Source organism: Myotis nattereri, assembly GCF_964212035.1.
Source record: "Myotis nattereri genome assembly, chromosome: 2".
NCBI classification, from domain to species: Eukaryota; Metazoa; Chordata; class Mammalia; order Chiroptera; family Vespertilionidae; genus Myotis; species Myotis nattereri.
In genome coordinates this window covers 180,061,132-180,205,310 of record NC_138076.1, presented here as the reverse complement: position 1 = coordinate 180,205,310, position 144,179 = coordinate 180,061,132, and the positions used below count along the sequence as shown (strand labels likewise).

General features: G+C 40.4%; 1 protein-coding gene and 1 pseudogene across 3 annotated transcripts; both read left to right on the top strand.

Annotated features, from left to right (window-relative positions):
- Nucleotides 1-68,564: 68,564 nt before the first annotated feature.
- Nucleotides 68,565-142,909, top strand: STK38L (serine/threonine kinase 38 like). Of its 2 annotated transcripts, XM_081083708.1 has the most exons (16): nucleotides 68,565-68,661; nucleotides 73,987-74,062; nucleotides 117,728-117,872; nucleotides 120,431-120,477; nucleotides 122,402-122,453; nucleotides 125,349-125,471; nucleotides 125,688-125,771; nucleotides 128,204-128,327; nucleotides 130,077-130,231; nucleotides 130,523-130,625; nucleotides 130,805-130,866; nucleotides 137,014-137,131; nucleotides 137,570-137,693; nucleotides 140,715-140,810; nucleotides 141,657-141,748; nucleotides 141,854-142,909. In XM_081083708.1, the coding sequence occupies exons 5-16, from the start codon at nucleotides 122,424-122,426 to the stop codon at nucleotides 141,979-141,981; spliced, it is 1,239 nt and encodes a 412-aa protein (XP_080939834.1). In that variant the 5' UTR covers nucleotides 68,565-68,661; nucleotides 73,987-74,062; nucleotides 117,728-117,872; nucleotides 120,431-120,477; nucleotides 122,402-122,423; the 3' UTR covers nucleotides 141,982-142,909. The 2 variants fall into 2 exon arrangements, with proteins under 2 accessions (XP_080939834.1, XP_080939833.1); XM_081083707.1 differs by lacking the exon at nucleotides 120,431-120,477 and having other exon boundaries at nucleotides 68,570-68,661.
- LOC308513575 (large ribosomal subunit protein eL21-like) lies at nucleotides 100,185-100,663 on the top strand (annotated as a pseudogene). Its single transcript has one exon. The product of its transcript is annotated as a large ribosomal subunit protein eL21-like (transcript).
- Nucleotides 142,910-144,179: the final 1,270 nt, after the last annotated feature.

Here is a 144,179-nt window from a genome sequence, read left to right as displayed (position 1 = left end):
TATGCCTACTTTGTCTAGAGTTTGTCCTTGTGATTTATTAATAGTCATCACAAATGCTGGCATCATGGGAAACCATCGATGAATCAATTTAAATGGGAGGCCAGTGTCAGATGGAGACAAATTAATTCTTGGAATCAGAACAACCCCTCCCTCTGCAGATCCTGTTAATACTTCAGCTTCGATAATGTTAGGTCATAATCTTTTGATAATAAATCTGGTACCATTACAAAGACCCCATTTACTATTGAGATTTCTCAATAGCATGATGATTGCACCCACTTTCAATTTTAATTTATGACACGGCATTCCCAAAGGAGTAATAATATTAAGAAATTCGATGGGAAAATTTTCCTTTTCAGCATCATCTGTGGAGTCAATGTAATCATCACTCAAATATGTGTGAAAATCTCCATCGAGTATATCCAAATTTTCTTCATTTAATTTTTGAACATGCTCATTTTTTGGACAAAGAATTGCACGTTTAAGTATATTTTTAATATGATCTATAGCAGTGGTTCTCAAGATTGGCTGCACATTAGAATCACCTGGGAATCTTTTTAAAATACTGATTCCTGGGCCTCATCCTCCAGAAATTGTTTCTTTGTTATGGGGTGGGGCCACGACATTAGTAACAAAGAAACAGAATTTGCGGAGGATGAGGCCCATAAATTAGGATTTTAAAAGATTCCCAGGTGATTCTAATGTGCAGCCAAGGTTGAGAACCACTGATCTATAGATATAATATTTCCAAAGGTAGCTTCAATAATAGATCCATTACAAATCATTTCACTTCCATGCTCTGCTCTGAGGGCGGGTTCCTGCCTTAAACCTCTCCCTGAGGGCAGGTTCCTGCCTGAAACCCCACCCTCCAGGAAACAGCTGGGGGAGGGCGTAGCTGTTTCCAAGACAACCCATGCAGGACTGACTTCCTTCCGGTTGGTCTCGGTTCTGGCCATGATGTTACACCCAGGGTTTTTATATAAGTAGATATGACTTCTGCTACATATCCATGTACAATGGCTCTGTCAAGGAAAAAGAACAGATAATTTTTTGAGTTGTGAGTTGAACTAGCAGCTTTTTTCAGGGAATATCATTTACTAAAACTGAGAGATAGACTAGTTATTCATACTTAGGTATATTAAGAGATATTGTCCCAAAGTGAACCAAGAAATCCTGTCACTTCAAGGAATACAAATGATAATATTTGTTGCCAATGACATAAAATTTGGTTTCAAGTAAAAATTATAATTTTGGAAAACTTGTACCTTTCACATGAGCTTGATATCTTCCCAATATTTAAAGACTCTTCTGATAACTTTGTGATGAGTTCAGTAATGATATTAATAATTGTGATTTTAAAAATATTGTTTAATAAAACAGATCAACATATGGAAGATCTGAATAGCTCAGCAAACCATCCCCCCCACCCCCAAAATGATCAATGCTTGATGTTACAAAATAATTCACAGGTAAAGTATCCATTCAAATGCAATTGATGTTAATATAATACAGTAAGAAAGTTTACTGGTAATGATTTTTGATTTTGCATTGCAACTAATCTTTTATATACTGCCACATGCCGAATCTTAATGCAATATCAAAGAAGAATATCCACAATTATCTGAAAGGCTAGTAAAATACTCCTTCCTGTTTAAACTGCATATCCAGAGTTTTTTCACATACTTCAACCAAAACAACATCTAAAGATTGCACACAGAAGCAGATATGACAATTCAGCATTTGTAAAATATTTCTGTTCTCACTGTTTTTTTGTTTTGAAAAAAAAAATTTTCATAAAGTCTATATTATTTATACTTATATGTAATGGTTTTATTATTATTTTTAAATTAATTAATACCTTAACAATATCTTAATTTTAATAGGTATAATCCACATGACCAAAATTCTTTGATAATTTTTAAGAGTATAAGGGGTCTTGAGACCAAAATGTTTGATAACTGCTATTTCAAAAAGAAAGATAAGACAGCATGGTACCTTTACCCTACTAAGATTGTTTAAGGGGATAGGTACAAGGAGAAGATGCTGATGTCAAACAGTGATAGGGCAGATACAACAATTAGTGGTTCCATTTTTTCTCTTTATTCTTTCCTCTTGTGGTTAAGGTCTGTTATGGTTTCCTGTCCTCACCTGAGGACATATGTTTATTGATTTTGAGAGAGAAAGAGAGAGAGAGAGAGAGAGAGAGAGAGAGAGAGAGAGAGAGAGAGAGAACATCTATTGGCTGGCTGCTGGTTGCCTCCCATAATCGCCCTGACCAGGGATGGAACCCTAACTGAGTGTACTACAGGTATGTGCCCTGACTGTAAATCAAAACTGCAACTCTTTGGTGTATGGGATGACACTCCAACCAATTAAACCACTGGACCAGGGCTATGGTTTCGTTTATCTTTTTTTTTTTTTTTTCCAATCCTCATCTGAGAAATGAGGCTATTTTTTCCATTTAATTTTTTAGAGAGAGTAAAAGGGAGGGGGGAGGGGGAGAGAGGGAGAGACAGAGAGGAAGAGAGAGAAACATCGATTGGTTGCCTTCCACATGCACCTTGACCCAGGACAGGGATCAAACCTACAACCCAGGTACATGTCCTTGACTGAAATTGAGCACATGACCCTCTGGTGCACAGGCTGACGCTCTGACCACTGAGCAAGCATGTGGCCCAGGGCTCATATTTCATCTTGTTTTATTTTGGCAAGAATCATTTTGAGTCCTGACCGGTTTGGCTCAGTGGATACAGTGTCGGCCTGCGGACTGAAGGATCCCAGGTTCGATTCCAGTCAAGTGCATGTACCTTGGTTTTGGGCACATCCCCAGTAGGGTGTGTGTAGGAGGCGGCTGATCGATGTTTCTAACTCTATCCCTCTCCCTTCCTCTCCATAAAAAAATCAAAAATATATTTTAAAAGAGAAACATTTTGACGATATAGACGACCCGTATAAGTCACATAACCCTGCTGACAGTTAAAGTGAAGCACTTTCTTGTAGTTATCCAGACTATTTACAATGATCATATTTATTTTTCAGACCCAGGATTAGCTAATATTGGAAGATTTTTTTCTTAAGTTACAAATATTTTTCTGCCAGAGTTTAAAATTTCAGAAAATCCTTAGACATCCTGGTCATATCTATGATCTTGATATTATTCTCAACTCACAGTAAAGAAATAGCTTATTAAAAACAAGTCTTTTCCAAAGGGAAACATCCAACAAAGATTGAATATGGACTGAAATATTAAAAGGGTTAAGTTCCATCCTGGCATACTGTGCTCTCTTGGACAGTGGCTTATTCTAAATGCTTCAACAAAGAACACAAAACAGAACAGTAAATCCCCATCCTGCCTAAGCACAGAGAGGTGCCGGAAGAGATTGCTCCCTCACCCTGGCTGAGGTTCTCTTTATTTACCAGAGGGATTAAACTTAATTCCCGTCATTCGTACTTATTCTTTCCAACAATGGTTGATACATTGGAATTCAGGAAAGCTTTTTCATTTTTGAGATGCAAATTCAATGTCAGCGTTTTTTTATTTTCTTCTTTCAGTTTGGTTAAATGAAAACAAAAGAATAGTTGCCAACTAAAGCACACTACCCAGAACCCAGGCCTTCTAGGGTGACTCAGCATTGAATGGGACTCTCATGATTTTTCTGGAAATTAGATGCAGCCACTGAGGATACCAGAAGCATTGGCTTTAGGCTCAGGAGGCATAAGCTGAGTTTAGGAAAGGCAGACTCTTAGTATATAGCCTCCTGATTATAGCCGCAGAACTCACGATGTGGTCTCCTGAATATTGCCGTAAGAACTTCTTGGTTGAAAGACGATTGATGCATTGCCCAGCTGGGTGTGGCTCAGCGGTTGAGCGTCAACCTAGGAACTAGGAGGTCACCAGTTCAATCCCCAGTCAGGGCATATGCCCAGGTTGCAGGCTTGATCCCCAGTGTGTGTGTGTGTGTGTGTGTGTGTGGGGGGGGGGGTGTGGGGGGCAGCCGATCCATGATTCTCTCTCATCATGGATGTTTCTATCTCTCTCTCCCTCTTCCTTCCTTCCTCTCTGAAATCAGTAAAAATATATAAAAATAAAAAATAAATCTTCAAAAAAAAAAAAAAGAAAGACTATTGATGCATTAACTTTGAACAACTCTCTTCTATTTGGAAGACATGACAAAATGGTTCAGAGCATAGACTCTGGGTTTGAACCCTGGCTATCCCCCTTACAAGCCATGTGACTTAAGTCACATCACCACTCCATGTCTCAGATACTCTGTTGCAAAACTCTATTAAATAGCTTGCCCCAAGTCCCCAAACAAAATGTAAAACAAAGTAAAAACTAAACTCAGGCGGATAAGCAAAGAATGCTTAAATGCTAGTGACATTTCTCATTGATAAAGAGATATCAGGCAATGTACAATCTCCTCACACACGTCAGAGACAATTGAGATCTTTACAGAGCACTCTGAAATCTTCCCATTTCCATGACAGAAATGTCACCAAAAAAAAAAAAAAAAAAAAATCCCATGGAGAAATCACAATCATGAATGAAACTGTAGCATAAAAGTCTGGGGCTGGGGTTGGGGGAGGAGAGAGGAAAACCCACCCTGTTTCTTTCAGGGCTGGAGTGAGGAATGAGTCGGGGTTCCTTGGGGCAGTGAACGCCCAAGCAGATGACACTAGATCGCTGCACGTTCCCCCTGAAAGGGCACAGGTGTCAGTTTCCTGACAACTATGAAGGCTAGAAACAGGGCCACCAGGGCCTCCCCTCGGGCCCTCCACACCACTGGGCCCAGTGTGTGTGCTCTGCAGGCCCCAAGCAGCTGCATCACCAGGCAGGGAAAGTAGCACAGGGACCATTTCTGCAGCTGAGAAGACAATATAAAAGAGTGGTGAGATACAGACTGATGGGGAGGGACAGTGAAGAGAGGTGGGAAATCTCAGGTAAGTTGTCTGGGAAGACCTATCTGTGGTGTTTGAGCTGAGACTTTTAAAAAATATATATATTTTATTGATTTTTTACAAAGAGTAAGGGAGAGGGATAGAGAGTTAGAAACATCGATGAGAGAGAAACATTGATCAGCTGCCTCCTGCACGCCCCCTACTAGGGATGTGCCCGCAACCAAGGTACATGCCCTTGGGACCCTTAAGTCCGCAGGCCTACGCTCTACCCACTGAGGCAAACCGGTTAGGGCTGAGCTGAGACTGATCATTTGAGAGAACCAGCTGAGCCAAGAGCCAGGGCTCAGGCAGTGGAAACAGCAAGTTCAAAAAATTCAAGAAGGGAGCAAGATTGGCATGTTATAGGAATAAAAAGGACTCATTATAAGTAATGAAACTCAAAATTCTCATAAGGTCTTTTTTTTTTTGTCTATTTAAAAAAAAATGTCGTTTTAATTTGGATCACCAATTGTCTTAGTCACCTTTATTTACCTTTTAGAAATAAGGATAGGAGTGGCTGAGGTATACCTTTCCTTTGAAGTACTTTGAAGGAAAAAACTGGTTTCAACTTGTTGACTCTTTTTGCAGTGCTAAAATATGCATAATCTTTCTGCAGCAAATATTTGAGAACCAAAATTTGTATACTTAGGAGCATTAGTTCATCTGTGAAATGTTCGTTTCTCTTGGTAAACTTCACTGAGGACCTAGAATTCAGTGTCCTTCTTTGTAAATCTGATCTTTAAGCACACACGATTGTCCATGCCCAAGAAAATATAAAACCCCATCCTATCTCTACTTTTAATTTCTTCCCATTTTCTCTGACTCAATGTATTATTCACAACTTGCTCTTTTCCTTCTTGCTTTCTTACACACACACACACACACACACACAACACACACACACACACTGATAATACCACACTCATACCGAGTGCATTTTTTCAAACATTTATATGAAGTGTCCAAAATAGGCAAATCTATAGAAACAGAAAGTAGATTAGTGGTTGCCCAGGGCTGAGGATATGAGGGATTAGAGGGTGATGGCTAAAGGGAATGGTTTTCTTTTTCAGGTAATGACTCCACACTGTTTCCACAGTGACTGCACCAGTCTGCATTCCCAACAGCAGTGTACTGGGGTTCCTTTTTCTTCACATCCTCACCAGCACTTGTTGTTTGTTGATTTATTGATGGTAGCCATTCTGGCAGGTGTGAGGTGGTACCTCATTGTTGTTTTAATTTGCATCTCTCTGATGATTAGTGATATCAACCTATAATTTTCTTTGTAGTGTCTTTATCTGGTTTTGGAATTAGGATAATGATGGCCTAGTAAAAAGATCTTAGAAGTGTTCCTTCCTCTTGGATTTTTTGAAATAGTTTGAGGAGGATAGGTGCTAGTTTTTCTTTGAATGTTTGGTTAAACTTCCCTGTGAAACCATCGGACCAGGGCTTTTGTTTGCTGGGGGTGTTTTGATTACTGCTTCAATTTCATCAGTTGTTATTGGCCTATTCAGATTTTCTGATTCTTCCTGATTCAGTTTTGGAAGATTATATTTTTCTAGGAAAATATCCATTTCATCCAGGTTGTTCAGCTTGTTGGCATATAGTTGTTCATAGAAATCCAAGCATTTCAATAATTACATTAAATTAGGCTAAAGACTCTCTTTGAAAATGTATATATGGAAAGGCAAAGGGCCAAGAATAAAGAAGGGAATCATGGAGAGGAAAAAAACTGGACACTAATTTAAATTGTCATATGTCAGAACTAAACTTGAAAGCTACAATAACTAAGACAGTGTAAATATTGGTGCAAGAATAGACAAATAGGATGCTGAGCTTAGAACAAATCTATGTATATATAGTCACATGATTTACAAAAAAGAGATCACTGCAGTTCAGCAGGAAAAAGGATGCTTGTTTCAATAAATGGTGTCAAGTCCAATGAGTTCCCATATGAAAAAAATTAACCCTCATCCTTAGCTAATTAATTAATTTGACATGATCAAAGACCTGAATCTTTGATCAAATAATATTACTCAAGAAAACATAGAAAAATAGTCATTAACTTTAATGGAGTATTGGCAGAGTGGCATGAGGAAACTTTCTGGGATGCTGGAAATCCTATAAAATAAAAACCTTATTTGCAAATCAAGTGAGCAGCAGAAAAACCAGCAGAATGATCAGTCGCTATGACATGCACTGACCACCAGGGGGCAGACGCTCAACACAGGAGCTGTCCCCAGCCCGCAGGCCCCGGGCCAGCCAAGGCGGGTGCCAGTGGGGGGCCCCCTAATCGCTCCACTGGTCACCCCACTGGTTGCCCCGCAGAGGGAGGTGACCAGCGGTGGCAGCTGGGGGGTGGGGCTGGTGAGCAGGCAGCGCCAGGCTGGCCAAAGCATGTGCCAGTGGGGGCCCCTGATCACCCCTCCAGTTGCCCCACAGATCAGCCCTGATCTCGGGCCAGGACTAGGGATCCTACCCATGCATAAATTTCGTGCACCGGGCCTCTAGTATTGTATATCTTTAGCAGATGCTTATATAATTGGTATAACGCATGCATATGTAAACTATATTACATTTATATGAAAAGTTCATTAAGCTGTATGCTTAAGATTTGTGCACTTTACTGCATGTAAGTTATCTCAAAAATAAATAAATAAGTTGGTTGATAGTTATATTTCTATATTAGTACACAGAATGATGGTAAACAAAATTAGCTTTGTATTTGATCTGATAGGTTTCAATAAGAATACTTAGGTGAATCATGTCAATGGGATATGGAATTTAAGTAATACTTAGGTCAAAATATATAATAAAATACAAGGAATAATTACATTTTAATTAATAAGTACTGTAATTAGTCAAGTACCCATTTGAAGAACAAACAACAATTAGAAGATAGAAGAAAGGTAGATAGGTTTGGGGCTGTTTGCATTTCCTAAACTATGTCATGCAGAATACTGCAGCCTTGAAAGATTTTATGTTTTCTGTGGGAGGAGGGTAATGCCATGTTTGTATCTTCTGGTGGCTTGTCAGAACAATAGCAACAACTCTAAGTATTTCTAATCTTTAGCCTTCAATACGGAGAATAGTTTGCAAAAGGGTTAGAAGGCCTGAACAGGCAAAGATGTGAAAGGACGCTTCCCAGATATCAGTAATTATAGGAAGCTGCCAACCCCTAAGCCTGGAGGAGCAAAAGGGAAAAGGGTGTGGCCCAGCCCACCGTGCTGCTGAGACTTCTGAACTCCACGGTTGTCCCTGCTGCCGTTGGAACCACCACAGCTGCTACTTGGCAGGAAGCTGCACAGAGTCCCAGTGATGGTTCCAGATTCTCAAAGCCACATCCCATTTTTACTGATAGATTTGCTACGATTGCTGTTGTTGGAGCTGGTAATTGTCCTGTGCTGCTGTTGCTACAACTGTGCCACTACTGAGACAGGCCAGCAAGCCAGGACAAGTGGAATAGGGAAACTGAGACAGATAGCTGACAAGCTGCCAGAGCAATTTACAGTAGATATAGGTCACCCCCCTCGAGATAACATCTCGCCCTCAGTTAGACTTCAGCTCCAGACCCAGGAAAGCAGCAAAACCAGGTGGGGGACACCAGGACCAGCTGCAATGACTAACGACCCCCTGCCCTGACACTGACTATGACCCTGCAGGAGCACGCTTAGAAAACTGATGACTATCCTGCTGAAACCCTCCCGTGAGAAAGAGAGAAAGCCTCACAACAAAGGACCCATGGTTCTTACTACATGTAGAATTTTATTAATATCAGTTTACTCAATTTCTGCTCCCCCCCCCCATAAAGGCAAAAAGGGAAATCTAACGTATCACAGCGATAGCAACTGTGGGAAACTGTGAATGACCTCCAGGGTTGAGGGAACAAAGTCAAAAGGTTGGAATAATGAAAACGTGGAGGCTTAGAGGAGGTGCCCTGGGGAGCTGACACTCAGCGGTCTGAGGAGCCGCGTGTTCAGCTAGTGTTGGCGTCTCCTAGTTTGGAGGAGGTGCCTCTAGTGTTGGCGTCTCCTAGTTTGGAGGAGGTGCCTCGTTGAGCTGGGGCCCACTTCTGAGGAAGGGTCTGGGAACTGGCGCTGTTGAGGGAAACTGCAAACTGCAAACGGGACCTAACTGCTGTTACGGTGTAGAAGTGTTAATGGGCTGTCACCGGCAAGAACTATAGTGGAACCAAAGCTCACAAGAAGTAGCCTGTCGCTGTTTGCATGCATATGAGCATAACCAATGGACACAGACAGTAGAGGTGTGAGGGCATGTGCTGGGGTTGGGGGCGGCTGGGGAGAAGACAATGGGGGAAAAAGGAGACTCATGTAATACTTTAGACAATCTATATGTATAAAAGCCTAAGCTACCATTGTGACCAAATGACCAGAAGGACCAGTTGACCAGTCCCTATGATCTACACTGACCACCAGGGGGAGCTCAATGCAAAAGCTGCCCCCTGGTGGTCAGCCAACCTCCCTCGGCCAGCCAATCTCCCCCGGTCCCTCCCCGCAACCGGCAAACCTCCTGCGGTTCCTCCCCTGTCCCTCCTGCCCTGTCCTGCAGGCCCCAACTGGCAGCCAGCAGGAGGCCGTGGTTGGCAGCCGGCAGGCCCTGGCCAGCCCGGTCCAGACGTCCCCGATAGGCCCTGATCGCCGGCTGGGCCTAAGGACCCCTACCCATGCACAAATTTCTCTGCATCAGGCCTCTAGTAAACAATAAAAACAATTAAAAAAAGAAGTAGCCAGTCCCTTCTTCCTCCTCCAGCCCTCCAGCCCCCCTCTAGCGCCCCCTATTGTCAGAGCCTAACAAGAAGTCCGCGGGCAAGCTGAAACATAGCTTGTAAAGTCCCAGCAAACCACATGGGATCAGTGAGCAGGAACACCTGGCTAAAGTGTGAGTGAGAGCTGAAGCCCAACCTGTGCTGTTCTTGCCAGGGCTACGTCAGCCTGCGGGAGAGTCACCTCTTTCTAATTTGCACAAAGATACCAGTAGACACTAACTCAAACACCCACAATCAAATCTTCCTTTTGTCTTCTAATTAGCAGTGAAAAGCACGTATTTTTATTGTAATGTTCCAGGCAAACATACATGGCATCAGCATGCAACTTTTTGAGTTATACATAGCTCTTCCTTGTAAACTATCAAAGATTTGTGCTGCCTTGTTTGAATTGATTCCCCGTTCTCCCACCTTTTCTCACCATGGGCACTGCTTTAGATATGCAATGTAGGCTCAGTAACCTCCTTTCTTTTATGCTGGACTTCCCGCTGTGCATCCAGAACAGGTCTTTGCTGCATCCAGAGGCCTCTTTCTTATTTTGTCTCCCATTGTCCTTTCACTGGAGTTGTGAAGGTAAGCTACCTTGCTTTTGTTCTTTCTCTTTAGCCACTGTGTCCTACAAATGGTTTGACATTTTTATTAGGGATTTAAATGAAGGCTTAGAAGAAATTATGACACATATGTTGATAACACAAAAATTGGAGGGTTAGCTAAAATGACAGATTATAAAATTAAGATTCTTAGTGATTTCTGTAGACCGAAATGCTGTGTCGTTAGCAAAATGATGAAATGAATGAGATAAAGAGAAAGCCTGGTCAAATTTAAGGTAGGGTGAGAGAAAATTAGAATAAAGTAACTGAAATGAAGACAAATTTCTATTTTTTAAAAAAACTCGGTGGCACTATTACTTATGTGTCAGCTTTAAAACATGCTATTTTTGCAGTAGGCACACAGTAGTGACTTAATAAATCCTATATAATAAAAGGGTAATATGCAAATAGACCGAATGGAGGAACAACCGGTTGCTATAATGTGCACTGACCACCAGGGGGCAGATGCTCAATGCAGGAGCTGCCCCCTGGTGGTCAGTGAGCCCCCACAGGGGGAGCTCCACTCAGCCAGAAGCCCAGAAGCCAGGCTCATGGCTGGCGAGTGCAGCGGTGGTGGCAGGAGCCTCTCCTGCCTCTGGGGCAGTGCTAAGGATGTCTGACTGCTGCCTTAAGCCTGCTCCCCGCAGGTCAGTCGGATGTCCCCCGAGGGCTCCTGGACTGCAAAAGAGTGCAGGCTGGGCTGAGGGGAACCCCCCCCCCCTCCCCACCCGAGTGCATGAATCTCATGCACCAGGCCTCTAGTGTTTACATAAGTTAATATTTGAAAAAAATCATGGAAATGGATCACTATAGTTGAGGGAAACAGTGCTGCCATTTTTGTTTACTCAACCACCTTATGAAAATTCTGAGGAAATATAGCAAATTATTTTTAAACTAGAGGCCCAGTGCATGAAATTCATGCACAGGTAGGGTCCCTAGCAACTGCTGGCTGCCAGCCAGGGCCTCCCTTCTCCAGCTGCTGGCTGCCGTCCAGGGCCTTCCTTTGTTTGGCACCATCCCCTGGTAGTTAGTGCATGTCATAGCGAGCGATTGAACTCCTGGTTGGTCAAACTTCTGAGGGGACACTTTGCATATTAGGCTTTTATATATATAGATAATGTAAGTATACAACCAAGTATTAATGGTGATTATCTCTGGCTCAGGGTTGCTAAATTTTCACTTTATTTTATATGGAAAATCCTATTTTCTCTATTATACATGTATTTACTTTTTAGTAAAAATAAACAAAAAATAAAAATAATATAAACAATTGTTTGGAGAAGGTCAAGGGAGGGGGTGTCGAGGGTGGAAATGGGCAAAGAGGGGCAAGTGGGACACTTGCAATAATCTCAACATTAAAATTTTTTAATTAAAAATTATCAATAAAATAAAATAAAAACAACAGATAAAAGCAAATGAAGTGACCAAATATATTTGGAGTTTTAGAAAAGTTTTGATATAAAACTACCTTCTTTACAATGATTCAAATGAATAATAAAGATCAATTGGAAATAAAATTTAATGTGCTGCAGTCAATGAAACATAAGTGAGGATTAATTTTATCTAGAGTTACAGATTTCCAAAGGAGAGAAAAAGAATAAGTTATGAATCTATACTTAGCAATATATATGAAATGCATTTGTCAATAAGAATCCATGAAACATCTTTTATATATAGAAAATATTTCCAAAGGATAATTCATTTGACACAGAAGCAAAATGGTGAAAAAAATGCTGACACCCCCCCTCCCCCGCAACCCCCCACTCAGATAATTTATGGAAATAGCAAGAAAACAAAACACCTCTCTAATGTATAATGTTTAATGAGCGATACTAACTTTTGCCAATCAGATGAAAAGGAAGTTTCTCCACTTTTGGTGGAGAAAGGATCAAGTTGCAGTTTTGTTCTGCTCACCTTTAGAATTAATAAATAGGTTGTTTGTCAACTTATCTGCAATGTTATTATAGAAGGAGATTAAATCTTGTGTATAGATCCAGCCAATTTTGGTCCTTAATGTCCTCAGAGAAGCACTACCTGTCCCTCTGTCTAGGGAAGGATCCTGTTGTTTGCACTCTCTTGGACTGTGTGCTTTTTCAGAATGTGAACCGCAGTTCATAATTCTACCTCCACTAGTATGATTATTTGATTAATATCTGCTTGCCCCTTTCATGATCGGCTCCATAAAGTCAGGGTTATGTCTGTTTATGTTCTCCATAGCATCCCCAGAGCCTAACCCAGTGGTCAGCAAACTCAGTCAACAGAGCCAAATATCAACAGTACAATGATTGAAATTTCTTTTGAGAGCCAAATTTTTTAAACTTAAACTATATAGGTAGGTACATTGTTATTAACTTAATTAGGGTACTCCTAAGCTGGCCTTTGCTAAAAACGTCCTCATTTTATAATAATAAAACCACCAACACAAAATAATTACAATTCTTAAATTGATGACAAAAATACCTGTAGGATTTACAGCTGGTTGGAAAAATACAGGTAACTTCATGCTTCGAGTAGGTACTTTTGTCACCGCGCAATTTGCGGAGGCGACTAACATTAACCACTACACATGAGACTGCTGACTGACTGGCTCACCCAACTTGTGCATGGATCATGCGCGCCTCCCCCCCACTCCCCCACCACCACCCTGCGCCTCGTCTCCCGTCGCCCGACTGACCGACACCTTCCCCCGCCCCTTCTTCTAACGCCACTTCTTCAAAATAGACTCGCCCAGGCCAAAAAAAGACTTCTGCACATGGGTCACGAGGTTTTAATCGCACTGTACCTGTGCGCCTGCATGTGGTATTTTGTGGAAGAGCCACACTCAAGGGGCCAAAGAGCTGCATGTGGCTCACGAGCTGCAGTTTGCTGACCACTGGCCTAACCCACTGACTGAAATATAGTGAGCACTCAAAGTATTTGTTAAATAAATAAATAGTGAATTAAAAATTTTATACGGAAGTAATTAGAATAGATTCATGGGAGTGGTGAGAGGGAGGGGGCAGTAAAAAAAATTTGGAGTTAACTTTTTAGGCACTACAAAAGAATAGCTTTGAAATCTTTCTTGTAGAGTTAGCAGCAGGAGATAAAACACCAATAAGTTAAAGGAAAACAGCATATGAGAAAGAATAGAAAATCTCAGCTTTCCAGAAATAGCTCATAATTTCCTTGTATAGATAAAGAGTTTAATACTTTTTATTCTGAGCTCAATTTGAGTGTTTTTCTAAAATATCATTGTCTTTTTACATAGCATTAAAGGGCTATCTGTTTTCTTAAGTAAATATTTTCCTAACTTGTATCACTGGTTAAGAAACTGTCTGTGTACTTATGATTTGCAACAAGAAAGCCTCATTGAACCTTTCAGTAAATAGAGAAATTTGATTATAGGAAAAAGAGGCCTTGCCTTAATTTTTTTTTCTTTTTAAAAAACCTCTTTGTAGCTTTCTGGGTTTTCTCTACTGATTCTGGGTTGGTAGATTTTCTAAGTCAGATTTTTGACATTTTTTATTCAACACTAAATGAGAAAAAATATATACTCCTTTCCCCCACCATCTTATAGCTTTTGGGGGAAATGCTGTAAGGTTGCCACTGTGGGTGAGGAAAATTTTTTCACTGTGGAAAACTGGGTCATCTTCTTTTCAGAACTTTTTTCTTTCCCCTAAACCCGAGAACTTCTTCAAGGAAAGCAAGGTGGAAAGTTTTCAACAGTTCATTGGGGAATTCCTCTTAGGAATAAAAGCAAGGGAGAATGGTCACACAGAGTTAGGAAGGTTGAAACAAACATTTCTAGTGGTTAAAGAAAGTGTGTGGTTCAGTTGGTTGGAGCATCATCCCATACACCAAAGCATGGCAGGTTCGATTCCCATCAGGGCACATACAGTAGGTTTTGGGTTTGATCGCCAGTTGGGGCGAATATGGACTGATCCATATTCTCTCTCTCTCTCTCTCAAATCAATTTTTTAAAAGTGTGTAAATTACTGGGTTAACAGTTGATTCAATGAGAGACAAGTTAGGTTCTCAGTTTTGTGGGAGAACAAAAATGTACTGATTTCCCTCAAATTTGACTTCTCTCAAATTTAAATGTATTAATCTATCAGTTCCTCGATGTACTGATTCATTGTGGCTTTTAAGTTTATGGTTCTTAGTATGAGAGAGAAAGATAATTCCCTTCATGGTTTGAAAAAAGGAGAGAATGGTAGTCGTTGGCATTTTCACAGGACTTTACTTAGGAATCTATTGAACTATATATCTATATCTGTATATCTATCTATATATCTATCTATATCTATATCTATTAGAGAGGAAAGGAGAGAGAGGGAGATAGAAACATCAAAGATGAGAAAGTATCACTGATTGGTTGCCTCCTGCACACCCCACACATTGATTGGGGCTGGACCCCACAACCCAAGCATGTGCCCTGACTGGGAATCGAACCGTGACCTCCTGGTTCATAGGTCAGTGCTCAACCACTGAGCCACGCCAGCTAGGCATCTATTGAACATTTTAAAAGGAGATTGAAGAAAGTAACATAAGGCTCACAGATGAGTTTGGAAAAAAAACAACTGAGCTTGAGGAGAAACAAAGTCACACTTGAAGAAGGGCAAAATCAGAAGTGATCTAGTAAAATCTTCCTAATTGTAGTATTGGTAAGATGGTATATGTAAGTTTTCTCTCTGGTTCTTGGAAAATGTTTCCAATTAAGTAGCCATCTATCTTACCTCATAAATAATGCCTTAATACGTTTCATTTCTGTTGTTTAATAGATTGAAGAAACTTTATTTTATTCACAGAATATCTACTTCAGTTCTCAAATTTAGTGTTGAGTTTTCAAAGTTTGGTTCTACAAAATAAGCCAACATCAAACTGGTTATGTCCACAACTAATGTAAAGTAAAAGTGAGAACAAATGATCAAAATACCCCAGCTAGTAAATACAAGAGTGTTCAAAATAACGTTCAGTGCCTTAGGATATATCTAAGGCAATGGGATGAAAAAAATCACCTTATTAAAAAATCTCATTAAGTCTCCTTATTACATTATTAAATGTAGGTTTACAGTTGTATGTGAAACAGAGTTTATTCTTGTATTATTTACTTATATCATAACTATAAGCCTACTTTTGCCCACTCCTGTATATTTCTCCATTTTCCATAGAGATTCCTGTGGAGAGAAAATAAAATTTCACAACCATAAAATTATATTATTATTAAGTTTAGTTTCCTTTTATTCATAAGTAATGGATATTTTTGGAGTTAATTTAGGAGATCCAGACTTTGGAAAAGAAGAAAATAAAAACCATCCATTATTTCATCACCCAAAATAACCACTATGGACATTTTTATGTCTATCTGAACAGACATTACCGTATAACACATTGTTTCAATAAAAAAAGGGAATAATCATACTTTTTATGCATCCTGTTGTGTGGTGTTTTTTTTTTTTGCTTAAACACATTGAAAATATGTTTATGTTTCATTTAAACATTAATTATGTCAATATTTTAATGATTTATTTATTGTTGGACATCTACTTTGTTTATAAGCTATGATAAAGATTCTGATTAGATATGTTATTTATATAAAAAGGCATTAAAATTACAAATACTTATACTGAATTTATGGGATAAAAATACTTCTGACTTTGGAGAGAAAAAGTAAGTCAGTAATAGATTTTGTTAGATAAAATTTTATTTAACAACACTCATATAGTACTTACTACCTACCAGGCACCATCTTAATACTTCACAAAGGTGAATTCACTTACTCCTCCTCATAAGTCTGTGAGGTACCTGCCACTATGATCCCTACTTTACAAATGGAAAAATGAGGCACAGAGAGTTTAGGCAATGTGCCCAGTGTTGCACAGGTAGTAAGTGGCAGAGCTAGTCTGGCATCAGGGTCCAGACCCTCTTGACCATTCCTTTATAAGGGCTCTGCTATTTTGTGGGTCATCAGAGAAACAGGGTTTGAGCTATTAACTGGACGGCATGGTGGTATTCCAGAAAGAGAATTTTGCGGGCACTGGGAAGGATCTGGGAATGGGGTAAGTCTTACTCACTATTTTTGAAATAAAAGAAACCTTGAAGTTTTTAGGTCAGGAACAGAATGCCAGGCATCCATTATTTTGTTAGGAGCAACAATGAAAAGCTTTATCTGAAGAAATCTCCTGTGAATTTATAATGAGGTGTTCCAAAACATAAATATTATGCAGAATGTGATTTTTTTCTGCTTTCTTTCACCATTTTACTGTGAAGTAAATCCAGTTAATATAATCTATCTACACTAATAAAAGAGAAACATGGTAATTGGCGTACGACCGCTACCCTTTTCATTGGCTAATCAGGGCGATATGCAAATTAACTGCCAACTAAGATGGTGGTTAATCTGCATATGTAGGCACAATGCAGGGAGGTGAAAGGGAAAGCAGGAAGAAGCCCCCTGCCACTGACAGTGATCGGAAACCCAGGGGGGAGCTAAGAGTTGGGGGGCAGGGCAAAGGCGGCCCCCAGGGCCGCCTTTGCCCTGCCCCCCAGCCATGATCGGAGAATTGGGCGCCTTTGCCGCCCTGGCCAGTGATAGCAGGAAGTAGGGGTGGAGCCAGCGATGGGAGCTGGGCATGGTCAAAGCTGGCAGTCCCGGGAGCTAGGGGTCCCTTGCCTGGGCCTAAAGTGGAGCCAGCAATCACGAGCCGCTGCAGCTGCGGGTCCTCGCTGCCTGAGCCGGACACCTCGGCCAGAGGTGTTAGGCCTGGGCAGGGGCAGAGCCTGCAACCGCGGGGAGCTGGGGGTGCCCTGCCCAGGCCTAACACCTCATACAGAGGCGTTAGGCCTGGGCAGAGGCAGAGCAGGAGATTGCTGGGAGCTGGGAGTCCCCTGCCCAGGCCTAACGCCTTGGCCAGAGGCGTTAGGCCTGGGCAGGGGCAGAGCCTGCAACCACGGGGAGCTGGGGGTCCCCTGCCCAGGCCTGATACCTCTGCCGGAGGCCTCAGGCCTGGGCAAGGGGCCGATCCGGTGATCGGCGATCAGAGAGTGATGAGGGTCAACTCCTCTGGACGAGGCATCAGGCCTAGGCGGGGGGCGGAGAAGGCAATCGGAGGGGGCTGGGGGTCCCCTGCCCAGGCCTGATGCCTGGGCCAGAGGCATCAGGCCTGGGTGGGGGGCAGAGCTGGGGATTGGGGGGATATGATGGTCCCCTTGCCCAGGCCTGAAGCCTGGGTCAGAGGCGTCAGGCTTGGGCGGAGGGGTGGAGCAAGTGATCAGAGGGAGATGGGGGTCCCCTGCCCAGGCATGATTCCTGGGCCAGAGGCATCAGGCCTGGTCGGGGGTCAGAGCCAGTGATGGGGGGAGATGGGGGTCCCTTGTCCAAGCCTGACACCTCTGGCAAAGGCGTCAGGCCTGGGCAAGGGGCCGATCAGGCAATCAGAGGGTGATGAGGGTCGATGCCTCTGGCTGAGGCATCAGGCCTGGGCAAGGGTGGAGCCGGTGATCGGGGGGAGAGGGTGGTCCCCTGCCCAGGCCTGAATCCTGGGCCAGAGGCATCAGGCCTGGGCTGGGGGCAGAGCCAGTGATGGGGGGAAATGAGGGTCCCCTGCCCAGGCCTGACACCTCTGGCAGAGGCGTCAGGCCTGGGCAAGGGGCTGATCCTGCGATTGGAGGGTGATGGGGGTCAACGCCTGAGGGCTCCCAGTATGTGAGAGGGGGCAGGCTGGGCTGAGGGACACTCCCCCCCCACACACCCAGTGCACGAATTTCGTGCACCGGGCCCCTAGTATATATATAAAAGGCTAATATGCAAAGTGTCCCTTCGGGAGTTTGGCCAGGAGACTGGGAGTTCAATTGCTCGCTATGACATGTGCTGACCATCAGGGGGTGGCGCAGAACAAAGGGAGGCCCCAGCCCGCAGCCAGAAGGTCCCAATTGGCCCTGATTGCTGGCCAGGCCTAGGGATCCTATCCGTGCATGAATCCGTGCACCAAGCCTCTGGTATTGTAATAACTAGGTATGGTGCCAGGTGGGTACTGGTAATATCAGGAGGAACACTTTGTAAAGTATATGATTGTGTAACCACTATCTGAACACCTAAAACTAATACAAAACAATATTGAATGTAAACTGCAATTGGGGGTAAGGGGGGGAGGGACCAGTCTACCTTAAAAGCAGCCTTAAAACAGGCAACTAAAATCAGCAAAAGACCTGGCTCCCTGTGACAGTGAAACAAGTTTAGGAACAACTAAAGAGCTCCAAGAACAGAACTCTTTGGAAGTCTCTGGGATTGCATGGAAGGCAAAGTTCGCAAAAAAGATTAGTTCTGAGAAAGAACACAGGCCCCTTCTGATCCTCACGGAGGCTGCCCTTCTATGGGAAGTTTGCTATAGCTCTTTTTTACCTTTTATATTTATAGGGCCTAGAGTTCTCAATGCTGTTTAAAACTATCAGCACAACGTGTGAAATATAATTCTGTTAAGTTAATAAACCCAGACCATGGTGAATGAAGAGAAAGAGAGGAATTTAACCAGGCAATGGAATAGGTGAGGGAGCACAAACAAAATAAATGACCAACAGGAGTAAAGCATCTCATTTTATCATATCATATTTCAAATTATATCATATTGTATCATATTTTAGAGCTCGTTCAGACCACTTATACTAAATCAGAGGCAACTACAGGAACATTACATTTGCCGCACTGAAAACATTATTTTGCTAGATTTCATTGAACGATTTGTTTAGGGGGAAGACTTGGTTTCCATAACACCCCATCACATTCCCTTTTGATCACTCAAGAGGACTGTTCTGGAACTTCACTTTGCTGCTGAGCATGCCAAGGGGGGTTTGACTCTCCATTGCACACTTGAGAAGGGGCCAGAAAAGGGTTCCTCTCCCACAGAAACTTATCTCCACTGCCAATTTCTCTCTATTCTAGTAGCCGTCCTCACTGAACATACAGTTCAGCAAGCTTTATGTCAAGAACCAAGTGACAATAGCCTCAGCTGAAAAATTTCTAAATAATCAGATTTAATGATCAATGTAACATAAATGGGTAGCGTGGTTTCACTTCTGCCTGCCCAAAGGCATAGTTTGATTACATGGTAAATATGACTATGAGACAAGCGTGGAGAACCTAGGAAGATGTCGTTGCTTCATGTCACTATTTGGGGATTGTCTCTTTAACACTAAGACTGTTGAAGCAGCATATTCTGACCATTGACCTAGATTTATTCCACAAATAGCCTCAAAAACGGGCAGAAAACCCATTGTGAGAACTGGCAAACTGGAACCCACGTATGGGAAGATAGTCAAGAAGGGCTCACCACAGATATTTTCCAAGATGCTTTCATTGCTGTTACTTTGTAAAAAAGTAAATTGATCCTTCCACTCATTCATTCATTCAATCAATTATTCAGCAAACATTTATTAAGTAGTACTAGGCACCAGCAACAGCCAGAGGTGAGACAGGTCCCAGTCCTTGTGGCTTTTGGGGGAAGCAGATGCTATCAGAGACATACCCATCCTTTTGTGACCAACTTTGCCAGGCTGATCTATCTGTGAACCAAGCTGGGTTTTTCTTCCTGTTAGCTGGTCACAGGAAACCACCATGAGGTCATAGGTGTGAACTGAGAAAGATATGCCAGTCAGTGTAACAGCAGGGGGATCCCAGGGTCTTGAGTCATCTTTCCTGCAGCTCCTTTTGCCTTCCACACCTGCTCAAGCACACGCTCCAGTGCACTGATTCTCCCTTACCATAGGTTGCTGTTGGGCCCACCCAACCTTATAACTTGGGGATTTGAGAGCGTCCAGCTCACGCTGAGTAGTTCTGACCACAGAATCACTTGGTGTCCATGATGAAGTCCTTAGACTATATCAGGGGCTGCCAGGAGCTGCGTATGCAACGAAGTATAGTTTTCTGCAGCAGATGGCACAGCCTTGCTTTGAGAGTCCTAGAGGTCTGCCTTGCAATCCTCCCTTTGGGACTTGCCAAAGAACTCACGTGGCATCTTTCCTTCCGCAGGTACCCCTGCTACCATGGAATCTGCTGGGTTGTAGGACCCGAGCAGCAAGGTTGCTTTTACTGAAAGATGTTGCTACAACTCAATGAATTATGAAAAAGGTAATATACACTAAAAAATGATTATTTTAAAATTATTTCACTATATTTTGCTGTTATCTATGTATCTTGAGATTATGTGTGTCTGCTGTATCTATATGGTGAAAATATCATATAACAATGTGCATATAGGAGAGTGCATTTCTTCCCAACTCTGTATTCAGTGGTGTCACATTGGTATCTTGAAACTGGCTGCTGTAAGAGTATTTCCACCACAGAAATCAGCAATGATACAAATCAGGACTTAATTTTTTGTTTCATTAATTATATACACTTATTAATTAAGAAAATAATGTGCCTGACCAGCGTGGCTCCATGGTTGAGCATTGACCTATGAACCAGGAGGTCATAGTTCAATTCCTGTCCTGGGTTGCAGGCTCAATCTCCAGTGAGGGGGGGCGGGTAAGGGGCATGCAGGAGGCAGCCAATCTATGATTCTCTCTAATCATTGATGTTTCTATCGCTCTCTCCCTCTCCCTTCCTTTCTGAAATCAATAAAGATATATTTTGAAAACAAAATAATGGTAAAAATGTTAATATTTGTTAAGCTTAAAAGTTTATCATTGAGAATATAACAAAAAAAATGAGGAAATGCTCTTCCAGTATCTAAAATCATTATCCAGTTCCACATAGAAGTCACTTACATCGTTGATGAACCAGTGAAGCTCCCCAATACATCTTCAATGTTTTATTTTCATCTTCCTTGTCAAAAAACAGTCTTGGAATTACACTTTGGGGAGCTGATGGTTAAACGTTGACCAGCATAACCACAGTACACACACACACACACACACACACACACACACACACACACACTTCAGATATCAATATCACCAGTAGAGCTTTCTCAATCTTTTTTAGGTTTTCCTTGTATGTACTTTACTGATGGATGTTTAGACAGCAGTCTTTTGCTGCTACAGAACAAATGCTACAATGAATCACCTATGAATCATGTGTAAATGTATTTGTAATTTCAATAGCTATTGCCAAATTACTGCCTAAGAAAAGTTCCATCAATTGATACTCCTACTAACAATATGTAAGAATGTCTGTTTTCTCACACCCGCAGCAGTATAGTGTTATCAAATGCTTTGTTTTGACATACCATCATTGTTAATGACTGTTAATAATCCATCTAAGATCTTGAAATGCAATTTTAGGCAATAGAATGTATTATTACATTTAATAATAATAATTATCATTTGTTTTAAATGATAGCCTCTAAGTGACTGTTGTGAGCAACAGTTACATTTATTCTTGGTGATATGGCGTAGGAAACCACGTTTCTCAGGAGTAGACTGATCATGCCAGGAGCATAAAAACTAGCAACTGAAAATAAATTTGCAGATAGCTTATCTTGGAAGTAGGACGTCACAGAACTGTTTTTAAGATTTCTGCTGAGAATGGAATTAGTTAGATAAGTAATTTTGGCTCTTCCACTTCCAAAGCAACATGGGAGTATTTTTTCCAGTAGATACTGGAAAAAGTGAAAGAGAAATGTTGGTTTACAAAAGCTTTGTCCTTATAAATTCAGTGATTGTGTCACAGTGCTTGACAATCGTGTACTAGGGTCCCCTGGGCTCCATGCTACAGACTCCCTGGAAGGATGGAAGAGAGACCCAGGCAATGGTAGAATTGTCTGCTAAGGTGCAGTCAGACCTGCTGTGAAGGACTTAAGGGATTTTGAACACAGCCTCCACTTATCCATACATGCATATAAGCTGAAGTTTGAGCAGGAAACTGAGTATTCTTATAATCTAACTTCCTTGGCATTTCTCCCTTCTCTATTCCTCAGTCCTTAAGACTAGGCTAGAAGAAAGTGCAAAAGATTAAGATCTGACTGCTCACATTTCCTTATCCACATTGCTTACGGGTTGTCATCATTCCCTTCATGAACAGGTACCAGTAACTGACATAAAAAATATCTACATGCTCTAAATTCACAAGCGTCAGACTTGGTCTTTGACTCCTAGATCACTGCTCAGTAGCTCTTTGACATTAGGAAATTACTTGCCTTTTGACCTTCAGTTTCCTCATCTATAAAATGGAGATAATAATAGTTCTAACCTCATAGGGCGATTTTAGGGAAATCACATAACCCATATAAGTTATATAGCCAGTGTTTCACATATACATGCTATTGCTTAAGATATGTTGTCCATTATTTTTTATAGAAATACATATTGTAAATTGTATGCACCTTTATTGAGCAGTGCCCATTCAGTTATTTACAATAGATTTTCTGTTGCCTTTATGGAATCTGAGCCAAGGAACACCACTATATATTCCAAAAGAGAGAGCGTTGGTGAAGTAGATCTTGACTGAATAGAGCAGGTGAAGGAAAAAAAATAGTGCTCTTCACAGCCATTATAATTAGCTTTATTTCTGTCTCAGTCAGCCACATGATACATTTGAGTTGATCCAGGCTTAGTTTTAAGTAACTTTTTTCCCCCCTTGAACAAAATTAGAGCTCATGGGCATTTATTATAACATATAACCAGGCCCTATTTAATCTCCTAGGAGAAGAAATTTACTAAATGATACACTGGTGTCCTCAAAGAGCTTAGTCAACTTAATTCAGTAGGTTCTTTACTTGCATAGAGTAGAATTGGCATTCTGGTTCTTTCTGGTGATTCTGCATTGGAATCTAGCTGACTTGGGAGTTGACTGTGCATATAAAACACGGGACACTTTTCTTTTGACCACAGTTTAATTATATGGAAGAGTGGGAAAGAGTTTTGCCATGAAAGCCTACTATGGCCTAAAATACATTAAATTCATGGCAGAGATATTCTCTCTCCCTCTCTCAACACAACTGAACCTGATTATCAGACCATCTTTGAAAAATAGATTTAGTTTAAATGGAGAACTATTTATTGAGAACGTAATTATCTGCAAGGCACTATGATGAGTGGTGTGAATAATAAGGCAAAGAATGTACTGTTACTGCTCTTTGGAACTCAAGGAACAGACAATCAGTAAAAAAAAAAAATGTGGTAAGTGCTATAGTAGTATACAAAATATGTTATACAAATTCTGAGGAAGTCACTAATTCCCCCAGGGTGGCAGGGAGGAAGGTGCTAAGAAAGACTTTGCAGAAGTGACTTTTTTTTTCCTCAGAAGTGACATTTGAATTGGATTTTAGAGGACCTCCAAGATTTCTAGAGGCAGAGAGCAGAGAAATAAAGAAACAGCATGCACAGAGGAAGAGAAGCTCAGTATGGGGAGATGAAGCTAAAAAGATGTGGGAGGTCCAGGGTATGAAGGGTTCACAGTCTTCCTAGAATGTGTGAGCTTATCCTGAAAGGAGCAGTGAAAATGATTCTTAGTTGGGGCTGTGACCTGAACACATTTGGTTCTGAGACGGCCATTGCAGAAGCAGTGATTGAGAGTGAGGACTTAGGAGATCAGCTTGCCAAGGACGGTTGTGGTCGAGAGGAAGATTGAATGGTAGCTCTGGAGCACATCTAAGGGTTAGGTGTGGAAGAGAAATAAGCGAAGGAGGCTTGTAAGAAGTGATCTTCAGAATTAAGAGAATCATGAGACAAGTATAAGGAAGCACAGAAAGAGTGGGGCAAGGATGAGGCATTCCTCAGCAGTGTCAACCACTGCACACAGTTCCAGTGGGAAGGAAATGAAAAAGAACCCATTGGATTGGGCAACTAGACTATTTTTAGTGACTCTTTGAGACCAGTTTCAACAGAATAAGCAGAGTGGGAGCTGGAGACTGTGTCAGACATGGAAAAATATTTATAATGCATAGTAAATTTAAAGATAGGCAGGAGTTGATGTTGCCTCCCTCAAAGAGGGTAGTTTTTAAGAGCAGCTGATGGAAACTATGAGAATTAGGAGATTAAAAAAATGTAATGCCAAAAACCAGACAGATGAGAAACATTTGCAGAATGATGTCATCCTGACTTCTTGGATGATATCACTTTGTTCCTCAGATGTTTTACCCAGCCTGCATGAGTCAACATCTATATTTGGGGTTAAGGAGAATTACCTTTTGTGCTATGTGCCAATTCACAAGTCTGTCTGTGCTAGTCTGGTTTAGCTCTGCCAAATTATTTTAGGCTTATGACCTCACCCACAGCCCATGGTAGTTAATCTGTTAAATATCTCACAGCTTGAATTTCAGCACACTCACTTTAATGCAATGTAATCTTAATTGGATTTTCCCTTTCACATTTGGAAAACACTAGGTTTATATATTTATAAGGACATGCATAGAAGATATAAAAAAGCCCAAAGTGTAAATGTCAAAAGCTACCATAAATAGACCCAAGAGATTATGTAGATTCCTGGGCATGACTAGGTTAATGGTAATAACTTCCATGAATCAAGTGCTTAGTGTTTGCCAATTTTCAAATATTATTTATACTTCTCACTGTAGCCCAAAAATGTAGCTATGGTGTCTACATGAAAAAAATTTAAGTAATTTGCCTATGTTCACTCAGGCAGCAAATGGAAGAGTAGGGACTCAAAACCAGACTTGCCCCCAAAGCCTGTGGTCTTTAACCACATTATGCTGTCATCTCCAAAATATTATGGGGTCATAATTGTAATAGAAACGTGAACCAAGTCATATCAGGTATGTTCACAAGGCATAGCCTGGACTTTCATTTCTAGAAGCTCTTATAAAATAGATGTAAATTACTCATCTAACCTATATGTAGAGGTAAATATTAAAAATTACACGTGGTTGACTAAACTTAATAGTAAGTGATTCTCTATCTTTGATGGGTGATCAGAGGAAAAGGTGAGAAAGGAAGAAGAAAGGAGCATTACACAACAGGAACTATGTCTGAAGGGAAATTGAAACTTAAAGAAGAGCTTGAGATTGGTTCTTATAAGATCTTGAGAAAGCAAAACTTTTCTGAAATTTTGAACTGTAATGATTGCTTCTTTGGCTAAATTATGAGAGCACTCATCAGAATTCTCTTTCTTTTACATGAAATTCATTTGATCAGCAAGCAAATATGCAATACTTATTTAGGACAGAAAAGGTAGATGCTCGGTAACTGTGAGTAAGTGAACGTCTGCTTTGCTGTGTGTTTTTGTGTCGTGGTATAGGATTTAAACAGAAGTTAAGGAGAGGGACAGGGAGACATTGATTTGGTTTTTTCATGTTGGAATGCTGAATAATCAAGTGTCTGATATTTGATATTATTATGGGCTATTTCCAAATGAAGCACACCAATCAAAGAAACTATTTTGGGAAGGTCATAGGGATATCAGTACCTTGTAGATTTGTTGTGTCTAAAGATTCCATGGAACAGGGAAGGGAAAACTGAAGGAGAGGGAGCAAGGAGAATGCTGCTTGATGCCAGTACCTAGCACAGTGGCCTGTGAGAGGCAATCCACAAACATTTCTCACACTATCGATCACTCTATAATCAGTGTAAGACATGTGTCTTCAACTCAGCTTTCTGGGATTGCATTTTACTTTATATCCAAATGATACCCTTCAAATTCTCATCCTCCTTGATGACAATGAAATTCTCAAGAGCAGAGGCCAGTCTCCTTTTGTTCAGCATTTTATCGCCAACACTAACAAGGTACTCTGCATATGACAGGTTTTCAATGAATGCTGTCAGGTGAGTGAATGAACCCTGCATCATTAAAGATTCTGTCTCCAGGCATTTCTGAGGACACACAGGTAGTCCTGGCTTTCAATGTCATCTCAGATCAAGACTGGTGATCAATCTTTGCTGTATAGCCATTGCTTCTCTTGGCTGCTGTGATCTCCTCTTTAGCTCCTCGATGGCAGCAAGTTGCTGAGGTATATTTCCTCCCACTGATGAGAGTTCCAGTTGACTCTGTCTTTTGTGGGTTGACTGGTACCCCCTCAAAAATTCACATCTACCCAGTCATTATTTGGAATAGGGTTTCTACAGATGTAATCAAGTTAAGATGAGGTCATATTTGATTAGGGTGAGTCCTAAATCCAATAACAGGTGTCTTCATAAAAAGAGGGAAATTTGGACACAGAGACACAGAGGAAATACAGGGAAGAACACATAGGAAGACTGAGACAGGGATTTAAGTTATGTTGCCACAAGTCCAGGCACACCCATAATCGCTGGCAACCACCAGAGCTATGAAGTGGCAAAGAAGGATGCTTCCCTAGTATAGAGGGAACCTGACCTTGCCAACACCTTAATTTTGAACATTTAGCCTCTAGAACTATGACAGAATAAGTTTCTGTTGCAAGCCACCCAGTTTGTGAGAATTTGCTATGGCAGCTGCCTGCTAGTATTTCAATTAGTTATGTATACCATGGTCAATTAAAATGAAATCATTATGACATATATTTGCAGTTACCTCAAAACCAGAGACAAATCAGGTGTGGTGGTAAATTATTATTATAAACTAGAGGCCCGGCGCATGAAATTCATGCACGGTAGGGTCCCTAGGCCTGGATGGTGATCTGGGCCGATTGGGGCCTTCCGGCTGCTGGCCAGGGCCTTCCTTCATTCCGCACAGCCCCCTAGTGGTCCATGCACATCATAGCAAGCAGTCAAACTCCTGGTGAGTTGAACTCTTGAGGGGACAATTTGCATATTATCCTTTTATTATATAGGATGTTGACAATTTTTACTTCTGTGGGTGGAGTGCTCATGAGTCTGGATATCTGTGAAAAATGGTGTGAATTTACCTAGAATCACAGCCACCCCCTGTGTCTGATTATTTTCCTTAATCCTTTAAATGCAGGTAGACATTTTTTCCCTAGAATTTTATTTCATTTAGAAATCTAAAGTGAGAAAGCATGTGTCTCAGTTCTGAGATTATATATATATATGTGTGTGTGTGTGTGTGTGTGTGTGTGTGTTTCTTGTTTCTGAACCACATTATACAGGACAAAGCAAGGGAACAACTTTACTGGAGCCCTGAACTTACAAGGCACTGTGCCAGGTGCTGAGCCAAGGTGCCATTCCTTGGCCCCTAAGGCCTGGGATCCCATCTCACCTGGTGGAAGTGTCAGTCTTCAACCTGGAAAGAAGCCTGGTCAGACCAACAGAAGTTGCTTTGATTCAGCACACCGTTTAATACCCTGGAATCAGGTCCTGATCTTCTGCAAGCCCGGCCCTCCATGGGTTGTGTTGGAAATTACAGTCATCCCCAGCTTGAGGCCACTTTGTAGCATTTTCTCACAGACTATCCTACTCTTGAAGATGCCCAGGAACTTTCAACACCGACCCAATTCTAGATCTCTCTCAGGTCTTTGTCCATTAGCTGCTATATCTGCCATTCTACCCTGTTTGTATTAGTTTCCTATTGTGACTGTAACAAACTGCCATAAACTTGACAGTTTCAAAACAACCCAGATTTATTCACTTATCATTCTGGAGGCCAGACGTGCAAAATTTTATTGGGCTAAAGCAAGGTGTTAGCAGGACTGCTTTTTTTTCTGGAAACTGTAGGGGAGAATCTTGCCTGGAGATTCTAGAGATACATTTCTTAGCTCATGGACCTTTCTTCAAACTTCAATCTCTACTTCCATCTTTACATTATCATCTCTGTTATAAGAATCCTTGTGACTACATCGGGCCCAGTGGGCTAATCCAGGACCATCTTCCAATCTTAAGATCCCCAATGGAGTCACATCTGCAAAATCCCTTTTGGCATCTAATGTAACAGTCACGGGTTCCAGAGATGAGGATATGGACATCCTAATGTCCGTGGGAGTGGGGCAGAGGGACACCATGTAGCCTACCATACCACTTTATGTTCGGCAGTTGCTACTGCCATAAAGCTCCCTAGATCAACATGCCAGTGCTTCTCAAGCCTGCTTTGTAATAGAATACATATTTGAGGTGGAATTTTTATCCTACAGTAATAGAGCATGAGAGCTGGAAGCAGACCACTTAGCAGGCTCTAGAGTCAGACTATCTTGATTTCAATCCTGGTCTCTGTCCTTTAACAAATCATATGACCCTGGGGAAGTTACTTGATCTTTCTAAGTCTAGATTCCTCTACAAAATGACATCTGTCACCCAGAGTTCTTGTGACAGCTAAATGAGACAATGCTTATGAAGTGATGAGTACAGGGCCTGGCATATAGAAAAAGAATAAGTACTCGCTGATATTAGTATTACTAGAGGCCCAGTGCATGAAATGCGTGCACAGGGTGTGTGTGTGTGTGTGTGTGTGTGTGTGTGTGTGTGTGTCCCTCAGTCCAGCCTGCACCCTCTCCAATCTGGGACCCCTCGAGGGATGTCCGACATCCCTCTCACAATCCAGGACTGCTGGCTCCCAACCGCTTGCCTGCCTGATTGCCCCTAATCACTCCCCTGCCAGCCTGATTGATGCCTAACTGCTCCCCTGCTGGCCCATTTGCCCCTAACTGTCCCCCCACCACCACCCCCCACCAGCCTGATCACCCCTAACTGCCCTCCCCTGCAGGCCTGGTTCCCCCCAACTGCCCTTCCCTGCAGGCCTGGTTGCCCCCAACTGCCCTCCCCTGCAGGCCTGGGTTCCCCCCAACTGTCCTCCCCTGCAGGCCTGATTGCCCCCAACTGCCCTCCCCTGCAGGCCTGGTTCCCCCCAACTGCCCTCTCCTGCAGGCCTGGTTCCTCCCAACTGCCTTCCCCTGCAGGCCTGGTTCCCCCCAACTGACCTCCCCTGCAGACCTGATCATCCACAACTGCCCTCCCTTTCGGGCCTGGTTCCCCCCAATCCCCTCCCCTGCTGGCCTGATCGTCCACAATTGCCCTCCCCTGCCAGCCATCATTTGGCGGCCATCTTGTGTGTTGGAGTGATGGTCACTTTGCACATTACTCTTTTATTAGATAGGATTAGTCTACTTCCTTACTGTACAGATAAAAACAAGAGGCTTAGAACTGTTAAATAAGTTATCTTTGCCTCACACCCTTGACCTCAGAATCTATAGACGGGAGAACAACAAGTGAGACACTGGAGCTATGTAAGTCTTGTTAAGAAACCCCCTTCCCCTCCCTGCCCAAATGCTGCCACTGTCACTTCGCTAATACAGTCCTCCACACCAGTCCAGAAGGGCCTCTGAGCCTTCAGTCCTCTTCTTTGGCAAAGTGGCTCCTCTCTTCTATCCTGCTACTCAAATGTGTCTTGGGAAATGCTTGCTGCACTCACAATTAATGTCCCACTACAAATTCTCATTGTTCCTGCCCAGTGGATTTGGATGTCTAATTTGTATTTCAAAATCAACATGTCCAAGACCAAACTTTTGCATATACCCACTCCCACCCCAACAGCTCCTTGCTGAATGATGCTTACCTCAGTGAATGGTGACACCATTCTCCCAAGTTGTTCAGACACTTTAGTGATTCCTCTTTCTCTAACACCTTGTGTTCAACCTGACAACCAGACTTACAACTTCTTCCTTCAAATCCAACTTCTTCTCACGGTCTCTACTGACACTGTCTAAGGCTCCAGCATCTCACATCTGGAGTATTGCCTCCTAGAAACTCTCCTAGATTTCCTTCTTACCCTCATGATCCTTCTACAGATGATTTGATAATGTCACTTTCCTCCCCAATGACTTACAACCAATCTAAACCAAACCGTCGCCTGCAAGACTCTGTGATCTGGCCCCTGCCTACTTCTGTGATCTCATTTCCTACCATGTTCCCTTACACCTCTTGAGCCACACTTGCCTTCTTGCTTTCTTGGGAACACCCAAGCATGATTCTGCCTCTATACCTTTGTATATGCTATTTCCTTTGCCTAGAACACTCTTCCCACTAGATAACCTTATGATTTGTGTCCTCACTCCTTGCAGATCTTGTCAAGTATCAGTTCCACATAGAGGCCTTTCCTTCGCACCACACATAAAAAAGCATTCTCATCCTTTTATTTCCTTTGGAGTGCTTATTACTGCATGCCTTTGTATTATATGCTGTGTTGTTTATTGGCTTATTATCTCTCATTCCACTGGGATAGAAGTTCCATGTTCACCATTGTACTTTAAACACCTAAAACAGCATTTGGTTCATAGTTGGCACTTGATACATGTTTTTTAATTTAAAAATAAAAAGCTGCTTATGTTTTTCCCATTAGTTTAGAAATGCACGTACACACAGAAAGTCTTTCTCCCTAACATCCTCCCTATTTCGGTTGTGTATTGGCCTTGGCTCCAGAGACATTGTGGAGTGTAAGACCTCTCAGCTTGGCTAGGATGCCCTGGCAACAAAGAAAGAGGCCCTAAAAGGTCAGCAACCACAACAGAACTTTAATGTAGGGAGCACAGAAGTCAGGAGGTCAGAACAAGGCGGCTGCTGTGCTGGCATTGGTGGGCATGTGGTAGGCAGGCTCCCTGTCTCTAAGATGGCTCTCCTGGGGTTCTGGTTAGGTAGTGTTCTACATGGTTTATAAGTATTAATTATCTTAATCTTCCTAATAGTCTTATGAAATAAGTACTATTATTATCTTTTCTTAGAGATGAGGGACAGCTACCCTTCCTAACAGCATGATCTGGAAGTTTCCACCATTACACAATCGCCTTCTCTGTAAGTATGCAGAACAATGTACAGCAGGTCCTTGTGAATAGATCTGTCTGGTCTCAGCCTAAGTATACTTTCCTGCGGGGAGAGATTTAGGGGATTGTGAACTCTGCTACTTCTATGCCTGTAAGGTTCTCCCAATAAACTGTATTTTGCATTTGTGCCGTGTAGCCCTACGGGGCATGTGTTCAGACCTCCTTGTACAACAATTAGATATTTCTGTATTGAGTTAGCTTTGTCATTCAAAGAGAAAACATGACCTCAAACCAATAGAGTGTCATGAGGGTAATTACTGTATCGATGAAGTTCTCAAAATGTATTTCAACCCACTGGTACTTTGTCTCTCTTCTCCATGCCAGAGCCTCTAACCAGCATTATTCTTCCTGGAAGAGTAACTGGTAACAGAGCCCGGGGCTTGACCTAAGAGCGCCTGTCTCACTGAGCGGACCTTGCTGGAAGTTCTAATACTTTGCTTCCCATCTGGGGACCAGGGAACACCCACTTTACCAGAAGAAGGTGCTATGAGGAAAAGTCAAAACCCCGTCCTTTCTAAGAGTTCAATACATCTGATGAGATGCTGATATTCTTTGTCCTTTCCACATATGCTAGTCTCCCTTTCTGGAAATTTCTTCTAGTTCCATGCCATTTTTGTTGTTTTTTTCCTCCCACTGTCTTAGAATTTTGCTTGAAACCCTTTATTTTTATTTGATGTAAAAATATGGGGCAAAGAATTCCACATTCCAGATATGCTTCCATCATCTGTTTGCTTCGTGGGCCAGTGTATTCTGTTTTTTTAGATACCAACTCTTTTTAGAGGTGATGATGATGTCATTCCTTGGTTTTTCTGTAGACAGTTTACGTTCTTTGGTGTTTCTTAGAGCCATTTACCATTTCCTGTTGGGTGGGACTCTGTCCTGTTGGAATTCTATTTATAGTCTTTTTCCCATTAGTTTAAAAATACACATATACACAGAGAGTCTTTCTTTCTCTCTAACATCCACCCTCTTGTGGTTGTATATTAGCTTTGGTTCCAGAGACATTCTTCTAGAGTGTAAGACCTCTGAACTTGGTTAGGATGCTCAGGCAACAGAGAGAAAAAGCCCTAAAAGGTCAGCAGCCCCAACCGAACTTTAATGTAGGGAGCATGGAATTCAGGGGGTCAGGACAAGTTGGCTGCTGTGCTGGCTGTGGTGGGCAGGTTCCCTGTCTCTAGGACGGCTGGCTCTCCCGGGGTTCTGGTTTGTCACAGCTGGGAGAGTGGAAGTCAGGAGGAGAGCGGGGGCAGTGACTTGGAAGTGGGGCAATTAGCAACCCAAATCCAGTTCTGACACAAATGGTAATTGGATGTTTTACTTTTCTTCTTTTCCTTTCTCTATTCCTCACTTTTCCTCTAGTTGAAACTCACACTGCTTCAGTAGCTTTCTTCTTTAGTGTAGCGGACAATGCTAGCATGAAAATACACTACTCAAAGAGTAAAGTTAATAATGGCAGCAGAATATCTGGTGTTGGTCAAGGGTAAAAGTGGCAGCTTGGCAGAGCTGTCCCCTTGAGCTCTGCTCTCCAAGGAAGGTCATGACCCTGCTCTGCCTCGCTTCTCCTCTATGCCAGTTCTGACCATTGGAAGGAAATAAGAAGTAGAGGGTGAGAAATACTGTTGGGATACAAGCAAGGTTAGTCACAGGACCCATCTCTGCTTTCTCAAGCCATGGGGAGGCCCTGCTTCTTTCTTTCTTCTTACTATGTGTCTACTATGTGCCAAGTATGAGTGCTGGGGATATAGTGGTAGTCAATATAAAAACAGTCCTTTGTACCAGCAAGGAAAAAATGTCATTGAAGTAATTGCAAGTGTGATAAGTGTTAACCCCAAAGCATATTAAGGACACCATGGGAACACACAATGAGGGAGCCAATCTGATTCCCTTTACCTAAAGCTTAGCCCTGCCTAGGATATAAGCCCTTTCCCATCAGTTATGAATTCTTAGAATTAGACTTGCTAAGAATGCATAGAAAGCTGGATGCCTGGAGTACTCATGCAGATCCACCAGATTACAGTCTTCCCCAGTCATCTACCATGTTAGTCCAGTAAGTTTGAGCTTTAATCTTAGTTGCATTGTCCTGGATTCTCGTTCTTTGCTGGTATTTGGACCTTTTCACCCTACTTATCTCTTAAACACTGCGGTTTTTCCCAGTCCCTCCCCTATAAGACCAAATCCTTTCTCTTGTTATCTTCAGTCACTGACTGAGTTCTGCTAGGACTGGAATGCTCTCCATCCACCTGACTTTGATTCTAGCCTGTTCCTGGGACTCCACCTTTATGCCCCACCCTTCATATTAGACCAACGCACGCTGGTTCTGGACCATGGATAGTTTCCAGAGCTAAGTAGGTTGTCCTCTCTGTCCTTATTCTCCTGATTCCTGGTTTCTTCCCTGCTCTATTTCATTTTGCTGTGACCAAGTAGGTTGTGCGACTAAGTCCGAGTTGTGACATTGTTACCCAGAGTGCCCTGGAATTGTTGACAATTGAATACCTATTGATTTCTTCTTTCTTCTTTGTGCACAGTTTAAGTGCTGACAATTTAGTCAACAAAAATTTTCTGAGAGCTCGCCATGTGCCAGCCATTATTCTGAGCACCGAGGAAATACCAGGGAACAAAGCAAGATCCCCGTCGTAAATGTGTCCATTCTGTGTGTGCTCTCTGCGAATATGGATCTTTAAAATCAAACTCACTCTGATTTGAGATCAATTGGGTCCTCCACTCAAGACACACTGAATTCCAAACACCCAGATCTCCCCAGACAAAGGAGCCCAGGTATTGCTTTAATTCCATGCCTCTCACTTTCTCCACTGAAAATGAAACCCCATATGGATGGATTGTTTCCAAACCACCCTGCTGGAATCATGACATCAGTTTCACAAATTGCGTCACCAAGTTTATAAACTACAACTGATAAATGAGTTTGAGGCTTGGAAATCAAATAATTGCTCTTTGAGGCTAGACAACACAAGTTGCTCATTGTCGACACAAAGATTCCAAGCTAAGGTTTCTCATTTCAGAGACTTTAACCATACTATTTAAGGCAACACAAATTTGACTTTTGCTCTGATTAAAACCTATTGTAATAATAACATGAATCACTGTTGGATGAATAGTCCCTTATGTTTCCTTCTAATCGGAATAAAAGCTTGGTGGTAAACACACACACACACACACACACACATCCCACATTTTATGTGGGGTGGCTATAGCCATGAACATATGTATAATTGTTATGCAGTTTCACTGATTTCTTCTGTGTTTTGCCTTTCTTTTCAGTTTCAGAGTTCTCCTATTGACTATCATAATTATGGGCAATTACAATTAAGCAGAATTTTGAAATCATGCCCTAGGACTGATCGCTTTCTTGAGACAAATTTCACCACACACTCTAGCTGAGTAGCAGACAAGCTAAAGTCAGAATGGGCTCCCTGGCTCTTCCAGCAAGCACAGGATGTGCCAGTGATATGAGGCAGAGCCCAGCAGACATCAGCTGGGTGGAGTGGGTAACTGGCCATGTGGAGCAATGTGAGAGATTCCCAAAAAAGGTGCTGGATTGAGAAAGCCCTTCCTCTTTGCTATAGACAGGGGTTGTTTTTATTGGCATTACTGTGAGATAAGTCTCACCACTCTGACGCTTCCTCCATCTGCCAACATCTCATCTCCTCAACAAAGGTTAAGGGAAGTTTAATGACTTGGCCAAACTGACAGAAATGAGTGTCTGCATTAAGCAAATGCATATTTAGGTCTGGAGTTCAGCAGAGAAATCTGGGCTTTTTCTGTAGATCTAGGAGTCCTCCACCTTGGCGTGGTAATTAGAAAGTGTGGAAGTGGATGAGACAACTGAGGGAGAATATTGGAGAGCTGGGGACAGCAGTGTTTAAGAGATAAATACAGACACTGAGGGGATGTAGCCAGAGAGAAAGAGAAAACCTAAAAGAATTAGATATCATGGAAGCTCAAGGGTGAAATTTATCTGCAGAATCAAATGTTGCTGGGAAGGCAAGATCCAATTGAATGGCATGGACTTCAAAGAATCAATAGTTGAAGCCATCCTTCTGCATCTTTATAGATTTACATTATTCTTTTTAAGGGCTGTATAGTATTTCACGGACGCTGTACCACATGTACTTAACCACTCCCTACCTGGGGACACTGTTTCCTATTTTTCAAAATTATAGACAAGTGTGAATACATCTTTTCACATTTGTGTAGTATCTCCTTGAAGTAAAGTCCTACAAGTAGAATTTTTGCCACAAAAAGTATGTACATCTTATGTCTTAACTGTTCTTGTCAGATTACCCTCTGGAAAAGCTGCACTATTTTACAGTGCCCTCAGAAAGAACACGAAGTAGATAGTTCTCCCAAACTTGTCAATGGGTGAGTTTGAGCAATTTTTAAAAATCTTTGCCAATCTAATTGTTTTAAGTTGCCCCTTTCAATATTAGGGTAGTTGAACATTTTTTTCATGTATTTATTGACCATTTACATCTTCATTACCTGTTTGTCACTTTTGCCCATTATTTTCTATTGGGGCTTTAATTTTTCTTTATTTGTACCAACTCTATTGATATTATATTACTGTTGTCAATATTTTCTTCAGTTTGTCTTTGTCTTTCAGCCTTGTATGTGATTATTTTTTTGCCACACAGAAGTTTTCAATTGTTTTTACTCATCATTATTCCTTTATCATTATTTTTTCCTGTTTTCTTTTATTTTTATGTGTTAAAGTATTTACATTTAAATCTTTGGCCTGCTTACATTTACTTAGATGAAGTGAGTCAATGATCTAATAATTTCCCTTTAGTTGCTAGTCAATTTTAACAACATTTTTTGATCAATCTGTTCTTTTCTCCAGTGATTTGAATGTCACTTTTTGTCGCATACATAACTAGTACTGGGTTCTTTTCCATTTTCCCGCCATCTGCAAACCTGGAGCTCCATTGTGGCATCAGAATGTGAGACCTCACCCAGCCCCTAATTCATACTCAGCCAGGGGAATTGGTGAGCAGTGTCTCAGATGGAGTCCAGGAAGTAGGGGGAGAGCGTTTCAGCAGCTCTTGGGGAACAAAACTCTGACTCATGCAGTGACTGGAACATCATGGGCGGCTCCTTCGAAGCACAAAAATAAACGGGGATCTGACAGCACAGTGGCAGGCTGCCTGGGCATTTATTCCCTGGACTGCAGCCCTGGGATGATGGTTTCTCTGCTTTATTCTGGCCACTGCTTTAGGCGCTGGTATGATGCCCACTCACAGGAGAACTGTACCTAATACAGGGTTCAGGGTGATCAGTACCTCCAGGATAAATGCTGATCTCCAACGGGGATGAGAAGGCACACCCAGATCCTGGTGTCCCTTCCACAGATGCTGACCCCCACCAGTTTCCCTCCCTCCAGTCCTGCTTCAGGGTGCCATTGCTTTTCTTTTGGGCACTCACCCCAAATGTACCAATTCCCCCCTCTTTTGAGCTAATGTGAATATGGCTTCTTTTCTGAGAGTGGCTACCCTATGAGTTTGAATACAATCTTATAAAAATGGCATTCCTATGTCCTCATGTTACTTTCTTCTTCTTCTTTTTTTTAATCCTCACCCAAGGATATTTTTTCCATTGATTTTTAGAGAACGAGGAAGAGAGAGGGAAAGAGAGAGAGAAATAATGATTTCTGCACATGCCCAGACCAGGTACGTGCCATTGACCAGAATAGAACCCAGGACCCTTCTGTCTGCAGGCCGACGCTATTTCCACTGAGCCACACCAGTTAGGGTGGAGCAGCCCTGCTTTTAATTGGGGGAGACAAGCATAGATCCTCATCACTCTTGCTCCTTGAATCGTTCCAGGAGCCTCAGAAACTGGAGCTGCTTCTGCTCTTGCTCAGTGCCTGGGGTTTGCCTTTAGTCTTTCTACTCCCAGAGATGCGCCTATGGTTTCAATCCCTGCAGGATGGGTTGAGTCTTTTGAATTCAGCCATTGTTGTTTCCATTCCTGCTATTGTCTTCTATCACTAAGCCCATTCTATTATCCAAGTCTCACTTTTACTGATGTTGGAAGTCCTTGCTTTTGGAGAAGGGATACCCTGCCTACTTAAAGATACCTGTGCAATTTGGACCCTGTCTGGCTGAGAGGTAAATTCAGGCTAAAATTCAAAGCTCACCACAGGAGTCCTGGCATGGTGCTAGGGAAGTGGGCGGGTGCTGGTCTGCCTTGAGGAAGGCTTGCCTTTCTAAGTTGCACAAAGGCACTGTAGGGGCTGGCAGAAGTCTTGGCTGTGACAGGACTTGGAGAAACCATGAGTTAGTCCAGAGTTATGGCCTTTTGCATTAGGAAAATAGAGAGACTCCTCACAGTATTTACCGGAAGGGTCCATTACAGGTGCTTCTTGTCAGTTTCTCTCAATGTCCTCCAATGGGAAGCCTTTTGTCACTGACTAGACTTCAAATGAATGTGAACATTTCACTTCTTCTTCCTTTTTAGCTGAGGGGTACCTTTTCTGCTGTGAGGAAAGTCTGTTCTCTGAGGTGAAGTATCCAGGGTGTGGCTCTTCACTAGCCTTTCTTCCCCCTCCCTCGCCCCCTTCCCTTTTTAGAAGCTTAGACATTTGTTGGTAAGTAGGACAGCCCATGGTCTCAAAAAGAGCAAAGAACATCTGTGGAACTGTCAACCCAATACCCTTCCAACTCCCTTATCCTAGGAACTGTCTCTCCTCCACCCTCCCTCTCTCTTACCCTCCCTCTTTATCACTATGGCTATATCAGGAGTGCCATTTTCTTATATGACACATCTCCTGTTAGGCTTGATCCAACCTGGGCCAAAAGGTTGTCCCTGGAATTTTTTAAATTAAAATTGAGAGGGACTGCTTCTCTCTAGGAATAAAGCTGTAAGATTTTAAAAAGTAAAATGAAGGACTTGTACATGGTTAGGTATCCTCCTGGTAGAGAAGGTTGAGCCACACCCCCAAGAAGGGTGGCATGTAGAGAAACAGAGATTCCAAATGCAGAAGGAGAAAATGCTGGCAGCTTTTCAGCCCCTGGTTCCCACTGTTCCAGAGGCTCAGCTGCATTCCAACTTTCCCCTTCATATGGTTATACACGTCCTTCTTGGATTCTGTGACCCAGAAATCCCTGCCCCTATCCCCTTCTTTGGGCTAATTCAAGCTGTTTCTATTACCTTGCAACCAAGAGCTTTATGTATACAAAGGCAAATAAAGTATCTTAGGAATGCTTTGCTTTTCCAGTAAAACTTCACTGGGCCTGGACTCTAAATATTATTTTACATAGATGAAAACCAGAGTTCTATTGAATCATCTGTTTCTTGGATTGCTAAATAGGATTCATTTCCCACTGAAGGGTAACAGTGAAGTGTATGGTTAAGGAAACAAAGTCTAGAAGGGGTTTCCGGTTCACAATAATGCTAATTTCCTGAGAAAATTGCTTGACCCCAGATGAGGCATTTACGAGAATTGCTTTGTTTTAAACGACAGAGCTCTATTGTATAGTAGACATTCCTGAGATGACTTATTTTCTATAACATATATGAGCAAATTAAACAGGGATATAATCAGAATAAACAGGATTTAAAATGTGTATGCATGAAACACAATTTGAAGAATCTCTGCCAGGGTTTCATAAGATCAATGTTATTGTAAAATTATTTCTCACGTTTGCATTAATGACATTCATTCATTCATACCTGCTTTGGGAAAACTCTGTGGAGGCTACAGGGTTGGACAAAAGAGTTTCTTACTACAGGGTGTTCATAACCTTAATCTGGAAGTACACTCCTGAAAGGGAATTAGTGCAAGGCCAATGACATAGATGCATGAACAGAGACAACAAAGTATTCTGGAAGCACTGAGGGAGGAGACACGAACTCCAGCTGTGATGAACACAAATGGCAGATGTATATTCTCCAAGCTCACAGAAAATTATCTATAAGTCTAAAATGTCAGCTTACTATTTTTCAATGATAACTACTGATCTCAAGTTTCCAGACATTTCTTGGGTTGTACATGAGCTTACCACAGGGCCCTTAACTGACACCTGATACTTCCCAAACTGAGATTCTATTTTATGATGACTATTTCTCAAAATACTTCACAATCCTAATATTTGCAAATTTTATAAGGTGAGAGGCAAAGCAGTGAGTGGTTTAATGGATTAAGTCCAAGGAGCAAATCTCTTTTCCTACTAAAAATGAACAAGGGTTGGCCAGCCTTTTTTTGTAAAGGGCCAGATAATAAATATTTTCTGCTTTGCAGGCTGTAAGAACTCTGTTGCAACTACTCAACACTACCATTTTAGAGAAAGAGAGAGAGAGCAGCTATAGGCAATACATAACCGATGAACCTGGCTGCGTCCCAATAAAACTTTATTTTTAAAAACAGGTAGAAGGCTGGATTTAGTTCACAAGCCGTAGTTTGCCGACACCTGAACTAAAAGGAAGGGGAAAAGTTATGAGCATTTAATAAGAAGAATGTACTCACATAGTGTTGAATATAGTGGAGAATTTATAAAATGTAAAATACACAGTCCAGCCAAAGCCGGTTTGGCTCAGTGGATAGAGCGTCAGCTTGCGGACTGAAAGGTCCCAGGTTCGATTTCAGTCAAGGGCATGTACCTGGGTTGCGGGCATATCCCCAGTAGGAGATGTGCAGGGGGCAGCTGACTGATGTTTCTCTCTCATCGATGTTTCTAACTATCTCTCTCCCTTCCTCTCTGTAAAAAATCAATAAAATATATTTTTAAAAAAATACACAGTCCAAAGTCCAGTACAGTGGAGGCTATCTGTGATGTAAAATGGGGTGTAAGTGAGGACCAAATACTTCTGGCTTCTAAGAGTCAGAAGGTATAGGGTCTGCTCCCCTGGAGAGAGGGAAATGGATTGTGAGTATGAGGAGCCACTGAGAAAATGAACAGGGATAAGAGAGCATTAGGAGGGAACAAAGGACCTTTAGAAGGAAAGTCTAATATGTACATAGTTTTGAGGCCCCTCCTTGTTTTCTGTCTTTGCCTTTCCCAGAAGCTCACAGCTGGGTGTCACTCCAGGATTAGTCTCACGCTCAGGGCCTATCTCAGTGCTATAGCTTCACCAAGGTGGCTTGGAATAGAGTCACACTCCTGGGGCCCAGAATCTAATGGCAACAGCGCTGGTCCCTTGAGCTGTGCCCCCTGAGATTCCTTCACTACAGAATGGTCCATGCCTGGTGCTTGCTTTTTCTTTGATAGACCTTTGGTTCTGATAGAGCATCAGCCTGCGGAATGAAAGGTCCTAGGTTGGATTCTGGTCAAGGGCAAGTGGGTACCTCGGTTGCAGACTCCTCCCTGGCCCACTAGGGGCTTGTGCAGGAGGCAACCAATCGACGTGTTTCTCTCACATCAATATTTCTCTCTGTCTTTCCCTCTCTTCCACGCTCTCTAAAATTCAATGGAAAAATATCCTCGGGTGAGGATTAAAAAACAAACAAACCAAACCAAACCAAACAAAACAAACAAAAAAACAAAGTAGCCACCTCCCAGCCTTTCCTGCCTGGAGCTGGATCCCGCTCTTAAAACTCTCTGCTGACAGATGTAAGTCTACCGCAGCAGGAGAACTATTCAGATAATTGCCTAATGTCCCATCTGACTACCAAACTAAACTGGCCCCGTCTCGCTCATGAGCTTGTCATATTTAAGCTGGGAACGCCCTTTGGACATTGTACTTTGGACCACTTGACTGCCTTTTTCTTTAGCCGTGTCTTCCCTGGCCACTGTTCAACCAAGGAAGCCAGTCTCCATCCGTCCTGGCTTACTCTCTTTCCCCACTGGTCCTCTGTTTCAGAAACTTCACATACGCTGCGCCTGAGCCCACCTGACTGAGTGCAGTGTCACACGCCTCGTGCCCACCAACTTGAAATGGGCCAGAAGGAGATAAAGGCAACTTCCAAGCCTGCCTTTGACTCCCTTGTTGCCAATCTACAGTCAATATTCCCATTGCCAAGCTGAAAAAGGTAAAAATCCTCCACTGATGAAATGCAATCAGCTTTGCTCTATCATTATTGGTAAAGGGCATTTGGACGTGTTTGGAGAAGGGTTGTGGGGCTATGTCTGGGCTTGATGAGAAGTAACACAATTAATTAGCACATTAGAATCACTTGGGAATCTTTTTAAAATCCTGACTTCTGGGCCTCATCCTCCGGAAATTCTGCTTCTTTGTTACTAATGTTGTGGCCCCACCCCATAACAAAGAAACAGAATTTCCAGAGGATGAGGCCCAGAAATCAGGATTTTAAAAAGATTCCCAGGTGATTCTAATTGTGCAGCCAAGGTTGAGAACCACTGCTGCAGAAGGTCACTGGGGTTGTCAGTTGAGAACATTTTGAAATATAGTTTAGCAAGATCGATTCAAATAACAAAGATTGATCTTCCCCTCTTAGCAGTTTTATTCCAAATGGGCCTAAATGCATTTTGTAGCCTAGCATAACCAGAATGAAAAGACTCTGTATTGATATTCTCTCAATATCACCTACATCTCGTAAGTATTCTTGTCCCAAATAACCTGAAATCTCAAATATTAAAGCAAAGGAGTGCAATGTGAGAAAATCCTCATCACTGGGTAAGGCCATAGTCCATAGGAGGCAGGAGAGCTCTGGATTCTCTAGGCAGGATTCCTTGCTGTGCTGAGTGTTTACTCCAGTACTCTTCTCAGAGGACAATATTACCAAAAAAGGCTGGCTTTATCTTATAATCTATAATAATAAAAACGTAATATGCTAATTAGACCAGACAGCCGAACAACCTTCTGATGTCATTCTGGACGTCCTTCTGGATGAAGCCTCTGCGGTGGGGACAGAGGCAGAGGCGGTTAGGGGTGATGAGGCAGGCAGGCAGGTGAGTGGTTAGGAGCCAGTGGTCCCGGTTGCGAGAGGGTACAGGCCAGGCTAAGGGACCCCCCCCCTTGCACAAATTTCGTGCACCAGGCCTCTAGTGAAAAATAATCAAAGACATGCATATTAAAACAAATGTGAAATAATTTCAACCACTGAGATGAATAAAGATTAAAAAATTTTATATTAAAGTTATAGGAAAATGTATATTCTCATTTCCTATTGTTGGGAGCATTAATTGGAATAACTTTTTCAGGTGTATTTTACAGTTTGTATAAAATGTTTAATGTTCATGCCTTTTGGTTCAGCATTTAAAAAAAATTTATCATTATTGTTAAAAGTATTTTAGATGTCCTTCTTCACCCTGCCCCCAATAACCCCTTCACCCTATGCCCACCCCCTCCCCAGGCCTTTGCCATACTATTGTCTGTGTCCTTGGGTTACGCAAATCCTATCTAATAATAGAGAAACATAGTAATAAACCGTAACTTCGCTACCCTTCCCATTGGCTAATCAGCGAGATATGCAAATTAACTGCCAGCCAAGATGGCGGCCGACAGCCAGGCAACTGAAGTGAGCCGGAGGCTTGCTTGCTCCAGTAATGGAGGAAGCCAAGGTTGCCCGTCTGCAGCTGCCCAGCTCTGAGCTTGCTCTCTAAGAAACATTGTTGCAAATATAGAAGCTAAACAAAACCCAGAAACTAGCTTTCAGCTGGCCAGGATCTCAAGCTGGAGTTGCAACAAAGTTTCAAATACAGAAGGTAAACAAAGCCCAGAAACCTGCTTTCAGCAGCCGAGGTCTCAGAGATGGAGCCGAACCTCAGAGCTAAAGCCGGCTCTCAGCTCCAGTGACAGCTATAGAAGGTAAATAAATCTCAGAATAAAAAGAAAAGAAAAAAAGGAGAGGTTTGAGCTTCAGTCACCCACCAGCCTGAAAACAGCCCTCAGCACCTCACCCAGACTGGCCAGGCACCCAAGTGGGACCCCCACCCTGAAGGGGGTGTGACCAGCTGCAAACAGCCATCATCCCCTCACCCAGGCTGGCCAGGCACCTAAGCGGGACCCCCACCCTGATCCAGGACACCCTTCAGGGCAAACCAGCCGGCCCCCACCTGTGCACCAGGCCTCTATCCTATATAGTAAAAGGGTAATATGCCTCCTAGCACCGGGATCAGCGGAGCCGCAAAGCCTCTCGAACCCGGGATCAGCGGAGCCGCGAGGCCTCCTGGCACTGGGATCAGCGGAGCCACGAGGCCTCCCAGCACTGGGATCAGTGGAACCTCGAGGCCTCCTGGCCTGGGATCAGCGGAGCCACAAGGCCTCCTGAACCCGGGATCAGTGGAGCCGCGAGGCCTCTTGGCACTGGGATCAGCGGAGCAGCGAGTCCTCCCAGCACCGGGATGAGCTGAGCAGCAAGGCCTCACTGCCCCAGTGTCAAGCGGAGCCGCAAGGCCTCCCAGCACAGGGATCAGCAGAGCCATGAGGCCTCCTGACCCCTGGAGCAGCGTGACAGGGGGCAGCGCCCAAACCCCCTGATAGCCCTGCAGCTCTGTGTATGACTGGGGTTGGGGCCACAACCTCCCTATCCGCCCTGCTCTGTGTGTGACAGGGTGCGGCGCCTCAACACCCCCATGGACCCTGCTCTGTGCATGACTGGGGGCGGTGCCCCAACTCTCCAATCAGCCCTGCTCTGAGCCCAACCAGGGGCTGTGGGGAAGGCACCTAGGGATTGGGCCTGCCCTCTGCAACCTGGGAGCGGGCCTAAGCCAGCAGGTCGTTATCTCCTGAGGGGTCCCAGACTGTGAGAGGGCACAAGTGGGGCTGAGGGATACCCCCCCCCCCCCCGCCAGTGCACAAATTTTTGTGTACCGGGCCTCTAGTATACATATAAGTTCTTTGGTTAATCTCTTCCCTCCCCTGCGCCCCCCACCTCACCCCTAACCCTTCTCTCTGAAATACATCAGTTTGTTGCATGCTTCTGTGTCTCTGGATCTATTTTGTTCATTAGATTCCATATAAGTGAGATCATGTGATACTTATCTTTCTCTGACTGGCTTATTTCACTTAGCATAATACACTCTAGGTCCCTCCATGCTGTCTCAAGGGGTAAGAGATCCTTCTTTTTTACAGCTGCATAGTATTACATTATGTACATGTACCACAACTTTTTTATCCACTCATCTACTGATGGGCATATATTCTTTCTGATTGGTATTTCAAGCTTCTTAGGATATATTCCTAGATGTGGGATCACTGGGTCAAAGGGTAGTTTCAGTTTAAATTTTTTGAGGAAACCACACTATTTTTCATAGTGGTTTTACCAGTCTGAATTCCACCAGCAGGGTTCCCTTTTTTCCACATTTTCACCAGCATTTGTAGTTTGTTGATTTATTAGTGATAGCCATTCTGGCAAGTGTGAGGTGGTACCTCATTGTGGTTTCAATTTGCATGTCTCTGATAATTAATGATGTTGGACATTTTTTCATACGTCTCTTGGCCATTTGTATGTCCTCTTTGGAGAAGTATCTATTCAGGTCCTCTGCCAAGCATTTTTTTTTTTCTAAAATCACATCTGATACTCTGAGTCTGTAGGTTGCTTCTTTAATGTCCCTGATTTTTAAAAAAAATTAATTGATTTTTTTAGAGATAAGAAGGGAGCGAGAGAGATAGAAACATCTATTAGAGAGAAACATCGATCAGCTGCCTCCTGCTTCACATAGTTGCCTAAAGTGGCCTCCAGAGAGTGATTGCTTTACTTTCTCTTGCACCATCCACATCTCATTCAAAAGCCTTTTATTGACAGACACTACCCTGGAACTATCTGGGGAAGAGCATTCTGGGAAATGTAAATCTTGGTTTCTCCTCTCCCTTATAGAAGAGCAAAGCAATGATATTGATACTATACAACCCTAAGTTGGTCACTAAGCTTTTTTGTTTTAATTATATGTTCTACTAGAGGCCTGGTGCATGAATTTGTGCACAGGTGGGGTCCTTCTGGGTGGCCTGCTTGGACCAGGCCGAAACACGCAGTCCAATGCCGCCTGCTGCTCCTACCTGCTGCTCCTGCTCATCCCAGCCCCACTGTGCCTGCTGCGGGCTCACACCCAATCAGTCCCAATCGGGAGAGGCTTGCGCTGCTGCAGCAGTGCTCACCAGCCATGAGCCCTGTGTCTGACGTCCTCCCAAGGGGAGTGGCCTGTGGGATCAGGCTGAAACCAGCTCTCTGACATCCCCTGAGGGGTCCTGGATTGCGAGAGGGTGCAGGCCAGGCTGAGGGACCCCACCTGTGCATGATTGGGCTGGGGAGGAACTGCGGGAGGCCTCCAAGGCATGTCCGGCCCATCTTGTTCAGTCCTGATCAGTCAGACCCCAGTAGCAAGCTAACCTACCAGTTGGAGCATCTGTTCCCTGGTGGTCAGTGCACATCATAGCAAGCCATTGAACAGCCTTAGCATATCATTAGCATATTACACTTTGATTGGTTGTTCAGTTGTTCTGCCCTTTGGTCTATTTGCATATTACCCTTTTATTACATAGGATGTTTTAAAGCCTATGTATCAAAACTGGGCCATGCATACACTGTTGTTGGCAACAATGGTATAACCACTCTGGAAAACTGTCAGTTCCTTGAAAAATGAAATATGCAATTATCATATCACTCAGCACTTCTGAGCATTTACCCCAGAGAAATAAAAGTTTATATTAGTATAAAACCCATGCACAACTGACAGTCTGACATCCCTCTAGGGGTCCGGATTGTGAGAGGGTGCAGTTGAGGCTGAGGGACCCCAACTGGTGCACGAATCCATGCACTGGGCCTCTAGTTTAGTATATTAGGTCTACAATTCAGATTTTCTTTTTTTGTGTGTGTGATTAATCACTATGCATTAATTATGTTCAATTTGTAACAATGAAAATACATCCTGCGTATCAGATATTTACATTATGATTCATAACAGTAGCAAACTTACAGTTATGAAGTAGCAACGAAAATAATTTTACGGTTGGGGGTCACCACAACACGAGGAACCGTATTAAAGGGTCACGGCATTAGGAAGGTTGAGAACCACTGGTCTAAATGGTTACAAAACCGAATATGGAGAACACGTTTCCAGGCTTGGAAAAAAGTTTTTGGAGAAGAATCCAATGAGTTTACCGATGATTTGGGAGAAAAGAGTATCTTGAGACTGTGTCCAACCGAGGAAGCAGCAGTAGAGCTCCTCAGTGAAGTCCTCAATGGGAACAGGTGGCACCTGAGGCACTAGCCAAGGCTGCACATCAGGGTGGTGCCTGTCTGACCCAACTCTGATCCAATAAAGGCCACCCCCCCACAGGACGTGTTGGGAATTTGGGGGGATCCCATAGATTCAAGTTATCAGTATGTACAAGGTTCTGCTGACACTCAATCCATCTGAGGAGTCTTCCCCAGGAGGTTTTCTGATTTTTAGTTTATAACCTGTGTCCTGTAGTGGATGGGTCTCAAGAAACAGAACTGTCACCTTAAGTAGAGAGCACCCTGTAGTACATCTTCCCATGGCATCAAGCTGCCTGTTCTGTTGGGTAATTCAAAAAGAAATTGGGGAAATCAACCATGCCAAGTATGACTCAGTGGTTGAGAGTGGACCCAGGAACCAGGAGGTCATGGTTTGATTCTGTCAGGGCCATGCCCAGATTTCGGACTCAATCCCTAATAGGGGTGTGCAGGAGGCAGCTGATCGATAATTCTCTCATCATTGATGTTTCTATCTCTTTCTCCTTCTCCCTTCCTCTCTGAAATCAATAAAAATATATTTAAAAATAAAGAAATGGGGGAAAAAAATAAAGAAATGAGGTTAGCTTGAAGGTAAAATGATGGACCCAGGTAATGATGGAAATAAGTGAACACTGAGTGTTACTTTTTGTCCTCCCTTCTAATTTTGTACTTTTCTAAAAGTCCCTGACATAATTATGGTTTTTCCATTGGGCTTATAAATATTTGGCTTATTGATATTTTTGGTTGGTAAACTGGGGAAATACCAATGATTCAGTCTCTTTCCTGAGGTCAGGTAATGCAGAGGCTCTCAGATGATGCAAAGTCTCATTAAAAAAGAAAGTTCTCCAGGGAAATCTAAAACAAGTGGAGTAAGCAATTTAAGAGGCATAGGTTTGTTCATTTAGAATGTTTATTAGCTCTCTGTTTTGCTGGAGTTGTTTCCTCTAATCTGAATATTTCTAATGCTATCAAGAAAAATTCCCTGCTCTCTGGCAGCAGGATATATATTTTGCTTTCTCCAGATATGTTCAAAGGTAATTATGAAGTTTTGAAAAGGTACCCTGAATCTCTCCCTGTGCAGATATCTCAGCCTGTGCTTTGAGCATTGATCTGGCTGGTTGATTAATTCTAAAAAACAAAAAAAAAATCTTCCTGGTATGCATACAAATAAGGCCTCAAAATATGGAAATGTGACATAATGGAGAATACTTTTGGGTCTTAGCTAATCTTAGGGAACTGGTGAATAATTTATTCTCTTAATTAGTTTTCTTAAAGTCTAACCAAAGATTGCTATTTACCAGTAATTAGGATCTCCATTTCAGCTCCTTCTTTCAGAGAGAGAGAAACAGCATGATGAGTTTAAGGTGGTAGTGAGGAATTAAAAGCTATTCAATAATGTTTTTAAATTTAACAATATATATTTACTGTAGAAAATAGGGAAAAGTACTAGAATGATTAAAATTACTCCTAATTTTGCCAACTAAAGTAATCAACATTATATATTTTTCAATCTTTCACAACACTGACACATTATTTTATATAGATGAAGTGTGTCTATGTGTAAAAATGCATATAAATTGGAACCATGCTTTGCACACTGTTGTTGTGCTCAACAACATACCATGAACATTTTTTCAAATCATGAAGTTTTCTTCTACAACACACTCAAGGACTGCATAGTATTCCATTGAAATGTGTGCACCATAATTTATTTAATTAATCCTCTTATTAAACATTTCAATTTCTTATGGTTTTGCATTATCATAAATAATTCTGTGGTGAAGAACCTTGTAACTCTTGATACCCCTGATTATTTCCTAAGGGTAAATACATAGAAAAGGGTAAACATTGAATATAGATATCCTTTATTTCTGCCTGCCCAGAATTCCTTTCCCTTTTCAGATGACAGAACTGCCCTCCGATGTCACATATCCATTTCCTTTCAGGAATCACTTCTCCCCGACCTGGTGGAACTTTTTGTCGCATGGCTGGGACTAATCAGGATTAACACAGTGACTAGTCCAGGAGGGGGCATGTGATCCACTCAGGGCCAATAAGAGGGAATTTTTCTAAGTCTGACTTGGAATAAAACATTTCTTTGCCTCTGAAATGCGGGGTGCCAAGGACCATTTACAATTGAAACTGACAGGGTCATCTTTGCCACAGTGGTGCCAACACAGAAGAAAGCAGAGCTGAGAGATGGAGAGAGAAGGGGGATTTCTGATGACACCATTTGAGTTTCTGGTTTTAGCCATGCCAGAAGCAAGATGTTCCCCTAGACTTTTCCAATTACTCGACCTAATAAACTCCCCTTTTTGCTTAAAATAATTTGAGCTAGTTTTCTGTCTTTAGGCAACTGAAACTCTTAACTAACATTGATATATATTAAAAAAATATTTTTATTGATTTCAGAGAGGAAGGGAGAGGGAGAGAGAGTCAGAAACATCAATGATGAGAAAGAATCATTAATTGGCTGCCTCCTGCACACCCCCTACTGGGGATTGAACCCACAACCCAGGCATGTGCCCTTGATCAGAATGGAACTTGGGACTCTTCAGTCCGCAGGCCATCGCTCTATTCACTGAGCCAAACCAGCTAGGGCCACATTGATATTTTTAAGATTTTGATGCATATTTCCAGATTACCTCCCAGGACAATATATTGCCAAATTTATTTGTGAAATTTTAAATATAATTATAGTTGATATTGTTGTACTTGGTCAGTTAGAATTAACAGTATGAATCAATCTTACCTCTTCTTTCCATACCCCCTTCCCCTCCGGACTAAAGGAGAGCATCCCAGTCAAGTCATCACACTCCAAGTGTGTGTAAGGGTGAAGGTTGTGGTTGTGGTGAATATAGATCAAGCTAGGGTTATAGTATGCCTATTTGTCAGGGTGAGTAGAAGCTTTTGCTATCAAGGAAGGGAAAATAGGTCAATGTACTCCTTAGCCAGTGATGGAGAACCTATGACAAGCGAACTCATTTTTTTTTGGTTGATTTTTCTTTGTTAAATGGCATTTAAATATATAAAATAAATATCAAAAATATAAGTCTTTGTTTTACTATGGTTGCAAATATCAAACAATTTCTATATGTGACACGGCACCAGAGTTAAGTTAGGGTTTTTCAAAATGCTGACACGCCGAGCTCAAAAGGTTCGCCATCACTGCCCTTATATTATAATACTTCCTTTCCACTCTCAAAAGTGAAAGTTAAGAGAAATCTTAAGAGAAGGCAGTTCCAAGAAAGGACTTACTAGTAAATTATTCAGGAGTAACTTGTCAACTTTAAGTCAGCGAACCAAGGAAGAGTATTTTGGAAAGAAACTCTGTGACTGGACTAGGTGGAACCAAAGTTTTGGAGTCAGATGAAAGGAGGCAGGCCAGTGGGCAGCTGTGGGAGGAGGTGGACGGGGTGGGGTGATTTTAAAAGGATGCTAAAAGAACACTGGCAGAAATAAGTCAACGCTAACATTTCACTGGGATGAATTGGAACGCAGTGTCCTTTAACTGTGGTTTTTCTGTCGACTCCTTATGTAGCTAAGGAAATGAAAACGGGTTCCCTCAAAAGGAAAGACAAATAATACTCATTATTAGCAGCAGCCCACCTACTGTGTGCACTAGTGATCAGCTGAAACTCCTGAAGCAATTAATGTGTGGCCTTCGCTGGTTTCTTGAGAGTAAGTGGTTTGTTTTACTCATCCTTTCATATACCTCCCAAAATGTTTTCTAGTTCATAAAATTACAAACAAACAAAGCTGAATAGGGAAAAGAGTTTTAGGAAATGGGAACCAGTCATTAAATTTTTAAAAAAGAAGATTTCCTGTCCTTTGCTAGTGGAAGCGAAGTAGTAAGTAAATCTGTTTCTTAATACACATTTTATTGATTTAAAAAATAATTTTATCCATATAACAGAAATTCTCATTCATTGCTGATGGGAATGCAAAATGTTACAGCCCATTTGAAAGACATTTTGGCTGTTTCTTATAACACTAAAAGTATTCTTACCATATGATCCAGCAATCATGCTCCTTGATATTTCCTCAAAGGAGTCAAAAACTTATGTCCACACAAAAACCTGCACATGGCTATTTATAGCAGCTTTATTCTTAATTACCAGAATTTGGAAGGAATTAAGGTATCGTTCAGTAGATGAATAGATAAATAATCTGTGACATATCCAGACAATGGAATATTATTTGTCACTAAGGAGAAATGATCTACCGAGCCAAAAAAAGATGTAGAGAAGCTGTAATGTGTATTACTAAGTAAAGAAGTCTGCATGAAAAGTCTACATACTGTATGATTCCTACTACATGACATTTTAGAAATGTAAAGAGATCAGTGGTTGCTAGGAGTTAGAGGGGAGGGATGGATGAATAGGTAGAGCAGAGAGGATTTTGAGGGCAGTGAAACTAAGTTGTGTAATATTATAATGATAGATTGTATTCATCATACATTTTTCAAAACCAATAGAATATACAACACCAAGAGTGAACCCTAATATAAACTATAGACATACATAGTGATATGAGTAATAATGATGTGTACATGTAAGTTCATGGATTGTAAAAAATGTATCATTCTGGTTTTGGATGTTGGTAGTAGGGGAGGCTGTGCTTGTGTCAGATAGTATATGGGAACTCTGTATTTTCCACTCAATTTTGCTATAAACCTAAAACTGCTCTAAAAAAATTAAGTTTGTTATAAAAAAGAGTACTAGTGATGAATAAGTGAGAGAGAGGTAAAAGTGCTGAGATGCTAGTTTTCACCAATACTACCTGAAGGAAAGTTTGCTTTTTTCTCTGACATCCTGCATTCCTCACTCCATCCCAACTTCCATTATTTTAAGCATTCAATCTCTTTGTTTTTCTCCATGTGTTCGTTCTATTAGTCTTATCTTATATTCATACTAGAGGCCCAGTGCACAAAATTCATGCACTGGGGAGGGGGCGTCCCTCAGCCCAGCCTGCCCCCTCTCATAGTCTGGGAGTCCTCAGGGGATGTCCTACTCATGTCCTAAACAGCAGTCTGGCTGCGGAGGTTCGGAGCAGGCACCCTGTGTGTGTGTGTGTGTGTGTGTGTGTGTGTGTGTGTCTCCACTGGGGGCCTGCCCCCATCCGCGTCTGAGGCTCAGAGCAGGCACCCCTCTATGTTGTTCTCTCAGGCTCAGGGCCGTGCTGGGCCCCTCCTCCTGAGCTGGTTGTGACCATTATGGAGTCTTGACCTCATTTGCATATTACTGCTTTTCATATAAATATATATATTTCCATATTTCAGGATGGGTACACTTTATACCCCAGGCCATGGATGGACCATGCTGAGATAGTTCTAGAGTGATGGGCTCATCCCTAAATGAACACAGTTCTATATATGTGTCTGATTCCTACCTGTTTGCTCCCAAACTTTCCTGTCCCCTCACATTCTTCCTTTCTGTATCCAGTTCCTGGGTGGTCTGGATCCAGAACCCCTAGGCTCACAGTACAGTGGACATGTTGGGCGAGACTGGCCTGGTCATTGCCAGCCCCACAATTCTGAGTTTCTTTTGCCCTCACAAACACCCAGATGTCTAAGCCTGGCCATTTGAGTGGTAGTGGACCTGTAAGGGAGATACCTAATGCATCTTCCCCTGCCCCCATTAATTACATTACATTTCAGAAGGCTTTACCAACTCTTAAGGTGAGTTGATTTGTAGAATTTCTCCGTGTGCATATCACAGGGGTCTATGAGATATAGATGGCTTTAAGTCTTCACCGTTTTTTAAAATTAAACCATTTAAGAACTACTAAAGATTTTACAGCATTTAAATTATTTTTGCATTTTTAAGATAATTTTATCAGACAAAGAAAATACAGTGTTTTCACCAAGACTCCAAGTTGCAAATGGTATCTAATGAATTGAAATACTATCCTGAAGTCAATACACCTGAATTTAATCTCAGTCGCTCTCAAATACTTAACTTCTTCATATCTTTGCTTTCTCATATATACAAAGAATGGAGGGAGACTAGATGATATCATGGCTCTTCCAGGTTTAAAATGTTATGATTTTTATAATTTAAATACAAATGCAACCCGACCCTGTTTGGCTCAGTGGATAGAGTGTCAGCCTGTGGACTAAAGGGTCCCGGGTTTGATTCTGATCAAGGGCACATGCCCAAGTTGCAAGCTCAATCCCCAACAGGGGGCGTGTAGGAGGCAGCTAATCCATGATTCTCATCATTGATATTTCTATCTTTCCCTCCCTCTCCCTTCCTCTCTAAAATCAATGATTAAAAATAAATAAATAAAAGCAGATGATGACTAAGCCAATACCGTTTCCTCCTGTATCATGTTTCTCTCAAAGTGAAACCTAAAAGCCTAAATAAACTTACTTTTAGGCCACATTTCAGATTTCATCAGCTCCCCAAAGAGATTGTCTATGGGTCAGAAAATGCTCATCTTGAAAAGGGGCAAGTCCGACTCATACAGATGTTCTTTCCACTCAAATGCAGACACTGTTTTTGTGGAAATAGTAGAAGAGTTGAGCCAGCCAGAGGCCCCTGACTGAGGAGACTGAAAGGTCTCCCAGTGCAACCACTCCCAAAGGCGGGTCCAGTTTCTATGAGCTGTTTCCTGCCTGAACAAACAGTCCCTCCCAAGCCTTTGATGCTGAACTGGTTCAGAGACCACCCTTTGGGATCAGGTCCACTCTAGCGGCCAGGGGCCTTGGACAAAACGAAGTGTGAAGAAAGTGGTCCCTGGGATTTGACACTATGGCAGCCCCAGAAACAACATGGGTTCTTAGTCTGGTAATGAATAAGATGAGCCTGTGCCAAACTTGGAACTCATTCCTGGGTCTATCCTGGCTTATGTCAATGTGACAGACAGGACTGGCCATGGGGAAACAGGAGCCAAGACTCTATGGGTGGAAGTTTGGTTCTTGACCAAATTGGGAGGCTGTTTGTCTTGGAGTTCTCTTACTTAGTTCCCTTTTTAATATCCCCTCACCTCCTTTTTTGAAGCTTTACACTCTCCTAGCAAATTGGCACCTCTCCTCATCTCAGCTGCCTTAGACAAGGATCAAGGTCGAAAGGATTTGATTAATTCAAACAAATTTGGAGCAAATGAGAATCTAAGATGTCATTCTTCTCAAATGAATTTTTACTTCATAGGGGACTCTGATTGTAGTCTTCTATAAAATCTCTACTAATGGAATTTCATATCTACAGGGGAGAGAGATTTGGATGAAGCACTTTTCAATGCCTTCTTATCATACCATGTTTGATAATACAAGGAAGCATTCATTTAATGCCAGCCAGGGGGCAAACACTGTTTTATCTACATTACCAATGCTAACTCAGTCACTCCTTACAGCCATATGAGGTAGGTGCTCTTTATATTTTTTTTAGGAGGAATTTTTTTTAATGTATTTTTATTGATTTCGGAGAGGAAGGGAGAAGGAGAGAGAGAAAGAAACCTCCATGATGAGAAAGAATCATGGATCGACTGCCTCTAGCATGCCCCCTACTGGGGATCGAGCCCACAACCCAGGCATGTGCCCTGACCAGGAATCGAACTGGTTCCTAGGTTGATGCTCAGTCACTGAGCCACGCTGGCTGAGCAAGGTAGGTGCTCTTCTTATCCCCACTTTATAGGTAAGGAAACTGAAGAACAGAGAGGTTAAATAACTCTCCCAAAGGTTGTGTAATTGATAAAGGACAAATTTGGGATTCAAATTCATTCAGTCTGCTTCTAGAAGCCATGCTCATAACTACTATGCTATTCTGCTTACTCTGTTTAACACTTCCTCCAATCCCATTCTAAAAGTTTTAAGCCAATAAAATTACTTATATTTTTACGTTGAGTTAAAATTTTTCAATGGGGAGCCCCAGGATGTGCTAGGATTACATTTATTTTCTTGTACCACCCATTTCCCTGTGGTTACAGATTGCCTTTCAATTTTTTCTTTCATTCTTTGCCTCAATCCTTAATATTTTCCATCCTTTCAACCCCATCTTCTAGCACACAAAATCTCCCTATTACTCCATCGCCCTACTCACTTCATTCTCTCTGTCAAAACCCTCCGATGACTTATCTTTTCAGTGAACACTAAAGCCCTCGTGATCTGGCTCCTGCCTGTTTTTCTGACATCATCTCCTACTACTCTTGTTTCACTCCCACTCTTCAAACACACAAAGCTCATGTCTACCTCTGGGCCCTTGTACTGCTCCTTCTTCTTCCTGAAATACTCTTCCCCAAAAGTTTCATAAGACCCAGTTCCTCTTTTCATTCAGGCTTCACCCCGTGTCTCCCCTTGGAGTCTCCCTGCCGACCCTGCCTGAACTACACACCTCTCCTTTCCCTGCTACATTTTCCTTCATAGCATTTACCAGCTCCTACAATTAGTTTGTGCACATATTTATTACTTCTTTTCTATCTCCCTCATTGGAATGTAACCATTATTATGACTTTCTTATTTATGGCTGAATCCCTAGCACCTAGAAGAGTACCGCACGCGCGCGCGCGCGCGCACACACACACACACACACACACACACACACACTATAAATCCTGGAAGATCAAACAAGGAAATTTGGCAAAACAGAATAAAAAGACATTAAGGTAAAAAACAAACAAACAAAAAAAACTAGGAGGGCCCTGCTGGTGTGCCCCAGTTAGATGAGCACCATCCCATGCACTAGGAGATTGTCGGTTTGATTTCCAGGCAGAGCACAGGCCCACAGGGTTGTGTGCTTGATCCCTAGTTGGGGGTGTGCAGAAGGCAGCCAATTGATGTTTCTATCTTATTGATATTTCTACCTCTATCATCCTCTCCCTTTCTCTCTCTGAAAGCAATAAAAACATTTTTTTAAAAAACTAGGAGGGAAGCCCCGACTGGTTTGGCTCAGTGGATAGAGCATCGGCCTGCAGACTGAAAGGTCCCAGGCTCGATTCCAGTCAAGTGTATGTACCATGGTTGCAGGCACATCCCCAGTAGGGAGTGTGCAGGAGGCAGCTGATAGATGTTTCTCTCTCATCGATGTTTCTAACTCTCTATCCCTCTCCCTTCCTCTCTGTAAAATATCAATAAAATATATTTAAAAAACAAACAAACTAGGAGGGAAACTTAAGAAATAAGGAATTATTCCATGAAGTCCAAACTGGCTAAAAAGCATTTGAGAAAGAAAGAACAGCGACATGATTGAAAAAAACTAAATGGAGAAACATATTATCTCCATAGTGTAAAAACCACTGATTGCAAAACAGGATGAGTGTGTGTATGTGGGGGAAGGGGGGGAGGGTTGAGGGCGGGGGAAATCCAGGTACATCACTGGGAATGTACAAAGATAAAATCCTAAAAGCTTCTAGAAAGAAAATTCACATACACAACATATACACAATAGGTGCACAATAAATATTTGCAGAATAAATGAAGGAGTTTCTCTCTTAAACCTGCTAAGTAGATGCCATCTCATGCTGCCTTCCTCACTCTCCTTCAATGGGCTTATTGATTTCTATATCTATTTTTCTGGAAACTATACTCAAGTAATTTCCTAAGAAAGAATGCACTGGGAGTAAAATTTCCAAACTCTTACATATCTGAAAATGTCTGTATTTTGCCTTCAACCAAATTGATAGTTAGACTGGACTTAGAATTCTAGGTTGAAACTCATTTTCTTTGAGGATTTTTACAGCACTACCACTGTGAGAAGTCTGGAGCATGCCTGCCTTTCATTCCTTTGTTCATGACCTGTGTGTGTATATATATAATCATAGCTATTCACAATGGTTGTTTCATTCATTTTGGTGACCTTTAACCTCATCTTTACATATAAAAGATGAATATTTTGAAAATCTCTACAGTACTAATTTATGGTGGGATGATGATTGATATAACTGTAGGAAGCCATTCGTTTACTTCTTGCTTCTATTTTTGCCAAAATCTGTTTTTTCTCACAACATCTCTGAGAGGTCTATGGGCATGTTTCTTGACATTTTACATTTTTCCTAGTGAACCTTCCTATTATGAAGCTTCAAGCCCCTAGAATTTTAATGACTTCTGCTTCTCAATGTTATACATTTTAAGATTGGTCTCACAAAAGGTTAGGAACCACATGTAATTCTGTTTTGTTTTGTTTTCCACTATTTACATATTCACGTCTTCAAAAACAAAGTCAAGTTAAAATATTTGGTGGAGAATGCAAAAGTCCATGTTTGACTCAAGTGTCACTCTTATTACAGAGCAAAGTGAGAACTTAAGTGCACAGGCCCACAGGCCAGTCTACAGTTTATTGCTTACCTAGTGGGATCTCTGACTTTAATATTCAGTTTTCATTCATTTACCTTGAAAGAAAAGTTGGGAGGTATAATTAGAATGACCAATTGTTCTGGGTTGCCTACTATTGAGGCAGTTTCCAGGACACAGGATTTTCAGTGCCCAAACTAAGAAAGTCCTGGTCAAACTGGGATGAGTTTTATGCCTTGAGTGTGTGTGTGTGTGTGTAGGGGCTTAGGTCTGTGTGGTAGACATTGTTCTCTATTACATTTTAAATCCCATATAACAACTTAAATAGATGTAGTATATATGCACATATGTATTCATCTATTTATTTTTCTCCTTTTAATTTTAACTTAAGCATATGTATATATGTGTGTATATGTGTATAACTTAAGTATAAGTATACATATGTGTGTGTGTATGCATATATCTACCCCTCATTTATCTATCTCCTTTTACTTTTTCTTTAGTTGAGTCATCTTTAAAACGAGAAGAATAGTATGCAGTGTGCTGACAGTAGTGTTCAATTGCTTAATTAATGCTTGTAAATTGTTTTGGGATCCTTTGATGAAAGCACTAAGTAACTGTAAAAGTTTATAATAATATTATTCTTATTTTATTCAGAGGGACTCAGCAGGATTCAAATACTGCTTGAGCGTAAAGGGATTACTTTACCATTATTTAGATACTATAATTCCCATGGAGGCTCACTAACTGTATTTACATAATATGGAACTAGTTCTCAATAAAGTGTTCTTTATAAACTATCAAAAGAAAGATAAATGATATAGGGCCTTTGGACCTAAAGAGCAAAATACACAGTCAGCAAGGAGGTGGTTGCACAAGTCTGAAATAAATGAAGCCATTTTGTAATGGCTTTAGTAAAAAATTATATGAAGGGGCTCCTATAAAGAAAAAAAGGCTCTATTTTCTGTGTATGCATTCTAGGTATACATATTTCTGTGAGATGTAATTAGTCCTAGTTACTGAAAATGTCATGTTCTCCATTGACAGATACTGTAGTTTTCCTGGGGCTAATTTGGGAATATTTGAGATAAAAATAAGTGGTACTAGTCAAATGGAACATTTTATCATTTTATGCTTACATATTCCTGTGGGTATTTCTTAGGAACAAGGATATTCTATTACATAACCACAGGCTAATGATCAAAATTGGAAAATTTACATTAATATTTTCTAATTTACAGATCTTAATCATATTTTTGCCAATTATTTTAGTAATGCCCTTTATGGCAAATTGTAATTTAAAAATTGTGGTTAAAGATCTAATTGGGGACTAAATGTTGCACTTAGCTGCTTATCTCTTTAATCTTATAAAATCTGAAATAATTTCTCAGTCTGTTTTTCATGACATTTACATTTTAAAGAGTATATAGACCAGTTATTTTTTTTCTTTATTTTTGTTGTTGCTGCTATTACATATGTCCCCTCCCCTCCCCCCTGCATCCCCCCCCCTACTCAGTTCTGTCCCCCTTCCCCTCTGGCCATCTCCACACTGTTGTTTGTGTCCATGGGTTATGCATATGTTTTTTTTAAAAAAAATATTTTTATTGATTTCAGAGAGGAAGGGAGAGGGAGTGAGATATAGAAATATCCTATATAATAAAAAGCATAATATGCAAATAGACCGAATGGCCAAATGACAGGTTGTTATGATACGCATTGACCACCAGGGTGTAGACCAGGGGTGGGCAAACTTTTTGACTCGAGGGCCACAATGGGTTCTTAAACTGGACTGGAGGGCCGGAACGAAAGCATGGATGGAGTGTTTGTGTGAACTAATATAAATTCAAAGTAAACATCATTACATAAAAGGGTACGGTCTTTTTTTTTTTTTTTAGTTTTATTCATTTCAAATGGGCCGGATCCGGCCCGCGGGCCGTAGTTTGCCCACGGCTGGTGTAGACGCTCAACGCAGGAACTGCCCCCTGATGGTCAGTGCGCTCCCACAGGGGGAGCACCGCTCAGCCAAAAACCCAGCTGATGGCTGGCAAGCACAGCAGCAGTGGCGGGAGCCTCTCCCACCTCCTTGGCAGTCAGACATCCCCCAAGGGCTCCCGGACTGTGAAAGGGCGCAGGCTGGGCTGTGGGAGCCCCCTCCTGAGTGCACAGATGTCATGCACCAGGTCTCTAATTAACGATAAGAGAGAATCATTGATCAGCTGCCTCCTGCATGCCCCACACTGGGGATCAAGCCCACAACCCGGGCATATGCCCCGACTGGGAATGGAACCTCCACCTCCTGATTCATAGGTCAAAGCTCAACCACTAAGCCACGCTGGCCAGGGGCATATATGTTCTTTAGGTAATCCCTTCACCTCCCTTCATCCAATCCCTGCCTCCCTCCCCTTATAGGCCAGTTATTTTGTATAATATCCCTCACTTTTTGTTTGTCTGATGTTTCTTCATGATTAGATTGAGGGCAAGCAGGGTAATGTAGAAGTGATCTGATCTAAGTATATCATATCAAGAGTCAGTACAGAACATTTTTAAAGAGCAGTGTTTAGTCCTAACTGGTTTGGCTCAGTGGATAGAGTGTCAGCCTGTGGACTGAAGAGTCCCAGGTTCAATTCCAGTCAAGGGCATGTACTTTGGTTGCGGGCACAGCCCCAGTAGGAGGCGTGCAGGAGGCAGCTGATTGATGTTTCTCTCTCATTGATGTTTCTAACTCTCTATTCCTCTCCCCTTCCTCTCTGTAAAAAAAAAAAAAAAATCAATAAAGTATATATATTTTTAAAAAAGAGCAGTGTTTAGCGGTACATGAATAGAACAAGCCTAGGCTGAGGACAAAGCCTTCAGTGGGCTGGTAGCAGATGCTATGGGGCACCACCCAAGTCCACAGCTGCTGGGAGCACTGGATTCTGACAACCCACAGCTGAGTCCCTCTCCAGTTATTCCCTCAGCCTAATGAGCTGTCTCTCCCCCATTCAGCAGTTTGTTGAAGTTGGGGTGCAAAGGCCTGGTTTCTTGCCTCAATTGAGACAACTCTGAAGGGTCATCCCAACTCCAGAGCTCCCTGCGGGATAGGCTGAGGCCTCTGTTACACCTGAATTTGAGTTCAATGTCTTCCTCTGCCTAATCCTGCTGCCTTCTCTCCCTCACCTGAGTTGTTCCAGAGATCACTCCACAATAAATCTCCTGCTTATTAATCTGAGACTTCGAAATCTTTTCCCCAGGAAATCAGACCTACAACTGGGCCATTTTACATATGTGAGTGAGTCTTTTAATAATTATTTCAAGTATTGTAATAGGTCAACTTAAAACATATTGACATTATTAAAGTAGATGCAAATTAATCCTCTTACACGAATTTTATTCCAGCACAATTTGACCATGAGAACTGTGTAGACAGAGACCAACAATACAAAGATGTCAATAAGAGACTGTCTAGATTGCTTAGGATAGTCAGAGCTTGATCTTAGCTTTGCATGTCCAGAAATTTAACTTTGTCAGGGGTGATCAGACTCAGAGAAACTGATACAGAGTAAGGGTAATCTAACTCAGAAAGGAAGATGTAGACATTAAAGTGAGGAATGTAATTGTCAAACAAAACAAAAATGTTTATTGACTAATTGGCATGCTCTTATTCCATAAGAAAATCTACATGGGAAGCCAAATCAGAAATTTACTTGGTGCATAAGATAATTTATACAATTTTAATTTCTCTGATTTATCATGATCTGATCATCTTTGCAATATTTAGCCCTACTGAGACATACCTACAAGTAGATCCGATATTCATTTCTGCTTACCAAGGTACTCTAGCCCTAGACAGTTTACAGTATACAAGTTAATACTTAAAAATACAACACAGCCTCCTAATGGTCTACTGATATCTATTCTGATTCCCACACACCAGTTCTCCACATTAGAGGTAGATTATTTTTTAAATGCAAATTTGATGTCACTCCTCTGCCTAAAACCCTTCAATAGCTTCTTATTGCCAGTAAGTGAACATAAATCTCCTTAACCTTGTCCACAAGGCCACATGTGGCCTAATCAGAAAAAAAAATCAATTCTTTGAAAGCCCTATGTGGGTTACTTCCTCCAGGAAAGCGAGTCAGCATAAAATGCATTAGGCCAACCCTGTAAAAACAACAACCTGACTCACAGGGAGGTTGGAAAGTGTAGCAGATGAGAGGCAGACCCAGTCATTTCATCCCCATAGTCCCTATCTCTAGATTTATAAAACCATCCAGCAAAAAGAAAATTGTCTTGCTTGTCCCGGAGGCTCCTTAAATTCTCTATGTTCAAATAAGCTACAGGTTTTTGTGACTTACTTCCCTAGAGTCTTGCCCTTAACCTTAGCCCCAAAGCTCAAAGGCAGAAGAGGAACTTAGATTGTGTGCCTATGAAGCAGCTGCCACTTTACAGACCTTCTCGAACTTAGTTTTTACAACTCTATCAGATGCAGGGAGGGGGTCCTCCTTATCCGGTATTCATTCCCTGAGTCCCCATTGTTATAAGATTATTCAAGGATGCAAAAGTCATCAAAGCATGAATATGATTACAAGCCAATTCATCTATTACAAAATGAGTCCCTATACAAACTTCCTTTCTGCTTAACACTAGGGTTTATCTGTAATATCATGCCAAGGTCGCAGTCTCTATTTGGCAAGATTAAAAACACAAAGTCTCGTGTAAACGAGCATGTAGGGAAACGGGAATTTTCTTGTATGGCTTGCTTGTAACTGTGGAGATGAGTGAATTTCTGGATGGTAGTTTGGCAATAGGTTTGGAAATGTAAACTATGCATTCCCTTTGACCCGCTTCTAGGAATTTGCCCTAAAGTTGACATTGTCTAGTAGGAAGCAATAACTGAGAAGGAAGTTCAATTGTTTTAACTATGTTAACATCGTGGAAACTTGTAAACAATGGTTTAACATAGAAAAATATAAACATTAAAATATTTTAAAGGAAACATTTTTTTCAAGAGCAACACTCTATATGATTGTGATGTGATGTCATATGTAAGCGGAGGGATGCCAATCCATATCATCTAAATGTGTCAGAAAAATTAGTCTAAAAAAAAAAATCTCTAATGTGATTAAGCCTTTGCCCATTCTAAGTACTGCATGGCAGCAATTGTAACCTAAATATATTTTCAGTTTTTAAAAATTATGGTAAAATACAGGTATCATTTTTTTTTCTACACTCAATATAAAATACTGACCCTCCTTCAGATATTTCATTTTTTTCTGGTAACAATTATCCTCTGATAATGAGGACTTGCTGAAATTTCCCCATGTGGATGAGTAAATTGAGGTTTAGAGAGTTTAAGAAATGTGGCCAAGGCCACAAGATAAAGGATTCAGTCCTTAGTCCAAATGCAGATCTGCTATTTCCCCTACATCTTACCTTCCCTTTAAGGAGCACGGTAAGATCATCTAATAATAGTACGTAGGGCTGCTTTGTAGGTATGAGTTAGAGACATTCTTCCCCTGGCCTATTCCTCCAGTCCCAGGAATTTCAACACTGAAAAATAAAATGAAAATAAAGAAAGTACATAATTGAAGGAGTAGAACCTGCACATAGAATCACTGAATAGGGTGGCTATAAAAGGAGGAAAGAAATTCCCACCCACCAAGTTGGAAGGGGTAAAAATAAATCCCCTCTAAACTTTTTTAGTTTATAGATTTTCTGAAACCTGCAACCATCTGTAAAGAGCTAATTCTAACAATTCAAATAGACTCTGAAGTAAAGTCATAATCACATAAAGAAATCAACCTTTTTTTTTTTTTTTTTTTACATATTCTATATTAAATTAACTAACAAATTGTAGAGGAAGAACCAAATAAAGTATAGGAACTCTCGTTCAGTTAAAAATAGTTAAAAATAGGAGAAACCAAGATGGCGACATAGGTAAACACCGGAGATTGCTGCCTCGCACAACCTCTTCAAAAATACAACTAAAAGACGGAATGGACATCACCCAGAACCACAGGAAGGCTGGCTGAGGGGAAATTCCACAACTAGAAGGAAAGAGAAAAGCATACCGAGACTCAGAGGAGGCACGGTGCTGAAGTAAAATACAAAGGTGCGGAGGTGCGTGCGGAGCGGGCTAGCAGCTGAGGGCGCGGTTGTCGTTTTCAATTGGGAGGGAGTCTCAGGCTCTGGGCTCCAGTTCCGGGCGAGTCTCTGGGGACCCTGACTCAAACGGGAGAAATGGGACTGTCTGGCATCGGTCGGAACTCAAGGGTAGCTTTCTCTCCGAGGTAGTTGCAGTGGTTGCTGGGACACTGAGAGGCAGAGCCTCTGGGGACGGGACTGAGAGCAGCCATAACTGCTAGCTAGGCCCGCCCTGTTGATCCCCTGGGACCTGCCCCGCCCAAGCCTTGCAGGGAGGCATTTGCTGGTTAGCCTCAGGCAGAGGCTAGATTAGTGTCACCCTAGAGATCCAGCACATAAGTTCTCCCACTGCAGACACAGCTGATTGTCACAGTCAATTGGCCTGGAGGTCAAATCCCTCCCAGTGTTATCTACAACAATCAAGGCTTAGCTACAACAAGACTGAGCACAAAGACCACTAGGGGGTGCACCAAGAGTGTCTACCTCAGGTAATTGGGACACTTAGCACAGAAAGCCACTCTATCGACACAGCGAAGCATAAAAAATGCCGAGACAAAGAAACAGGACACAAATGACAGAAATGGAGGAAAGCAGGCTGCTGGATATAGAATTCAAAACCACACTTTTGAGGTCTTTCAAGAGTCTTCTAGTGACTGCCGATAAACTTAATGAGATGTACAAGAAATCTAATGAGACCCTCGAGGCTGTGATAAAGGACCAACTAGAAATTAAGCATACACTGACTGAAATAAAGAATATTATACAGACTCCCAACAGCAGACCAGAGGATTGCAAGAATCAAGTCAAAGATTTGAAATATGAAGAAGCAAAAAACACCCAACCAGAAAAGCAAAATGAAAAAAGAATCCGAAAATACGAAGATAGTGTAAGGAGCCTCTGGGACAGCTTCAAGCGTACCAACATCCAAATTATAGGGGTGCCAGAAGATGAGAGAGACCAAGATATTGAAAACCTATTTGAAGAAATAATGACAGAAAACTTCCCCTACCTGGTGAAAGAAAGAGACTTACAAGTCCAGGAAGCACAGAGAACCCCAAACAAAAGGAACCCAAAGAGGACCACACCAAGACACATCATAATTAAAATGCCAAGAACAAAAGACAAAGAGAGAATCTTAAAAGCAGCAAGAGAAAGAAACTCAGTTACCTACAAGGGAATACCCATACGACTGTCAGCTGATTTCTCAACAGAAACTTTGCAAGCCAGAAGGGAGTGGCAAGAAATATTCAAAGTGATGAATACCAAGAACCTACAACCAAGATTACTTTATCCAGCAAAGCTATCATTCAGAATTGAAGGTCAGATAAAGAGCTTCACAGGTAATAAAAAGCTAAAGGAGTTCATCACCACCAAACCAGGATTATATGAAATGCTGAAAGGTATCCTTTAAGAAGAGGAAGAAGAAGAAAAAGGTAAAGATACAAATTATGAACAACAAATACGCATCTATCAACAAGTGAATCTAAGAATCAAGTGAATAAATAATCTGATGAACAGAATGAACTGGTGATTATAATAGAATCAGGGACATAGAAAGGGAATGGACTGACTATTCTTGGGGGGGGGGGAAGCGGTGTGGGGGATGGGGGAAGAGATTGGACAAAAATTGTGCACCTATGGATGAGGACAGTGGGTGTGGAGTGAGGGTGGAGGGTGGGGTGGGAACTGGGAGGAGGGGAGTTATGGGGGGAAAAAGAGGAACAAATGTAATAATCTGAACAATAAAGATTTAATTAAAAAAACACACAAAAAATAGGAGCGTATTATTAAAATTCCTTTTAAAAATGGAAAGTAATTGCTTTTTAAAGGTATAATAATTTTAAGTGTTATAATCACAAGATATAAACAGATACTCTACTGCAAAACAACTATAATAATATCCCAGAATGTATTAAAATTATTTTAGTTTTTCTTGGGCTGCCTACACTAAATATCAGAGGTATTTTTGTAGCTGAATTCCACTATTGTGATGAAAAATAGTATTTTGGGGTCTGCTTTTGCTTACTTGAGAAAATGAAATCTTTGGATCATAGGAATGAGAGAAAGGCAGTGAGATTTAAGGAAAAAGCACTTTTTAGTTTTAAAAAGGAAAAGTCTTTTTTAAAACTTGACTATAATGTTAGTGAATATTTAATGTCAAGGAACATCATTTTGGGGAGACTGAAGATACCAAAAAGACATTTTTAAAAAATTTGATATTTAAAAATTTAAATCAATATCAAATATAGCATATATTAGCACAAAGTAATGCAGTGTTTTGCATTTTCCTTTTATAAAGAGTTTAAGTATCAATTTTTCTTTAAAAGGTGGAGAAAGTGAATCGTACTATCTAGCATTTGGACAGTGTTTTTCACATGTATAATATGAAGTCATCATTAGTACTATTGCCAAATAGTTTGGGTTTGCTCTCCTTCCTGGGATGTCAGAAAATGGTATCCCCTGGTTCCCTTTTATTTGTATGAGGCCATACAAACAGTTCTGGCCAATGGTTTGTGAGCAAAAGTTTCTACTTCAGACCCTCAAATCTATCTTTTCCTTCCAGCATGAAGATTGGCAATGTTCAAGACGAGGGCTGCCTGGAACCCTGAGTGATTCTAAGAGCAAAGCCTTTGCTGACTGGCAAAGGACATAAAGCACAAGTAAATAAATCCTCACTAACTCAAACCACTAAAATTCTGTGATTATCTGTTACTCCAGCATTACTTAGTCTCATCTTACTTATGCACTATATTTCCTATTTCACAGATGGAAATTACACTCTGTCTATATCTACGTTAGTATCAGAAATTTGTAAAAATGAATAGAGAATAGATAAGAATCAAAGCAAGAAAAGTCTGACAGGGACTTTTTCTCTCTTCATGAATGTGAATTTCACAAAAAATGTTCCTTAAATGCAGAGAATTCATTCAATTTGTAGTTGACAAAAAAAAAGGGTTGCATTCAGAAACCTGTTTTTATTATATTACTAATTACTAGTATTAGTGGTAATAATAATAGCTACCCTGAATTCAGTGTGAATATATCCTGAGTCCTGTATTAGGTGCTTAATTTATATAACCTCATTTTATTTCACTTAATCCTCACAGTGATCCTAAGAGGTAGCTATTATTTAAACAGATCTATCCTCAAACCAGCTTTCTTCCCATTACTACAATGGTGTTTTATGGTTTGCAAAGTACAAAATCATATTCATCTTTGCAGCAGCAACTATTCGGCTGATAGTCTTCCATTTTACAGAAGAGAAAATAGGTCTTTAGAGAAGTTTTTAAAATCTGTGTAAGGTTATACAGATGGTAACCGAACCAGGTCCTTGGAAAACAAATCTCATGTGGTTCTGTGTTACACTTGGCAGAGTAATAAACATAATGCGAAGAGACAGACATATTTTTCACCTTTCCTTAATGCTTTTCTTCAGGATTCTGATTTACATAGGTGATTTTTCACTTTTGGAGAGAAATCGCCTAAATCTTGGAATGTTTTAACTCTAGATGATTAATAGTTAGCAGTTTGGTCAAGCCAGTTAAAAATTAAAGCAGGGATCAATTATAAGTCATTGTTTCCAGGTTTATAAATTGCTTTGCAAAGGCAGTCTGGTGAGAGTTCTGAATGGACTGTCATGTGTTCGATTAAGTGGTCTAATGAAAGGCCTCGGAAGCTTGCAGAACAGAGCTTTATTTTCAAACAAACAAACTCAATTGCATTTAGCCTGGTTGGACTAGATCCCCTCTGAAAATCATGGCTATGAAGAAAGGAGCCAGGAGTCAAGCACCCTTAGTGTCAATCTGAAAAGGCCCATTCAATTGTTTTTTGATTCCATCAACTTTCTATTTTTTCCATAGTGAAAAAATGGGTGGATTTCTATTAGGAGAGTCTCCAAGGAAAACTGAAAAGCACCTATTCTCTCTCTCTCTCTCTCTTTTTTCTTCTTCTTCTTCTTCTTCTTCTTCTTCTTCTTCTTCTTCAAAAATCTATTGGCATAAAAATGTACATCATAATCTTTTTGTTTTCATAATCACATTAGAGAAAACTTTTATTTTAGTGTTTTACTTTTCATTCTTCAAATATACATACAAATATGTATGCCATATTATGAATACACACATATTATTTTCAAATAATTTTTATACAAAGGATATTACATTATTGGTAATCTGCTTTAAAAGAACTCCCAAAATTAACAGTATATTCTGAACATCTGCCCATGTCATTAACCATTTATTTACATATGATTTTTAACACATACATATCTACAGATGATTTTCAACACATTACATTGTATGGATTCATGATTTATTATATTAATCCCTATGTTTATACATCTCTATTAGTTCCAACTTTTTAAAAAATATATTTTTATCGGTTTCAGAGAGAAAGATAGAAACATCAATGATGAGACAGAACCATTGATCAGCTGCCTCCAGCATGACTCCTACTGGGAACTGAGCCTGCATGCAACCCAGGCATGTGCCCTGACCAGGGATTGAACTGTGACCTCTGGTCACTCAATCACTGAGCCATGCCAGCTAGGCAAGTCTCTCTAATTTTAATCATAATTTTTTAAGCTTTAAAAATTTCCAAAAGGACACATGGCTCTAAATTTATTTCAATTCAGGCACCTTCAACAACCTCCTGTGGGAATGTTTAGAATGGCCTCAATTTAGAAACTGGAGGTCAAAGTCTTAGCCTATCTCATAGTATCCTAATTTGATACCCTGGAGTAGTCCCTATTACTCTAGCTAAGTATGACACATTTGAAAACAAATTTTCTGTAGAACATTCCACAAACTGTTCTCAGTCCTACCCACCGTATTAGTACACACACACACACACACACACACACACACACACACACAGGGAGGGAGGTGTACAAGTCTCTGTCAAGCATGTTTGATCACTATTAAGCCTCCTTATGCTTGTATAAGGCAATTGCCATTTGAGCCTCCAAATGATCAGATGATATAGATGGAACTGATTTCCCCAAGAATACAATACAAAAAGCATAATGTATAGCTACCTAGCTATGTATGAGTATTAAAAATGAGAGAGAGAAAGAGAGAGAGAGAGAGAGAGAGAGAGAGAGAGAGAGAAGTGATATCATGATTCTTCACTAAGTCTTTCCAGAATCACCTGCTCTTGGTGAAACGGAAGATAATGGTTGGCATCTCTGAATTGTTATTTTTTTCAAGCACAGTATCAGCTTTCTATATTATCTTAGTAGTCTAAAAGCTAAGGTCTTTTATAAAATCTCCAGTAGTCAGATTAAGATAAATATGTCAACGATAATTGGGAACTATTCTCTTGTTTTTTTCCGATAACTTTTCTCCTAAAATTCCAATGCATCATCTTCCCCAAACCATCACTTCTACGCCATACTACACAGAGTATGCCCGGCTCCCAGTCCTGCCCGGGCTTCGATTTCCCTCATAGTTCTCTGATCCTAATGAAAAAGTAGGTCAGCATTGCCAGTTATTTTAGATTTTCCAAGATAACGCATGCAAAATTTTCATGTTTGCCACCAAATATTTTGTGGCTTTTCCAAATCTGAGCCCCTCTCAGGTCTCTGGAACGGAGCTATGGTGAAACAGAACAGTCAGGGAACCTCGGTGGATCCCATAGCTACTGACTGAAAACGACGCGGCCAGCCAATCCATCTTGGTTGAGCATATCTTCCTAATCTGAAAAGTGCGTGGATTTGTGGAGATGTATCCCTCAGCCCCTGTTTCTTTCTTTCTTTTTCCCAGCCCCTCTTTCTAACACTCTTTGCATTGCATTGTGCAAATGCACTGTGAAGTCTAGGAAAAAACTCGGACCACATTCAGGACAGGTGACTAACGTGACCACACACTGGGCCACTCTCAAGAGAGACCTGAACCAGCTCTGGGTAGACAAGAGGGAAAAGAGCGAGGATGACGAGGGAGGCCAGTGCTGACTCTCCAGTCAACCCCTCCAGGGCCAATCAGAAACTCACCCGGCGCGGATGGGTGGGGCTGGAGGCCCGCGCTGACGACAGAAGGCTACTTCCGGCTGTGGTGCGTGTGACGTCAGGGCCGAGTCGGAACAGCCTGGCCACCCAGACGCCGAGGAGGGAGGGCTCGCGAGAGTTCAGGGAGGCCGCTTCGTGATTTCGGCGCGGCCGCCAGGCCCACCTCCCGGGGGCGGGGCGAGGGCGGAGCTGGCGGGAGGGAGCGGACGGGCGCGGGGCCGGCCGAGGTCCGTGCGGAGGCTGAGCCGGCCGCTAGCGCGACCGGACGCAGGTGAGTGCGCGGATGCCGGGGCTGCGAGGGGGGCCGGGCCGCCGCACCTGCCCTTCCTCCACGCGCAGCAGGGAGGGATCTTGGGGGGTGTCTTAGGGGGTCCAGGGAAAGCCGGGTGAATGTCGGGGCTGGCAGTGTCTCCGGTGAAGCTCTAGCGACGGCCTTGGCCCTCTTGATCCCCGGGGTGATCCCGGCCCCGCGTGTCCGGAGAGGCAGCCTCGAGCGTGGGAAGGCATCTTTGTCCTTCCCGGCTCCTCTCACCCTCCCGCTCCTCGGCCCGCGAGCGCCCGGCTCCCGGTGCTGCCTGGGCTTCGTAAACAATAACAATCGTGGTGGCTCCTCTCCGGCTGCCCCCCGCTCGCCCGGCCGGTGCCCCCCGGCCGGTGCCCCCGAGGGGAGGGGTTCTAGGCGCGGCTCCTACCTCGTGGGGGCATTTGGGTACCATTCCTAAAAACTGATGCGTCAGATGGCTCAACACGCCTCGCACCCGGCAAAGTCGCCCGCTCCCAGGGGCACGGGGCGCGCGGCCGGGCTCAGGAGCCGTCCCCACCGCCGGCCCCGCGGACACTCCTTCCCATGTCATTTTCTCCGTTTTTGCACCTTTGCCGTCGCGGACCCGGACCGACGAGGGGTTGTTTGGCTATGCGCATCCGAAAGGCTGTCCCCGGTCGGGGAGGAGACGTTTCACCTTTAGAAAGTTGTCAGGTTGACAGCCAAAGAGCAAAGTTTATTTTCCCCAAAACCAGGAGCCTCCCGTTTACCGCTGCTACTTTTGTGGGTCGCTTTTCGGGGTGTAGTTTAGGGGAGAGAGATAAAAAGAAATGGGGCGGGGGGCGGGGGGCGTGGAGCTGGTGGTGCTGCTGGAAGTCGTGGTGGCTTGTCCGAAAGTGGCTTATCTGTTCTTCACGAGATAAAATGCAGAACCAACGCTCTTGTCTATTTCACATGAACTTTTGATAAGTTTTGGGAGGAGGCAGTTGCTCAGGAAAGTCCTGAGTTTTAGCTTTTTTACGGCTAACATCCGAGGAAACAATGTGTTTTTTTTTTAATGGATGACTCCTGGTTGTAAGATGGGGATTGGCCAGGGAGACCTGTCTTTCGGAGGCTTACACTTGCCAGGTCTCCCTACCTGAAGGCAGGGTCTATGAGTTAAAGCCATTGTCTGTATCCAGTGAAGGTCTTTGAAGGTTCCTTGTCTCAATCGTATATGTATGGATATGTGAGACACTGGGAACGTCTTTGTGTTTGATTTGCTTTTCTTTATGTACCTCAGGATACATAAAACAATCAAGTTTATTTTACTCTCTACCCAGTAGCCTGGAGGTATTGTATGTGAATTAGCCAGTCCTGTGACTATTTGAGGGGAGGGAAGTTAGTTTAAAATGTTATTAAATTATGATGACATTTGTCATTGCGGAGGTTCAAAGTACTTTCCTGTGAAAAATTCTGATCTGAAAAGAAGTACAATGAATAGAAAATGTTTGGTTTAATCTGTCTTAGCTTTGCACTTTCCATTCCTCTTATTAAGATGGCTGATAATGTTTCCCCTTGGTTGGGATGTGTTTAGAATGAGAAACAAATAGGGTGTACTTTTGGTATTCCTTTGAAAAGCGCTGCCACTGGGGAATGAAAAAATTAGAAAAACCATGTTAAATGAGTGCTGTGATTCTTTAGCCTTTTTGTTTTGCATTTGTTTTAAAGTTGAGAATCAAATTAAAAGAATCAAGACTAGGAATATTTGTGCAGGTAAATAGGTGTCCTCAGCAGTTTTTATGCTGAAAAATGAATTTCAAAAGGAAAAGTTGTACTTTGTTGAAATTGGTAACAAAGCACTGGGTTCAGTCCTGCCATTTGTTTTCAGAAAAGTTCTCTTCTCTCTAAGTAAGAGCAACACCTCATTGTGTTACCAAAGTTGGATACTTTAGAAGGTGCTTTCTCAGGTAATCCTAGATAAATTGAAGGCGTGTGTGTCGTGTGTGTGTGTGTGTGTGTGTGTGTGTGTGTGTGTGTGTGTAAATGGCACATTGTTAAGAGGGAAAAGGGAGCAGAAATCAAAGCCAGAAAGATGTGCATCTTGAAGTCAAGTTTAAATTATTTTATTTTACATAAACAGTGTAGGGTGAATCAAGCAAGCATATTGTCACCCAGCATCCCATGATTACATTCAAATCAGCAGATGGGCAAGTTATGATTAGATTAGACATGACATATGCAGAAATTATGCTACTGTATTTTTATATTAAAAGCATCATGGGCTTTTTGAATGAGATAATGAAAGTAAGCTTTTAAAGCATAAGAAATTTTTAAAAATAAATTAATTTTAAAAGATATTATTGACCAGTAGTTTAAAAATATTAAGTGAATCCTTCTTTCCTCCTTTCCACCTCCTCCCAAGTTTTTAAGTCTTAAGAGAATATTTATCAAAGTATGATTAGTATTTAAGTGCACTGGTTATATAAAGCTCCTGTCTCCAGGTAAAGGTTTGTTGACTAGCAGGATATTATTATTCAGAACCTTTAGAGAGAGAAATGAAGGGCAACAATGAGCAATATTTGCTGCCCATTGTACTCAGATGTGGTCTCTGTCTTCAAGGAGATATAATCTAATTGGAGGGAATTTTACCCAAAAAACTATGAAACACAATGCCTGTTGTGGAGAAGTCAAGGAGGGAGGTAATAAATTCCACTAGGCCAGTTAAGGAAGGCTCTGAGTAGGGCAAGGCATTTGTGTAGATGATTTGGATGATCGAGTCATACGATAATCATAATAAGCAAACACTTTAGGTAATTCTACTTGCTGATAAACCCTTGCATGTAGTAATTTACCTGGGTTTAAGCCATACAACAACCATATGAAGTAGATATTTTTATTATTCCCATTTTGCAGATGGGGTAACTGAGGTCAGATAACTAGAAAATTGTAGAACAAGCATTGCAACCCAGACATTCCAGCTTATATCTGTACTAGAGGCCCGGTGCATGAAATTCACACACAGGTAGGGTCCCTTGGCCTGGCCAGTGATCAGGGCTGATCAGGGCCTTCCTTCCCCTGGCTGCTGACTGCCAGCTGCCAGCTGGGGCCTTCCTTTGTTCCGCACCACCCCCTGGTGGCCAGCACACGTCATAGCGAGCAGTCGAACTCGCAGTGGGTCAAACTCTCCAGGGGACAATTTGCATATTAGCCTTTAATTATATAAGATCCCTGTGCGTAATTACTCTCCTTATTTTCTCTCCCATTCTTGATGATCTTTCTTAAGCAGTTTCAAATAATTGATTTGGGAAAATATATTTTTCTGGCACCTAAATTTAGGAATCAGTTTTCTAGACAGAGCTCCAAAATAATGTAAACCCAGTAAATAAATTGTTTTTGGCATGTTATATAGTTATTCAATTTTTGGAAGTTGCTCTTTGTGTAATTTAAAGGTAACCATTGAGTGGGACTTATGATACACTTGACTTCGTACCTAGTAGCATACATATAAGGATTTAGAAATAAGAAGTTATAATTGTATTAACTCCATTGCCTAATGGAATTTCTGAATCATATAATTTGTCTTGTAACTTTAAAAAATCACTTGGCTCTGGGTATTTTTTGGATTGAATTGTGAAGTTGGAATTTATTTAACGATCGAATGCCAGTTTAACCCTTTTAGTTTTTATTTCCACAAACAGCTAAATTTATAATGCGTGAATCAGGATTTTGAACAGAGTGTTATACATGTATAAAATGAGAGACATTCAGTCACTGATACTTTATTTTAAGGCAACTTTGAAAGCTTTTTTGGGATTGTGAAACAAAAGGTGCTTTAGAAATACACTGTGCCTAGCATAGGCCTGCTCAGTAAATACTGCTTTGTTGAATGAATAGTCCAATTGATTTTATTTATGAAATTTCAGGAATAGTTCACATTTGTTATTGGTTATCTAAGTATTGGCATCACAATAAACTCAAAGTAGATTTAAAGATTAGGAAACAAAATATATCTAGGCAGTGGTAGGGGTACTGCCTGTCCTTCCCTATCCAGCAAGATGCAGACCCTTCAACTCCTTTGTCAGTGCCCTGAGTGACTCAGTTTTAAGAACTCCAGAGGCACAGTCTTTGTGAATGAATATAAAAACTGCTCTCTCCTTGTCTGAATGGGGTAGTTCTAGTAAACTCCCACAGCAGGATAATTTATGGTTGATGAGCTCAAAACCTACTGGGAAAAGTAGCAGAACTAAAGTCAGGATATAAAGCTCATATATTTATGTTACTATTATAAGGTAAAAGTGGCAAAACAAAATTTTTAAAAAGATTTTTTTTAATAAACAGTTTAAGTTAATAGGTGATAGTATATTATTTTCATTTACCAACCCCCTATTGACAAAATTTTCAGGATCTAAGCTGGTAATTTCAAGTTTACAAGTCAACTGTAGTTTGTTATAACAAAGTTATGTGTTCCTGTAAGTACAGGTTTGGTTTTGAACAGTTATTCTTAGTAAAATAAGACAAAAAACAAAAAAACATACCAGACATACCCTCACCTTTTCACTGATAGAAAATTTGGGGGCATCGTTTCCCATAATAGACTAGTTTTGTCTACATTGAAAACCCACTGAGACAGGTAGCCCCCTCATAGATAGTCTCTGCACAAGTCTTGGGGAAGACCTTAGCAGTTACATGTCATCCTGACCATTCACATTGGTGGTGTGTAAGTATTGGTGATAGTAGCACCTGTATTATGCTCAGCTTTTAAATTCTTAAATAAGCTTCTTGCTATCCCCTGAATTAACATTAGACCAGTTGACAACGCGAAATGATGTTGATTCTCTGGTCACACATGCAGAAGGTTTCCTGTTTTCCTTGTCTTCTGCTGAATCTTATTGATTCCACCGGTATGGATTTTTCATGTTACAGTATATAAGACTCTGATCTCATATGCACAGGCAGTATTCACTGTTTTCTTACCTTTTACATTTATTTGCTCTCTCTACCTCTGATTCAGGAGAGGATTCTATTCTTCCTAATTTTGGGACACTTTTACTGCTTTTGCAGTTACTTAATATGGTGGAGTTAATAATGTTTAATACCTCAAAATCAACCACAAATACAACACTGTGCCCAGAAAAAAAGGACAAGATGGCAGAAACTTAAGTGGCTGTGCATGATTGTTAATACCATCTATTTTTTTGCAAGCAAGTTGTGCCTTTGCTGTGGGGTCTAGCTTTCATTTCATGAAAATTTAGAAAATTGAAAGTCTGGAAACAAAGAAGCTTCTGTATACATTAATAAGCACATTTTAAAGTTTTGATTTTGATTTTTTGGTCCTGTTCTCCTTCCATACAGTCATTGCTATTCTGCTTTTATGACTTGGTGATATTGGCTTCGGTTCTCTAGATTCTTCAGCAATCCTGGAGACACAGTAAGTAATTTATTTGCTTATTTATATGAAAATGCATTGTATAATCTATGTTTCTCAAACTTTGTCTCCCTACAGTAATATATAAACTTAGATCTCTGTATATCAGCTTCCATTCTGACATGTTCTTGGCTCCTTTTTCTTCTTGAATGTCATCAGTTAGGGTATGGATGTAACATTAATTTAATCAGTAACAGTAACCATTTACTTATCACTTACGATGTAGCAGACATAGTGCTAAGTACTTTATATAAGTATTCTCTCATTTAATCCCCACTTACAAATGAGGAAACTGGAGTTTAGTGAGGTGAAGTGACCAGGGTCACATAGGTAGATAGTAAGTGGAAGAGTTAGAAATCAATCCCTAAGACCCAGGTTTGCTTTCTCTCTTACTCCCCTCTTCCCCACTCCTTCCTCCCTTTTTTAGGAGTTATTTACAGTATTGCATTTCAAACATTAGTTCTCTTGGAAAAAATATACATAAATAATTCAGCTCTATTCAGATATCCTATAGTGGAGACTTGCTCTTAGAGAGAGCTTATTGTAGTAATAATACTAGCAACACCTTACGTTTGTATTATGCTATATAGTTTTACAAAGCATTTTTTATATATCTTACTTAATTCTAATAGCAAACTTAAACTCAGGTCTGTAGATTAAAAGTTGCTAGAGGCAGCTTGCTAAGGACTCCATAAAATTAGTGTATGAGACACAGTTTTTGCCTTCAGCAATTTTAATGCTGGAATAAATGATATAATCAGATGGTCTGATTTCATTCAAGCCAATTAGGAGCAGATAAATGTCATTATGACACAGCGTTTTCTTAAAAGGTGTTTATAGTTTTGAGCTTTGAGCTTTGTTTTTGGCAAAAATTGAGAAGTTGAAATTTTAGTGCTGCATTTTAAATCATGAAATGTTAGAAGTCTTTAATTCTTGTCATTCAGTGAATGATAGTTGAGTTGCTGTCTACCTCATTCTGCACACAACTGTTGTATTTAACTAAAACAATTATGGTGAAAGAATGGGGTGGAGGTAGGACAGACATAATTTCAAAAGTGAAATTAAAGAATTGGGGATCCTAATAAGGAGAGGCATCTTATGGTAGCACTGTTGCAGGAAATTGGGTGTAGACTTTAAAGAATGGATAAAAGCTATACGTATTCCCCTCTGGAAAGTTGTGTTATTTGAGCGATCAAAGAGCTCGTTTAATGATCTGCTTTTAAAGTATTTTCTTGTCTCAGTGAATTTGATTTTTACTAAGAAGTGGGCATTTTTACTTAAAGTATTTGCTCATTGACTTGCCCCCATTATGGAAACACCACACCATGTTTGCCCTTCAAAGTTTTTCTGTATTTGTCACAGAGGCTGGATGCCTGGCTTGTAGAACTAGGGAGTTGCCTTTTGTTGTGTTTTCATAATAGAGGTCCATTTCGTTTGGACACATCTTTCAAATCTGGTTGAGGATATTCCCCATATGTCCACTATTATCTAGCCAAACAGAATAGACTTTTTATATTTTAGTGGCTAGAGTGGAAAAATTTTAATCTTGAATTGCATATATTTGGCCCATTGATATTCTTAATACTAGCAAATCCTAAAGGAATCACAAACTCTTAATATTTTAGTGAGGTTAGCTATTGTAATTCAACATTTATCAGCTATTTGCATGGCACTGTATTAGGTGCCATGGCAAAATAGAGACATGTAAAATATATTGCCCTTCCATTTAGAAAGATTTCATCTAGTAAGAGACATAATACATGGGCATCAACTCAAATAGAAAATGGTAAGTGCACTGTGGGAGCAGAGGAAGGAGAGATTGCTTCTGACTGGAGAGATTAGGAAGGATTGACCATTTAAAGTAAAGGACATACCAGGCCAAGAATTAGCATGAGTTGGATATTTTCTATAACACCTGATAAATTATTTACTTATTTACTTAATTATTTACTTCTCTCTGTGCCCTATTGGATTTGAGCCCATTGAGCTTAGAGAACAGGTGTTTTTCAACTTTTCATTCTCTGCATCATCAACTGCTCAACCTGGTACATTTAATTAAAGTTGTAATTTGGTAAGATTACAGTGGCAAGAATGAATGTGGAGTGGATTTCAGGGAAGAGGACCCATAAATTGGAAGACCAATGAAGAGACTGGTTTAAATAATCTAGGAGAGTCCGGCCAGTGGCTCAGTTGGTTGGAGCATTGTCCTGTACACCAGAGGGTTGCGGGTTCCATCCCCAGTCAGGCACATACTGGGTGAACCGATCAATGTTTCTCACATTGATGTTTCTCTCTTCCTTCTTCTAAAATCAATAATAGCATATCCTTGAAAAAAAAGAAATTATTAAAAAAATAATAATCTAGCCCTGACCAGTTTGGCTCAGTGGATGGAGTGTTGGCCTGCGGACTGAAGGGTCCTGGGTTCGATTCCGGTCGAGGGCATGTGCCTTGGTTGCAGGCACATCCCCAGTAGGGAGTGTGCGGGAGGCAGTTGATCAATGTTTCTCCCTCATCGATGTTTCTAACTCTCTGTCCCTCTCCCTTCCTCTCTGTAAAAAATCAATAAAATATATTAAAATAATAATAATAATAATCTAGGAGATAGATAATGAAGTTCTAAATTAGGTTGGATTGGAAGAAAGAGACTCGATGGATATGTGTCAAAACCTATGGGATGACCTATGACAGTGATGGCGAACCTTTTGAGCTCGGCATGTCAGCATTTTGAAAAACCCTAACTTAACTCTGGTGCCGTGTCACATATAGAAATTTTTTGATATTTGAAACCATAGTAAAACAAAGACTTATATTTTTGATATTTATTTTATATATTTAAATGCCATTTAACAAAGAAAAATCAACCAAAAAAATGAGTTCGCGTGTCACCTCTGACACGCGTGTCATAGGTTCGCCATCACTGACCTATGAGGTACGTCCAGTGTACCAGGAGATGCGGTGATGGAAAGACACGGTGCTCCCACAGAGCTACACTCATAGGTATAGAAGTAATTGTAATATCACACCGCTGCTGTAGTGAAGGAGCAGTGTGAGGAGCGCTTAAGGGAATGGAGCACGGGTTTGGGAGAATCAAAGAAGCTTTGCCTGGAGGTGGTAGTATTAGAGCTTAGACTTGAAGGCTGAGTTGGAGTTTTTTCAGGCCAACAAGCAGCAGGAGGACATTATACCATAGAGATGTAAAGACTGTTTAGGCAGCCACAAGAACCTGGATTATTTTAGGATTGGGACATGTGGCTGGATAGGATAGATGAACTTGCTTTATAAAATAACTTTTTATTTGCCATTTTTAAAATGCTTATTTTATCCAGCTTTAGCGCTCTGAGCTTTTGTGTTTCTGTTGTTTCTTGCATCCTAGTATAAGAACCTATGCTGTGTTTCCCACCCTCTACACTTCACCCCCCGCCCCAGCCTGCAAGTATACTGCCAGTGATAAACTGTCTCTTGCTTCCTTTCTGTGAAATTAAGTGGATAAAGTAAGGATACCATTAGCCAGAGAGATAAAGAGAGAAAGAAATCCACAGAAGACCTTTTTTTCTGATGAACGTGTAGAGCAACTCAGGTTGTGTAAGGAGAATGCAGCATCAAAGCATAGCCCCAAGAGCACTTGACTGACGGAGGGGATTGTGGTAGGAACGTAATTATGTCCCTTTCCCATAAAGTTTTATGGAACCCTTAAAAATTTCCCAGGACTGTAATATCTCGTGCTAAAGTTCTTTAATTTTGAGTCTAGCCTTGATTTATTTCTGTCTTCTCTACTTAACCCTTCCTATATTTTAACAGCTTAGCATGACTTCAACGTCAAATGGTGTCAGACATTATCTCTAGTTTGCCCCCGTCCCACCATTTTTCATCCTTCAGAAACTTGCACCTGCAAATCATGATTCTGAACTTTGTGTGTATAATCTATATTAGACTGCTGGAGCTGAAAAGCATTCTAGGTTTTTTCTTCACATAGGTTTACTTCATACAGCCACTTATTTTTTTCTGTCTTGTGGATTGGGCCACTGAAACAGAGTATAGTTAAGCTGTTTTCTAAGGACAACCAAAAAGTTAATTGTAGACTCCCATTAGAATTATATCCATTGTATTATTTGTAGGCTTGTTGGCAGCTGTGTTTGCTTTAGTGCCCTTAGTGATAATAATAAAAGTTTATGGGCACTACAGGAAGGGAAGTGAAAGACAAGAACAGGAAAAGAAAAAGAAGGCTTGCAGACTGGCAGGAGAGGCATAGGGTGGGGGCAGGAGAAATGCAGATGGTTAAAAGATGTCAAATTCCTCTAACACCTGTTCCAGGTGCCACTGGTGGGACCAGTGTTATATTTTAAGATTAAGTCAAACTGCCAGTAATCCTTTCTAAAAATACACTGGGTGTATTGTTATGCAAAAATTGACAGATTGTTTTAATAAAATATTTTTGGGTTTAATAAAAAGATGTGTATGTACCTGTGCTTCCCTGTTTTTAGACTTGAGCAGAAAGAGAAACAGACACTGATACACTGTAAATATTAGTGAAAATTATAGGCACATTTCTGAAATGTTATAAAACCTTTAAGACTTAAACCATAAATTATGGATAGTCCTAATTAGGCAGAAGGTGGCAGAAAGGGAAGGGAAGAATAAGAGGGAACATGTGTTTGGATAAAATTGCATTCTCATACCAACCATATAACAAAATATGTGTTATATATAAACTCTGTTTTAAATAATACTTTGTGTCCATTTCACCCAGTATTTAGGAAAGGTCAGATAATAAAAGATCAGGTATGTAGAAAGCCCTTTGAAGACTCCAAAGAACTTCATAAATACAGTGGGACCTTGACTTACGAGTTTAATTCGTTCGGAGGCCAAGCTCGTTAAGGAGCTCGTTAACTCAAATTAGTCTATCAACTCAATGCAAAAAATCCACCGAGAGACAGCTGGTATCTCAAAAAACTCGTTAGTCGGGACACTTGTAAGTCAAGGCCCCACTGTATGGGCACTACAACGGCACATATGAAAATACTTCTCATCAGTTGGCAGTTACTATCCCTTAAACAATAACAGCATGGCATCTCTTTTTTTTTAATTTTTTTATTTTTTTTTATTATTATTAGTTAAGGTATTACAAATGTGTCCTCATCCCCCCCATTAACCCCCAACCCCCCCCCCCCCCACACACACACACACACAAACTCATGCTCCCATCCCCCTGTTGTCCATGTCCATTGGTTTGGCTTATATACATGGCATCTCTTGAGTTAAACTGAGGGTCAGTGAGATTTGGCGACTTATGAATAAGCAGGACTCTCTATTCAGGTCGTTTGTTTTATTATGCAGTTCTCTTTGACATTCATTCCAATCAAAGCACTCTTTCAAAAGACCTAGTGCCTGTTCTCCTGGAGGTTGGAAGGTGTTTAAACTTAGAGAACACCAAGTATTATTCCCTAGAACTTTGGGAATAATACAGGGCATACCCCTCTGTCATCACTACAGAATTATATCTAAAAGGACTTCATGAGAATGTGCTTAAGAGTCTCCTATGATATCCTTTAGAATGGTGCTTGACCTGCCTAAACCACTACATGCATGTTAAATGAGGCAGGAACTGAAGTTGATCATTTCTTGCTGGATCAGTCATCCAATATTGAGTACTTTCTGTGAGTTCTGCCTCATGCTAAATATTGTGGGGGACAGAATAAGGAATGGCTCTTGTCCTCAAGAAGTATGGAATTTAATAGATGACTAACATATATAACAGTAAATCCACTTACACGAGTGTGGAAGTAAATGCCTAATTGTGAGATTCGTAATAAGTGATAGACAAATTCTGAAAAGTGAAACAAATGAGGTTAATCAAGAAAAGCTATGTAGAAGAGGAAAATTCATTAAATTCTTTAAATATGAATATTGGGGAAAGGAAGGACTTGTTCTTTTTAAATTCAGATATTCCAAGGCTTGGTGGTAAGATTGATTATGGCATGTCTGTTGGTTGATGAGGGAGGAGACTGGTGTATAACGGAAAATCAAGTTAAGTAGTTAGGGTGGATCCAAATTATGGGGTTTAATAAAAGCCAGGCATAGACTGGAGTGGTAGAAAGGGGGAAGGCTTTAGTAGTTTCTGAGCCAGTGGGTGACATCTTCCAAGTTCTGCATAAGGAGCTGTGACTTAAAGATGGAAGAGCATGGCATCAGGAAGACCCACGCGAATGCTGGTCCAGTAATGTCACTGACAGTGCGATCGGGGCCTGGACTGACAGGATGGTGGAAGTAAGAAGGAAGAGTAAGGTGCACTGGGAGAGAGATTTTGACAGCATTTATTAATGATCTTGAAATGGGAAAAGGAGAGATGAATTTAGGCTGTTTTCCAAGCATTCTGAATGGGAGAAAGGTTATTACCATAGACAGTAATGTGATTGCTAGAAGGTTTGCAATAGGGAAAAGTTACGCATTTATTTTTGGACATAATTAAATAGGAGTTATGTGAGTAAGGCATTCAGTTGGAATATTCAGCAGACAGCTAGAAATAAGAGACTAGGTTGGAAGAAAACATAGGGTGTGTTACTTGGTTGTATTGCTCATTCTTGAGTATTCCTTAAAGCAGTGGTCGCCAACCGTGGTCCACGGACTACTGGTGGTTCGTGAGGTCCGAAAGGTTGGCTACCACTGCCTTAAAGGCCTAGGAAAAGATAAGCTCTCTCTCAGAGTTCAAAGGCAGAGGTTCAAGGACTGGTATTGCTGACCAGTTTCTAATACATAAATCTGTAGAGTTCCTGGTGTTGTTTTGATTGAAATTACTTTGACAATTTTTCTCCCTTAGTGATAAAAGACAATTAATACTATTTTAGGAATTAAGAAATTCAAAAAGATAAAAAGAAAAAGTGATCATTTACAATACTTGGATGACTTTTTGGATGCATATAAAGGGATAGGAAATGCATGTATATATGTATGTACTCCGTACACTTTTATAGCCTGCTTTTTTCATTTAACATTGCATCATGACAATTTCCTATCATGAATTACGGCTTAAAAATACTGTTTATAAAGAGCTACATTTTTTGCCAAAACCGGTTTGGCTCAGTGGATAGAGCGTTGGCCTGCGGACTCAAGGGTCCCGGGTTCGATTCCAGTCGAGGGCATGTACCTGGGTTGCGGGCACATCCCCAGTGGGAGATGTGCAGGAGGCAGCTGATCGATGTTTCTCTCTCATCGATGTTTCTAACTCTCTATCTCTCTCCCTTCCTCTCTGTAAAAAATCAATAAAAATATATTTAAAAAAAAAAAAAAGAGCTACATTTTTAAATCATTTGGATTTATCATTATTTAATCACAGCTCTATTTTGAACATTTAGATTACTTCCAGAATTTTCTGCTTTTAATAATATTACAGTAAACTTCTGTGAAATATATACTCTTTAGCTGTTGCTTAGATATGAGCTCTCTGTAATGGGCGATCTCTATATCCCTAGCACCTAGAAGAGTGCCTGGATATAGTAGTTGCTTAATTTAAAAAAAACAAACAGCCCTAGCTGGCTTGGCTCAGTGGATAGAGTGTCGGCCTGCGGACTGAAGGATCCTGGGTTTGATTCTGGCCAAGGGCACATGCCTGGGTTGTGGGCTTGATCCCCAGTGGGGGGTGTGCAGGAGGCAGCCGATCAATGATTCTCTCTCATCATTGGTGTTTCTGTCTCTCTCTCCCTCTCCCTTCCTCTCTGAAATCAATAAAGAAATATATATATATATATATATATATATATATATATATATACACACACACACACACAAACAAACAAACAAACAAAAAAAATTATGGTCCTTGGCTGGTGTGGCTCACTTGGATGAGTGTCGTCCTTTGTACCAAAAGGTTGCTGGTTTGCTTCCCAGGCAGAGCACGTGCCTGGCTTTCGGGCTTGATCCCCAGTAGGGGATGTGCAGGAGGCAGTTGATCAATGTTTCTCTTTCACGTAGATGTTTCTCTCTCTCCCTCTCCCTTCCCTTCTCTCTAAAAGTGAATTTTAAAAGTATTTATTTAAAAAAAACCCCACAAAAATAACAATTATTGAGAGAATGAAACAAGACCATTAAATATTCAGTTCTTCTTACTTCCTTAATTTTGATTCCATGCATACCTAGGAACCTTATGATTATAATTGGGCTATCCATATAAACCTGGCTGTAATTAAAGTATTGGTCATGTGTCCATGAGCAGGCATCCTTGCTTCTGTCACAGTTATATTTTTCATTCTATATTAATAAATTTATATTCTGATTTCTGTTAGTTTGATTAATTTTTGTTTGCTTCTAAAAGGTGGCGCTACCGTATTGATGCTGACAAAATCAAATTGCTATAAGGCTTCAGATTGGACCTGGGTTGTGGTTAATCAGCAAGTTAATGAATATCACTCTCATGAACCCTCTAAAGAAGTCAGCATGCTAGCCTTTACCTGGTAGCAATCTGTGGCAGTACCACTTTTTCTAATCTGAATCTTTGTGGTACCTTGGATAGATAGATGTTTGACTCTTTTAAAATAATATTTTAACATATTTAAGATACAAACACATTGTGTCTGACAACTTTTTCCTTAAGAGTGTATTTCATTGCCACCCAGAAATTAGTTTCCAAGAGGATAGTGGTCTACTTATAAGCAGTTTTAAAAATAAATGTGCAGTGTTTATATTTTCTTTCAGAGAGCATTATTATCCTCCTTTCCTATGGAAATAAAAGCATATTATGAATTTTTATATCAGGTTCACAGATTTGTTGTATCTGGAGAAAACGCCAGTAGAAAATTAGAGAATTTCTAATTTTATTAGGGGAAGACTAGCAGAAAAACCTTTTAACTGAAAGATCTGATTTGAAACAGATTTTTGTGCTGGAGGCTTCTATTACTCTGCCTAAATCAGATAAGAACCTCTGTCTACTAGTCTACCATGACTCTGCAAACTGTAGAAATATTTCTTTATATTCCATCTAGATCTTTTCTGTTGTACTTTATGCCTACATCATGTTTTGCCCCCAAGGGAATCACAGTAAAGCTGTGTCTATCTTCATACAACACATAGAATGATCATTCACTTATTTCATAAAGGATTCTTTTTGATTGTGGGTCTTGATCTCAACTGTCCGGGGTTTGTCTTGGATAGGTCAGCTACTGAAGACTTAGGTATCTGAGTACCTTTTACTGGAATATCTCTCTCCTGCTCTCACATAAGTCTTGGGCGCAGTGTTTGGTTGAATATGGCCTCTGTGTTATAAAATGTTTCCCAGCCCTGGCTGGTATGGCTCAGTTGGTTGAGTGTCATTCCAGGTACTGAGAAGTTACCAGTTCGATTCCTAGTCAGGGCACATACCTGGGTTGCAGGTTTGATCCCTGGTTGGGGCACATATGGAGGACAACGAGTTGATATCTAACTACCTACCTACCTACCTACATACCTATATCTCTCCCTTCCTCTCTCTAAGCATGTCCTCGGGTGGAGATTAATAATAATAATAAAGAAATAGAATTCTACCAATGTCCCAGCAGCTCCCTGTGTGCCCTCCCACCTCCCAGTGGTAATAACTCTCTTTAATTTTATAGTAAGCATTCTCTTGTTTTACTTATACTAGTTTTATCACCTTGGAATATATCTTATTAACTCAATGTTATTTTCTAGGTTTGCTTGTTTTGAACTTTATTTATTTTTAAAATTTTTATTTATTTTTATTGAATTTATTGGGGTTACATTGGTTAAAGGGAATCATACAGTATGTATTATATACTGTGACTTGCTTTTTTTTCAACTTTGTTTCTGAGTTTATCCATGTAGTGGTATTTTATTCTTTTTCACTGTTGTGTAGTTTTCAGTTATATGAATATACCACAATATATCTATTATTCCACTTTTGTTGGTGGTCATTTGTGTTGCTTCCTGTTTGTTTGTTTTGTCTGTAGGAACAATGCTTCAGTGATTTTGTTAACCATTGCCCCCTATTCCACATGTGTAAGAGTATTATTATGGTAGATACCTAGGAGCAGAATTGCTTGGGCATTGAGGATGTGGATGTGCATGTTCAGATTTACTAACTAGTATCAAACTGTTGTCCAAAGCAATTGTACCAATTTATGCCTTCACCAGCAGTGAATAAGAGTTACAATTGTTCCTTAACAAAACTAGATATTGACAGCTTTTTACGTTTTAACCTATCTAGGTGTGTGAACTCATGTCTCGTTAGGGTTTTAATTTTCATTTCTCTGATTAGAATTATAGTTGAGCATCTTTAATTTTGTTTATGGGTCGTTTGTGCTTTCTTTGAAATTTCTATTTGGGATTTTTGCTCATTTAAAATTTTGTTTGTGTGGGCTTTTTTTGTATTGATTCATAGAAATTCTTTATGAAGGTAGGACACTTAATGTTGTTTAGAACAGTGCCTGATACATAGTAAGATCCAAATAAACAGCTGCTAATACTGTATTACTGTTGTACTGGTATTTAACTCTTTGTTTTTAGGTGTTGCAAATGTGCTATTTTGTGGTTATTTTTTCTTCTATGATAGTAATGTGTTTTTTACCTTAGTATTTTAATGTGTAGATTAGGTTTTATATAAAAGCTTAAAAACATAATAATAACTATGGCATATTCATTTTGCATATGTTATATTTCATAACCTATAACTTTTCAATCTTTATTATTTCTTGTGGCTGCTGATGTGTGTGTTTTTTTAATCCCAGGAAAAATGAACCCATTTAATCCCGTGTTCAAATTAGTTTCATTTTCTATGTTGTAGCTCAGTTGCAAATGCATCTGTCTCTCCAAATGTATTGTGATTATTTTTAGCTTCATGATTTCCAAAGTTTAATACTCATAACTTAGAGACTGAAATCTGTACAAGTTGCCCATAAGAGATTCAAATGAATCCTAAACTGCTATTTTAGTTGAGTCCTTATGATGTTAAATCACAGACTTAAGTTCATTAAAATGTGTAATTTGGTGACCAAACTATCAAAGTATCATTTTCTTTAACTTAGGAGTAGTTCAGAGATCTCATTAACTTTTGATTCATTTTTCCACATTCTGGAGGAATGGCAGAGGGACATGTTAACAGTATAATTTTCAAATTAACAACAGTGATGATAGCAATGATAATGATAATAATAATAATAATAATAATAATAATAATTGTTTCGTTAAATTGACCACTTATGTGTGTCAGGTACTGTTCTAAATTTTTATTAACTCATAAGAATCCCTTTGATTGATGAGAATATTAAGGCTCAGACAGATTAATTAACTTCTCTAAGATCACACAGTTAGCAAGAGTGGAATCAGGAATTCAAACTCAGGCAGTCTAGTTCAGAGTCTTAGAAATAGATTCATTATCAACTTGGTATCCAAAGAAGTATTCATTCATTTTTAGCTTCAGGAGAAGAGTTCACCTAAAACTCTGTTTTTGTTTTGTTTTGTTTTGTTTTTAATGTGATGGGGAAAGAATAGGAAACACATTTTCAATGTGGTAGGTGGGATCAAGTACTTTTAAGGTGAGAAAAGCTTAGAGCTGGAGTTGCCTGGTGTGCAAGCTAACATGAACAGCTTTGGATCTTTGGGAGTGGATCATGGCCTATGAAAGATTTCAGGAAATTCATCACCTTTCATTCAGTATCCCATATGCCATATGCAAATATTTGGAGAGTAGTCAGTGGAGATGGTTTTTAAAATACCACAGAGGATGGTTCCAACTGATCTTCGAGCTGATAGTTAATATTCAGTTGAGATAGACCATTCCTAAAAGACTGTGTTATATAACTCTTATATAACTAGCTGATAAATAGCTAAACATATTTGAAAAATGTCCACATATTAATTTTAGTTTCAAAGAATTTTCCTCCTAATAATCTTAATTTTGGATTTAGCACATTCTCATTGATTCATGAAACAGTTTTCTTTATGTTGCCTCAGTACTTTGGCTATTAGCTATTTTCAGGTATAATTTTTGCTCAGCTGTGTGAAAATTTAGCTATAGATTAAGTACTTAAGTGAATTAAGGGCAGTGCACTTACTCTAAAAATTATAGTGTAAAATGACTAAAGGAAAAGAATGAAACAAGTTATAGCTTCTTAACCATTCTGAGTAGAATTAGCACAGTTAGAACAATCATGTATAGGAAAAGTAGTTAGTATTGAGGTGATACACTTGTAGAGTATTATGCTGATGACTCAATTAGGGTGTGTATCTTACTGGAAAAGTTTGAAAACTTTGCTATGGGATTTAAATGATATGTTTTTCCCCCTGTTGTTTCCCCCTCAAGTAGGGACTAATGAAGTAGCTCTTTTCCCTCCCTTGTATGGTAATAATAAAGGATTGCAAATTAATTCGCTGCATTCAAGGCATCACACAGATTGAATTCCATATTTGTCTTGGAGGGAAGTCCAGACTTCTGTTTGGAGTGATTGAAGCTGGGCTTTGTGAGACTGGGTGCAACTTCCTTGTATTCAAGGGCAGGATCATCTTGTCAGCCGCCAAACGCCTTAGAAGATGTAAGCCCTTAGAAGAAATGAGTCCCCCAAATGTGGTTTGTTTTTAATGTTTCTCTCTACCCTCTTTCACCCCTTTCCACTGCCTGGGCACATACACAATGCATCTGAGAAATAATACATCTGCTTGCTATTTGGCAGTAGAGTCTGTGAGGATTAATTGTAGACATTGTTTTCTCTGTGGGTTGGGGACACAAAATTGCTCTTTAACCTTTACCCAAGTCTCAGATAAGTACTGAAAACTTTGGCAGTGAATGTGGACTCTAAAAGAAACACATAAATATTGGGAAAACAAATGCACATATCAGAAATCTGAACAGCATTATTTTCTAAATTAGCTCCTTTTATGACTTGAGTCAAAGGTGGCCTTGATGTGTCAGAAAAGAAACTTTATTAGTTCTTTTTTTAGAACCTCATGACCTTTATGCTATGTTGACAAAGCCATTAGGTGTTTGATTTTTAAAAACAAGGGTGGGACTTTATACTTTGCTAATTCCTGTGGAGTGGCCATGATTTGTTTCATGGAAGAGGTCCAGTATCGGAGGTAGAGTGGTTGAGGCCCTGAACTAGGAGCCTGATGCTGGCTCCATTTCTAAGTGTGTGTGACCTTATGCAAGTGTTGTCAGTTTTCTGAGCCTGGGATTTTTAAAGTAGAGACAATAACACTTGCCCACTTATCTCATATGGTTTAGGAGAGGCAATACTACATAGGTGTGAAGAGTCATGGGCTACTGAGTCTGACAGGCGTGTTTTGCTTGTATGTCATTGGACAAGATACACATTTTCTCTAAGCCCCCCCATCTTTTTGTACTGTAGAATGGCAATACTTTATGTACCACTTCTTGGGGTTAATGCAAAGATCAAAATCAAATGAGGTAATATATGTATAAACTGTTAAGCATATTACCTGGGACATGATCAATGTTTTGTTCATTATTATGACCTATAGGCCTGATGGATGAAATTCATGCAAGAGCCTTGGCCCCGGCCCCTGCCTGCCAGCTGTTGCAGCCGGGGGCCTCTGCTGGGGCCCCTGCCCGCTGCGGCTTTGTCGGGAAGGAGGGAATGTCCGGAAGGACATCTGATCTAATTAGCATATTACACTTTTATTATTATACATGGGTATAAAATCAAATGATCAGATTTCAAGCTTTTGATGTTTAGTACCACAGGCTCACTGCTGAGAAAACCTGACAGTATAAGGCGGTACTAATTAAAAGATAGGCAAAATTTTGTAATTTCAGACTAATAGTCATTAATAACAGGATATTGTCTAGATTATCTAACTTTATGTGCTTTACTTTTCCTCTTTTTTTAAAAATTAAATCTTTATTCAGATTATTACAGTTGTTCCTCTTTTTCCCCCCATAGCTCCCCTCCACCCAGTTCCCACCCCACCCTCCGCCTTCACCCCCCACCACTGTCCTCATCCATAGGTGCACGATTTTTGTTCAGTCTCTTCCTCCATCCCCCACACCCCTTTCCCCCACTAGTCAGTCCACTCCCTTTCTATGCCCCTGATTCTATTATAATCACCAGTTTATTCTGTTCATCAGATTATTTATTCACTTGATTCTTAGATTCACTTGTTGATAGATGCATATTTGTTGTTCATAATTTGTATCTTTACCTTTTTCTTCCTCTTCCTCTTCTTAAAGGATACCTTTCAGCATTTCATATAATCCTGGTTTGGTGGTGATGAACTCCTTTAGCTTTTCCTTATCTGTGAAGCTCTTTATCTGACCTTCAATTCTGAATGATAGCTTTGCTGGATAAAGTAATCTTGGTTGTAGGTTCTTGGTATTCATCACTTTGAATATTTCTTGCCACTCCCTTCTGGCCTGCAAAGTTTCTGTTGAGAAATCAGCTGACAGTCGTATGGGTACTCCCCTGTAGGTAACTGACCGCCTTTCTCTTGCTGCTTTTAAGATTCTCTCTTTATCTTTTGATCTTGGCATTTTAATTATGATGTGTCTTGGTGTGGTCCTCTTTGGATTCCTTTTGTTTGGGGTTCTCTGCGCTTCCTGGACTTGTAAGTCTATTTCTTTCACCAGGTAGGGGAAGTTTTCTGTCATTATTTCTTCAAATAGGTTTTCAATATCTTGGTCTCTCTCATCTTCTGGCACCCCTATAATTCGGATGTTGGTACGCTTGAAGCTGTCCCACAGGCTCCTTACACTATCTTCATATTTTTGGATTCTTTTTTCATTTTGCTTTTCTGGTTGGGTGTTTTTTGCTTCTTCATATTTCAAATCTTTGACTTGATTCTTGCGATCCTCTGGTCTGCTGTTGGGAGTCTATATAATATTCTTTATTTCAGTCAGTGTATGCTTAATTTCTAGTTGGTCCTTTATCACAGCCTCGAGGGTCTCATTAGATTTCTTGAGGGTCTCATTAAGTTTATTGGCGGTTTCTAGAAAATTCTTGAAAAACCTTAAAAGTGTGGTTTTAAACTCTATCCAGTAGTTTGCTTTCCTCCATTTCTGTCATTTGTGTCCTGTTTCTTTGTCTCTGCATTTTTTTATGCTTCGCTGTGTCGATAGAGTGGCTTTCTGTGCTATGTGTCCTATAGGGCCCAGTGGCTCTGCCTCCCCAATTACCTGAGGTAGACACTCTTGGTGCACCCCCTTGTGGGCTTTGTGCACAGTCTTGTAGTTAAGCCTTGATTGTTGTAGGTAACACTGGGAGGGATTGACCAATTGGCTGTGAGAATCAGCTGTGTCTGCAGTGGGAGAACTTCTGTGCTGGAGACACCCCTCCGGGGCAAGACTTGGTTCAATGGGGCTTTGGTGGTCACTGAGTCTGCCCCCTGAGTGTGTCCTTTATGGATTGGAGGAGCTGCAATCTGGATGGTCCCAGTCTGACCACCAGGCACACTGGCTTCTGGATCTCTAAGGAGGTGCTAATCTAGCCTTTACCTGAGGCTACCCAGCAGGAGCCAGCTGTGATGCAATGCAAGTTGCCCTGGGGCCTTGGGCCAGCTGCAGTTTGTTAGGTAATTATCAGATTGCAAAGGTCCAGGCCTTTCATATGCAAAAGGATTGGGCGGGGCGGGGTCCCAGGGGATCAACAGGGCAGAGTGAGCAGTTATGGCTGCTCTCAGTCCTGCCTTCAGAGGCCCTGCTTCTCAGTGTCCTGGCAATTGCTGCAAGCACCTCCGAGAGAAAGCTGCCCTTGAGTTCCGACCGATGCCAGACAGTCCAGTTTCTCCCGTATGAGTCTGGGTCCCCTGAGACTCGCCCGGAACTGGAGCTCAGAGCTTGAGACTCCCTCCCGATTGAAAAAGACAACCGTGTCCTCAGCTGCCAGCCCTCTCCGCATGCGCCTCTGTACCCCTGTATTTTACTTCTGCACCGTACCTCCTCTGAGTCTCAGTGTGCTTTTCTCTTTCCTTCTAGTTGTAGAATTTCCCCTCAGCCAGCCTTCCTGTGGTTCTGGATGATGTCCGTTCCGTCTTTTAGTTGTATTTTTGAAGTGGTTGTGTGAGGCAGCAATCCCCAGTGTTTACCTATGCTGCCATCTTGGTGGGGTTTTTTTTACTACTTTTCCTCTTTATTCAAATGAAGATAATAGTTTCAAGGGAAAAATATTGCTGTTGTTTTGTGAAAATTGGGATAAAAGTCCTTATGGTTTGTGGCACCTGAGACTGAGCATTTCTAATACTTCTCTTAGAAGTGCCCTTTTTGGGGCTCAGATAAAATATACTATATAATTTATAAGAAAAAATACCTTATAGGCTACATATGAGTAGTCTAACTCTTAATAACAAGAATTCACCCACCTTCTTCATTGTCTTAAGATATAATAGTTTAAAATCCTGGAAGGTTTAAGGGAAAAATTGCAGAAGGACATAAAATCACCTGATAAAGAATTTTCATCTTTTCTTACTTTTACCTGTGCTTTTTATCAAGTCATTGCTAATATGGCCAGTGAGCAGGGAGTTAACCTCCTGCACCATGTGGTACTGTTTGCTTCATTTGTTTATTAACTTATCACATTAAACACATAACCCACATTTATTGTTCTCAGTAGGTTTTTATTGATCTTAGAGAGAGGGAGAGAGAGAAACATCTATGTGAGAGAGAAACATGGATCAGCTGCCTCCTGCACTCCCCCTACTTTGGATCGAGCCCACAACCCAGGCATGTGCCCTTACCGGGAACCAGACATGCCACCTTTTGGTGCATGGGATGACAATCAATCAACTGAGCCACACTGACCAGGGCTAACCCACATTTATTAAGCACCCACTCTTTGCTAGGCACTCTGTTTGAAGCTGTAATGATGATGAATAGATGCTATCATTCCATGCTATCGTTTCTATATTATCTTGAAAAATGAGGGAAGAAATACAGCAGAGTACCTAAAATCTGCATTTCTAAAATCTTTGCTTTATTTATCTTTGAAGAAGGAACTGGTTATTGTACATTAACAACCATTTATTCATGTATCTCAGTGTACTTACCTCTTTCTACTCCAGAACCCAAGGTGCTGCTTTAAAAGTATCTCAAGAACCTCCACTAATATTGCCTTGATTCCAGCCCTCATCATATCCTGCTGGATCATTTTTGGTATCTCCTAAGTACTAGGTAAACCTCCCTTTCCTCCTCTGTTTCTCTCCTCTGTCCTTCAAACATTGCCAGCCACCACCAAATCCAAATTCTTATTGCAGCAGTTCATCTAAAATGTAAATTGAATCTCATCATTTCCAGGCTTAGAATCTTTAAAATACCTTCCTTATCACTTTTCAAGATACCATCCAAATTCCTTGGCATCACATTCATAGTCCTTCTCAATCTGATCCCTACTTTCCTATCCAGTCTCATCTCCTGATACTTTCTTTCACTGTCTGCATATGAAAATGGAAGCCTTTTGGTATTTTCAACTCCCTTATTTCTGTCATCATCCCTTACATTGTATTGTTTTCATGTGTTTACAATAAACATGTATCTTCCATGATTAGATTGGATCTCGAAGTCAGAATTCTATCATTTAACTTTGTATTCTAGCTGCATGTAACACTGCTTGGTACATAGTAAATATTCCCTAAATGTTTGTCAAATAAATAAATAAATGAGGGGTTAAATATATTTGCATGTGGCCTTAGTCTGATATCAGTAACATTTGCAGTTCTTAACTGTATTATACAATAACTGTTTTATAATTCTAATAATAATCTTGTTGTTAAATAGGGACTTAGATATCATCTCATGCAACCATTTCATTTTTTCAGTTGCATAAACTCAAAACCAGAGACTGAGTAAGACCAAGGCACATAGTTGATTAGTGGTAGCAGCATGACTAACCCTGGCCTGACTACCTGATCCTCTTGTCATAAATAGGACTTAGCAGATTGAAATGAAGCAAGACTTTTAACATGATGATGGTTAATCATTTATTGTAGTTGGGATTAAAAATAATTTTATTATATAAAAATTTAAATATACACAGAAGTAAATAGGATAGTACAAAGTGTCCCAATATATCATCACCAGCTTAAATAGCTATCCAACCATGACCAGTCTTATTTCAGCTATATTCTTTTGTAGTATTCCTTGGTGTTATATTATGTCATCTAGAAATATTTTAGTATGTGTGGGATATAATTTTGATCTTTTAAAAGGGGTCTCTCTGGTATTTTGGATAGTCATGATACTTCAAACAAAATAATGAAGTCTGATAGAAGACCTGGCTGCCTCTCCCACTGGGCACTGGTCTTCTGTCCAGTGTTCTTCCCTCCCTCTGCCAGCTGCTCCCAGAACCCCGCTTCACTGAGCCCATCTCACTGAGCTTCCTTTGTCCGTATGCTCCAGAGAGAGTTGTGCTTTTTTATTTCAACTCTGTTAGATGGAAGTGTAAAGGGAAAAAAAGTGATGGTGATTATATTAATAAGGAAAGTAGATAGTTGTTAGTAGAAAGCAAGATACTCTATGTATAAAGGTAAGTAGCTTTAAAATACTATAAGAAACCTTTAAAAGACAAAGATTCCTTGGATCTTTGTCATTTTATTTTCTTAAGATTACATTATAAAACTTACTGTTGCAGGTTTATTACGAATTATTACAAACACAGAGAGTTATAGAGAAAAGTATAATGAACATTTATGTGTCTGCTGCACAAATGTTAATATTTTATAGTATTTGTCTCGGATTTTATTTAAGTAACAAAACATTACAGATGGAGTTGGAGAAGCCTTTCTGGCTCTTCCCTCCCTGCCCTCCCCAGAAATAACCATTATCCTAGGTTTAGAGTTGTTATTGTTTCAGTGCGTGTGTGACCGGCCTTCTGCTGAGCAGTGTGTTGCCTTTTATAAAGCCATTCCACCTCTTCCGTTTGACCTTCACAGCTCTGAAGTATGCGGGGAACTACACAGAGTTTTTATTTCACTTCTAAAAGTGTACAGCCCACCAAATTATCCCACTTTCACTTAGCAAAAGCTATCGGCTATGGAGTACTGTTTATGATTTACAGTGTCTCTCGTTACAGATAGAGTTCTGAGGTTTGTGTGTGAAAACTATTCAACCCTGCTGTGATCTCTGCTTAATTTAAAGTACTAATAGTTACCTGTAAAAGTACAAACAGTATAATAAAACTGGCAGGATTCTCAGGAGGTTAAATAGTCTTAACTTCCCCATTTTAGTGAAAATGCCTTAAATCCAACTCACAGGTAAGTTTCATGCTCATTTCCAGAGAAGCTACCCTCCCTGAGTAATGCTTCCTGGCATGACAGATTGGTAAAGAAGTCACTGGAATGTCTTGCTTTGCATTCTCTAATAAAGTTTTAAAAATTAAACAACTATAGAGTTTTCATATGATTTAAATTTTTAAAAAAGTTTTTACCCTGTTTCCTACCAGCCAGTGTTCCCAGCTATGTTTAGCATTAGTTTTTGCTCCTTGGAAGGAGAAACAGTACTCATCCTGTTTATTCAATGATGACCAAAAAAAGCTCCCCCCCCCCTTTTTTTTTTTAATAAAAAAACAAATCTAGTGCTGTTAAAAATTTCTGACTCAGTTATTTTGGAGAGAACTATCTCTTTCCACAAATAGATGAGCCCACATACTAGGTCTTCTGAGTGAACTGGTACATTTCCATGACGTCAGGAAGCTGGGTGGAGTTTTTGTGGATGCAAGGCCAATAGAATAGGGATTTTTTAGGCCAAGTATAGGGGGAGTAGGATCAAGTTCTGGTATTGAATAGCCCCTCAAGCCACAAAGCATTTAGAGATTTCTCATTGGGGTAATCCAGTGCTGATCACAGTTGATGTACTAGTATATCATCTGTAGTAGCTGCTGCAAGAACAATGAGAGATGCTTGCTTATAGGATCGCTGACCTTTGATTAAGGTGCTGTAAGTGTGACTCAGTCTTGATTTATAAACTAAGTTGAAATCATCACTGTTTTTCTTCTTATGGGCTTCTCAATAGCTGTCATTAAATTTTGATGACTGCCAGGCACTCAGTTAAATTAAAGCTGACCTACCCAATTTATTAGTTTTCACTGAGCACTGCACTGCAGTCCACACGGATCTTTCCCTGTTCTGAAGCCCTGCTTATGAAAGAAAGACGCACCCAGGGTTTTTTTTCCCATTGATTCCAGAGGAGGGGAGGGAGGGAGGGAGGGAGGGAGGGAGGGAGGGAGGGAGGAAGGAAGGAAGGAAGGAAGGAAGGAAGGAAGGAAGGAAGGAAGGAAGGAAGGAAGGGGAAAGGGAAGGGGAAGGGGAAAGGGAAGGGGAAAGGAAGAAAGGAGGAAGGAAGGAAGGAAGGAAGGAAGGAAGGAAGGAAGGAAGGAAGAAAAGGAGGAAGGGAGGGAGGGAAGGAGGGAAGGAGAGAAGGAGGGAAGGAGGGAAAGAGAAACATCATTTGGCTGCCTCCTGCACATACCCCAACCCTGACTGGCGGTCGAACCTGCAACTTGGGTATGTGCCCTGACCAGGAACTGAACCCAAGACCCTGCAGTGAGCAGCACGATGCCCTCACCACTGAGCCACAGCAGCTAGGCCTACCCAGGCTTATTTGTCACATGTACTGATTATTTTTGTAGGTTACTCTTGCTTTTTTCAAGAGTATTATAGGATAGTAGAGTGCTCATGTCATCTCTCTTACTACTTGGGTTTCTTCCTACTTGTATACTGTCTGGTGTATGACAGCATGCTAATGATGCCAATTATTTGATCAGCCTTACCTAGAAATGATTAGCTTAGCTAGTGTCTTCCTTCTGTTTTTCTATCTTTTGTCAGACTGAAGCCCCAACTGTCTTGCAGACATCTCCTGATATAATGCCTTATTTAATACAGGCATTATAATTTTGGATGCAGCTTTTTAAAAGGGACTTTTAAAAACCTTAACCTTGGATTTGGATACTTGTTCCCCAGGTGGAAGAAATACCTTCACAAAGGAACTGAAATTAAAATGGTAATTTTAATCAAGAATCAGTCTGAGTTAATTTAAATCATGCTTTTTTCTCTTTTCAAAAAGGTGTTGTCCAAACAAAATCTCAACATTATTTTTAGTTGAACTTTGGAAGCAGATTCTAATATTCATATAAAACAGTGTGTAAGAATTTGGGGGGAATACAAAGGAAAAAGAGAAATTTACCCAAACAGATGCCAAAATATATTTTACAGCTCTAAAGATAAAATAGTTTGGTTTCGGTGTGAGAATAGATAGATGATACAGATGGATGATGGATAGATAGGTAGATGGAAAGAACAGAGAAGTTATTTAGTGCAAAAGTACTATAGTTGCTAATCATGCTCATAAATCTTGTACATATTTTTTCATAGTTTTACAATTTTTTTGCTATATTCTTAAGTATGACACTCTTTAGTTTTGTAAACCCTTGGAGTTGCTATATTTCCACAAATTTTTATAATGGGAAGAGCTGAGGAAAGTAAAATATATATATATAACTCTAATATGCAAATAGACCAAACAATCGGTTCTTATGACGTGCGCTGACCACCAGGGGGCACACGCGAAACATGGCAGGTGTCGGCAGCAGGCAGCAGAGTGTGGAACATGGTGGGCATCGGCTGAGGTGGGATGGTGGAGCAGGTGAGCAGGGGCACCAGACCAAGGTGGGGTGCCGGTCGCTGTGATTGGGGTGAGCCTCTGGTAGTTACTGAAAATTCTTTGTTCCCACGTGCCACGGTCCCACTGGGTGCTCATACCTGCTGCCAGTGTCTGCACCTGCTGCCGGCACCAGCCCCACTTGCACCCACTGTCGGTGTCAGAGCCGCCACTCACACCCGCTGCCAGCCTCAGCTCCACCATCCCGCCTCAGCTGATGCCCACCATGATCCGCGCTCTGCCGCCTGCTGCCGACACTCTGATCGCTCATTGCTGTCTGTGGGAGAAGCTCAGTGCTTCTCCACCTCCCCCTGCTCCTGAGGGGCGATCAGAGCTGGCAGACGCTGCTTGTACCCACTGCCGACGATGGCCCCCCACTAGCACCCGCAGCTGGCGCCGGAGCCGCCACTTGTACCTGCTGCCTCTGCTTGGCACCGGTCCCAATCGCTAGGTGCTGTCAGCAGGTGTGAGCGGCAGCTGCTGGCCCCGATCGCCCCTGAGGGCTTTTATACCTTCCCTTACTCCTGAGGGGCAATAGGGGCAGCAGCCATTGCTCGCATCCGCTGCTGGCACCGGCCCCAATCATTTCGCGCCATCAGTGGGTGCGAGTGGAGCTGGTGCCATCAGCACATGGAAGTGGCGGTGGCGGGGGGCTGCCAGCAGACAGTGGACCAAGGGTTGTGGCAGGCGGGGCCAGGCGGAGGTGCAGAAGATGAGCTGAGATCCTCCCCTGTGCCCACTGCAGCCTTGCGGCTCACGGTTCCTTTCAAGGTGCACAAATTTGTGCACTGGGCCCCTAGTCCTATATAATAAAAGCCTAATATGCCAATTGTCCAGTCGTCCAGTGACCGGTTGACTGTTCAACCAATCAAAGCGTAATATGCTAATGATATGTTAAGGCCTCTCAACCGCCCGCTATGACGTGCACTGAGCACCAGGGGGCAGACAGTCGACTGGTCAACCAGTCACTATGATGTGCACGGACCACCAGGGGGCAGACACTCTGACCAGTAGGTTAGCTTGCTGCTGGGGTCCGGCCAGTCGGGACTGATTGAGACAGGCTGAACACACCCTGGAGCCTCCTCAGCTGGCCAACCTCCTGTGTCCCTCCCTGGCCCCAATCGTGCACTGGTGGGGTTCCTCAGCCTGGCCTGCACCCTCTCGCAATCCAGGACCCTTTGGGGTGATGTCAGATAGCCGGTTTTGCCCGATCCCACAGCCCACTCCCCTCAGGAGGGCGCCAGATGCAGGGCTCACGGCTGGCGAGTGCTACTGCGGCTGCGCCAGCCTCTGCAGGCAGCATTGGACTGTAGTTTTTGGTCCTATCCCTGCGGGCCACCCAGAGGGACCCCACCGGTGCATGAATTTGTGCACTAGGTATCTAGTTTATTATAAAGAACTTGTTGCTTTGAGGAACAAAGTCCTCTATGAAGGGAGGCTAACCCACTTAAAAATAAAGGTCAGATGAGAGATGATGTAGCTGAATGGGTTATGAGCTTAGGTTGTGATATGAAGCAGACTAGGTTCCATTTACTTGTAAGTCTTTGGGATGGCAACTAAGCTTCAGTTTCTTTTGTCAGTGTGAGAAACATATTTTATAGAATTGTGAAAATCGAAGAATGTCATGCATGCTAAACATTTAGCATTGTACCTGACACAGAGGTGTTTGATAAGAGTTACCTGTGGTATTATTATTATTATTATTACTTAATATTTTTTAAAAATCCTCACCTGAGGATATTTTTCCATTGATTTTTAGAGTAAGTGGAAGACAGAGGGAAACATCGATGCGAGAGAAACACATTGATTGGTTGCCTCCTGCACATGCCCCAACCAGGGAGGAGCCTACAACCAAGGTACATGCCCTTGACCGGAATCAAATCTGGGACCCTCTGGTCCATAGTCCGGTGCTCTATCCACTGAGCAAATCGGCTAGGGCTGGTTTTATTATTAGTAGACCTTTGAAAGCACTATGAAGGGTTTTTGTTTTTTAAACTCTCAATAGTTACAAGTCATGAAGACTTTCAGAAAAGCAACTTTATTTTCAAATCAGTTTCATAGTTTTCTTGGAGACAAGCAATTCTTCTCTTTGCAGAATGGACTGACTATATAAGAACGTTTGATTTTTCAGTAAAGAGAATTAAAGAATATCAGTACTGATCACATCTACCTTTTTCTTATTTTCTGTCAGAATTTGAGCAAGTTAATTGCTACAGTGAAATTCTTCATTTTTATGGAGAATATGAGAAAAAGAAATGAGTTTCAATTTCAGTAAAAGAGATTTAGATTAGATGTAAGAAGAACTTTCTGATTGTAAGGCTGCCAAGGAGACCTTTGTTGCCTTGAGGTTATTTCAGGGCTCCTGAGAACCCATCTAGATGCACATTAAACCTGGACTTCAACCCTAACGAAGCATCTTTGCCTGGATTCTGGCTGCCACTCAGCGTTGGTTAATCCTCCCGCGCATACAGTAAAGCATTCTGATACTTTTTGCCTATTTACAAATAACAGGACAGCATAGGCTAGACAATATATATTTTAACTGATCTGTGAAATAATTGCTAAATTTCTAACAGATTATAAAACTCTTGCTGCAGTTATAGAGCTGTTTTGGGCAAGAGGACAGGTTAAGTGGGAAGATCGTTAACGCAGCCTTGTTTCTGATAGAAGGATGTGTGAGTTGTTTCTTTAAAACCAGAAGTTATACAACAATTTAAGATTTATCAAGAATAAGTAAGGTGATCATATAAAAATAGACCAGTAATTTTCTTGATTTGCCTTTAGGAAGGCACGGATTTATTTTTGGCTTTAGCTTTGTTAAAGTAATTGAGTCTGGTCCATAAAGGGTAGGCATGATATTAGAACAATAGAACAATAGTCCTGTACACACAGTTCAGATCCCAGCTCTGCCACTTTCTAGCTGGCCTGTGGCAAATAAATTAACTTTTCTGAGCCTCAGTTTCTCATTTGTAAAATGAATGGGGAAATAGTACCTTCTCATATGGTTGTTATGATGATTGAGATAATGCACACAGCACTGTCTGGCACAGAGAAAGTGCTTAATAAATGGTAGCCATGATGATGACAGTGATGATCATGACAAGAACAAAGGGCATTGATTAGTTACTTTAAAAAAGGAAATTATAGCCTGGCCGGTGTGACTCAGTAGTTGAGTGTCAACCTAGGAACCAATAATTCACTGGTTTGATTCCCCTTTAGGGCACATGCCCATGTTGTGGGCTTGATCCCCAGTAGAGGGTGTATAGGAGGCAGTGGATCAATGATGTTTCTTTCTCATTGGTACTTCTATCTCTCTATCCCTCTTCTTTACTCTCCCTAAAAAGGAGTAAAAACATATTTTTAAAAAATTATATATGCTAGTCCAAATAGTTAGGGTCCAAACTATAGGCTCTTAATGCCACATCTGAATAATAGAAAATTTTAGTTTGGAAACGAATTTTTTACTTATATTCTTAATCTTTGAGTTGTGAGACAGTTTTCATTTTATTCTACTGATTTATGGGAAAGTACCCTTCTTCTAATATAATAACTAAAGATCCTCGATGAACTAAAGGATATTCTAACTTTTTTCTTAAGTTGAATAAATTGAAATTATTTAAATATTGGCATATGGTATGATTTCAGCTATTTAAAATACCTCAGAATGGGCTGTGAATATTGTTCAAATAAAGTCTGAATGGTTTAAAGAATTTCTTCAGTATAAAAGTAGGCAAGAGACTTAAATCAGGCAGAAATAATACTTTAAAATATATTTAACTCATTTTAGTCAAAGAAATGCATAAGCAAAACTAAGACATCATAGGTCCTTTTTAATCAGGCTGTTGAAGATGAAAAAGATGGACAGTGCCCTGTATTGGCTCTTAATGACTTGATGGTCAATTGTGACTGTCTCTCTGGAAAGCAGTCTGGCAGTGTGTATCAGAATTTTAAATGTGAATATTCTCTGATTCAGCAACTGCATGTCTGGAAGTATATAATAAGGAAATAAGAGAAAGAATGAACAATACATGATTTAATTACCTTCACTGTGGAGTTGCTAAAAATACTCGCTCAATGGAACCCATCTTAACATCTATTAGTGGGCATTGGTTTACAACTGCAGCACTGTAGAAGATGGAGTGTGCCGTGTTTGCTTAGTTTCAGAGGGACCTAAGTTTAAATCCTGGCTCTACCACATTTAGCTATATGATTTTAGGCAAGTTACTTAATCCAGTTGAGTTTCACTTTCCTCGTCTCTAAACGGGAATAATAATGGCACATGCATTTTAGGATTGGTATAAGGATTAAGTGAGATGATACACGTAAAGCACAGTGTCTAGCCAGAAACAATTCATGTTAGGAAATATTATTACTATGTGCTTCTTAAAAAGGATATAAAGGATCTATTTGTATTAACAAACATTAAAGGATGTCTGTAAGATAGTAAGGGAAAAGCAACTTTCAGAACACTTTGTATGAGCCCATTTATATTAAAATTGTGTGTGTGCCCTTATGGCCGGAACTGCCATCTTCCAGTAATTCACCAAAATGACTAACACAAAGGGAAAGAGGAGAGGCACCCCAATATTTCTCTAGGCCTTTTAGAAAACACGGAGTTGTTCCTTTGGCTACATACATGAGAATCTACAAGAAGGTGATATTGTGGACATCAAGGGAATGGGCACTGTTCAAAAAGGAAGGCCCCCCAAATGTCACCATGGCAAAACTAGAAGAGCCTACAGTGTCACCCAGCATGCAGTGGGCATTGTTGTGAAAAAGCAAGTTAAGGGCAAGATTCTTGCGAAGAGAGGTAATGTGCGTATTGAGCATATTAAGCTCTCTAAGAGTCAAGATGCTTCCTGAAACGTGTGAAGGAAAATGATCAGAAAAAGAAGGAAGCCAAAGAGAAAGGTACCTGGGTTCAACTGAAGCGTCAGCCTGCTCCACCCAGAGAAGCATACTTTGTGAGAACCAATGGAAAGGAGCCTGAGCTGCTGGAACCCATTCCCTATGAATTCATGGCATGATAAGTGGAGAAGAATAAAAAAGACTTCTGTGCTGATAAAAAATGTCTCTCTTAATTGAGTAGAAGTGTGGCATCCCATCCCCCAAAGAATAATTAAAGAAAACTTCGTGTCACCCTTAAAAAAACAAAAACAAAAACAAACTCTGTGTGTGTGTGTGTGTGTGTGTGTGTGTGTGTTTATATATGCATTAAAGTTTTGGAATGACATAGCAACAGTTAACATTTAATGAGCACTCTACTAAGTCTCAGGCACTGTTTCAAGTGCTTTAATACATGTTAATCAATTTCTTAAAATTAGTTAATATATTTTAAGTGCTTGGAACAATACGTATTCTTTATAAAGAAACTTAATAAAACTAGTTATTAATTTTCACATGCTGTCATTATCTTTACTTTATAGATAAGGACACTGACACACTACAGTTTGTAAGCGGCAGAGCAAGAATTTAAATCCAGGCCGTCTAACTCCAGTCTATCGCCCAGCAGTTAAAACTGAGTATTATGGGAGGCAGGATTGCGAGGTCATTTTCACTCTACATTTTATCTGCTTCTGGATATTTTCACATTTATACATGAAACACTTTACTTTCATAAATACAAAAAAAGATATTTCCAGTTTGGAAAGAAAAAAGTGTATTTTTTATTTTAGAAAATTTATTTTTCTGCTATAAAATACTGATAGCAAATTCCAGACATTTGACTATACATATGTATACTTGGGTTTGACCTTATGCTTGGTTGTCATGAACAAGGAGTGCCCATTACCCCATGCAATGTATAAGATTTTGAGAACCTCACTTTGGGGCATATTTTACAAGGAAATAATTATAGACAGAGGTAGGAGCCCAACCTAAATCTACACCACTTAACCGTGTCTAGCTTCTGTAATTAAAATCCTAATAGCTTCCAAGAAGCTTTTAGTCATGGTATTTTGGTTTCTAGAAAGTATAGAGTAAAATGTCATTCTTTAGCCTTCTGAGAAAAGCAGGTAGAAGCCAGTTATTTGATCCATAGATCCACAATCATAAGAGGAAGCAACGATTTAGTGTCAGACATGGACGTCGGTGTTAGAACTAATAGATACCATGTCATCCAGAACTCAGCCGTTGGCTGTCAGTGTTCTGATAGCCAGTTTCTTTGCAGGGTCTGTACCATGTCCTACAGCTGCCACTGCACTGTGCTCTTTCCAGCTAGATTGGGAGCTGCTCATGAGGGTTGAGTATTCTAGCCCAAGCATTTCCACCAGATAGCCAATTGACTGTGGCCTCACTTCTGTAAAAGGAGGGACATGGACTAGATAACAGAGTTGCTGTTTTCAAGTTCTGTGATTCTAATAGCCTTACCAGTTTGTGAACTAAATTTACAATCTTAGACTTATTGTGGATTCTAGAAAGATGCTGAACAGACCTGGCTGGGTAGATCAGTTAGTTAGAGCTGACACTGATATGTCAAGGTTATGGGTTCGATCCCTGGTCAGGGCACATACAAGAATCAACCAATGAATGCATAAAAAAATAAATAAATAAATGGAACAGCAAAATCAGTATTTCTCTCTTCCTCTCCCTCTCCTTCTCCCTCTCCCCCTTACCCTCTCCCCCTTACCCTTTCTCTAAAAATCAAGAAGGAAAAAAAAAGCTGAACATAATTAAGCTTATAAGCTGATTTATGGAAGGGTTTGCCAGTGTACTCACTTGAATTACAGGATATCCTTGATAACAACAAACTATACAATGTACTTTTTGTTCCATTTTAGGTATTTTTTCTCTCCTATACTTTTTTTTTTTTTTTTACAAATAAACCAGAATTGTGTTCTAGAGATTGTAAGACAATAAAATGGTATGGCCCTGTTTGATCTTAGATAATAAGCTGTGCAGGTATGTATTACAACGATCACTAGCACTAAAAAATGTTTTTCTGCCCTAACCGGTTTGGCTCAGTGGATAGATAGAGCATCGGCCTGTGGACTGAAAGGTCCTAGGTTCGATTCCGGTCAAGGGCATGTGCCTTGGTTCCCGGCACATCCCCAGTAGGGGGTGTGCAGGAGGCAGCTGATCAATGTTTCTCTCTCATTGATGTTTCTAACTCTCTGTCCCTCTCCCTTACTCTCTGTAAAAAATCAATAAAATATATTTAAAAAAACGTTTTTTCTGCCTTTTTGTACTATGGTGTTTTAATGAGGTGGATGCCTCCTGGACTTTTATCACAGTTACAGAAGTCAAGTAGTGTGTGTGTTTAACACAATATCTGAGTTTGATGAGTCACATGGTATGTCTGCTTTTAGCTGGGAACAGAGTTCTTTGGTCACTTGGGATGGTCAAAAAGTCTCTTGGGAGAGTTAACTCAAAATAACTAAAAGTAACTCATAGCTACTCATATCTTAAAATTATAAACTTGATGATACCATGTTTTAATTTTAGTCTAATCTAATTTTTGCCCTCAAAAAGGACTGCTGCTTCTGGCTTTTAAGTTGTTAAATTAGTGTGATCTCTTTCAGCAAGTGGTTTTTATGGTGGGCTCCATATAGATCTCTCCTGAAGCTATGCAGTGATGAAGAAGCTTTGAATATTTCAAATGAATGGAAAATTAAAATAGTTTATATTTTCAATTAAAGTCATGTTTTAGAAATTTGCATTTTACACTCTCATTTAAACTCATCTATTTTCAAGTTTAATTTTGTGTGAATGTCGGTCTGTTTCTCTCTCTCTCTCATTTCTATTAGAAGCACACTTTTAAGATGAGCACATTTGTTATAGTTGGACTGCTGAGTGATTTATGTGTTCAGGCTGCTCCCCAAAGCTTGCTCCTCCCCTTTCCTTAACCAGCATGTCACACCACCTCTCACCACTCATCGTTTTCCTGCCTTGTCCATTTATTGGTTGTCTCCTGGTCACACCAGGCTTTCTCCTTTTAGCACAAAATAGGCATTTTTGGCTGTACTGGTGTTTTGAATCAGGCACTATCTCCTTTCGAACAGACTAAGTAGGAGTAAAGGAAAGTGGGGATCTTCTTTAAAGCTTGAGCATTTATTTTGTCTCTTATGATTTTGGAGGAGTAGTTTTCTTACCTTGAATAGGACTTGAAGTTAACTTAAGTAAGATTTATGCTGCCTGATTTTTTGTTTTGATAAGGGCCTTTGAGTCACCAGTAGAAAAACTAATTTGAGAAGAGAGTGACAGTTTGTGAATACCAAAAAACTCTCCCTAGAAAGAGGTGTAAGAGATGACTGAAAAAATTTCATGATTCCCATTTGTCTCATGGTTTGTCTTTAGTTTTAATCCATGACTGCAGACCCTTTTTGCTGTTCTTTATAACCCTCTACAAAACCAGAACTAAGAATTTGGCTCATAGGAAAAGAATCCAAGTTCAATGGTACCTAGAAAAACAAACACACACCTGTCACCCTGGCTGGGTGGCTCAGTTGTTTGAGCATGGTCCTGTGCACCAAACGGTCCCACGATTCCTGGTTAGGACACATACTTGGCTTGCAGATTCGGTCCCTGGTTGGGGTGCATATGGAAGGCAGCCGATGTTCCTCTCTCCTTTCCTGTCCCTCCCTCCCTTCCTCTCTCCCTCCCTCCCTTTCTCCTTCTGTCTTCCTCTCCCTGTCCCTTTTCCTCACTTTCTCCCTCTCCCTTCCTGTCTCTCTGAAATCAATAAAAACATATCCTAGAGTAAGAATTTAAAAAACAACAACACTCTGCTGAAAAGTACAAATTGATTCTCTTTTACTGTTCCTATGTCTACTCACACACAACTACTATTAAATACTTTTTTCTTATTATAAAAATGATTGTTTCCTTGCCGGAACCGGTTTGGCTCAGTGGCTAGAGCGTCGGCCTGCGGACTGAAAGGTCCCAGGTTCGATTCCGGTCAAGGGCATGTACCTGGGTTGCGGACACATTCCCAGTAGGGGACATGCAGGAGGCAGCTGATCGATGTTTCTCTCTCATCGATGTTTCTAACTCTCTATCTCTCTCCCTTCCTCTCTGTAAAAAATCAATAAAATATATATTTAAAAAAAACAAAAAAATGATTGTTTCCCTTATGGAAAAATTGGAAAATTAAAAAAAATTATAAAGGACAAAATTGAAATCGTCTAAAATTTACCCCCTTTTTTCATATAGTAGAGTTCATATTTTAGATAAAGATAGAACTTTGGCCCTAACCGGTTTGGCTCAGTGGATAGAGTGTCGGCCTGCGGACTGAAAGGTCCCAGGTTCGATTCTGGTCAAGGGTATGTACCTTGGTTGCGGGCACGTCCCCAGTAGGAGTTGTGCAGGAGGCAGCTGGTTGATGTGTTTCTCTCATCGATGTTTCTAACTCTCTATCCTTCTCCCTTCCTCTCTGTAAAAAATCAATAAAATATATATTTTTAAAAAAAGATAGAACTTTGTATCTTGCTTATACAGCATTATTTCTCAAGCTGTTAAATTTTTTGAAGGACATTTTTTCACTATTATTTCTATGTAATTTCTTGCTATCATCATCATTCCAGCAATCATTTTACCTAATTTTAAACATTTGTTTTGCTTGTTATTTCAAACAATGCATAGATTTAAAAAAACTATAAATCTTTGCTGCAATTTTGATTATATGTTAGGATAGATTGCTAAAGGTGGAATTATGTCAAAAGATAAAGAATCTTTAAGTTTCTTTATACAAATTGCCATAATCCCTACTAGAAAGGATTATATCTCTGCCAGTTCACATAAGCACAGGTAGTGATATTATCAAGATGGTGACATAGGTCATTACCAATTTTAATCCCCCTTACAGAAGATGAACTAGCAACTATCTGTGCAAGACACCACAATCCAGGGCTGAGGCTGACGCACCTTCCACCCCAGACCTCCTACAGCCTTGCTTGAATACTGATAAACAGCCTTTTAAAGTACTGTCCCTGCCGCCCCCCCCCTCCCCCCCCCCCCCCCCCCGCAATGACTCTGAGCAGCCTTAGAGTCTAGTCTATGTTACCACCAAGCTATGGAACCTACCCTATAGCTCTGCTGTGCAGCAGAACCCAACCTATGGCCCCACCCAATTGTTGAATGCAGCCTGCTGCCTCATTCAGGCAGAGAGCCAGCCAATGACTCCACCCATTTGCAGAATATGTCCTGTAACATCACCTGATGTGGGGGCTTGGACAGTAACCCTAATCCATCCATGGAGCACAGCCTCTAGACCAGCGGTTCTCAACCTGTGGGTCGCGACCCCTTTGGCGGTTGAACGACCCTTTCACAGGGGTCGCCTAAGACCATCCTGCATATCAGATATTTACATTACGATTCATAACAATAGCAACATTACAGTTATGAAGTAGCAACGAAAATAATTTTATGGTTGGGTCACAACATGAGGAACTGTATTTAAAGGGCCAGAAGGTTGAGAACTACTGCTCTAGACCATTAAATGCAGGATACAGCTAGAGGCCCCTCCCAACCAAAGAACCTGGCTAATCTAATAGTGGAGCATAGCCAGTGGCCTACCTGATCACAAAACCCAGCCTGAGGCCCTGCCCAACTTCAGAACACAGCCTGTGACCCTGTTTGATTGCATAACATAGCCAGAGACCCCATCTGACCTCAGAGCCCTGCCTGTGACCCTGCATCAGCATGGAGTCCAGCTAGCAGCACCACCTGGTCAGGAAGCACTGCCAGGGATCCCACCCAACCAGGTATGATTACGTAGATCAGGTCATAGCCATGTCCAATCATGGAGTCCAACCAGTGGCATCATCCGACCCAGGAACACTGCCAGCTTCCTCACCCCATCAGTGAACCTCCCCAGTGGCCTTGTTTGAATGGGGAGCTCAGCCAGCCAGTTCACCTAATTGTACAGTCCAGTCACAACAACCATCCTGACTTTAGAGCATGACAGTGGCCTCACCCAAGTAGAGACCTCAATAGAAAGTCCTGCTTGCCCACAGGCACTACCAGTACCCCAGGCTGAGCTGTCTGGTGAAGGTCTTTCTCTGCCAAAGCAAACCTGTAAAGTGTAGAGGAGGAGACCACTTACCTAAGTGTATAGATACCAACATAGGAAATCAAAAAACACAAAGAACCAGGTAAACATGACACCATTAAAGGAAACTAATAAAACTCCAGTAACTGGCCCTAAAGAAAGGGAGATCTATAAACTATCTGACAAAGAATTCAGAATAATCCTCTTAAAGAAGTCCAGTGAACTTCAAGAAGATACAGAGGACTAAATAAAATAAGGAAAGCAATGTGTAAACAAAATGAAAAGTTCAACAAAGTGATAGAAACTATAAAAAAATCAAACAGAAATCTGACACCTGAAGAATACCATGAAACTGAATTCAGTTAAGAGCTTCAACAGCAGACTTGACCAAGCAGAAAAAAGAATCAGTGAACGAGGTGATATGTCATTTTAAATTATCCAGTCAGAGGAGCAAAAAGAAAAGGAATGAAAAAAAAAAAAGTAGAGAAAGCCTATGGACTTATGAGATAGGATTAAGAAATACAAGTATGCATTATGGGAATCCCAGAGAAAAGAAAGAGAAAGCAATAATGTATGGGTGGTGAATAAACAATGCAATCTGCAGATCATGTATCATAGAAATGTACACTTGAAACCTATAAATCTTCTTAACCAATTTCACCCCAATAAATTCAACTAAATAAATAAAATAAAGCAATAATGACTGAAAACTCCCCAAACTTAGGGAGAGAAATGGATATCCAGATTCAAGAGTCCCAACAGACTTCAAATTGGTTGAAGCAAAAAAGGATAATATTTATGTGTGGAATCTTAAAAACAAACAAACTTTAAAGTTCAGAGGAATTTTTAGTAATCATTTGGATCAACATACCCAAGTTGTCTGCCATTAACAGCATATGGGCAAATAAGCTTTTGGAAACTCAACCATTAAAGTATATTTTGTCTGCAGGAAAAATATATCTCTTTCTAAAACAATACTGAAAGTAAAAAATAATGATAATGTTAACTTCTGTACCATTGTACCATCACCACCAGACTTATGACTCACAAAAAAAGAAAGAAAAAAGTATCTATGAATTCACTGTTCTGGACTATTGAATAGGGCACACACCAAATATAGAGAGTCACATTAACTAATTGAAAACAAAACAAAAGCTCTTGATACTAAATGCAGTCACTAGATTATAAATTGGATGTCTGTTGCCGCATAAGAATTGCAGCATCTTGTGAGAGAAGTAATTAGTTCTTCCCAGAACACTTTTTTCTAGCCTATCTATACCCCCAAATCAATATTAACTTCTAATACAACTTCTACAAATACCTCTTTTATTACTTCAGGTTTTTCAGTTTAAGAAACTGCTATGTACTTTTTGATATATTTCTCTCCTCTCTCCATTAAAAGCAATCTAGCCCTGACCAGTTTGGCTCAGTGGATAGAGCGTCGGCCTGCAAACTGAAAGGTCCTGGGTTCGATTCGGTCAAGGACATGTACCTTGGTTGCAGACACATGCCCAGTGGGGAGAGTGCAGGAGGCAGCTGATCGATGTTTCTCTCTCATCGATATTTCTAACTCTCTATCCCTCTCCCTTCCTCTCTGTAAAAATAAAATATATTTTTTTAAAAAGCAATCTAATTTGTCTAATCAAATAGGTATAAGAGTAGGAGAAATAGGGAATCTGCCTAGAGACAACATTTACAAACTACCTTAGGATAGCGCAAGGCAGGAGGAGTGATCCAGGAAGATTGGGCAGGGAAGGGAAGAAAATTAATCATTTTTGCCATTTAATATGAGTCAAGAGATGTTTTAAAATACTTTCTCACATAATTTATTGATTTATCAAACACCTCATATTTCTCTGTGCCAGACACTAAGTCCTTTACAAGTATTAACTTTCCTAATTCTTAAAAGTCTTGTATTAGCATAATCAGCATGTACACAGTTGACCATTGTTATCTTTATTGTAGTCTACAGAGAAGTGAAGCATAGAACTTTTAAGTAATTTGCTTAAAGTCAGACAGCTAGTGAGTGTCTGGGCCAAAATTCAGGTCCAGGCAATCTGGCCCTTCATTATTGTGCTCTGCCACCATCGAAGCATCACATCAAGGCTGTACAGTTGGCATACATTATCTCCATTTTATTTTATTATTTTTTTAGAAATTGTTGTTGTTTTTAAAATATACTTTTATTAATTTCAGAGGGGAAAGGAGAGGGAGAGAGAGATGGAAACATCAATGATGAGAGAGAATCATTGATCAGCTGCCTCCTGCATGCTCCCCACCAGGGGTCGAGTCCACAACCTGGGCATGTGCTCTTGACTGGAATCGAACCCGGGACCCTTCAGTCTGCAGGTCAACGCTCTATCCACTGAGCCAAACCATCTAGGGCAGCTGTGGGCAAACCACGGCCCGCGGGCCAGATCCGGCCCGTTTGGCTGTTCTATCTGGCCCGTGGAGCCGAAAGAGCTGAGGGTTCTCTTGCTCTCCCCTCCGCTCCTTCACCAGCAGCAGTGTTAACATGTATTAGTTCACACAAACACTCCATCCATGCTTTTGTTCCGGCCCTCCGGTCCAGTTTAAGAACTCATTGTGGCCCTCGAGTCAAAAAGTTTGCCCACCCCTGATCTAGGGCCATTATCTCCGTTTTAGAGATGAGAATCCTGTCTGGTGAAATAACTCAGACAAGATCAGCCTTAAACTTACTCTCTTCCCCACCAATTTAGCTGTTCTGATACTACCTATCCTTATCAATAAATGATAGGACCATTTACCCAGTCATCCAGATCTGAAACCCAGAGATAATTTTAGATTTCACTCTTTCCAGCTGAGACCTTCTTTTAGTCTCTTCTGCTACTATCTTAAAAGAAGTATAGTCTCAGTGTTTACAGGAAGCAGATAATAAAGCTTACAGGTAATATGAGTGAAGGAAGGTGGGCATGAGGGGGTAGAAAGTTGGTGGACTGTGGCTGGAAGTGGTATTGCTAGGAAGCTGATGCTTCTCTGTTCCAGCTATTTCCAGTCAAGACTGTGGGCTCATATTTGATAGATGTGATTGTTTAAGAGGAACCAGAAATCTGGATTTTTATATGAAATCTTTCCATTTTTAAATCACAGTGCAAGTCAAACAAAATATGGCTTCAGGCTGTCAGTTTGTAACCCATGACTATTAATTATTGAGTCCCCCTAACCTGATTTATATTCCTTTAGCCCAGGGGTGGGCAACCTTTTTGTGAGCGCGTGCCAAAACCAGCAAAATCTCTGACTCATAATTCTTCTGCGTGCCAACCCTAATTTTTTGAGAACATGTTACGCCTACTTGATATCTCTTAAGGTGTACATATGTGAAGAACCTTGAAGAAATAATAAAATTCATTCAAGCGACAAAAACACAGTATATGATGATGAAAAATACATTTATTTTTTAATGTAGACATGTACACTGATAGTCCGACAGAAAACTTTATGACTCCGTTTGATATTATCAGTGGGACTTTTGCTGCTGCATCACTGATGACAGATTTTACATCAGGTTTATATTTCGTGACCTTCAGAGACATGCACGAGCTACTACTTTCATCCGTCAGACCACTCTTATTACGAGACTTAACAAAACTCATCACTGAAAACAAAGATTTACAAGCGTATGTGGATGAAACCAAAACACTGGTCGGATCTAGGAAGGCAGGAAGAGTTAAGGCAGAGGCACAGAAATTGCTCTTCCCCTGTCTCATCAATTCATGTCTATGGTCTTTAAGATAACTTGTTATGTAAAATTATTTATTTATCTAAGATGCACCTACACTGAATTTATCTGAAAAATAAAAATGTCGATATTAAGAAAAAAATTGTAAATGGAAGATTATAAGGGAGGGTTTCGAGTGCCAGCAAAAGTTACTGGTGTTCATGTTTGGCACATGTGCCAGGGGTTGTCCACCCCTGCTCTAGCCTAATCTACTCCCAGTTTTTTTGGCACCTACCCTATACTAGCAGAATCTATCCAAGCGATAATCAGATAAGATTTTAGGGTTGGTTAGGAGGATTCAATACATTAAAACATGTAAAAGAGATCCTTGGTACTTGGGTAAGCACTCAATAAATGTTGTTGTTTTTTTTTTATTGGCTGCTGGTTCTTCACTTAATGAAAAGCCTTATCTGACTCCCATTTATGCTCAAGATAATTTTTTAATATGGCAAAAAAGGAGGAAGGTATTTTATCATGATTCCTGTCTCACTTTCATCTTCTGCTGTTTCACTAAATGTACTTAAGCCATTCTCTACACTCAAGTGCCAGTCTACTTCATGCCCTTACACCTCTCCTCCGCTGGAGAGCTGATTTCTCCCTTCTTTGTGTTCCCATAAGATTATGAACCTCCTTAAGAGAAGAGACTATATATATATATATTTATCAGTCTTCCTATTCTCAGTACTTTGTGCAGTGCTAGCACATAGTGTACAATAAATGTTGGATGGGAGTCATGCAACTAGTAAAAGTTAGGACTGGGACTGGAATGCTCACTTGGCTGTGAATTTCTTCCTCTTTGCTTTTTAATTTGATTTATTTATTGATTTCTGAGAAAGAGGAAGGCGAGAAAGAGAGAGATCAATTTGTTCCACTGATTTATACATTCATTGGTTGACTCTTACATATGCCCTGACCAGGGATGCAACCCACAACCTTAGTGAATCAGGATGATGCTCTAACCAACCCCAGCTCCCTTACCAGAGCTTCTTCCTCTTTGGATTGCACCTCAGAGAGGAAAGAAGTTGTGGCTATTCTAGCATTAGGGACCAGCATATACAGTGTTTAACCTAAAGACCTGTTGTAGCCTACAACATAATGGTTACAACTAATGATGAATTTAGGACATTTTTTTTATAATCCAAGGTAATACAGTAGCATTAAAGATACTCTTTCATCTGAAATCTAATATGTGGAAACTAAGGTGAAACCCCCAGTGTAATCATGTGTCTCACCAGTCAGGGAAAGCAGTTCTGTTTTCCCACTTTAGAAGTTTGCTGGTAAATGGTTAGAGACACCACCTCTACTTATAGATGGCCTGAGTGCCAGATTTTTTATCGCCTCTCCCCAGGCTTGGTAAACGAAAGAATGTTGGACTTAACTATTATTGGTAGTGTCTCCATTAATGAATAGGGGAGTCTGGAGAAAACACGTGAACAGGAAATTCAAGGGCACCTGGTGTTGTTTTTATCAGTCCAGGAATTCTAGACTTGCAAATTGTATCCTGTTCTTTTTCTAGCTAAAGAAAGGGCTTTAATAAAAGACAAAGAACAGTATTAAATCCACTAGAGGAATAAATTTGCAATATAATAAGTGCCAGTCATCTAGATCATTCTTTGTAATAATTTGGTCACTTTCGTTCTTAGTTTTGTTAAATTAGAATTTTTGTGAAGCCTATTTGTGTCTGGTAACAAGAAAATATTTTTCCTTAATTTTAAAGCTGATCTCTAAAAGATGCTATTTATTCAAGAATATGGGTAGAACTTTTGGTCTTTTCTGCAATTGTATCACTCATGTAGGGTTTGTTTCTGAAGATTAACATAATACTAAATGATTCTTTAGTTTATAATTCAAAGGAAATTATAATATGTGAAACATTATTGAAAATCCATCACTTATTTATAAAATGCCTACTGTGTGTTCAGTACTTTGCCAGATGCTGTAATACTTTCATTACAGAGATAAATACACATAGGATTTGTTGTGATTTGGTTTTTAAACAAGGCATACACACTTGCATGTATGTGTAACAGAACGGAAAAAACATACTGATCATGATTAAATTATAGACTGTCTATTACTTGATATCCACTGCTGGATTTTGGAGTTGAACTCATTACATCTTCCTATGATGGGAGAAACCTGATCTTCTGTTTCTCCCTCTTTTATAAAGACCTCAGGTTCATAAATTTTTATCTAAAATAATTCATATTTATTTCTGTATTATTAATGCAAACAATTCCTAGTTGTTTGGAATTATTTGGAATTCCCTAACATTCTTTTATGTTTCATAAAATTTTCCCTAAATTTTTGCTCAGTAATATTTCTGCCCACCTCTAGTCCCCCAATATTGTTTCATCCCAGTCAGCAGCAGAGGTAAATATTGGCCATCTCTAGCTACTTTAAAGTGGGCAAAATTGCCTGGGCTAGATAGCAAGTAGTCTTTTTAAAATTTATTTTAAAGATTTTGCCTTATCCTGATGCCATGAAACATTTAAATTGAATAACAGTTCTCTTTTTTCTGATGCATGCTCACTGAGCAATCTTCTGATCCTCATTATGGCTTTGCATCCAGCTTGTCTACAAGGACAGAATGCATTTGCGAGAAGATGCAAGGATCTGTTCCTTGTTACTCAAACTCTTATTGTGTAAATAAGTCAATTGACATTATGTCTTGTATATCAGTCTCTCCCGAAATCTCTTAGGATAAAGTAGCTTCCAGAATTTGATTGCCCTGGGACATTGGCAGCTGAAGGCCAGACCTTGCCCCTTGGCAGACTGAGCAGAGCAGCCTGTTCTAAGAGGCCCCTTGGCAGCCAGTCAACTGCCTTCCAAGACCGCACCCTGAGTTCATTATATAGCTTTCTTTTTGACTTCCGAAATATTTACTTATGGGCTATTTCTTTGTGTGTTTTTCTCAAGAGGCATTATAAAATGTTTTGTTTGCTTTTTCATCATAAACTTGTTGAAAGGAAAATATAGTCCTTGGACAATTAGAGTTGGGTCTTGACCTTTTTCCCTCCTCATAACTGGCAAACCAATTTGAAAATTTTCTATCAGCTACAGATCTGGACAAATTAGAAAGCACTCTAAAATTCCTAGGCATTGTCCTGACTGGCTTGGCTCAGTGGATAGAGTGTCAGCCTGCAGATTCGAGGGTCCCGGGTTTGATTCTGGTCAAGGGCATGTACCTTGGTTGCAGGCACATCCCTAGTGGGGGGTGTGCAGGAGGCAGCTGATCGATGTTTCTCTCTCATCGATGTTTCTAACTCTCTATCCCTCTCCCTCTCTGTGAAAAATCAATAAAACATATATTTTAATAAAAAATAAAATTCCTAGGCATTGCTCTGTAGTAGAACTTCTGTGCTTCCTCCCCACCCCCACCCTAATGTTTGTTAAAAAATAAGGTAACAGGCACTTTTTAACTAGTGTTTGAAGATAATTATGTATGAACTCAAATTTTATATGAGTTCCCTAAAGAAGGCTCCCTAGAATACTATTGCAAATTGTATCCCTTACCACCTTTTTGAGGTTTTAGGGTGAATAGTTACATATTAAAGATGCTGGGAAGTCGTGCAACAAGAAACTTGTTTAATTTTGTATAATCTGGATTTTCTCAAATTATTTGAATTTCTCAACTTCTAATCTATCCTCCCTAGCTTCCTTCCCTGCACCCCAACCCCCAAATCCCAGTTAACAAACAGGGTTTAGGATGTCTGCTAAATCACATTCCTGTTCTATTTTCCTTCTTTGACTTTTCTGCATTTGATCCCGAAACATAGAACATGAACCCAGTGATTCTGATATTTCCAAAATGGGTTGATGGTGTTATCACCATAATTAACTAGTTTATCAATATTAATAAGGGAAAAAGAGCTAAGGGAGAGTCAGACATTGTAAACATAGTCACCTGGGCAGCTTCACCAGAAAGCTACAGCTTCACGTTCCCCAGGGAACTGCAGGTCCATTTCCTGCAGATCACTGGGGGAAGGGATCGAACAAAGGGGAAGGTGGGCACATGCATAGTGAAGTCGGAGTAACATAGGGAAGGTGCTTGCTTGTCAGTCTAGTGGGGAACAATGGATTGGCTAGGGGGTGGACCACATCAGAAACGGTCAAAATCTTGAATAGTTTAAATCCCTAGACAAAGAATTCCCTCCTTCTTGCTCAAGCTTGGTCTGTTGTTCTCTCTTTTCTGTGACCTGCACTCGCCCATGGGCTCACCTGTTCTCTCTCCAAAGCCACGTGTCTTTAAGCAGCCACATGGCCCATTGCTGTGTGAACACCACAGGCAATGGACTACAGCTGGGAACACAAGCTAAGCTAGCCAGATGCTGGATTATACTATACTTTGATATGGAGCAGAAATTCTGGGCAGTGGCCTTCATTCTGGCCCTGCTGAAGACAAGATTAGACTTCTTCCATGGCAAGACAGACACAGATGGGATCTTGGAGGAAGCCCCCTTAATTTTACATCATCAATAAAGCTTTCCATGAAACTCCATCCTCCTGTGAGGGCCTCAGGAAATTATTTTCCTCACGGCACCCGAAGAACTCCGCTTCTACCGATCCTGAAACATAGAATATGAACCCAGTGATTCTGATATTTCCAAAAATGGTTTGATAACATTGCCTTTGATAGCATTCCAAGAAGAACAGCTTAGCACTTAAAAAGCATTTGGCTGTGATAATTCTTGGGTTTCATTTATTTTTATTCTTAATTGTTTTTAAAAACAATACTATTATTTTTGAAGCATTTTGCACATTTAAAATATTAAACTAAGTGCCTAAAATAATGTCTTACATTTGTATAAGCCATTATGGTTTTGTTGTGTATTATCTCAGATGGCCTGTGAACTAGGCAGAACAAATACATAATACCTGTCTGGGGAAAAGTGACCAGTTCAGAGCATTCTGGTGATTTGAACAAGAATATATGATCACTTAGCAGCAGGGCCTGGATTAAATCTCTAAATTTCTGACTTCTAAGTTCAGTAATTTCTTTTTCCACAGTTGCTTATTAATCAGTCTTTATTACTTTTAGCCAGTTCTTTCAGCTCTTTCCTCTCCTCTATTTGATAGGTCGAGTCATTCATTCATTAATGCCTGCTATGTGTCAGATACAGTGCTGTTGTGGTAAATACTCAAAAAATGAATCAGGAAAAGTTTTTGCCCAGAGATGCTCCTAGTTTCGTGGGATGGAGAAGTGGAGTGATAAGCACCAGTACCTGAGCTATATTGGTACAAATATTAGAGAACACCTATGAAAGAAGAGACCTAATGCAAATGTTAGGTCTCTTCTGGTAGGGCATGTTAGAGAAGTCTTCACAGTAAGACTGTGCCTTAAAGAATCAAGGTTCCTGTGAAGAGAGTTCAGGACAGGCTCTGGCCAGGTAGCTCAGTTGTTTAGAGGGTTGTCCCCCATACGCCAAGGTTGCGGGTTCAATCCCCAGTTAAGGCACATATAAGAATCAGTCAATGAATTCATAAATAAGTTAAACAACAAATTGATATTCTCTCTCATTCTCTCTCCCCCTTTCTCTCTCTCAGAAAGGAAGGAAGGGAGGAAGGGAGAGACTTCAGGACATAACTGATTCAGGGGTGGGTCATGTGAGGCCTTGGAGGCATGAAAGAGCCAAGCATATTGGGAGAAGAGTAAGCAATGAGCAAGGGGAGCAGCTAAGGCTGGAATGGCAAGTTGGAGATAGCATTTGGAGTTGGAGTTCTAACTCCACAGTTCACTAGCTATGAGACTTTTCTTAAGCTTTAGTTCCTTACTTTACAGGGCTGCTGTGAGGATGAAATGCAGTCATGCATAAGAAGGTGCCACTATCTTAAATCCTTAGGAGAAGAAAGGGAAATTCAGTAATAAAATATCATAAAATCCCTGATATCTACCAGCATTCAGTGTATGTGAGTTGCCTTTATCATGCTAAGTTAATTTGATTTGCTATAGGCAGTGAGGAAATTGGAGCGTTTTAAACAAATAATGTGATCAGCTTCTTGTTATATAAAAATTTAGAGTAGTTATCAGAGGGACAAGTTTATGATGGTAAAATAATAGATGGATTGTGTATGGATTTGTGGGTCCTGCAATACTTTGAGGAATAAACTCAATAAGATGACAGTGGATCTGGAGATTGTTTACTTTTAATCTGTATTTGACATTGAAGCACAGGAAAGGCTTTTGGTTCATTCCATCATCCCTGGATTCTAGTGCAGTTCAGGCCCATATACAGAGTTGGTATCTTTGTGTAGTTAAGAAGAGGTAGATGTTGGGGAATAGGTAGTAAGTTTGGGGGAGTATGTTTTCACTAGGAATCCAATGTTGGATGCTCACTCTATGCAATCTGGATCTTGTCTAGGTTGTTCTGTTATGATCCCCATACAAATAAGCAAAAATCCGTTTAACATATGGGAATATTCTAGTTTTTTTTGTCCAGATGTAGACTGTGGTAGGATCAGTGTCCAGCAAACAGCCACCAGAGTTCAACAGCCCCCCTATGAAGCAGCCTTTTTATTACATTCCGTATCTTGTCCAATTGTACAGATTATCTTCTTCAAACCAGTACTTTGGCTTTCCCGTGGTTTTTCAAAGTTGGCACTTGAATGGTATTAATTGGACATACACAAAACTTCCGCATTGTCACCTGGCTTAATTCACACATTTGTGTTTTTCCTGTCTGGTTCCTACAGGCATTCGAGTGTCTTTTGAAAATGAGACAGACATCCTAGTTTGGAGAAGTATACTATGCCTTGTTATAATACTATCTGAAATGACAGAATTCAGAATGAAATAGGGCAACCCTGGCCTCCGTCAAAGGAGCTTCTTTCTAAAAGTATTTTCCCCTGATAAGAATTGCTTTAGAATGATGTTTGTGTGCTTATTGATGCGACACTTCATGTTTCATAACATTTATATGGAAGAAGCTATTTATTACTATTTAATTAAACTACATTAACGTTAGGACACTTACATTTATTGAGGACATAAGTATTATCAAAACCTTTAGATTTTATTTAGTAATCAATAAAACAACAACAAAATAGATTGACCGTTTCTTGTTTTGAATGCTTGTTGAGTACAACCTTTTGTGTGTGCATGTATTTATATTGTGCCTAGACTCCCACTAGTGCTTCTTTACTGTTATCCAGCCCTGGTCTTGCCAGTACAAAATTAATTTCTATTGCTTTAGGAATGGTGCATCTTTCTTTTCTAGCATTGTATTGTTTATAATGTGAAAGATTTGGATATCTTAATTGTTAGGGTCAAATTTTGCTTAGTAGAAATCAAACTATTTCTAGAGTCTGTTATAAGGGATAAAAACTTTTTTCTACTGAATAATTTGTATTTATATGTTATTTCAGTTTCTGTTACTATGGCAATGACGGCAGGGAGTACAGCCACCTTTCCTATGAGCAACCATACCCGGGAAAGAGTGACTGTGGCCAAGCTCACGTTGGAGAATTTTTACAGCAACCTAATCTTACAGCATGAAGAGAGAGAAACCAGGTATAGTAACAACTAGTCAAAATTTTCTATTTAAATAAGCTGTTATGCTGCAAGTGGAATGTAAATATGTTGCCCATTAATTATATAAATTTTGGAGATCCATCCCTGTGTGTTATTTTTAACTTCCTTAAACTGACAGTGGACCTAATTATTTGTTTTATTTTTGCAGAATAGTTCCTTGTCCTGTGACCCCATATACTTATTTCAAATGAGATGTTTTAAACAAAACATTTTCAACCATGAAATTATGATACAGCTTTTTACTTTCTTTTAGAGGGATGCATTATGAATAATTGACTTTAATCCAAAAACATCTATAATGTTGAGTACATATAAGTGGGTCTAGAAGAATAAAAAATGAAAGACATGTTGTTTTGCCTTCAGGAAACTTAGAGTGAGGGAGCTAATGCACATAGATACTACGTGAAAGAGTGAAAAGTATCACTAAGAGAAGGGCCTAGAAGAGAGAGATTGCTTTTTCCTAAGGCAGCTGGGATGACATTATAAATGGTGATAGTGTTTAAACAGGACTCTAAAGAAAGAGTCCTATTTATACACACATAAAAGGGAGAAGAAAGAAATAAAAGAGCGAGAGGAAGGGCATCAGAGACAGAAGAAATCACCTTCAGTGCTAACTCAAGCACCGTTCAGTTAAGCTCAAGCTAGAGGTAAAGATTTCCTGGGAGTCTTGAATGCTTTGTTAGTGTAGCTCTTCCTATGGTGGTAGAGGGCCTCCCTGAGTTTTGAACAGAAGAATCAAATGATTGCAGGTGTTTCTCTGGAAGAGTACTTTAATTGTGATGCATAGAATGGACTGTGGGAGGAGGGATTAGGAACAGGAAAGGCTAGTGATATAATCCAGGCAAATAGAAAGGAGGCTCGAATTAGGATTGTGACAGCAACAAAGAGAGTTGACGGGTGAGGAAGATGAAAAAACATGGAAACTAGCCAAATATGAAATGTGAGAGAAACAAGTCAATACTGGCTCTGAAATATCATGCCTGGGCAAAAGTGTTGGTGCAACTCAGTGAAACAGGACTCAAGAGGAAGAATCAGGGTTAGAACTTAATTTTGGACAAGTCTCACTGCAGATGAGACATAGCTGAGGCGAGAATTGGGACTGGGACTAGAAGATAAAACAATTATTCAGAGACAGAGTAAGAAAATATGAGAGGTAAGAAATATAGAGACTAGTGAGAAAAGCTAACGTACCTTTAATTAAAGTTCTCAAAGGAAGAGAGGGAAGAGAATGGAGCTGAGGCAAGTTAAACCAGGGGTTCATCATCAGGAAAAATTCCAAAAGATTGAATTTAGGCAGAAGGAAAGGGATCACAAACAGAAGGTTTAAATGTGAATAGGTGGATAAATCCCCCAAAAAGCTGACTGTATAAAAACAATAATAATGACATTGTCTTGGGCATTTTTTAAAAAAAGAATTAAAATATCTTTTAACGGTCGACTCTCCATCAGGAGGGAAGTGGAATGAAAGTGTTCTTAGATATCTTTGTATCTTTAAGAATAGGAATACAATGTAGACAGGATAAAGATTAATTTCAGACTTTGACAAATTAACTGTACATGTAATTTCTAGGGTAGCCACTAAAAGACCAAAAATGAAGTTTGTAACTTCCAAACCTGTAGAAGGAAAATAATGGAATGAGGGGAAAAAGCAGTTCAAAAGAAGGCCCAGAAAAAGCAAAAACCTGAAATACCAAATAGTAAGCATAAATAGAAACCACAGAATAAGTTAGAAATAAATCCAAATATAGTAATTACACTAATTGTAAATGTAATGGAAGCCTCTGGGAGTGTTCACATCATCAAGGGAGAGTGAACAAAGTAGAAGAAAACCAAGGAAAGAAAGACCTATATTTTCTCAGGAGGCAGGCATGAGTTATTTGTCAGAAGTTTAAAGGTTCATTGTCGTTTCTTGCTGAAACCTTAAAGTAATTCAATTTTCCCCTCTATTTCTAAACAAAGGAGAGTAAGAATAAAAGCATCTGCTGTTATTAAAATAACACAAACCACAACAGTCTCAGCTTGGTGGTGCCATGGAAGTCATATTAAACAGTGTATACTACACTTTGTAAAGTATATGATTGTCCATCCATTGTGCTGAACATCTGACACTAATACAAAATAATATTGAATGTAAACTGTAATTGAAAAATAAAAAAATTATTGCATTGTTAAAATAATAAAAATACATAGTAAAAATAGTTTATGCTTTAAGAAAACATGTGATGAATTTTTAAGGTTTAACTAATTGGATAAATACATAAGCTAAATAAAGTACCAAGCAAAGAACAAAATGCCAGAGCATTTGAGGAGAAAAGCTATTTTTTTAAAGGTACAAAAGAAGTCATAGGTGTTCCGGGTAGGCATGGTGCAAATGAATGAAAATTAGTGCCTCTTGCTCCTGAATGAGATATGATTCCATGAAGTGTTAGTCTTGGCAAGGAAAAGGTGCAGTAGAGGTCTGAGAAGAATAGAGTTGCTTGTATGTGGCTATCTCTCCCAGATTAATGGTCCTCTCACTCTTTGGATTCTTTCAGCAGAGGAGAAAACTCAAAATCATTCAGCAAGCAGCTCTGCAGGCCCAGAGGTACACGATGGCAGGCACAGAATCCGATGTTAGGAGCTTGTTCCATTCTAAGGTTGGGCTTAGGGGAATAATATGTAAGAAAAGATAAAAATCAGTATGGTAAGCACCAAGGTACCTATTATAACTGCTGAGGAAGTAGGTGAAGAATATGTTATTAGGTTTCATCTCCATTTGGGTGCTCATTTATGAACAGGCTCTAGATATTTTTGCTAGGAATTTTCCTTAAGAAAGAAAAAGAAGTGATTTTGATGGATTAGGAAAGAGCTTACTTTTGGACTCCTATATAATAAAAGGATAGTATGCAAATTGACCCTAACTGTGGAACAACCGGGAACAACTGGTTGCTATGATGCGCACTGACCACCAGGAGGCAGACGCTCAACACAGAAGCTGCCCCCTGGTGGTCAGTGAGCTCCCACAGGGCGAGCTCTGCTCAAGAACAGGCCAGGCTAATGGCTGCAAGTGCAGCAGTGGTGGCGGGAGCCTCTTCGCCTCCTCGGCAGCGCTAAGGATGTCCAACTGTGGCTTAGGCCTGCTCCCTGTGCAGAGCAGGCCTAAGCCATCAGTCAGACATCCCCTGAGAGCCCCCGGGCTGCCAGAAGGATGTTTGACTGCCAGGTTAGGTCCAATCCCCTGGGGAGTGGGCCTAAGCCGGCAGGTGGACATCCCCCGAGAGGTCCTGGACTGCAAGAGGGCGCAGACTGGGCTGAGGGACACCCCCCCAAGCCCCCCGAGTGCACGAATTTTCATGCACTGGGCCTCTAGTACTGTTATAAATAACAAATACTAAGCAATGTGAATGGTAGTTTCAGTCCTCAACCCCTATACCCATGTGGATAAAGCCTGGGAAGTTTGTCTTCTAGCATACTCCAAAACTAACTAGAAAGAGCTCTCTCTCAGGTTTATCTTTAAGAAAAGCCAATACAATAGAAATAAAATACTTAATATTCACTTGGAGATGAGTTACAAAATTTGTGCCACAACCGTTTCTCTCATTATCCTGTCCCTCCTCTATCCTCTCCACACCTCCTTCTTGTTCACTTTAACTAACTTCAAGGATGCCATTTTATTTTATTTTTTTAAAAAAATATATTTTATTGATTTTTTACAGAGAGGAAGGGAGAGAGATAGATAGTTAGAAACATCGATGAGAGAGAAACATCGATCAGCTGCCTCCTGCACATCTCCTACTGGGGATGTGCCCGCAACCCAGGTACATGCCCTTGACCGGAATCGAACCCGGGACCTTTCGGTCCGCAGGCCGACGCTCTATCCACTGAGCCAAACCGGTTTCGGCAAGGATGCCATTTTAAAATAATAACTGAACTTGGCTATACTGTACCTTGAAAAGTTCTTGTAGTTCTTTGGGTTACTTCTTATATACATAGATGGTTTTCTAATTTATAAAGAATTAGAATAAAATATACTTAGTTGCATTGAACATCTTTCCTTGATTACGTAGGAAATCAAGTTTAGAGTTTAAGTGAAGGATGTGGACAAGCTCATTTAACTAATAGCGTTAGAATCAGGATTTAAATGGATAGCCACCTTAAAAATTTGTACTTTTAGTCATTATAGTTACCTTTATATACATCAAATATAAATATTGATATATGTTAATGATTTTGGTGGTGTGAACATTAGATAACAGAGTTTTCCTTCTTAGAACATTAGTCACCTTTGCTAACAATTCATTTAGACAACTTTAGAAGTAAATTTTATTTGACCAGTATGAGAAAGCTAAATCTGAATTGGGTTTATATTTTGAGAAAGAAAACTATGCTTAGTGATTATTGTAATTCAACCTGAAAGATTTTTTTAGCATACCAGATTGAATTGTTAAAATTGAATAATTAAATGTACATTTAAAAATGGGAGTAGTTAGGAATGTATTTAAAATGTAAATTATTTTTTTTTTGTTAAGGCAGAAGAAATTAGAAGTGGCTATGGAAGAAGAAGGATTAGCAGATGAAGAGGTAATGTTAGCTGTGATTACTGTGACTATAGTTAACAATACTGTATTATGTGCTTGACAGTTACTAAGAGAGTGGATCTTAAATGTTCTCACTACAGAAAAAGAGTAGTTATGTGAGGTGATGGATACATTAACCTTATTGTAATCATTTTGCAATATATATGGATCAAATCATCACATTATATACCTAAAACACAACGTTATATACTATTTCTTTTTTTTTAATTTTTATTTTTATTGGTTTCAGAGAGGAAAGAACAGGGGGAGAAAGAGAGAAAGAAACATCAATGATGAGAATCATTGATCGGTTGCCTCCTGCAAGTCCCCCCACTGGGAATGGAGCCTGCAACCCAGTCATGTGCCCTGACTGGGACTCGAACTCTGACCTCCTAGTTCATAGGTCGATGCTCAACCACTGAGCCACACTGGACTCTAAGAATTAAAACTAATATCATGGAATAGATTTTTTTTAAAGTAATGTAACAACATTATAGGTGATGTCCCATTTCTGTTAGATTATATATTCCATATACTTGGGATTCTCCTTTTCTGCTAATAGCTGTCTCCAACACATAAACATTGTTAACTTGCTATACTACACAACCTATAAAATATTAATAAACATTATTTTCTTTAGGTGCTTCTCTCTTGTTTATCAATTTTGAGTGTAATTTATGAAACTGTGTAATAAGGTTATTTTTTTTCATTCAGATTACACAAGTTTCTAAAGCTAAATCCAACTGCACTCTGTTTATTCTATAACCCATAATGTTAGAAATCTAGAATGTCTTTCAGAATTCTTATATTTACTCATTTATGTAATTAAAAGGGGTGGGGAGGAATGTCTTTACTGCTTTGAAAGACTGTACTACAGTGCCACCATGTGGCATTTTTTATTTAGTCTTCAAATCTAAAACTGCTTTTTGATCTTTTGGTTTTACTAGTAATTCAGTTTTTTAAACTGTTATTCAAATGGCATTTTTGATCCAAAAAATAGTCTTCACTGTTTTCACTACTGATGTGCCTGAGTGTATAACTTCACTTAACTGTCTAAAGATATTTACATTGAAGACATAATTCTTTAAAGAGAGAGGAAAGGAGAGGGATAGAGAGATAGAAACATCGATGAGAGAACATTGATTGGCTGCCTCCACCACACTCCTGGGAATCAAACCCGTGACATCTTGGTTCATGGATTGACACACAACCACAGAGCCACACCAGCCATGTTGAGTACATAATTCTTAATTTGATCCTCTTAGATTAACTTTGTTAGAATTATCAGAATTCTGTTGCATTGATGATACACATTTACATATTTCTAATTAATATATATAGTTTACCTAACCCTCTTGAAAGCATAAACGGAGGGATAGGGAAGGACTATTTAGTAGTTATACCTTGAGCTGCATGTCAGAGCGATGTTTCTGAGCTGTTATGGTCATTTTGACTTGTCTCTGCCTCAGAACTGAACCACTGAATGCTTGATAGGGTTCAGTTGAAGATGAACAGGAGTTTAATTTTCTTCATTGATTATTTTCATTTCCCGTAGGAGCTTTGTCAAAAACAAAATTTTGTTTGGTGAGGGGAAAAATGAAATATAGAACAATGAAACAAATGCCCATTCCAAATGTACCTTCAGATATTTCACAATGTTTCATATTAATGCTCATTATTTTTGTGACTGCTGGAGAATGAATTGTGAAATTCCTGACTTGAATATTTTAATGAATTCTTCACGTAATTATCTTTGTTGCAGTTTCATTTTTTCAGGAATTTGTGTGCCAAGTCTCAAGCAGTTTATTAAAATCTTTCCAAGAATAAATTCTGCCATAAGCACATCTCTATGGAAACACTCTTGCTTTGTTGTTTTGGTGTCATAAGTCTCAGTAGTTGTGACAGAGCAACCTTGGGATTTAAGGAATTGAAGCAAAGTCGATTTCTTTACAGAGTCAAAATCAGTATCAGAATACTATTAGCATTGCCTAAAGTTTAACTTTTATTTTTTTAATTAAGTTAGCATATAGATGAAGGACTATCATGATATAGTTAAGATGAAATATTTAGTGGGGTATACTTCAAGAATAAAGATTTTTCAGTTGTTAAAAAAGTTTTTTAAAGTTTTCTTTAGATTTTTTTTATTCGTGCACCTGTGGGGTCCCTCTGTGTGGCCTGCAGGGATCAGCCAAAACCGGCAGCCCGACAGCCGGGAGGGATGTAGTAGTGTGTGAAGCGGCAGGCGGCTGGGGAGGAGCCCGAGCCTGGGCTGGTGGGCTCGCTGCTGCTCCACTGCAGGCGCGCCACCGCAGCTGCGCTTGCCAGGCGTGAGCCGGGCGTCTAGCATCCGTTGGTCAGCTGTGCGGTGCTCCTGCTGTGGGAGCACACTAACCACCAGGGGGCAACTCCTGCATTGAGCGTCTGCCCCCTGGTGGTCAGTGCATGTCATAGTGATCCATCTATCGGTCGACTGGTTGAACAGTTGACTGGTCACTTAGGCTTTTATATATTTAGATACTTCACCTCACTTTTTGTTGTTGTTGGTAATCCTCACCCGAGGATATTTTTTCCATTGAGTTGTTTTTTGGGGTTTTTTTTTAGAGAGTGGAAGGGAAAGAGAGAAACATCGATGTGAGAAAGACATATCAATTGATTGCCTCCGTACGTTCCCTGATTGGGGCTTGGGATCGAACCTGTAACCCAGATATGTGCCCTTGACTGTAATCGAACCCAAGACCCTTTGATGTACAGGCCAACACTCTAATCACTTAGCCACACTAGCCAGGGTTTCACCCCCATTTTTATATATCTTGTCTTTTAATACTGTAGGTTTCCTTTGAAACAATTTGATTTTAAAGTCTTCTTTTAAACTGTCTTTTTTTTTTTTTTTTTTTAATAGAAAAAGTTACGCCGATCACAGCATGCTCGCAAGGAAACAGAGTTTTTACGGCTCAAGAGGACCAGACTTGGCTTGGATGACTTTGAGTCTCTGAAAGTAATAGGAAGAGGAGCATTTGGAGAGGTGTGGTTCTTTTTAAAATACACTGTTATTGAATATATATCTTAAAATAGATTTAAAATAGATATGTATTAAAATAATTTAATTTGAATAGAATTCCTAAAATACCATGAATGGCAAATTGCAACACTGTTTTCTTTAAAGGAATCTACTATTTACTCCTAAATACAGAGTAGTGACTGTTTAACATCTACAGTGTGGTCAATTTTCACATTCTAGGTGCGGCTGGTCCAGAAGAAAGATACAGGCCATATCTATGCAATGAAGATATTGAGAAAAGCTGATATGCTTGAAAAAGAGCAGGTATGTTCTTTAATACATGCAACTAAAGAAACATCCACTGGCTGATGTTGGAATTTTTAAAAAGAAATCTATGTATCTTACTATATAATCTAGTAATTTTTGATAGCCTATGCCATCGCTTCTCAATTCTTATAGTTAAAATTTCTTCTGAATTTATAATCTAAATATGTATTAGTCTGTTCAGGCTGCCATAACAAAATACCTTAGACTTGGTGACTTAAACAAAAGAAATTTATTTTCTTAGCGTTCTGGAGGGTGGAAGTCTAAAATCAAGTTTCTGGCAGGCTTTGGTTTCTGGTGAGGGCTCTCTTCCTGGCTTGCAGGCAGCTGCCATCCCATTAAGGCTCCACATAGCCTGTCCTCGGTGTGTGCACACAGAGTGTGAGCTATCTGGTGTCTCTTCTTAATACAGATACCAATCCCCTCCCATCACCCCTCCACCCCCAATGACCTCACTTAACCTTAATTACCTCCTTAGAGGCCCTTTCTTCAAATCCAGTCATCCTAGGGGTTTGGGCATTATCATGGGAATTTGAGGGAAAACATTCAGTCCATAACAAAATACCCTCTTTTCTGACTTCAGTGAAAATAAAGGATAGTTCTCAGTACCCTCAGTCCCTGTCACATATCACAAAAGCAAGAACAGTCTCCTGAGAATTTGCTTATTTTATGTATTTACAAAATCTATAACCACTCCAATTTCATACTTCTGGGCTGTCTTCCTGTTTTTATGACTTGATGTGGTTTCAGTGGTAGCCGTAAATCTGAAAACATTACTAGTATTATTTTATCTATTCACCTGTGTTTCCAGTCTGGGTGGACACTCATATGCTACATATGCTAGTGAAGGCCTCTACAGTGGCGGTACAAGGGGAGATGGCACCTCTCTGTACCTGATGCTTTACTTCAGTCTTTTAGTGCCCACCTGAAGCTTACTTTGTTATTATAGCAATATAATATTAATTTTTATTTAAATATGGCCCACTTGAATTTTTACTGCATTCTTCCACTTTATTTCTATTTCATTCATCCAACAAGTATTCGCATGTTCTGGGTTCTGGGAATACAGTGGTTAACAGGACACACCTGATCCTTGTTCTTTTATAGTAGTGGGGAAAATAGGCAGACGGCTATTCCAAACAGTCATGATTGATAAGTCCTATGAAGAAATTAGTTTTATAAAATATATTTTTATTGATTTAAGAGAAGAAGGGAGAGGGAGAGAGAGCTAGAACATCAATGATGAGAGAATCACTGATAGGCTGCCTTCTGCACACCCCATACTGGGGATTGAGCCCACAACCCAGGCATGTGCCCTGACTGGGAATTGAACCATGACCTCCTGGTTCATAGGTCAATGCTCAACCAATGAGCCACACCAGCCAGGCAAGGCTTTTTCTTTACCATCTTAGAATGCTTTGTAAAAGACAATAGGTAAGAATTTTGAAACAGATCCAGAGAGATTATAAAGTTTTCTAATGCAAAAAAAAAAAAAATTCTTAATTTTCAATTTTTATTCTTGTGCTTTGCTCTCAGTGCATTTAGCATACTAGATAATAATACAGTAATCTGAAATATGATATTTTAAGCAGGTTATATTTTATTATCATGAAAAGGTTTATAAAATATTTGTTCTCTTGTGCTTTGGGCCAGAATTCATAGTGGTGCACAATGAAAATAGCAAAAGTATAAAATCAAACCTTATTGGTAGTCTTTCAAGAAATAATGCAAAAATATCTGAAAATTGATTATATGAACTCCACAAATTACTCAGTTTATAAAATATTCCAGCTTATAAAATGGATCCCTAGTAATTGTGTATCTGACAAAAATCAGTAGCAAAACTCCACAAAATTACATTAATTTGTTAGAGATTATGTTTATAGATATTATAGAGGTTGTATGTTATAACAAAAGAATATAAAGTTGTTATAAACATTTCTGCTTAAAAAAGCAAACCAAATGGTTAAAAACCAAGTCAAGTCCTTTGACTACTAACAGTTAAAAAATAGTTTGCTAAGGACCCTGACTTTGTCAAACTGATTTATAGAGCATCGCTTACTTCTTTTAACATTTAAAAGTCAGACTAGGGCTCTAAATTTATAAGACAAAGCCAGGATCTTTGCCTAGGTGGAGAATCTGGTCAGGAAGGTTTGAGACTAGTCATTTTTCTACCTTAAAGGCCTCAGCTTCCCCTAATATACCTGTGGATCCCACCTTTTTAGGCCTGCCTAAAGATATAAGCTAAAATAAACTATTTCCTGAGGTTCTCCATGTTTAACGAGAATATGAACATGCATATATGTTTTAAATTTTTTCTGAAACTCCAGCTTTCCTTCATGACTTCTTAGGAACTGGATGGATAATTGTAAGAGGTAAGCTTGAAAATGTGTAATATGTTACAATTATTTTTTCAAAATACATTCATCTAGGTGGCTCATATTCGAGCAGAAAGAGATATTTTGGTAGAAGCAGATGGTGCCTGGGTGGTGAAGATGTTTTACAGTTTTCAAGATAAGAGGAACCTTTATCTAATCATGGAATTTCTCCCTGGAGGTAAAAGCAAACGTAACAGCAATGACAGGCTGAACACAAGCAAATCACTATATGTAATTAGAATTTTATTGATTAGGTTTACTTTGGTATTCCTAGCTCTGAGGTTTATATAGTCAGTCATGGTTTTCCAATAGCTCCTCCCATAATAATGCTAATTTTGACAAATCAGATTCTTTTGAAGAAAGAAAAACAAATCACTAAAGAAAAACAACCCAATGGGCAAATGATAGCGCACTGAAGAACTCTGGCTGTCTATAAAAATATAGGAAAATGTTCAACTTCACCAGTATTCAGGGAAATGCAAATTAAAACAAGAATGAGATACCATTTCACACTCATCTGATTAGTAAAAACATTAAGGTAGATGAGGCTGTGGGGAACTGGCCTCATATATGTAAATTAATCAGTAATCCTAATGGGAGAGCAATTCATACATAGCAGTAAAGTGGAAAATGCAGGTGTCCTACAACTCCACAATTCCACAACCAGTTATATTCCCTGGAGATTCTCCCCATGCCCATGTACAAGAGACCTGTAAAAGGATGCTCATTGCAGCATTGTCATAATAGTGAAAACCTGAATGCAAGATAAATGTCCAGCCATAGAAGGCTGGACAAATAAAATGTGGCATAATTATGAGATGAAATATTTTACAGTAGTTAAAAGTCAGGAGCTATATCTTTTTCAATAGTAATATCTCAGAAACAGTGGCATAATAAAGCAAGCTGTGCAATTATATGTACAATTGATACTATTTGTGTAATTTTTTAAAAACCTACAAAAGGCTGTAAGTCTATAGATTAATATATAAGTATATGAAAACATTTTAAAGAGAAGCTAGAAGGATACACATCAAACTAAATGCATGGTAATGGTTACTCAGCAAAATGTGAAAGAGGAATAGAATGGGAATGGAGAACAAAGAATACTTCTACTTTGTTATTATTTTTTTAATCTGAAGCATCATGAAAATACACTTTGTCAATTTTGAATGGTAAGTTCACCAGTGTTTGTTCTTTGCCTCCCTTTAACAAAAAAAAATCCCTTGAAAATAAAATAATGTCTGGCCCTAGCTGGTTTGGCTCAGTGGATAGAGCATCGGCCTGAGCATGAACCAAAGGGTCCCGGGTTCGACTCTGCTCAAGGGCACGTACCTAGGTTGCAGGCTCCTTCCTGGCCCGGGCCCTGGTTGGGGCACATGCAGGAGGCAACCAATCGATGTGTTTCTCTCACATCGATGTTTCTTTCTGTTTTTCCCTCTCCCACTCTCCCTAAAAATCAATGGAAAAATATCCTCGGATGAGGATTAACAAACAAAAAAAGAATGTCTGAAGGTAAGTCTTTTAGTGGAATGATGTCCTATTTTTGCTATCCCAAAGAGCTCTGAGTGTTTTTGAAACTTGAATTTGAAAGAATACTAGTATATCCCATTTCCAGGTGTGCTTATTGATTCATTTTTCAGTTTGGTATGTTTTTCTCAGCAACTTATTCTGGATGTTGAGTGGTGGATATTACTTCATTATTAGCTCTGCTTTGATTTGATTTCATGTACTTTCTATCTTAAACCCATTAAATGTCATAAAACTTTTGCCTATTCAATGACACTTTATTTGGCCCTGGAGATGGTTGGAGGTATACTGGGTGGATCATAAAATTCAAAAATCAGGCATACATTGTGTAGATACAAAGAAAGCATTTACAAGGTATTCCCTTTTGAGGCATTTCAATACATGATACTTTCCTTTATAGGGGACATGATGACATTGCTAATGAAGAAAGATACCTTGACAGAAGAGGAAACACAGTTCTATATTTCAGAGACTGTTCTGGCAATAGATGCGATCCACCAGTTGGGTTTTATCCATCGGGATATTAAGCCAGACAACCTTTTGTTAGATGCCAAGGTATGTGAATAAACTGGCGAATTATTAGGTCGCTAGTTATTTTATGGAGTAATAAAGCTAATTTTGTGATTGGAAATGGACAACTGCAATTTATATTATTGCTAACCTACATTATTTTATAGAATGATGCAGTCATTATCATCAAACATTTATACTATTACATTTCATTTGTATGGATTCTAAGCTAAGAATTTTTATAATAGTTGAATTTTAAAAAGTTTACAATAAAGCTTTTGTTTCAAAGTTATAATCCACTGATTTTACTAGTTTTTTTTTTCTTTCCTTTTTTAGGGTCATGTAAAATTATCTGATTTTGGCTTATGCACAGGATTAAAGAAAGCTCACAGAACTGAATTCTACAGAAACCTTACACACAACCCACCAAGTGACTTCTGTAAGTTTGATGTGTTCTCAGTTAAAGTGATATAGCTGATTTAATTCAGTACTGTTGAGAACTAAAGGATCTCTCCCTCTCCTTACTCCTTAAACCAGTGCATTTCAAATGTGTATGTGTGTATTTGTTCTGTGGTGAGCGTTTTTCTCATGATAACAATTCTGTCTTGTTGAAAATAGCATTTCAAAACATGAACTCAAAGAGGAAAGCAGAAACATGGAAGAAGAATAGGAGACAACTGGTGAGTTAGCCATGTTTTTAGGAACAGTTTGGTGCTCTGGTTCTAAAATCTCCTTTGATTTTTTTGCTTATTTTGTATCTTTCACAATGATTAGTACTTACTTTATAGCAATGATAATTCTTGTTCTGGGATCACACAATTTTCTTAGTTTCTCTATAGTGTTTCCTTGCCTGTAAAGTGAACTGCTGATTTTTACTTTATGATTTAACTTTTGAGTAGCTTATAAAGCATATCTATAATTAAATAATTGTCTGTTTACTAGTGATTAGCACTTTATATAAAACTCACTGTAGTAAGTGTAATTTAGTGACTGCCTCGTGATTTCCATTTTTCCATTTTCCATACCTGTCCTGATAAAACAGATATCAATCAGCACATGTAAGATGGTTGTGTATTTCTAGGAACTTTTTTTATTGACAAAATAAACAGGAAACTTAGGGTGTTAACAGTCTTACAATGAATAAAGTTAGAAAGCAGACTTTACCACAGATAAATTACTCCTTTAATGCACAATATAATAACACTATTTTTAAATATATTTTTTATTGATTTTTAGAGAGAAAAAGGGAGAGGCAGAGAGATAGAAATATTAGTGATGAGAATCATTGATTGGCTGCCTCCTGCATGCCCCCTACTGGGAATTGAGTTCAAAACTTTGGGCAGGTGCCTTGACTGGAAATCAAACCAGCAACCTTTTGGTGTATGGGTCGATGCTCAAACCCTGAGGCTCACTGGCTGGGAAACACTGTCTGTTTTTAACCCTACACTATTTCTCCTCTATTACTTAGCAAATATAAGAATCTTTTGCCCCTTTTCTTCTTTTTCTTTATCCTGTAAACTAGGTCTTTGAACATTCTCCAGGTTAAAAATGTGCCTTTTGACTTTGTTTTCCTAACTTCTTGTATAATGCCTAGCACATGTGGACACTCTGTAAATATGTTAAATTCAATAAAGTGATGAAAATGAAATTAATTTTCTCAAGAAGGTAAACAGACTGAAAGATAATAGTCTGATACCCTCTCGAACCAAATAAAATGACCTTGGCAGTATTGAGCTCATTCCCTCATTACCCCCAAGTAATTACAAGCTTCCTGAGCTTGTAAAAACATTTCAGTGTTTTTAAAAGTTTAAAAAATTTATTGAGCTATGCATTAACAAGAAAAACTTTCTTCTACTTTTAAGTATGTCACTTTTAGATCAGATTTTATAATGGAGAAAAGTTTTGCAGTATCTCCTACTTTAAAAGGGAAAAATGAACATTGCTTAAAAATATGGTGGGGATTCTATAACCCCCTATTTACAGAATATTTACAGAAGATTACTTATGTGCATGTTTTACTATTCTTCTGGCCATCATTATAACTTGTAGTGTTTCTCAAGGGGGAAATAGAGGGGACTCTATGTATTCTCAACAGGAAATCCTTCAGAACCTGTATCCCCTGCCCACTAAATGCCAATCATGTCCTCCCCCAGGTCACTGAGATGAAAAAATCTGCTGTCACACATTTTCAAATGGTCCCTAGAGTACTACCGTTAGTTGAGAACTAGCCCTTTAAATATAATTTTGGTAAGACTTTATATGAATTAAGAATGAAAAATTGCATTGCTTCCTAATGGATGAGCAGTGGCCTGGAATTATAATGAAAATACCTGATGATGCCGAAACCAGTTTGGCTCAGTGGATAGAGCGTCGGCCTGCGGACTGAAAGGTCCCAGGTTCGATTCCGGTCAAGGGCATGTACCTGGTTTGCGGGCACATCCCCAGTAGGAGGTGTGCAGGAGGCAGCTGATTGATGTTTCTCTCTCATCGATGTTTCTGGCTCTCTATCTCTCTCCCTTCCTCTCTGTAAAAAATCAATAAAATATATTAAAAAAAAAAAAAAGAAAATACCTGATGATTATATATATACTAGAGGCCTGGTGCGCAAAAATTTGTGCACTGGGGCGGTGGGGGGGGGGGGGGCCCTCAGCCCGGCCTGCACCCATTCACAGTCCAGGACTCCTTGGGGGATGTCCACCTGTCAACTTAGGCCCACTCCCCGGGGGATCAGGCCTAAGCTTGCAGTTAGACATCCTTCTGTCAGCCAGGGAGCCCTCGGGGGATGTCCAACTAAAGGCTTAGGCCCCCAAGGGATCAGTTCTAAACTGTTAGTTGGACATTCTTAGTGCTGCCACGGAGGTGGGAGAGGCTCCTGCCACCACCACTGCGCTGGCCAGCCATGAGCCAGCTTCTGACTGAGTGGCACTCCCCATATGGAAGTGCACTGACCACCAGGGGACAGCTCCTGCATTGAGTGTCTGCCCCCTGGTGACCAGTGCGCATCATAGCAACTGGTCATTCTGCCATTCAGTCAATGTGCATATTAGCCTTTTATTATTATTACTAGGGGCCCGGTGCACGAAATTTGTGCACTGGGTGTGTGTGGGGGGGACTGTCCCTCAGCCCAGCCTGTCCCCTCTCACATACTGGGAGCCCTCAGGTGTTGACCCCCATCACCCTCGAATTGCAGGATCAGCCCCTTGCCCAGGCCTGACGCCTCTGTCAGAGGCGTCAGGCCTGGACAGGGGACCCTCATTTCCCCCCATCACTGGTTCTTCCCCCAGCCCAGGCCTGATGCCTCTGGCCCAGGCGTCAGGCCTGGGCAGGGGACCCCCAGACCCCTCCGATTGCTGGCTCTGCCCCTTGCCCAGGCCTGGATGCCTCGGCCAGAGGCGTAGACCCCCATCACCCTCCGATCGCCTGATCGGCCCCTTGCCCAGGCCTGACGCCTCCGCCAGAGGTGTCAGGCTTGGACAGGGGACCCCCATCTCCCCCCGATCACTGGCTCTGACCCCCCGCCCAGGCCTGAGGCCTCTAGCCCAGGAATCATACCTGGGCAGGGGACCCCCATCTCCCTCTGATCGCTTGCTCCATCCCCCGCCCAAGCCTGACGCCTCTGACCCAGGCTTCAGGCCTGGGCAAGGGGACCATCATATCCCTCCAATCCCCAGCTCAGCCCCCCACCCAGGCCTGATGCCTCTGGCCCAGGCATCAGGCCTGGGCAGGGGACCCCCAGCCCCCCGCCCAGGCGTGATGCCTCGGCCAGAGGAGTTGACCCTCATCACCCTCCGATCACCAATCACCGGATCGGCCCCTTGACCAGGCCTGAGGCCTCCGGCAGAGGTGTCAGGCCTGGGCAGGGGATCCCCAGCTCCCCGCGGTTGCAGGCTCCGCCCCTGCCCAGGCCTAACGCCTCTGGCCTAGGATCCGGCCCGGGCAGCGGGGACCCACAGCTGCAGCGGCCCCGCGATCGTGGGCTCCGCTTTAGGCCCAGGCAAGGGACCCCTAGCTCCTGGGACTGCCAGCTTCGACCGTGCCCAGCTCCCATCGCTGGCTCCACCCCTACTTCCTGCTATCACTGGCCAGGGCGGCAAAGGCGCCTGATTCTCCGATCATGGCTGGGGGGCAGGGCAAAGGCTGCCCCAGGGCTGCCTTTGCCCTGCCCCCCACCTCTTAGCTCCCCCCTTAGTTTCCGATCACTGTCAGTGGCAAGGGGCTTCTTCCTGCTTTCCCTTTCGCCTCCCTGCATTGTGCCTACATATGCAAATTAGCCGCCATCTTTGTTGGCAGTTAACTGCCATCTTAGTTGGCAGTTAATTTGCATATAGCCCTGATTAGCCAATGAAAAGGGTAGCGCCGTACGCCAATTACCATTTTTCTCTTTTATTAGTGTAGAGTACTAGAGGCCCAGTGCACGAAATTCATGCACTGGTTGGGGGGGAGAGGGTCCCTCAGCCTGGCCTGCACCCTCTCGCAGTCCAGGACCTGTCACTCCTTACTGTGTGCCTGCTCGCTGCTCCTTAGTGCTTCCACGGAGGCAGGAGAGTCTCCCGCCACCACCACTGTGCTCGTCAGCCATGAGTCTGGCTTCTGGCTTAGTGGTGCTCCCCATGTAGGAGCGCACTGACCACCAGGGGGCAGCTCCTGCATTAAACGTCTGCCCACAGTGGTTAGTGTGCATCATAGCGACCGGTCGTTCTGGTTGTTCTGCTGTAACGGTCGCTTAAGCTTTTATTATATAGATATAGGACGTCCCTATTTCCCCCCTTTTGCCCCCTCTACCCAGCTCTTGCCCCCCACTTCTCTCTGGCCATCACCATACTGTTGTCTGTGTCCATGGGTTGTGCATATATTTTCTTTGGCTAATCCCTTCTTTAAATTCACTTCTTTAAATTTTTATTTTCAGATAAGTGCTTATAACTGCGCTATTATATATTTTCTATTATATCATTTAGAATTAAGGTATTTTTTAATTGGACCCTTGTAAATTTTAGCACAATTTAATAAATTATACTAGAAGCAATTAGGAGATTTTTCATGTAATGCATATACATTTCAATTAATATTTTACTAATTTTTAATTTTTTAATATTTTAATTTGAAATAATCTCATACATGTAAAAAAATACTATAAAATACTACAGCATATTATATGTACCCTTTACCCAATTTCTTAGGTGTTAATAATTTAAACATAACCATTATACAACTAACAAAATTTGGAATATATTTTTCTTATAATCTCTTTAATGTTACTTAATCCATTTACTTAATCCCGCCCCAGAAACCCCCATCAGCCTGCAGGGTGAATCAAAAACAAAACCCACTTTAAATATAAAGACACATATAGATTAAAAGTAAATGAATTAAGCTGCAGCCTGTTTTGCTCAGTGGATAGAGCATTAGCCCATGGACTGAAGGGTCCCTGGTTCGATTCCAGTCAAGGGCATGTACCTCAGTTGCTGGCTTGATCCCCAATCCCTATCAGAGCATGTGCAGTCCCTGTCCCTTTCCCCAACCGGAAGTGCCCGCCCCTCCTGCCCTGGCTTCTCATTGGCCAGCTTCAGGGCTCGGAGCCCACAGTGGGGCAGCTCCACCTGGGGAGTCAGTGAGCTCGCTCCTCTGTCTGGCCCTCCCGCATCTTCTGCCCGGGGATCTGGGATCCGGGATCCGGGATGCCGTTCCCACCTCCTTGGGCCCGAGCCTGACCCGAGAGCCCGGAGCGTGGGGCCCCATGGCTGACAGTGTGACCTGCGCAGGTCTTGCCTGCTGGGCTTCGGTGTCCTCTCTGCACCAGGGCTTGGGGTGGGATGTGAATCAGTGCGCTGAATATGCCCCCATCCCAGCTCTCCCGTCCTGAGGCTGTGGCTTTCTGGGCGGATTGGAGTCATTCGAGGTCCTTAACAGTCCCCAATTGCCACTGCGCCCCCAGGTTTTGGCCGTGAACTCTGGAGAGAGGAAGCTGGAAGCAGCAGATCCCAGAGGCAGAAGGGCTCGCTGACCCCGGGAACAGGTGCACCCCTGCCACCCTGCGTGCCCTGCTGCCACGGGACCCGCCGATCTCAGGTCCCGTGGCGGCAGGGCAGCCGGCTGCTGGGGGCTTCTGGGGTGGGCGTGCCCTGCCGCCGCGAGACCCGCTGATCTCGGGTCCGCGGTGGCAAGGCAAGACCGGCTACTGGGGCTTCTGGGGCAGGCGTGCCTTCCCGGTGGCCGGCCTGCCCTGGATGGCGGTGCGCTGGTGGTTGGCGCTGTCCCGCCCTGCCTGCAGTATGCAAATTAGCCGCCATCTTTGTTGGCGGTTAATTTGCATATCACCCTGATTAGCCAATGGGAAGCGTAGCGAAGGTATGGTCAATTACCCTTTTTGTCTTTTATTAGATAGGATAGTAGGCTGTAGTAGTTTACAAAGCACATTCCTTCTCTCGTTTTCATCCTCATATCAATGGTACAGGCAGATATTATTACTTCAGTTTTATGTAAGCAGAGACTGAGGCTCAGAGAAGGTGATGAACCTGCCTAAGACACATTACTTGTGAGTGGGAGAGCCAGAACTACTGGCTCAACTTTTTTTTTTTTTGAAATGGATTTAGGGCTAAATATATATATAACTCAATTACACTTCTTACAGGGCAGAAATCATGTCTTAAATAACATATTATTTGACTCAGTACCTATCACTTAAGCCTTATGCATGATAAACATACAAAACAAGTATTAAAAATGAAAAAGTAACTTCTGTATACATTGCTTTTTACAGTAGTGAGCCATATTCATATGTTTCAAAAAATATATTAAGAATGGTAGTATGACAAGCTGTTCCTTTGCAGGCATATTCCACAGTTGGGACGCCAGATTACATTGCGCCAGAGGTATTCATGCAGACTGGTTACAACAAATTGTGTGACTGGTGGTCTTTGGGAGTGATTATGTATGAAATGCTAATAGGTATGTCTTATCATTTATTTATATACATACCATATAAATTTCCTTGAGTGCTACTGATTGAACATATGCAGATACCATGGGCTAACATATCAAAACTCTTAAACCAATTTCTGACACCCGCCCCCCATTGTTAAATACACAGTGATAGATAGCAATGAGCTCTCTAGGGATCTGGTTTCAGGAAGTGGGTATTTAATGGAACTTCCATTTATCAAAATTGTATCTGCATGGTCTTTCAGGAAAAAGGGGGAGAAGGATGCTTTAAATCCTTTATTTTATTGACTTCATTAGGAATTTAATTATAAATTGATGACTGGTGGCATTTTTTTATTGTTAAGTAGAGCACTCAGAGCTACTTTGGTTCTTGTGACACTTATGTAATAGGTTTAGCATATTTGATCATAAGAGCTGATAAAACTTTTTTTCTCTGATACATAGGATATCCACCTTTCTGCTCTGAAACACCTCAAGAAACATATAGAAAAGTGATGAACTGGAAAGAAACTCTGGTATTTCCTCCAGAGGTGCCTATATCTGAGAAAGCCAAGGATTTAATTCTTAGGTTAGTGGTTAAATTCGTAGAGGAGGTTGTCGTATCTTAAAACTTCACAGGTACCCAAAAGACTAAATTGGCCATTTCACTTTTGTGGGAGGGAAAGGACTACCACTGATATATATAATCAAGGAGATCAATAAAAAGGTGTTGTTGTGTGTTTGTTTTTTTGTATTTTTTTAAAATACATCTTTATTGTTCAGATTATTACAGTTGTTCCTCTTTTCCCACCCCATAGTTCCCCTCCACCTGGTTCCCACCCCACCCCATGCCCTTACCCCCCGCCACTGTCCTCATCCATAGGTGTAAGATTTTTGTCCAATTTCTTCCTGCACCCCTCACGTCCCCTTCCCCCTGAGAATTGTCAGTCCACTCCCTTTCTATGCCCCTGCTTCTATTATATTCACCAGTTTACTTTGACTTACTTTTTAGATTCACTTGTTGATACATATTTATTTGTTGTCACTTTGTTGTTCATAATTTTTATCTTTGCCTTTTTCTTCTTCAAACTCTTCTTAAAGAATATCCTTCAGCATTTCATATACTACTGGTTTGGTATAATGAACTCCTTTAGCTTTTTCTTGTCTGTGAAGCTCTTTATCTGACCTTCAGTTCTACATGATAGCTTTGCTGGGTAGAGTAATCTTGGCTGTAGGTTCTTGATATTCATCACTTTGAATATTTCTTGCCACTCCCTTCTGGCCTGCATGGTTTCTGTTGAGAAATCAGCTGACAGTCATATGGGTACTCCCTTGTAGGTAACTAACTGTTTTTCTCTTGCTGCTTTTAAGATTCCCTTTTTGTCTTTAGCCCTTGGCATTTTAATTATGATGTGTCTTGGTGTGGTCCTCTTTGGATTCCTCTTATTTGGGGTTCTCTGCGCTTCCTGGACTTGTAAGTCTATTTCTTTCATCAGGGAGGGGAAGTTTTCTGTCATGATTTCTTCTAATAGGCTTTCATTATCTTGCTGTCTCTCTTCTTCTGGCACCCCCATAATTCAGATGTTGGTACATTTGAAATTGTCCCAGAGGCTCCTTACACTATCTTCATATTTTTGGATTCATTTTTCTTTTTGCTTTTCAGGATGGGTGTTTTTTGCTTTCTCGTATTTCAAATCTTTGACTTGATTCTTGGGTTCCTCTTGTCTGCTGTTGGATCTCTGTATATTATTCTTAATTTTAGTCAGTGTATGCTTAATTTCTGACTGGTCCTTTTCCATTTTTTTGGCATTCTCATTAAGATTTTTGAAGGTCTCACTAAGTTCCTCAGAGGTTTGTAGAAGGTTCTTGAGTAGCCTTATAACCGTGGTTTTGAACTCTATATCCAGTAGTTTGCGTTCCTCCATTTCTTTCATTTGTGACATGTTTCTTTGTCTCCACATTTTGGCTGACTGCGAGGACCCGCTGTGTCTGTAGTGGAAGAACTGCTGTGCTGGAGATACCCTTATGGGGTAGGACTTGCTTCAGTGGGGCTTTGGTGCTCACTGAGTCTGCCTCTTGAGTGTGTCCCTTATGGATGTGAGGAGTTGAAATCTGGTATCTGACCACAGGGTACCCTGGCTCCTGGATCTCCAAGTCAACCACTGTGTGAGTCCACCCAGCAGGAGCTACAGCGATATCAGCAGATTTCTTCCCTTTGTTCGGGGTTTGGAAGTTTTGGAGCTCTCTGACCCAGCTACAGTTTGTTAGGTTAGGCTGCAAAAGGGCAGGAGGTTCCTTTGCCCTGCTGTGCACAGCTTGGGTGGGGATGTAAATTGAGTGGGGCGGGGGTCTCAGAGAATCACCAGGGTGGAGCAAACAGCAATGGCTGTCGTCAGCCATCTCCGCGACTCCTCGTGTCTCCGCGTCTCTGCATCCCCGAGTCCCGCGCCCCCACAGTAACAATGATCCCTGCGCGCAGCTCGGCGAGAAAGCCACCCTCGCTTTCCAACCCGCTGCAAGACAGTCCAATTTCTCCCCGTAGGAGTCTGGGACCCCAGAGTCTCTCCGTAAACGAATTCACTACATTCGGGAGCTTGTATCCCCTTACAATTGAAAAAAACCGCACACCCAGTTGCAGCCTGCCTCGCGCGCGTCTCCGTACCTCTGCTCTTGGTGCCTCTGCAACTCCTACACAGTCTCTGCGCTTTTTTCTTTCCTTCTAGTTGTAGAACTTCCACTCGGCCAGCTTTCCTGTGGTTCTGGATGATAGCTGTTTTGTCTTTTAGTTGTAGTTTTAATGTTGTTGTGGGGGGCAGCACGTACAGGTTTATATCTTATGCTGCCATCTTGGTTCTCCTCTGTTGTGTGTGTGGGTTTTTTTTTAAGCAATATGCAATGACCCTATCCCATTAAAGAGGAAAGGAAAAATAAATTGTTAGGAGCAGTTCCTATCACAAAAGTCTTTATATGAAATCTTATCTAAGCAAAGGATTCCATTCTGTTTCACAATTAAAATGAAGTGTTTTGATTCTGTTGTGAATGGCTGGAAGGAATATAAATTGGGACAACCTATGGGAACAGCCATTGGCAGCATATTATGAAAAGTCTTTATACTGTATATGACCTTTGACCCAGCAATTCTACTTCTAGGAATTTTGCTTATGCAGATAATCAGATGTGTGTAAAGATTTAGGTATGTTTATTTTGATACTGTTAGTAATGAAAAATTGAAAAACATCTAAATGTTCAACAGTAGTGGACTGGCTAAATAAATTATATTTGCATATACAAATGAAAATGAAATTATAGAAAATTTTTTAATGATTTTGGGAAATTTTCTCAATATGTTAAGTGGAAAAAGTCCTAAAATAGTAACTATTGGATCAACATAATGTTTTTTAAATTACAGTAAAAGACTAGACAGAAATGGCTTTAACCTGTTTATAGTAGTTATCTCTAAATGATGCAATTATAGATGATTTATATTTTCTTCCACATTTCCCACAATAAAGAGATAACATCAATAAGCAATAAAGTGAAATGTTTGAAATAATGCAAATAGAGTACTTTAGATGTAATTTGCATATGGTAATTTCTCTTTACTTTCTAGATTTTGTATTGATTCTGAAAATAGAATTGGAAATAGTGGAGTAGAAGAAATAAAAGGTCATCCTTTTTTTGAAGGTGTAGACTGGGGGCACATCAGGTATGTTCATAGTCTTTGAATGGGAAAGGTCAGAATAAAAAATGATTTGGTGATTAATTTGTCTGATTTTGCTAGATTAAGTACAAGAAGTAACACTGTTATAATGTTTTCCGGATTATATAAGTGAGTGAAACTATAGTGACTATAGCTAAATGGCTGGTTTTAACTGATGTACGTTGTAGAGGAAAAATCATATTTTGTACACCTGTTTGGATTTTGTATCCAGAGTTATATGATGAAGGCTTTTAGCACAACCAAGATGTATTTACATTTCACTCTCTAATCTTTCACTTTTATCCTCTTGTTAATATACATATTTTGTCTCCTTTATTAATGTATAAGATACAGTCCCTTTTAAAACATTATGGGAGAAGTTAAATAATGTGACCGATAAGAATTTGGTTATAGTTGTTAATTGTGAGTATTAGCTTTTACTCAGTTTATGGCCAAACTACCTTCAATAGTTCTCCATATAGCAATAGTTTAGAAACAAATCTGATCATGACATTTTCTTCCTTCCCTTTGCACTTAGAATAATATTAAGGACTTTAAACTGCATTTCAGGACTGTGGGGTATGGCTCTTATCTCATCGCTACAAGTTGCATCTTGTGTGATCTTTCCCACTCTTCCTACCTCACAGCTCTGTCATTTGCTATTCATTCTGACTGAAATGCTTTCCTCCTCCCTGCTCTCGTTCCTGCCAAGCCAGCTCCTTTTCATCTTTTAAGACAGCTTTTTGTGTAACTTTCCTGGGCTCCTCTAATATCTATAGAACAGCATGAAGAATTCTCAAGTAGAATTATTTTTTGGAAAATTTATCATGGTTACTCAATACCTTTTTGTAGGGAAAGGCCAGCAGCAATCCCTATAGGAATCAAAAGCATTGATGATACTTCAAATTTTGATGACTTTCCCGAATCTGATATTTTACAACCAGGTAAGACAATCTACAACACAACTAACACTATTAAAAATCTATGAAATGACGACATTTTCCCTAATGAAGTTATTTTGATCTTGGTTAATCTTTCTATCTTTCTAGTGCCAAACACCACAGAACCAGACTACAAATCCAAAGACTGGGTTTTCCTCAATTATACATATAAAAGGTTTGAAGGGTTGACTCAGCGTGGCTCTATCCCCACCTACATGAAAGCTGGGAAATTATGAATGAAGATCACACTCGCCCCAACCAAAAGAACTCAGGTAGCCGCATCACAGGCTTGCTCGGCGTAGGTAACAATACATGGAAATTCTCCTGAAGACGGTGGTGCTTATGACAAGAGGAAATTCTACAGGATTAGGATTTCTGAGACTGCTATAGGAATTGGTTGGCAGTGCCAGCTGGCATTTTTGGGTTTTTAAAAATATTTTATTATTTTTGTTAACTTTATTATACGAAAGGTACTGGAATAAAAGAAACGTACATCCCTTTCTAACTGCATTGCCTACATGCGTATTAAAGTCCATTCTGCCTGTGTGTACTGTGGCTTCATACTGTAACACCTTTAATCGATTCAGGAGAAACACATATCATTTAAAACAACATAGGCTTACCTGTAGGTAACACTGCAATATTGCTGTTTTACTGCAAATCTTTTGGGTCTAGATAATCAATAAAAGCCATCTTGCATACTAGTAGTTGATGTTAGAACACTTGCCATATTGGTTTGGATATCTATAGAATACACATGAAGACAATTTCTATAATGCTTTTAAGAAATTTTAAAAAGGAAATACACTGGTTATTTAAAAAATAGAATTTATCATCATATTATGACACAAACTCCATAGTAAGGAGTGGCAAGTTTATAACAAGGAGGAAGTTTAACACCTTCACTCAAGCGCTCCACTAATATATGTGCTTTGCATTCAGAAATACTGATGACCTTTATAGACATAGCCTGTGTGCTCACAGGGGAGATGTACTATATTCTATAAAATACAAAGTTGCTTTTACTGTGACAAGAGGACTTCTTTTTTAACAAGAGGACATGGCATTATTTTAGTTTGATTATAGTGAGTTGAATATAAGAAATGACCAAGAAGGCTGCTTGTAGAACTAGTGTATTTTTATTAAACTATTTTTTTAAATGTCAAACTTCTGATCATGTAAATGGACTTGTAGAGTACAAAGAGTTATTTACGTTGGTTTTCAGGAAGTTGTTACATATCATGGCTGGTTAACTTTTATTTTTTTTAATGAAAAAATTTCCTTTGATAGTACTTGTATTATTGTGCCATTATTTTCTTATACTCCAGATGTACCAAAGATCCTGAACAGAGTGCATGTTCACAACTAAGTAGAATTTTACTTTCCTGTGTGAATGCTATATTCAGACATGATAGAAATCAGCTTATTGAAGGGCAATAGTGTTCATGTTTAGCTACATCACTGTGGATACTATAAATGGAATTAAGGAGGTAAATGCAGGCCAGAGGAGTTGTGATTAGAGGATAAGGGAGACAGTGTCGGCATCACATTCTTTGGGTATTTCCCTAAGAATTAAGTTATCTTTCTAGCTCAACATTTTAATTCTAAAACGACCCTCTGTGGTTTTGATTTTTTAAGTACTTAAGAATAAGTCTTTATTAAAGAATGGCCTAATGTTCCTCTTAACTATTGATATGATTTTTTAAAGATATAACAATTATAACCATTACAAATGATATGTGATCAAAATATAAAATGATGATTTATTTTTAGGAATATTCTTCTTAATTGGGAAGAATTGCATAGGATTATTATGCAAATCTACAAATGTTTTTATAAATATTGCTGCTAGGTAGTTCCACCATGTTTCAAAAAGGCCATACTTGGAATTGTCCCCCACCGCGCCCCCCCCCAAAAAAATTGTCTCCCTTTTTCTTCCCTCCTTCCTCCTTCCCTTCCTCCCTTAAATTGTTTCATTCTAGTATTTGTTTGATACTTGTTATGGGTTCCTCTAATAGTTCATATCTATTTTTTTATTTGAGTCATGTGGCTGAGTAGGAGAGAGACCTATTAAAATTCTGGGGTTATCTCAGTTGTACCAACTCAGTTTTTCTTATTATAACCACCTTTAACTTCTGCTCACATTTATGAAATTTTCCTCACTCCCACTCACCCGCTCCTTCCTTGTTAAACGACTGTTTAGCTGGTGTAGTAGTGAATGGGTAGTATATGAGGAAATTGCAACATTCTCTAGTTCTAATATGGTAACTATTCTAGTACAGAAAAATACACTAATTCAAGTTGACAGAGAGTGAGATAAAGGAGCTGAATTAGCTAAGTTTACTTCTTAATTGACTAAGAATACAGCATTTTAGTTTCCTTCTTCTTCATTCTTGTTAACAGGCAGAACTTGGAAACAGTTGTGATTTCCTAG

What these genes read in the sequence shown, in the direction of transcription:
- STK38L (XM_081083707.1), top strand. Translation starts at nt 117,739, where the DNA reads ATGGCAATGACGGCAGGGAGTACAGCCACCTTTCCTATGAGCAACCAT. An exon ending in ACCTTTTGTTAGATGCCAAG is followed by an intron (nt 130,232 to 130,522) that starts GTATGTGAATAA and finishes TTCCTTTTTTAG; the next exon opens with GGTCATGTAAAATTATCTGA. An exon ending in GTAGACTGGGGGCACATCAG is followed by an intron (nt 140,811 to 141,656) that starts GTATGTTCATAG and finishes ACCTTTTTGTAG; the next exon opens with GGAAAGGCCAGCAGCAATCC.